General features: G+C 39.3%; 1 protein-coding gene and 1 long non-coding RNA gene across 2 annotated transcripts; one reads left to right on the top strand and one right to left on the bottom strand.

Moving 5' to 3' along the window:
- Window positions 1-34,836: 34,836 nt before the first annotated feature.
- Window positions 34,837-85,260, top strand: LOC149146164 (uncharacterized). The gene is made up of 7 exons (XM_089446862.1): window positions 34,837-34,985; window positions 37,043-37,314; window positions 37,511-37,712; window positions 83,327-83,470; window positions 83,671-83,786; window positions 83,939-84,057; window positions 84,878-85,260. Exons 1-7 carry the CDS (start codon window positions 34,919-34,921, stop codon window positions 84,942-84,944), a joined length of 987 nt encoding a protein of 328 aa, XP_089302988.1. The 5' UTR covers window positions 34,837-34,918; the 3' UTR covers window positions 84,945-85,260.
- Window positions 84,878-86,163, bottom strand: LOC149146163 (uncharacterized). Its single transcript, XR_016264121.1, has 2 exons — window positions 85,023-86,163; window positions 84,878-84,984 (listed from the first exon to the last, which is right to left on the bottom strand). It is a non-coding gene; the product is annotated as an uncharacterized LOC149146163 (long non-coding RNA).
- Between the last annotated feature and the right edge of the window lie 53,304 nt (window positions 86,164-139,467).

The raw sequence follows: 139,467 nt of genomic DNA, 5'->3' as shown, positions 1-139,467 counted from the left end.
GTTCGGCAAATAGGGTTTTATTAATTTTTGTGAATTTTTGAAAAGATAGGGTTTCTGTCGAATGAATTGGCAAAACGATGTTAATAATTGTCTTTTTGCTTTTAAGCGTTCTCTTCCTTATAATTCGATAAGAAAAAATTGTGATGTTAGTATTTTTATGTATATGAGTTTTACTTTGTTTAGGGTTTCTGTTGAATGGAATTATGCAGAAATATTTAAAATTGGTGTTGCAGCGTGCTCTTTTTGTTGGACGAACAACCTACATGTTACCTCTGCAAAGTAAGCCGTTTATCTTTCTTTGTAAGCAGGTAGAGCATGACGATCGAAATTTCATAAGTGGCTAATGCGGACTTCCCAAGCCACGGTGAAAGCGTCTGTGCATTGTAGGCACAGAGTTATAATCGAGCCTTGAGCTTTGCCAGCTCAAAAATTCGAAGTTCCTTTGGGTCACCTTGGAACAAGATCCCTGAGAAGAGCCACTCTTAATCTTCAACCTAAGTCATTTCATGCTTGTTTGCGTTCAAATTTGGCGACAATGAAGTTCAGGGAAGTATTGCCTGTGTAAAAAAGAGATGATAAAATTCCACATTAAGTTGGTTCTTTTGCTGAAATTCTGCAAAATGTTTGGTTGTTAGCACCGTGCAGGACATTGCACGAATTGATAAATTCCCGAGGTCCAGTCCTGAAATAGCACCGGTGCTTAGGATTTCCCAATATTCATACCTATTACAATAAATAAGCAAATCCAGGGACTATGCCTAAAGACATTTTTCTGATGAGCATAGTCACAACTTTTATACCATATCTTATGGTTGACCTTACCTTAAAAAGGGTAAAACTTGATAAGGCAAGGATATTCAATTTTTTCCCTCGCAAAAGAATGTTCTTAACTATATTTCGATGAATAAAATTACATTTTTCAAATGCCTTGACAGCATTGCAAAATAAAGCATTCAGCTTCAAATAACTCCTCAAACCAAGAGGGTGGATATCCCAATATCACTTACAATCTAACCTCGTTACAACCTCATTGAAAAAACCCTCATTTTAGCAACAAAAAATCATGAAAAAAACTAAACAGTTCATGCATATCTCACATTTCTTTATACAGAATAATTCCTATTTACATAGTATTTCCAACTATTAGAGGAGTTCAGTTAAAACCAAATAACAGCCTACATATTGTAAGTAAAGTTCTGTTCAGATCCAGCTAGACAAAGACTTCTTTATAGAAAATCATGAAATGTAGGATGATAGTACTTGGACACCAGCCTTCTCTTGCCTCTTGTATGTATCACTGCCCATGATGCATACCCAAATCGACTTTGGATAGTCCATTGAGAATTGTGTTTGTTACATGGATGAAAGTAAGATGGTAAAAATTGTACAAATGTCGTGTACCTCTTCCAATAATGGTTGCAATAAAACGTTTAAGCAATTATGTTCCTTCCTCATCCATTTGATCACAAGCATAGAATCACCAAAAACCTAAGTCACCTGACACGGGGACGCAGAACAGGCAAGACATAAGGATTCAAGTGTCCAACACAGGCACGTTGACCCCCCAAAACATGACATGTTATATATATATGTATTATAAATTAGACAGCAAATTCTCATTCATGATACAAATTCATTGATTCAAACATAGATCTTCATCTAGATGTAATTTTTACAAAGTAACATTATGCATACAGATACAATTGTGATAGATTCATCAATGATCTAATAGGAGAAAGTCAAGAAACTGCAGTTTTCTTATTAAGTCATCAAAATTAAAATGTGTTACATAGGTAGTAGCAATGCCAATGGCAAATAGAAATAGCAAATACAAAACAACTACAAGCCTCAAGGCAATTGGTAGTCCGTGAGTAATCAATTATCATCACTATCATCATCATGGTCACCACTGTTCTCCTCTGCTACATCCTCCTCCTTTGTATCCAATGTCATCTCTGCATCTGCTGGTGTGGAGGATGACCCCTCAATAGTATCACCATCATCAAAAGTGATAGGTTGTAGCATTGGTTCATTAAGATCCAAGTTGGCAAATGCCAACTCAACACTGCTATCCAAACCCATATCATTAGGAAAGACATCCCACATCTTTGTCTTTCCCTTCAACCACTCATCCCTCTGCCTATAAATAAGACGAATTGCCTCCAAAATGCTCCCAAACCCTTTGCTATTCGTTCCCACACACCCACAACAAGAGAGACAGAGAAAAGTGAGGGAGAAATGACCCAAAATTGACCTTTATGGGACATCAAATCAAGGGACACGATGAACTTGTTCCCCGGACGCGATCGGAGGATACGTGTCCCACCAAATCATGTTTGATTCGATCGTTTCGGGACACGTAGAGGGTTTAGGATGAATCCATTTTCTTAGCGAAAAACTTGTAGCCTGAGGATCATGGTTGCTCAAAGCACGAGTGCCTTTGAGAAGTGAAGTGTTAATAGTGTCATTTTCGAAAAATCTTAGGAACTGTCCATTATATATATATATATATATATATATATATATATATATATATATAATAATCTAGAATGCCAAATTAGTTGCAAAATATATGAAAACATGCATATTTGTACATAAATCAAGATAGAAATGGAATCCATAGTACATTGATTAATTATTTGAGCATCAACCATCTTGAAACTAGACTGTATCAGTTGCAAACAAACATACAAATTTTTAAGTCATATAATGGAAAATAGACCATGAACTTATGGAATGAAATAACTATCTAGCCACAATCAACAATATTATGATCAAATAGTTATGTTTACAAAATAGATCATCTACACAATGAAATGTGAAGACCAAAAGGTCCAAAATAATAAATTGAACTAGTTGCTAAATGCCTCTCTATAGAAGAAGTGTTCACCAATTATGAAAGCACCTGTGTTGCCAAATGTTGTAGCTGTGGGGTAGCACTGCTTTGCATGTTCCACCACTCCTTGACAAACAATGTTCCACCTTTGCATGTAGTGAGATCCTCATCATTAGTATCATTCTTCATTCTTTTCCTCTTGTCTAGCCTTTGTCTCTACCTCTTTTCTCTAGGGACATCGATCAACATCACCTAGTTTTAATCAAATTGCCTAATCCAAGCCTTATATGGTAGAAAAAGCTTCACATGCCTGATCAATGATTTTGGTTTGAGTTAAGGCTACATTTTTGTTAAGGCCATGACAAAGGAGTTTAATCAACACTACCAACACTAGGGCATATATTGGGCTTGGTGCTCTTGATTAAATGGCAATCACATACCCTCATACGTGATAAATCAAATGAAATGCCACAATCCCATTGAACTTGAAATCTTGAAAACTGTTAACCCTGTTGGATTTAGAATGGGATATGAAATTCTATTTTCTTCATATGAAGTTTGATGAGGTTGGAACCACTCTCAAACATCCTGAAACAAATAATGGTAATGTTAAAAATTTAAGTAAAAGTGAGACTTTTACTTTAAAAATTTAACATTACCACTATGGAGCATCCAGGAAATGCTTAGGAAGTGTTAATTTGGCAGCTCAGGGACAAATTCCCTCAAATTCCCTCCTTTGGACAACCTTCCTCATCAAGAAAGACCCCTCCTAGCCCTTGGAAGAATTTAATTTGGTTAAGGAAATATATAATTTTTGAGGTGAAACCCACATGTGCTCAAAAGTTCAAGTCGGCTTGGGCAAGCTAATTCGATCGCCCAAGAATCATATAAGTAAACCACATGTCACATCACTTTGGAGCATCATCAGGGGACATATATCTTCTCTTTCTTCTCTTGATTGGTTCGTATAGGTCTGCAATTGGAGGTCCGAGCTCACACATGGGAAGGGAAGGGAAGGAGGACACGTTTAATTTATGTGTTGACTTTCTCATTGGGACAACTTGACCAGTCGTTGACCAACTTTGAATTGGAAAATTTTGATTTTTTGGAGGCTGAATTCATTGGGAAAATGACCAAACTTTTATGCGCTGTTTGACCTCTGTTGACTGTAGAATTTGATTGAAGTTGACCACAAAAAATTTAAAGTTTGTTCGTAGAGTTTATCTCTCCTTTGATAGGTTTTGAGGATTGTTTTGACTCAAGTTTGACTAGCAAGGAAGGCTACATTTATTGTCAGGTGACTGAACTTTTTGGAGCAACTTTGACCATTGACTTTTGGACTGGTTACAACATCTTTGACTGTTGTTGACTTTGATAGAATTTGCAGATTTGACTTGTTGACCAGATTTGACTTTTGGGCTCATCTTATGTATATAAGTTGGTTGGTCTCTTGATAGTCAAAGGTTTGACTTTGACTCTTTTGTTGATGAGTTGGAACTTTGTATCTCTCTGCTGAACTTTGACTCTTTTGTTGATCAAGTGGAACTTTGTCTCTTTGCTGAACATTTGATGACAATCTAATAGAAGAATTTTCAAAGGGTTTTCCCCCTCGTGGGGTTTTTCCTTGGTCTTTGACCAAAATTTGTGTCTCTTGTTATTGCTCTTGGCTATCTTCTATTGTGCATTGGATTTACTGTTCTATATACAATTGTTTATTGTTACTGGAAGATTGAATTTATTGGATAAAATGATGGCTAGTTGAAGAAGAATTGGAATAAGTGATTGTGCTAAGCATAAAACACTAGAAATCTCACAGGAAGTGTTTATGAAGCGTTGAGGGAGGGTCTAAGGAGTGCCTAGCAAGCGTCCAAGAAGTGTGATGGGAGCGTGTATGATAATGCGGTTTGGCATGTGGGAGTGTATACAGGGTCTGGGGATGCACATATGCTCAGAATCCCTCTTGCTAATAGAAGATTAAGTTTGAGAGCCATTAACTCTGCATAGTTGAGGCTTAAACCCTAGAATATGGTTATCATTAAGAACAAGCACCTCCTTGCCACATGTCGTTGTGGGTCACCATGTGCAACTTCGTCAAAATAAACACACACACCCTCTCTTTTCATTATCTCTATAACAAATTGCGTGGGAGGCTTCTTTTGTTTCAACTATGGGAAACTCTTTAAGGTATTGAGACCTTGAGATGCACATTGAATAAGAAGAATTTTCATATTATCAAATAAGCTTTGCATTTCTCAACAACCAGTTGAACCAGGCTAAAATCACTAGGATTACTTAATGAGCAGTCACTGTTGGGTTATTGCATAAAACTCTCAAGCTCTTCTTCCTGACCACACATTTCTTAAACCAGTCGAATTGGATTACTTAATGAGCAGTCACTGTTGGGTTATTGCATAAAACTCTCAAGCTCTTCTTCCTGACCACACATTTCTTAAACTAGTCGAATTTTCTATCTCCCTCCACAATTGGGTAGGGCAACCACAATCAATAATGAGTATTAACCTCTTCATTAATCCTGCATAAAGGGCATCTACAAGGTCCACACCTGTTGTTTTTTTGGAGATTATCCCATGTTAAAGTTTTTTTTTTGTAAGTCGAAATTCTATTCATTCTTCAAAAAGATGTACATCAAGAGTAGCAGCAAAAACATGTGGTCTCACTCCGACCAGGGTTGTTGACCATACAACATATGTCAAAAGTACAAAAAGGCTAGTTATTTGACGTGATGGAGGCTGGGTTGTCCGGGGCTATCCCAGGAGGAGGCAGCAGTTGAAAAGAGCATTGAACGTGCTTCTCGAAATGAGCCATCTAGGGCTCCAACTTCTCCACCTTCTCCGATAGCAAGTTCTGTCCTCGCTAGACCACCATAATACGCTCTCGGATGTGGCACTGAAAGTAGTGCAATTTATCCAAGGTAGCTCCCAGTTTCACATGTTCCTCCCGTCAAATCCTTTCAGCAATTTCCAATCGCTCCAGCAGGGATTGAATCAAGTCTCTACAATTTTCCAAGCAACAATGTTGAATGACCCTCGAACCAGGAACCGAAGACTCTGCACACCCTTACCGTCTCGAGCTGCCGAGCCTGCCCCTCGCCGATGTTCACAATGATTGACCCCCGTGGCCCTTCATCGAGACGCCACACCCTCGACTACCTTGCACACTAGCCACCATCCTCCAAGATCTTCCCGTCGATTTGCCACTCCGACGAGCCAAAGACACCTCCACCCCTTGCTCCGTGATCTGCAATTGAGAAGCTTGGTCCTCGTGTCCCGCCGAGCAGGGCTTTGGAGGGAGGGAGGGCAGCCCTCTTTTCGGGGCTGGATGTATTGACGCTGGACTAGTAGCTTCACCTGCAATGTAGAAGACCCTCCAGGCATGCCCGACCCACACCCACTAGGCCCGTCGTATCTAGTGTAGAAACTAGCAACGTCCTAGACAGGGATGCACACTCGCACCAACTGAAACCACACAACACCACACAAATTCAGAAGATTCGCCACCCCACCAGTCGTGCCACCCTAGGCTCGAACACAGAGAGGTACTGAAATTCGAACACAGGAGGGCCGAAAGAAGCACAAAATTGCCCATCACACTCTGAGGACCCCCCCCACCACCACACTAGCAACAAAATATCACTTCTACCTCCAAGATTCTTGCTCCCTTCTCCTCAAAAGACAGGAAACCTCATGCGGAGAATCCAAACAGCCCAATTATGGGCCTAGAAGCCAAAAGATGACAACCATCTACCGAACCGCCACCCCTCCCAGGGGTAATGCTGCCTATGCAGTCCACTCCAACCACCAAAAGACTCGTAGCCGCAAAACACCAATACACAGATCGACCAGAAGCTCTCGAAGGCCAATACCACCAGGAACCATAGTTGGCAACCACGCAAAAAACATCCTTGTAGTAGGAAAGTTACCAATTTACAGAGGCAACAACATAGGGCCAAACCGCGTTTCTGGGGGCGCCAACGAAAGCGGCGTCGCTTCCTTCTCCGGCAAGCAAAGAACCAAGCAAGAGCATGAAGCCGAAATGAAACATGAATGAAGTCCTTGTCGACCACCCTTGATCTTAGAACGACATCTCCCGCACTAGTGGAGGTGCTACTAAATTCCACACGCATACCATTACTCCTCCCCGTACGCTAGGTGAAGTGAGAGGGCAGGGCAGCGACCCTCGACCCGAGTGCCAGCTGTTGGTCATCATGGGCCACAAGGTGCCCCGTGCACTATGTCCATCACCCCCATTGGGGAATCCCATGTTAAAGTTTTATTGTTCAATAAAAATCACATTTTTTTTACCTTCAATGGACATTTAATTTTCCATGTTTTTCTCTACAACCACTTTGTATTCCTTTGACTTTCTTTTGAACGTATAGCTATATATCTAGATTTTGGAGTATATGTACTGTTAACCCTTGTGTTGACATGAGTGATTAAGACATATTTACAGGTTTAGCTTGCAGGGTGCTAAGGAACTACATATGGTACATACCTTATTTTTCTTTGCTTAAGGATGATCGAAGCATGGTGGTCTTCCTTGACGGATCCCACCATTGATGTTTTGTGTGATTTTGGTTTCTTTCTTGGTGATCACATGCTCCTTGGTGTTGATTGTTGATGATGCATTCTTCATTTGATGATTGCTTGCCCCGGTTGATGGTGTTGAAACTTGATACACATGCCTTGATTCAATTTGTTGAATGATGGATGCTAGTTCTGCGTCACGGCGATGCTTTTTGACATAAAGGCTTGGTTATGGCCATATTACAGTAGCATCCTTCGATTTTTTATGTCTATTTCACCTCGTTGACCATAATTAGCATAAAAGACATTGAATTTCATGGAGTGCCCACTTCCTTGATACACTTTGAGCGACATTGGGGGCGTTGATTTAAGTTTGATGATGATATACCTTTGGAGGAGTGTTTAGCTCTTCTCAAGCCTACTGTACTTATTTGGTGATATTAAACACAATAGTCACTTATTCGCTTAGAGTGTTCATCTCCTTAGCCTACTTTGGAGCATCGTGGGGTGTTTGATGAGGATTTTTATGGGCATATGCTACTAAACATTTTTGATGGAGTGCCCAAGCCTCTAGAGTGTCTATCTTACTCGTGCATGTTAAATTATCCTAAAAGTAACTATCTAAACAAACATATTAGATCTAGTTACTTGTTGGAATTATTAACTCTTACAAGCAACAAAAACGAGAAAAGCAATCACACATAATGCACAGTTATTGTTGCTCTTCTAGATTAGTTCATCATTTAAAACTTGCAAGAGCTCCCTTACAGGGAAAATGGCTCTAAGAAATTAACAAATGAATAGTAAACCTGGAAAATTCCAATTTGCACAGAAATTGAGGTAGATTTGCACCACACATGTGGCTTGCTCTGCTGGGCTGTACGACTACTCTACCTTGATGTTGGTTGGTTGTCTTCTCCTTACTGAACTACTGTTGTAACTCTTGGCCAATGGCTGAAAATCAGATTTCTAATTTTCTCCTTCTCACATGGCTTGTGAAATGAATCCTCTTTGTGGAAAAAGTCGAAGTTGGGATTAAATTGGCAAGGGTCCAAAAGTTGAAAAATTCGTTGAAGTCTAGAGTTTTTTGAAAAAGTTGTCAAAATTAAAAAAACACAAAAATATTCATTTTATTTTTTTTAGCATCTAGTGTATCCACAACATTAAATGAATGCATTTCCACATAAACATGTAAAGAAAGCTAATATATAATATGTATATGAAGTGTAGTGCTACATCACATATCAAATAGTGAATCAACTCCTGAATCTTGAGTCTTGTCTGAGTCTCAACACGCAAGAGTCAAAATATCAACAAAAAATATAATAAATGTATATCATGAGTTATCTACATGTCATAAAGTAATGAGTCACTGAGATCCTCTGCCCCTTTTATGGGAATAGGGAATGGCTTTGCCTTTTCCTCTAGAGGAAGAAGGCCCAGCCCTTGGAAATACAAATGGAGTCAGTCGTCCTCTAGAAGTCGATGAAAGAGGTGGCCTCTGTCCTATGTTGTTGCTGCCCATCCTAGATGGTGTCACCTTCTCCTCATCATTCTCATCCAGCTCTGCCTCCTGACCCTGATGCTCCTCCTCCTCCTCCTCCTCTACCTCTGGCTCTCCCTCCCCTGCCACTGCTACCTGTCACCTTCTCCTCATCATTCTCATCCAGCTCTGCCTCCTGACCCTGATGCTCCTCCTCCTCCTCCTCCTCTACCTCTGGCTCTCCCTCCCCTGCCACTGCTACCTGTCACCTTCTCCTCATCATCCTCATCCAGCTCTGCCTCCTGACCCTGATGCTCCTCCTCCTCCTCCTCCTCTACCTCTGGCTCTCCCTCCCCTGCAACTGCTACCTCGTCTGGATCCACATCTAACCAATCCGAGATCAAGTCCATAGTTGGCCTCTCAGTCTTGACCCTCCATTCAGTAGTGGTATCAATATTGTCCAAAGAGACGGCTTCCACATCAGGAGGTTTCTGAAGTTGTCTCACTCACAATCGAAGATTGTAGTAGACGTAGACCATGTCATTGAGGTGTTGGGACTCCAATTTGTATTAGGATCATAGATTGTAAATTAGTACTTAGAAAATTTAAATATTAAAAATAATAAAATGAATTCAAAAAAATTAATTTGAATTTTTTTTACCTGTTGCGCTTTTTGCTGTGTATTTTGTCAAATGCACAATTGCATCTACAAGTTAAAAGAAAAATGAGAAACATAACAAAAAAACCATTGAAATTCTAAACTTGAAAGTTCGAAACAAATTGAAGCTTACCGGGCATTTTGGTCGTCTTATTCTTAATAGCCATGGTAAAACTAAATGTGCCACCTCCCATCCTATATACCTCCATTTCTTTAGAAATATCTTCATGTTCTTGCTTAGATGCCACCATCCTCTCAACACAAGTGAAGAATCCATCCATCACCTCGGCATCAAATCTGAAACCACAGGCGTAAGCAAATGCGGGGTTGAGGTAAATACTTGCAACATGAATGGGGTGATGGAGGGTATTGTTCCATCGCTCATCAATCACTCTCCATATGACCTGTTGTTTCTCTAACCCCTCGTCTCCCGTATCTTCATAATAAGCACATATGGCTTCTTTGGCCCTATCCATGGCCTCATACAAGTAGCCCATTGTGGGCTTGTCTCCATCAATCAACCGAAGAACCCTTACCGAAGATTCTGAAATGGCACACACCTCCTCTACTCCTGCCCAAAAGCTCGGATCATATGAAACTAGTTTGCATATGCCCTCTCCCTCTGGTTTGCAGCTAATAGATAAAGCACGCCAATTCGGTGAAAGAAGCATGCTCTTCACATCTGGCATAGAATTCAACAGAGACTGAAGAGATATGAAAGTAGTGGCAAATCGTGTAATGGTAGGATACACCAACTCTTTGTTGTTGGTGAATCTTCTCATCGAGCTAAGCACAGATGCATGATTATATATAAATTTTGTTATGCTCCTAGATGATTCAACAATATCTCTCACAATAGGAATCTTACCTATATTCTCCAACATTAAGTCAATGCAATGAGCAGTAGAGGTGTCCAAAACAAGTTAGGATACCTCTCCATAAGCAACTTGCCAGCTGCAACATAATTTGCAGCGTTGTCCGTTATGATTTGGACAACATTGCTTGGGCCTACTTCCTGAATGAAGATGTCCAACAACTCACATAATAAATGTGCATCTTTAATGTGTGCTGATGCATCAACAGATTTCATAAACATTGTCCCCTTGGGACAACTAACCAAGAAGTTAAAAAGGGTCCTATCCTTCTGGTCAGTCCAACCATCTGACATAACTGTGCATCTAGTGTGTTCCCATGATGCCCTAAACTCCTTCAATCTAGAAGTGCAATTAGTCTTTTCATCTTGAAGAAGAGGCCCTCTCAATTCTGCAAAGGTGGGGGCTTTGTACCCCGGGCCAACGACAACAACAACATCAAACATAGGTTGGTAGAATGGGTTTGTCTTGGCAATGTTGAAAGGAACAAAACTACATAGAAGACACTTACTAACCGACCTGTCATCTTCTGCCTTTTCTTTTTTTTAAGTGCTGATTTGATGCCAGGTTGTGCACCAGGTGTGGTTCTAGGAACAAAAAAAGATGAGAAAGCTGAGGGGTTGGGACATATGGGTGTGGAAGGTGATGCTGAAGAAGCACTCTCACTTCCCCCCACTCTTGAGGCCCCTACAAGTTGGATTTTTAGTGCTGCCTTGGTGTCTTTGCCCTCCTCTTTATCCATCAACGATTGAATGGCCTGTTGGATGATTTTTGGAGATGGATTTGGGCAAAGGTCTACATTTTGCCCCGAAATTTGCCCCAAATGGAATTTTAATATGTTGATACCTCCTGACATATGCTTGCCACACAACTTGCAAGTCAAATACATTCTATTGATCCCCCCAGATTCAGGTATAGTATCAAGTTCACCATATTCCCATATAGCTTCCAAAAGCCTTGGCATTTTGTTTTAAACTTCGAACTGAATTTGAACCTGGGCACAAAAAAAATCAGAAAAAAATTAAAGATTTCCCATCACATAAGAAGCAAACACAAATGCAATTATTGATTTTAGATTTTAAATGCCTCTTCTCACTCACTTGAACACACTTAGATTCACTAAACAAGGGTTTGAATTTTTGTCATTTGATTCTTGAAAGTTGAAGTTTTGCTTCAATCTAGATTCTAAACAATGTTTTGATTCAAAATTCTAGGCAAAAATAAGATAAAAACAAACTAATAGAATTATAGAAAGATTTAAGAAGCCATTTGTGTAACAAAGACTAAGAGAGAAATTAAAATACATACCTGGCAACAACAATTCAACACTTTGAATCTCTCACATTGAGCAGTGGACAAATCTCCAAATCCCCACCACAAAACTAGCAAATCTCCTCCTCTTGGGCAATGGCAAACAACTACTCTCTCCACAGGGACGAATGGGAGCAAAAACAACAAGCAAATGTGTTTTTCTCCCTTTTCGGCCTCTTATCTGTGGCTTGGGAAAGATGGACGACTTTTTCGGTCGACTCCCAATAAAATCAGGATTAATTCGATTTAATCACGATTTTTTCGTCAATGAAAAAGTCGGCAAAAAGTTGGTCGATTTTATCGTTTTGATGAAAAAATCAGATTTTTGGGATTTAGTCAAGACTTTTTTGCCGACTTTTGATGCCAGGTTTTTTTTTAATTTTAATTTTTAGACTGAAAAATTAGCTAGTTGAAAAAATTGCGGTGTTTTGGCACTTCACCGAAAAATTGGCGATTTTAACAACATTGATGCTAGTAGTCAAAGCCATGTATGCCAAAAACTTCCGTGGAGGTCTGCTCTCCTTGAAAGTGGTCCTGGGAGGCTCAACATGCTCCCCAACATCCCACAAAGTTTGCTTTGCCCCTTGGGCCTCTTGATTGATGTCAAAGGAGCTCACTATTCCTCCTGCATAGAAGGCTGGCTATCTGTACTATTGGAAGTCTTTGCTTTCAACAACTCCTTTGGTTCCTCCTCTTGTGAGGTCCCTCTACATTTGATGGTAGATATTGAGATTAGATGCTAGGTTCTCCTTGAGCTTGGGGTCTCGGCTCACCACTCTCTTCCGCTGATATGTCAGGAAGACTTTATAAGCCTTTGAATCCTTGCTGTATCATACCAGGATGCCCCTCTCGCCTAATGGTTGCAACTTTGTCCCCTTTTCCATAGGTATGGGAATGTAGATTGGACAACCAAATATCTTGAGATGTCCTATCTCAAGCTTCTTGCCTGTGAATGCTTGCTTCAATGTCTTATCCTCCAGAATCCAATGTGGGCTTTTGTTATGAAAATACACAATTGTGTTGCATGCCTCATTTGATAGAAACATCAACAAACTTTGATCATGGATCATGGCCTTCATCACATTGATGATAGATAACTTCTTCCTCTTTGCAACCCCATTTTGCTACGATCTGTAGGCCACTCTCTACTCCCTCTTAATTCCTATCTCCTTGCATAAATCAATGAAGTCATTAGAGATGTATTCATCCTCATTGTCTGTCCTTACTACCCTGATCTTCCTTCTTGTCATGTTCTCTACTTGAGCTTTGAAAGCTATGAAATGACTGAAGACTTCACCCTTGGTCTTCATGAAGTAGATTTAGATCTTCCTAGAGATATCATCAATGAAAGTCACATAGTAAGATGCGCCATTTACTGAAGGCACTGACACAGGCGCTGATAAATCAGAATGGATTAGATCCAAAATGCCTTTGGAGCGAGCCTTGCTGCTAGCGAAAGATGCCTTGACATTCTTGCCAAGAGCACACCCTTTGCACACCCCCTATTGGTCTACACTGAACTCTGGAAGCCTATTGATCATCTGTCTCAATAATGGTAGAGCTTTGTGATGGAGATGTCCCATCCCCTTATGTCGAAGCTCGTACATGCTCTCAGTGGTGTGCACTAGTGCCTAAGCAGGTTGACCGTGAAGTTTATATAGGTTCCCCTATCGGACTTCAATCCTCACTAGAGTGTCTGGACTAGCTCCCTCTGGCCAACTAAACACTTGCCCTCTCTGGAAGTTAACCTTATAACCTTTGTCCTCCATGACTGAGATGGATCAAAGGCTCTTCTTTAGGCCAGGTACATAGAGTACCCCCTGTGCATCAAAGGACTGTCCTGACTCAAGTTGAAACTAAATTGCTCCCTGGCCCCTCACTGCGTACTTGGCAGCATTGCCAAGCTCAATATGGATCCCTGAGTTGTCCTCTGCAAAACTACTGAATAGTTCTCTACCTTCTGTCGTGTGATGGGACATGCCATTGTTCAAGTACCAAGCGCTTCTAGTAATAGCGCTAGTATAAAAGCAAGACATGGGTGAATTGTCACTCTTAACTTGGAATCAAGCTTGCTCCATGGTGCCTCTTTAGTCACTGCAACTGTCTACTACTTCCCCTTGACCTTCTTCCTATGTGGACATTGAGAAGCAAAATGGCCATTCTCATGGCAGATATAACATTTGATCTTGCTCATATCTTTCTTTTGCTTGGACTGCTATCCCCCTCCCTCACTGACACCCTTCTTGATGGAAAATTTCCCTTTGGTCTTCTTTGTTTCACTGACCAAGGCCAAGTTTTCATTTACTGCTCCTCCTCCTTGCTTGCTAGTCTTGGACTCTTTATGAGTCTCCTCTTGGATGTAGTCATCCCAAACTTTCCCTCTTGGGAAGATGTTCATATGCCCATGATGAATGGTTCCCAAGCCTTGGTGACCCCATTTAGAGCAACATTCACTAGCTCTACATCCAATATAGCTTCTCTAATAGGTATGAGGTGGTCATGGATTTAAGTGACCTACTTTAGTCGCTTTATTGATTAAAAGTCACTTTAATAAAAATATGCTCACTTAATTAATTAATCAATTATGTGAACTTCTAGAAAAAGCATAAGATCCATTTAATGACGATTTTCGTAAGTAGACAACCTCATGGAAATACCTGTTTGAGCTACAAACACTAACAATACAATGATACAATGATACGTGATGAAATAGATTAGTTTCCTTGTAGAGCGCTCACCAACTTGACGAATTTTCAACATCCTATGCTTCAAGATGGCATTGGGATATGCTTGATGGATCTCATTGGTTGGACAAGAACATCTTGGTTTTATTGCGTATATGATGTTGAATAGACACTAAAGTTGGTGAGTGCTATGTTTCATGATAGAGTTCTAAATTTCTAATATTGGATGCAACATAAAGGGGGTTTTCGACATGACCATGGCTCAACACTTCTTTGTTAAGGGCATTTTGGTTTTCTGTTGCCTAACATGCTCCTATTATTATATTTAATGGAACAAACACTATTAGCCATTAATATTCTATCTTGGACAACCAACCAACCAACAACCCTATGCATTCCTCAGTATATGGTGATATGCCACATTCATTCACCATTTGCATTGATCATACACGTCTCACCATTCAAGATTCCTCTTGAAGCAAGGAGGGTCACCACTCGACATTCCTCTTGAGGGAAGGTGGGTAACCACTTGGTAGGTACTTTAACCATTTTGCAATCATGTGCTTTTCCTTAATGTTTGGGGATTTTAACATGGATGAAGGGGTGATCTGGATGATTGATCGTTCTTGATTGCAAATTTGTACTCTTGCTTTACTAGGGGTTAGTCTTTGGCCCTATTCTAGTGGGACCTCCTCTGAGCCCTTAGGGTTATAGGAGTGGCACTAATTGGGAAACTTGGATTGAAGTAGCGCGTTCATTCCTATTCCATACTTAACACTCTCTGTCATTCCCTTGGTTTCAAATCCATCCTTCGGGTTTGCTATCATTGGTTCATTGGGATTGGCACTCTCACATCCACATCCTTGAGTCAAGGCCGAAAAACTATGCCATGGAGGTTGATGCAATCAAAAGAAAGGTAAAAGCATAAGATGGCCGCAATGAAAGAAAAAGAAAAGTTAAAATGCAAAAGATGGGCAGGACAATAATTAGTGCGTGGGCAAAAGACTAGCATGACCTCTACCCCCCTCATTAGCCATCTCTCGGTTCTTGAGCACGGGATGCTCCATCTCATAATAAAGGAAGCTTTGCATGTCCCAACCTAGGTTGATGCAACTAAAAGAAATGTAAAAGCATTAGATGGTCATAATGAAAGAAAAAGAAAAGTTAAAATGTAGAAGATGACCGGGACAAGAATTAGTGCGTGGGAAATAACCTATCATGAGCTCTAACCCCTCATTAGCCATAAACCAACTCTTGAGCACCAGGTGCTCCATCACATAATAAAGGAACCATTGCATGTCCCAACCGAGCGAGAAGTTGACTCATCCATCACATAATAAAGGAACCATTGCATATCCCAACCGAACAAGAAGTTGACTCATCCATCACATAATAAAGGAACCATTGCGTGTCCCAACTGAGCGAGAAGTTGACTCATCCATCACATAAGAAAGGAACCTTTGCATGTCCCAACTGAGCGAGAAGTTGACTCATCATTAAGCAGTGAATTGATGCTACATTATTAAAATCAAGCTTGGACACCTAAGCTATGCTCGTTATCCAAGCATTATTAAAAAGAAGTAAAAGGCACACTAGAGGGGTGGAAAAAACAGGCTGAGGAAAGGGGTAACTCATGCCTCCACGATTGCTCCCTCCATACATCTATACACTCAGGATGATGGACCTCCATTAATTGATCCTATGACCATGGCACTTAGCCATGAAGCATTTCCCCCTCCATTCCCACTACTATCACAAATGCCTATGAATTGAAAGGTTGACCTTGGATAGGTCACCTTCCCTTACGGGTTGGAAGCACCTAATAGGGTTGACCATCTAGCCACCCTTAAAAAGGTAGGGAACACTTTTATGGGATTTGGTCTAGTTAGACATTTGAAGGCAATCCCAGTTTGAAGTCCTACTATACCCTTAATATTTAAGTATGTTCCACTATGATGCATCTATGGTCATTGTCTGTAATGAATGGTAACTTTTACTTGAGTATGAGATGGTTTTGCTAGGTGGTCCTTAACATATCAGAAAAGGGCTTGAGGGCACACATTCCATGTTTTCACTCCACATGATGCCTAAGCCACATTACACTTTTGGAGATCAGTGATGACTTTGTAGATGCAGCGTTGCACCTCCACAATAGAGCTTTGGGCATTTTGATGATTCCATCAGTTGATTGACACCTCATAGCACCCCTAGATGCTAAAACGCTGAAATCGCTTTGCTTAGTGTTGGAGAATATTGATGATGTACCCAATGGACCCAACATGCCCTAGGCTGGCCTTGACACTGTTTGATGGGCATAGCTTGATCTGGAGTCCGGATGATGATGGTGATTCCTAGGATGGAAAGGGAGGATCTGTACTACCTCGTTGAGCCCCAACGCTTGAGAGAGTTTATGCCATGGCATCTTTATAGCCCCTTTTGAGATGATGCGCCCAGAGCAGGATTTTGACACATGGAGACATTTTGAGGCATGACTTGAGGTCAATGTAAATTGAATGTATTGTTGATAGATGTTCTCATGGATTACCTTATTTAGGTCTCTTTCTTAAATGGTGGGAGGTGGCCCAGTGTGTCTACGGAATAGCTAATTGAGGGAAGGTCGTTAGGACAATTGGCCGTTGATAATAAACTTTAGGAAATAACTATGCTATATATAGATAGTAAAATGCTAAATAACACACATTTAAGATATATAAAACTACAAATCTAAGTTGCACGAAACGGGGAAACGGGTACGAGTTTCCGAAACAGGCATGGGTAAGAAACGTGACCCCCCCAAATATTGGAAATGGGGAAACGTGATATATATATATATATATATATATATATATATATATATATATATATATATATATATATATATATATTAGAATTTAGGACATTTAAGAAATGTTATGTGCAATCATAAAACATACATGATACATTATAATTTATTACATTTAAAGTTTAAACAGTATGATTAAATTTACATCACATTTACTCATGAATGATCACATAATGAAAATAATAATATCGGAGTATCCAAAATCAACCTTTATTATATATCCAAATCTCAAAATCAGCCTTTATTATATATATGAGGCTGCAAGTACAATAAAGACTATGAGGCTGCAAGAACTATAAAGAGAAACGACTTGCTCAATTGTGTGATGAGGAAATGAGGCAAGAGTCTTTTTATAACTTGAGAGAGGCATCTAGAAGCATCCACAAGATATTTTATTTGCCCAATAAAAAAATTAGAACTGAAAAAACAAAAATAAAAGAAAAATTGCAATATGAAGTGGAAACTCTGTCGTATGGCCTGGAAACTCGTTTCCGGCTGTACTTGTCACATTTCCCCAACCGGAAACTTGTTTCCAGGCCGTATGGTACGTGTTTCCATATCGTTTCCTGGCTGAAACAGTCCTGGGGGCAATGTTTCCTGCAACATTCAAATATTTCATCCGTAATTCCAAGTTCCTAATAAGAAACATGTGTTTACAGCAAAGTTTGAATGCCAACAACCCCAAATCGACATGATGCAAATGTTAGGAAAAAAATCAATTGTTTCCATGCCTGGTTTGAAGTCTGTCCTGGTTAATCGAACCACTGACTGATTCTTCCAATGCTTGAAGGCATTTTCTAGGCTCTAAAATGCTAAATATCTTTGATAAGCACAGTTACAACTTTTGTATGGCATGTTATGGAGGACTTTGAAAATGGTGAAAAATGGTTGACCAAATAACTATGATATATGCAGAAGGTAAAATGGTAAACTACACAAATTTAAAATATCCTAAATATTTTATCAATAAATATTTAATTACTTATAGGAAGCAGATGCTTCATACAAAACTTGAATGCTCAACAACACCAAAATCATATGATGTAAATGTTGAGCAGAAAAAGTCCACTGTTTTCAAGCCTGGTTTGAGATCCAGCTTGGTCAATGGAACTGCTGACTGATTCTGCCATTTTTTGGTTGTTTTAAATTTTAATACAGTCAACAAAAAAGGGGAAACAAGGCACTGGCAAGTAAAGCAACTGTTCTTTTGTTAATGTGATGACGTGTCTGTTTCTGTGGCTATCTCAATACATCCATTGCAATGTGATACAATATGTTTAATTTTTTTGTATTATATAATTCAGTTCACTTATACTCGTGGACTCAAGGTTAATAAGGCAGAAACAAGTACTGGCCTATAATTGAGATTGCTAGCTGCAGATTTTTGTACCGAATGACCTCAACTGACGTTCATCTCAGAAAGAGTTTTAGCAACCTTGCAGGGATACCTGCATGTAAGATTTTTCTTAGTATGAAAATTCACCATTGCCTAGAATAGTCTGGTAGGAATTCTGGGACAGATTAATGCACAGGATAATGAGTTAAGTATGATACTTTTCTTAAAGGAATTATTTTTATTTGTTTCAGGTCAGCATATCTGAAACCACCATCAAAGTTCATTTTTAGCATCTTTGCTTAAATAAATGTAAGAATACAACAAAGTAGTTTGCTCTTAAAAAACTTTTATCATGATTCTTTTAGGTAAGATAAGATAGTTTAGCCCTCGTGGGGCAGCTCAATTGGCAAGTGCCATGAAAATGAAGTGTTATGTACCAAGAGATTTGGGGTTCAATTCCACCCCCCCGACTTAATCGTGTATGCAGAAGGGGTATACTTTGGCACCTAGCAGTTATAATAGTGTCAGTCAGAAACCGGCCCAGTTGCCGATCTGAAAGAAGCATGTACAATGTGCATGGATCAAAAAATTGAGTGACCAAAAAGCTAGTGTATTAGGGTCCTGCTAGAACTAGTTCCCTTAACATTCGAGGCTGAGTGGAGAAAGCTTAGAATATGTTAACCAAGAGGAGGATTTGGACTTGTGTATCACATTGTTGCTTGGAAGATGTTTACCACTGTTGGGCCTTAGGTGATCTCACTTGATTGTTGGGATGGGATCTATATTAACAATGCCTCTAAGGTTGTTGGCAAGTGATGATAGTCCCACAAGTCCTCATTGATATGGATTTGAAGGCAAGGCCACTATTGTTTTTTTCTTGGTGCCCCTAGTACAGGGGAGTGCCGTAAAAAAGTATGTAATTGACTAGGTGGAGACTAGCCTAGGAGGTGGTCAATGTGTATAGAAATGAAGCTTGAGGGCCTCTTACATGTATATGGCCAAGCATCTTTGGTCGCGAGGCTCGAGGAAACTAGAGAGGATCTGTAGCTCCCTAAATAAAAAATGGTATTGCCCTCTAATCTTGTAGTAGAATATGGAGTGGACCTTTGTCTCAACTTCCTGAAGATGCCATAATTGACAAATCTTGTTTGATTGATTGAGTTGGTGCTCCACCTCCACCAATGCCTATGTAAGTTCATTTTGAATTGGCCTAGAGAATTATGAAAAGCATGCGTCTAATGACAATGTGTGTAAGGAGGTTGAACAATGAGTTTGTGTGTCAACTCCATGAAGTGATCATGGTATAAAACCATCTTCAAATGAACTTTGTTCGATGGATTTATCCAATTAATTCGTATGAACTGCATGTAATTGTCGTCTTGGATGATCTTGTTCAACTCTTGCCTAATATGTAAGACGCGAATTGGTGCATCAAGGGAGTATCCAAAAGGAAAAAGCTAGTGCATTGAAATACCCATAGACTCTAGAAGATTTGAGACTCCAATTGACAAACACTAAGTATGACCTGGGGGACTCACTAAAGAAAATGGACTTTGATGAACAATAGGACAAGCATTGATATTGGTATAACCCCTTACTTGAGTTTGTGAAATTTCAAACTTGATGAAGAAGTGAAAACAAGGCCAAATACATTCTCAAGCTTGAGGGGCTAGGCCCCAATCTCTACAAGGATGATGGGTAGAGGGATTGTCTATTTGCATTTGATAATGCATTTAATGAGAAGTGTTTTCAGTATCTTAGTTGTGGATCAATTGGACACTAGTAAACAAGGCCCTCAAACCTCGAAACCATAGAGGATTGGGGCATGATGCAAGTGTCCCTGAAATACATTTTGGATGGAATGCCTTGAAAGTAGTGACAAAACATTGTTTCCCGAAAAGGGCTAGGGACATGTAACTCTTGTTGACTCGGGATTAAGGCGCTTACCTTAGACTAAAACGAGGCACTGAGAGTTGCACCCCCTAGTAATTATAAGTGTTGGTAATTTTTGTCTCCTTTCCTTTGAAAAAGAAATGATAATCCAAGAGAACCTTTGATGACCCTTTGAAGATTATAACTTTCGTTTTCCCTAGGTTGACCATCATTTATTGAAGGTCGCAAAATAGGGCTAAAATGTCTAGTTGCCTTTGTAGGACCTCTAGGGATGAGGCCAAGAGGATCACATCATTGGTGAAAAGTAGAATAGATGTCAAAACTTGGTGAAGAAGGTGCTCATCTTTGCCTTAGATATGCTCATGAAGGAAGGACTCTAGCTCATTAATTAATATCCTAAACAATGTGGGGGACAAAGGGCATTCCTACTTGACCCCAATAGTACTCTTGATAAAGTGGGACTCTTTGTGAGCCTTGCGAAGACAACTAAAGACCAACTTATATAGACACATGATGGCAATTAGTAAAGTCTTGTAGATGTCGATGGCTTTGAGCATTTGGAAAAGGGCTTGTTGTGGAATAGAGTCAAAAGCTTTTAGAAAGTATATGAAATAGCAAGACTTTGGAGGAGAAATGCCTTGCCTCCTTAATGGTGGCTCAAAGCATGAGAATATGGTTAATTGTTTGATATGCTGGGTTGAACCTAGCCTGCCCTCTAGCTTGGAGGTGTCTTTGCTTAAGCTTCTTAGAGAACTTCAAATGAAGAACATTAGCTCAAAGCTTTGAGAATGTGTGATCAACCATGTTAGTTCTATAATTGTTGGATCAATGTTGGAACTTGATTTGTGGATGATGTGAATCGTGTGTTGGAAGCATGTCCATGGGAAACTTATGTGGACAATGGTTGAATAAGTTAGCTTCTAGAGCATGAATATTGCGTTTGAAGAACTCAACCTAGAATCCCTCCTTGTTTGTTGCTTTGTTCCTATTCATTACTCCATTTGCCTCGTGGATGTCTTGATATGAGAGTAACAAATGTCGGGAGAAGAGGTGACTTGGATCAAGAGTTGCCTAGGGGCATCATATAGCGTGGTGTGGTAAAACATGGTATTGGGGTTTAGGCTAGATGGGAGAGGGGATTAGCGGAGAAAGATGGTGCGCAAGAATTTTTAGGAGAATGGATGAGAGAAGTGATCAATACATGTCTCATTTGTGAGATAAATAGGCATTTCTCATGGCAAAGGAGGCAATGATAAGAATTTAAGGGCAGTGTAGGAATGGTGAGCATAGAAAAAAGCATGCAAAAGTTGGTTGTGGAGTGTTTTGTAATCCTTGTCATACCACAGATTCATAGGGCAAGAGTCGATTTTTGGTAAAGGGAAGATGGATTGGGTGGAGTGGGGGCATCACTTAAGGGTTGCTTCTCAAATGGTGAAAGAGAGGTAAGCATATTTTCCCAAGGTAGACTCTAGAGAGGAAAAATAAGGACCTACGCTGGGGCATTTGCTAAGGTGGGATAAGAAGGTGTTAGGATCTCCCTTGTTAAAGAGGATAGTGGTTTGAGGTGGGCGTAGAAGAGGTGGGGTGGGGGGAGGTGGGGGTTTGCGGGTGCTTGTGTGCATGGAGAAGGGAACAAGTGTTGAAAATGTAACTATTTTCTATCTTCATAATTGTTGTACTCATTTCAATGTGTATCCTATGCAACAAACAAAAGAAGAAAATACAAAGTTATTATTATTAAAGCATGAGTTTCATGCTTCTTATTGATGGTCTTCTAGGTAAAAGCATGTCCTTTGTGCTTCTAGGGTTTGTTAGGTCTTGGGATTTATTGTCATGAGTCAAAGGAGTCAACATCATGTTTATAAGACCCTTCTGGGCAAAATGTATTGGAAAAATAATATATTTTGAGTCTAGAAAGTCTTGGAAATTTCGAAAGTACAAGTTAGCCCTGGCAGCTTCAAGTTGGCCTAAAGGAGGGAATTCGACCCCTTGGAAAATCTATATAAAGGAACAATTCGACCTCATTTAGCACTCACTCAACAAGAAGTTCGATCTTAAGAAGAAAGTTCGATTTCTTGCTGGGAAGCAAGAAGACAAGAAGAGCGAAGGTCTAGAAGAAGAAAAAGACTTGGTTTTGGGCTATCTCTCTCTCACTCGTGCGAAAGTATAGGGTTTTTGCAGCTACAAAGGAGGCTGAAATTGCAGATCCGAGTTGTAGTAGGATGAAGTGCATTCTCTTGTTGCTGGAAGGAAGAATACTCTGCCTTGACCTAATTGATGTTGGGAGACTCTGCCTTCCTCAAGGAAGGTCTCAAGAGGAAGTTGGATTAGGGTTTCTGCAGCAATTTCAAGGGCCAAAGTTGCAAATCTGAGAAGCAATATTGAAGTTGGGAGGTCGAAGTTGCAGTTTGAAGCTGGTTAGTGCTAGATCAAGTATGGACTTGTTGGAAGGGCTGACTTGGTACTTGAAGAAGGACTTGGTCTAGGGATTAGGTCTTTGTGTCTTGTTTGAAGCAAATTCTATAAGAAGAGGAGTTTTTCGGGTTTTCCCTTGGCTGAGAGCCTAATTTTTGTGTCCTCTATTGTTACTATTTCGTTTTTGTGTCCTCTATTGTTACTATTTCGTTCTATCGGGTGTCAAGCCACGGATCAAGTGTCGGTAATACCGAGGTGAGAGTGAACCGTTGGATCACTACATATCGTGACCGTCAGATTGTAAGTTACAAAATGTACAACGGTAAAGAAACACACTTTACCTAACTCTATACTAGACCAAGTTGAACTTAACTATTTCCTATGTGTCGGAATATCCTAACATCCCCCCTTAAGAACAACTTGGGATAGGATTGAAGGATTTACAAATATGACACAATAGGAGAAGGAAGGAGGCACTAGAGCCTATCCCCCCTTAGTGACAACTTCCTGAACTCCAAGCATATATCGAAGTTTAGTGAACTTCGCCTCTGTGAGAGCCTTTGTGAAGATGTCTGCAACCTGATCATCTGTTGAACAATATTGCACTTCAAGAACATGGTCATGAATGAGCTTTCTGATGAAGTGCATGTGTAGTTCAATGTGTTTGCTGCGCTGATGCTGGACTGGATCTTTGCATAGCTGAATGGCACTTTGATTATCACACCAAAGTGTGGTTGGATGCTGCTGCTCAAAGCCAAACTCTGATAGGATCTGACGAAGCCACAAGGCTTCCTTACTAGCTTCCACGGCACCACGATACTCTGCTTCTGCTGACGAAAGAGAAATGGCAGCCTGTTTCTTACAAGCCCATGTAATAGGTCCTGAACCAAGAGTGAAGACATAACCGGCAGTAGACTTCCGATCATCAGGGTCACCAGCCCAATCAGAATCAGTGAAACCAACTAACAGAGGAGCTGCTTTGGCACTGTAATGAATCCCAAACTGTACTGTACCTCGAACATAACGAAGTATTCTTTTAGCTGCTTTCCAATGACTTTCACGGGGGTTTTGCATAAAACGAGCAACAAGGCCAACAGCAAAGGAAAGATCAGGACGAGTATGGGTTAAATACAAGAGTTTTCCTACAAGTTGACGGTATAAGGTAGCATCAACTTCAGGAGAAGTACAAGAGACTGAAAGTTTGACTCCAGACTGAAAGGGAGAAGGGGCTGGCTTACAGTCTTCCATGTGAAAATGACGAAGAATATCACAAGCATACTTGGACTGGGAAAGGAAAATACCCTCCTTGGATTGCAAGACTTGAAGACCGAGAAAATAGTGTAAGTGTCCTAAGTCTGTCATTTCAAATTTCTTTTTAAGGCTGGACTTCACATGGTTTATAAGGTTGGGATCACTACCAGTAAGAATAAGATCATCAACATAAAGAACAAGGATGATAAGAGAGTTGCCCACTTTCTTGGTGTAGACAGTATTGTCAGAATGACACCTAGAAAAGCCAGATTCTAAAAGAAAGCTATCCATTTTGGCATACCAAGCCCGAGGAGCTTGCTTGAGGCCATAAAGGGATTTCTTAAGTCGACAAACAAGGCTGGAGTCTGTTTGTATGAAGCCAATGGGTTGTTCCATATAGATTTCTTCCTGCAAGTCCCCATGCAAGAAGGCAGATTTAACATCCATCTGATGGACTTCCCATTTTAAAGAGGCAGCAAGGGAAAGAACAAGGCGGATAGAGTTCATTTTGGCAACAGGGGAGAAGGTTTCAGTGTAGTCAATGCCTTCAACCTGTGAAAAGCCCTTAGCAACGAGACGAGCTTTATGTTTATCAACTTTCCCATCTGGTCCATACTTGGTTCTGTAAACCCATTTACATCTAACAAGTTTGCGTCCCTTTGGTAGAGGAACAAGATCCCATGTATCATTTGTCATCAATGAATGATATTCTTCATTCATAGCTGCTTCCCAATGTGGATGGCCTGAAGCTTCTGCAAAAGTGTCAGGATCATGATTTACTGGAGCTTGAGCCAGTAAAGAAGAGGCTCTTTCAAACTGAGAACGTGTACGTCGCTGATCTGTAGGATCACCGGCAAGATCACCTGCTGCATCCCGAGTAGCACGGACCCATCTTGGAAGTTGAGGATCCTGAGAAGGTGGGGGAGGATTATCATCCTCGCTTTCATCATCTGAAGAAGAAATGTTTTCAAAAGTAGAAGAGATAGGAAGAGGTGGCACATCCGCCGGACTAGGCTCGCAGGCCGATTTATTTTCATCAAATTTTACATCTCTTCTAATGATAACATTTTTGGACTTAAATGGAATAAGTCTATAACCTTTTACATCTTCAGAATATCCAACAAAAGTACATTTCTCACTCTTAGGTTCTAAAGCTTTATGCTTTTCATCTGGAATATGGGCCCATGCTTCACTTCCAAACACACGAAAGTGACTTACATCTGGTTTAATGGAACTCCAAGCTTCTTCTGGAGTGATATTCTCTAGAACCTTAGTAGGAGTGCGATTGATTATATAATTTGCACAATTAATTGCTTCGGCCCAAAAACTAAGACTGAGTCCTTTAGATTGCAGCATACAATTAGCCATTTCCTTTAAGGTGCGATTTTTCCTTTCAGCTACACCATTTTGTTGTGGAGTGTATGGAACAGTATGTTGCATTTGAATTCCATTTTCGGTGCAAAAGTTGATGAATGTGTTTTTAACATATTCTCCACCATTATCAGTTCTTAGCTTAAGAATTTGATGTCCAGATTGTTTTTCAACAAAGGCTTTGAAGGCCAAAAATGTGTTAAATACTTCGCTCTTGAGTTTTAAGAAGTATACCCAAGTGCGTCTGGAGAAATCATCAATGAAAGTTAAGAAGTACTTGCAGCCAGAGAATGAAGCAACAGGAAGAGGACCACATAAATCACTGTGCACAAGCTGTAAAGGGGCTGAGGCGTGCCAAGAGGCACGTTTGTCAAAACTGTCCCGATGATGTTTTCCGAGTACACATCCGGAACAAACACCATCTCTGCAAGATACCATAGGAAGACCTGTCACCATATTTTCTTTACATAGATGCTGAAGGGAGCGATAGTTTAAGTGACCAAATCGCTCATGCCAAAGTTTGCTCACTTCATCATTATGAGCAACAAATACTGAGGGAAGATTTGATGACCCAAAGTTGTGAAACTTATACAACCTTGTGGAATCATCAGCAAGACCAGTAGCTAGAATCTGTTTAGGATCTTTTAGATCCTTGATTACAACATCATGAGGTGAAAATTCAACAATTTTACCTTCACCTGAATGAGTTATCTGATAGACAGATAGAAGGTTGCAGGATAAGGTTGGAACACATAATACATCATTAAACTGACCATTGTCTAGATGAACAGTTCCAGTCCCTACAACATTAAGAGATCTATCATCACCAACATATATATTTTTGGTGTTACAATCATTTAAAGAAGAAAACATGGCTTGGTTTTTGGCCATGTGATAAGAGGCTCCAGAATCAATGAGCCACTCATGAGAATGAGAAGAAGAAGAAGATACATTTAATGCATAACCAGACTGAGATGATTGACAACGACATGCAGAAAGTGCCATTCCGGAAGTTGAAGTTGAAGTAGGCTCCACATGGATGTTATGTTTCTTCATTGCGGCTTCCAAGGCTTCCATCTTCTTAAAGCATTTAGATTCTAAGTGGCCATCTCGATTACAAAAGTTACAATGTCTATCAGTCTTCTTCCATTTGTTTTTATTGGTCTTATCATTTTGCTGAAATGATCTTTCATTTTGAGGCTGAGTTGGTTTAGGACCATTCTTTTGAGGATATGACTTCTTAGGATTCTTTGAATTTGGTTGCTGCTGGGCGGCTAACGCTTTCGTGGAAGAGTTTCCAAGATTAAGAAGACCAAGGTGTAAGAGTTTTTCTTGTTCTCTTATTAAGGAATCACAAAAGGAGTCAAAGGAAGGGGCCTTGTAGTCTTTTCCTTGACAAATGAAAGCTTCTCTTGTAGAATGGAAAGTGGAAACAAATACAGAGTAGGCTGGTCCCAACTTAGTAAGGATGGAATAAATAAGGTTACCATCTTCTTTCTTAACTTTAACACCTTCCAAGAGATATCTAAGGGTCTTGAATTTGGACAAGAAATCTTCAATGCAAGAAAAATTATTAGGATCCAAAGTAAGCAACTCATTTTCAAGTTGATGGGCTCTAATTTCATTTTTAATCCCAAAAACTTTAGCGAGTTTTTCTAATGCTTCATGAGGAGTCTCAAGTTCTGCAATGTGGAATCTAAGATCAGGAGAAATAGACATCCCTATCAAACCACGTGCTTGATCTTGTCTATTTTCCCATTTTGCAGCCTTGTCTTCATCTTTTGGTTTCTTCTCTTGGTCTGTGGCTATTCTGAAGAGACCTTTACTTCTAAGTAAATCTTCCATGTAGGCTACCCATTGGAAGTAGTTAGTGCTGTCAAGAATGACTTGGCATGGACTTTCCATTTAAAAAAAAAAAATGAAGCTGAAGATGCTGAAAGTAAGTGTTCCAATGGATAGATCTCGAAAAAATAGGCGGTTTTAAAAAAAACGGCTCTGAAAAAGGCTTCCGGATGAAGAAGTTATGGCTTTTTGAAAAAAAAAATTGTTGACGTTGCCGGCAAAGTGCGCGAATGAAAAAATCCGCCCCCACAAAATGGAGACTTGAACCCAAGACCTCTACTCTCTTAAAATAGCTTTGAACCAATTGATCTATACAAAAAATTTGAGAGAGAGAGAGAGAGAGGGGGGGGGGCCTTGGTTTGCGTGCTTGCCTTGAGAAAGCTCTTTTTCCCTACAAAACACAAAACACAAAACCCAACACGAATATGCAAAGAAAAACGAACCTTGCGGCTCGAAGTTAGCTTTAGCCAAAAAACTAGAAATTTTTAAAAAAATCTCAAAGTTAGCTTTAGCTGAAAAACTAAATATTTTTCTCAATGTTTCTGATTTTCCGAGATCACACTAAGGTGCAGGGAAAAGAGCATACGCATGAGAAAAATCCTTCCTTTCTGTTTCTGATTTGCCCAGATCGCACAGAGTCGCAGGGCAAAGAGCATACGCAGAAATGAAAGGTATAGATCCGGTTAAAAAAAAGCTAAATAAACCGAAACCGAAATAAGCAGAGAGAAAATAACAGTAAACTGCAAAAAACACTGTATACCTCCTGATTTGAAAAATGACGCAGCTAGGGCTACCGGAAACCTTTTCGCGTGAAACGAAAGGGGTTCCTCACTGGAACAGATGCTCCGAACGCAACAGAGCAGTCCTCTCGGCCCGAAAGCAGTTAGAAACAACAGATCTAGGAAACGACAGCCGCATGCAGTTCTACCGGCTTCAGATTTGGATCACCAACGGACGCGGCCCTCAAATAGCTCTGATACCATGTAGGAATTTACAGGGTAAGTTCCTCAGAAAGAATACCGAAAGGACACCGCTCACAACCAGATCACAGATCAATACACCAGTATTTTTGACGTGGTTAAAACCCTCAAAGAGGGAAACAGTCCACGGCCTGTCCCAACGTGGGTACTACAGGCAATTTATTAATCAAAGAATGAAAATTTACATAAGCTTCTCTCATGCACGGATTACTCGAACAATGACCCTCCATGCGCTTTAAATAGAACTCATGGACCAATCGGGTGTCAAGCCACGGATCAAGTGTCGGTAATACCGAGGTGAGAGTGAACCGTCGGATCACTACATATCGTGACCGTCGGATTGTAAGTTACAAAATGTACAACGGTAAAGAAACACACTTTACCTAACTCTATACTAGACCAAGTTGAACTTAACTATTTCCTATGTGTCGGAATATCCTAACATTTTCCCTAAGCCGATTTAATCGCGCTTTTTATGGGAAAAAAGCGCCTAAATTTTTTTTTGCCGCTTTTTTCGAAAAAAGCGCGCTTTTTTAGTAAAAAAGCTCGGGGGTCCCTGGTAGCGCGATTTATAATGAAAGTTGAAAAAAAATGAATATTTTTGTACTAAACGCTTTTTTCCCGCTTTTTTCCGCTTTTTTCCCGCTTTTTTTCCGTTTTTTTCCCGCTTTTTCCGATTTTTTCCGCTTCATTCCCGGCGCCGATTTAATCCCGCTCGCGCTTTTAACAACATTGATCAACATATAAAACAACTGTTTAGGTCTCCCATACTAGGGATAATGGCCCTCATACATCACTAGTACAAGATATAAGATACAAGAGACAATGATAATCTCGCTGATCTAGTGCACAATCATAGCCTCTATGTCGTATCTCGTCCTCTCGATCTGTAACAATCACAACTTTGCCTCTATCAATGAATTAAGTCCATCTATCTACTGAACACGGCTCCACCTGCTCTCACACCGATCGTAAGTCCATCTACACATCAACACACCGAGGTCAACCTTAAATTAGGCCTAATCTAGAGGCCAACCCTAGATTAGGCCTATCGTGGAAAAACGGCATCCCACCTGAACCTTTGAAACCACTGGAACACCTGGTCACTTGATTACAAACAAAAAAACCAATGGTAACCCTTTTGTGCCCTGGAGTGGTTGAACATGGCTTGCATGGGTCCTTGTGATAAGGAGGACATCTAATGAATTGAGGGTGTCTTAAATCATTCATGACGATGACCAAAATGCTTCATTGTTGTTGCAACATCCCACTGAGATACTTTAGCCTTGCCACCTTTCTAAATGGGCTCGTCATTTTGAGAATCTAGGTTAATTTTCCCACTTAGTGGGTAGGGAGTCTCATGATAACCTAAAAATTTCTAATAATTAGGCATTTCGTTTCGTATTGTGTTGCTACAACTTGCTCGCTACATTGTTTGATCTTTGTAAGTTGTAACTTGTGAGCTCGTGAGATTTTTGTTTAGGAAGATCTTGATGGGAAGAGAGAACAACTTCCATTTGGCCCCCAAGGGCCCCAAGGGCCCTAAGTTGATGACCCATAGACTTGAATTGGAGGAAAAGGCTAGAGTCAGAACTGAGCCAGGCTCTTTCGAGGATAACATTGGGGAGATCAAGGTTGTCTTGGAGACACATGCTCCCAACTTGCATGGGCTAGGATAACATTGGGGAGATCAAGGGTGTCTTGGATAACCTAAAAATTATAAATTTCTAATGATTAGGCATTTCGTTTCCTATTGCGTTGCTACAACTTGCTCGCTACATTGTTTGATCTTTGTAAGTTGTAACTTGTGACCTAGTGAGATTTTTGTCTAGGAAAATCTTGATGGGAAGAGAGAACAACTTCCACTTGGTCCCCAAGGGCCCTAAGCTGATCACCCATAGACTTGAATTGGAGGAAAAGGCTGGATTCAGAACTGAGCCAAGCTCGCTCGAGGATAACATTGGGGAGATCAAGGGTGTCTTGGAGACACATGCTCCCAACTTGCATGGGCTAGGATAACATTGGGGAGATCAAGGGTGTCTTGGAGACACATGCTCCCAACTTGCATGGGTTGGGATAACATTGGGGAGATCAAGGGTATCTAAGAGACACATGCTCCCAAATTTCATGGGCTTGTGGGGATGGAGGTGGTAGAGGGAGCCCTATCACTTTTAAGGTTCAACTGCTAGGCCCACCTAGTTTTCTCCTCAATAAGCTTGGCCTACACCACTTCCACAAATGTAGTAAGAGGAGTGGGGGAGCCCTGCCCCTACCCCAAACAACTTGTGGCATGTTAATTTCTAACCCTAGCACTTGGTTAATTACTTCCTAGCAGATTACGCAGACCTATTGAATAATACTATGGCTAGAGTTTTAATGTAAGCAAAATAATTAGTGGAAGTAATTTAAGTACACTAATAACACCATCACATGCACACATATTTTTCCCCTTCAAATCAGTTCTTTGTTAATAGCTTAGAATTTACAAGGGCTCCCTTCATGGTATAATGGCCCATTGAGGAAAATAGGTACAACAAGAATTTGGATCTAATCCAGATGATCAAGCCGTAGATTTTTACTTTGATCTTTTGGTTGATCTGGATCTTCTTTGCTGCCCCTTGCACTTGAATGTAAGTCCTCCTCCACCCAATCATTGAAATGTCCTTCTCTCAGTGTCCTGTGCTCACTTAATGTGTCTTCTCCCTTAGCTTAGCCTTTCTTTTATAAGCTTGAGTTGTTGATCGAATCCACAACCCTAATCTCCAAAGTGATTGACGGTTGAGATTAGGTCTCATCTCACTTGAGATTCATCTCATTCACTAACGCAAAAACTTTTGCATTTTATCAGTTAACTCACTTTTGTCATATAATAAAATAAATTACTTTAATAACTAGATTAATTGCTAAGGTTAAGGGTGTATTAGGTGACTTTTTCATGTCTAGATGCATAGGGCTATGTAGAAGCAGTTGGCTGAGATACAAACACAACACTCCCTCTTAATTAGAGAGGTACTTCCTTAAGAGCCACTTGGAACTAGCTATCCCTTTGGTCTTGGCACAATGTCCTTTGGAGGTCGGCTATCCTTGAATGTGCTTTAGGAGGCTCCAGACGCTCCTGAGCATCCCTCAATTTTTGAATAGATTTGCCAGTCAAACTGTACTAGTTGCTCTCTATGACCTCAATGGCCACTGTTGTGTCTAGGTTAGAGTCCTATGGATGAAAGAGCATCTACCCATGCTTGAACTTGACTACATATCCTTTGTCCATAATTAGTATTGAGAGCAAGTTTTTTTCAGTCCTGGTATGAATAGCACGTCCTTGGTTTCCAACATGCCTCTTGACTCTAGTTGTAACTTAATGGTTTCAACCTTTTTAACTGCATACCTGGCATCATTAGCAAGCTCCACATGTAAATCTGAGTATCTTGTTGTCAGACTACTAAATAGCTCCCGTACCTCCATCATATGGTGTGATGCACCACTATCCTTGTATCACTCCTTGTGATGGTGCTGTTATATAGGTAGAAGACAAATGAGAAGTCCTCGAACTTTGCTGCAAACTCATCAAGCTGAATCTGCTGATGCTGCAACTTCCCCTTCTTCTCCAGACACTCTGATGCATAGTGCTCAGTCATGTGGCAACTGAAGCACTTTATCTTGCTCAAGTCCTTCCTCCCTGGCTGAGAGGTTGCCTCCTCACTGTTACCTTTGGAATCCTTTCCTTTGCGATAGGCCATATTGAACAAGGCCAGGTTCTCATCTTCATCTTCCTTCTTGTTGGCTTTAGTCTCCTCCCAAAGCTTCTTCTAATTGGGCCACATTTACGAACTCTACGTCCTCCACTTTCTTCCTAATGGCTGCAAGCTGATCCTGTGTTTTAGTGATCCTCATGAAGTAACTGGTAATGTTATTAGACTTTGACATTTGGATGGATCCGAGGTTGTTTCTCAAGATCATCTTCCTGTTCATGTTGTTGCTTTGGAACAAGTCCACTAGAGCTTTGAACATCTCCCATGCTGTCTTCTTCATGGTATCCATGATGACAATCTGAGCTCTGATGTCCTTTTGTGGGCTACCATCTCTAATCTGATAATTTGCCTTGTGCTAAGTCCTAGCAGTGAGCACCCACAAGAATAATAAACTGTTGTTGGTTAATAAATCCACCAGGATCTCTTGTGGATCTGTGTCCCCAACCTTGAAACACACAATTTTTCTGATTGTTATGGTTTCCTTCTATCGCCCTTTGAAGTATGACCTCCACCTATCACTTCAAAGTTCAATCTGCAAACCTAGCTATCGTACCTGCTGGAACAAATGTGACTACGACCTCTTCTGCAAAAATCTTCTCGTTTTACGGTCTGCCTTGCCTCTCTTGCAGTCTGCCTCACTGCTGCTCTGTGCTCTCTTATGTTAACACTGCATTTAGCTGTGCTGTTGTATGGCCTGTATAGCCTTTGTATGGCTCTTGTACCCACGTATACAACTTCTTCTGCTGGAGGTTGAACGGTGAGCCTCAATGTCTGCTGTCTTGCTGCAGGTGGCTTATTTGACCAGCGTGCCCCTGCCCACCCCCCACCCCCCCACCTCCCTTGGGATACACCTCTGCTGGGAGGTTGTGTCTACCCTGTGGCTGCTGGTGGAGTTTTCTTGTTCCCCCTTGCATACCTCTTTTTAAGTCTGGTGGATTGGTTCTTTGACCTTGTTGGCCATTAGTGGCCCAGTCCCTATGTGCTTCTGTTGACAGTCCCAATGGCTGGCAGTTGGCTTGACTGACTGCCACTTCTCCTTGCCCTGTGACCCGTCTGTCCTCTGCATCATGTGCTCGGGGACCAGCTGGCTGTGTCTGTCAACTTCTGTAGCTGTTCTTCCTTGCTGGTGCTGTTGCTCAACCCTGCCCATCATGGAACTTGAGCTTTAGCATGACTGCTGGGTGGTTGACAGTCCTGTCAGCTGCTTACAGCCCAGCCTTCTTTTTAATTTTTTTTTTCATATATCCAGCTGTGCCATCTGATTCTCTCCGCGAAATTTCGTTTAAATTTTTCTGCTGAGCCTGCCCACACAGTGTACAAACTTGATCCATATGACCCTTGTGCCTGCAAAAAAAAAAAATTCTGCCTTGTATGGTCGCTGGCCCAAACTTGGCCCCCTGCAACAGTTGTATGAACATGGCCTGTGCAATTCTGGAAATTAGTTTTCAGAGGTCACACTCTGATACCATGATAGTTCTAACTTCTAAACCTAGCACCTGGATCTGTCTGTCAACTTCTGTAGCTGTTCTTCCTTGCTGGTGCTGTTGCTCAACCCTGCTCATCATGGAACTTGAGCTTTAGCATGACTGCTGGGTGGTTGACAGTCCTGTCAGCTGCTTACAGCCCAGCCTTCTTTTTTTTTTCATATATCCAGCTGTGCCATCTGATTCTCTCCGCGAAATTTTGTATTAAATTTTTCTGCTGAGCCTGCCCACACAGTGTACAAACTTGATCCATATGACCCTTGTGCCTGCAAAAAAAAAAAATTCTGTCTTGTATGGTCGCTGGCCCAAACTTGGCCCCCTGCAACGGTTGTATGAACATGGCCTGTGCAATTCTGGAAATTAGTTTTCAGAGGTCACACTCTGATACCATGATAGTTCTAACTTCTAAACCTAGCACCTGGATCTGTCTTTCGATTTGCTCGGCTGATCTCGATCTCTCTTGCTGTCCTTTGCACCTTCCTCAAGCCCAGCACACTTGAATGTAAGTCCTCCACCCAATGCCTTGTGCTCAGTCAATGTGTCTTCTCCCTTAACCTAGCCTTTCTTTTATAAGCTTGAGTTGTTGATTGAATCCACAACCCTAATCTCCAAAGTGATTGACAGTTGAGATTATATCTCACTTGAGATTGATGGTTCAGATTCATCTAATTCACTAATATAAAACCCTTTGCATTTCATGAGATTAACACACTTTTGTCTTATAAAAGAAATTTACTTTAATCACTAAAATAGTTGCTGAGGTTAAAGGTGTATTAGGTGACGTCTGCACACCTAGAATCTTAGGCCTGTGTAGTAGGAGTACCTGCCCAAGCTACAAACATCAACATGCCATTGCTCCAATTGACAGCCATTACCACAAAGAGATCAAATCTGATGAATACATTTATAGAGTCTTATAGTACTGACTTGTATGGATTTCTTCATTTAACATGTTTTGTTTTAAGTTATGACTTGCATGGTAATCAGAGTCCAAGATTTTGAAGTTGAGTAGGATGAGGTTGCATAGTTGGCTCACAATTGCCTTCAACCACTATGAATGGACCTCTGTAAACTTGTAAAGTATAAAGAAGACCCTCCTTTTCAGACCTGGAGAATGATCACGTTTGCTGGATATCAAACGTCTCCAGTTCTCTTTCTAGTGATCAGCCTTAGACTCTCAACATTCATTTCTGTTCTTCCAATGGATTTTTTCCCTTTAATGCTGTTTATGCTCTCCATCTTGTTGACTTTAATTGATTGTTCATATTTATACATACTGTCTGTCTCAATGTCTCTTAATTTTCAATTTGGGTAAATTTTGTGCCTAAAAACATCTAAGTTCTAATGCATGATTTGTTGTATATATGCAGGAAGGAGAAATTGTAAGCACTGGCCAAGCTATTTTTGGTCAAGACCTTCAGGTTGGAAACAGTGAGTGAAATTTTCACCTTTAGGCTTTTAGTAATTTGTAATCGTTATTGCTAGACTCGTAAAGTGTGATGTGACATGTCTAACTTTTGCCTAATTAGCACCATTCTTCTTCACAAATACAGTAAATATCACAATCACAACCCATGAACACATATTTATAGAGGGAACCTGCGTGCCAGGGGAAACCTCTCTCCAACGTGATCTTCATTTCTATATTATCTCAAATCTGTTAGAAGGACAGAGTCCAGACTTATGGTTCTGTCCGTTATCATTCACATTGATCATGGCTGCAACAGTCTAACAACCTCATCAATTCAGCTATGCGAATAATGGTGTACCACCATAACAATGACCAACATCAATCCTAACAAGACAATGGCAACTCTTGGCCATTGTAACTACAACTACTCCATGAATGTCATCCAGTTACTTTGCATTAATTTCCCATCAGTACTTGACATAGTCCACCTTTATCATAGGATAAATGCCCATGACCTTCCATGAAGAGGCACTGCCTAGTATATAAGCAGGCCCCTCACTCTCATTGTATCATCATTTTCATTCATACTTCTTAATATATATATATATATATATATATTCTTGTATCTCAATGGAGATTTACATATTCCAAGTCTTCTGGAGTATTTAACTTGAAGAATGAACTTTGTTCTCTTCATTTGGTATCAGAGCAGTTCGATCCTTTGGCTGCTTCACTGCTGAACAGGGCTTGTTCTCCGATCCAAGTCTTTGGCCATTGAAATTCGTCAACTTCGTTGCCATTGAAGCGTTTCACTATAAGCTTTTGGAGGGTCTGCAGTTCGCCAGTTGGCCTTTGGCCATAATTTTTTTTTCCTTAATTTATATTAAATTAAATTAAATAAATATTTAAAAAAGTTATATAAAAAAAATTCAAAAAAAGAAAAAGAAAAAGAATATATATATATATATATATATATATATATATCATTAATAAAAAAATAGAAAAAAACTGGCAGTCGATCGACCAATCTGCCTGCTGCACAACATCGCTGCTGCCCCGCTGGAACAGTTGCCTGTATATGCTTCTCGCTGTCTCTACCGCTACATGGACGGTCACCTGCGCCTATGACCTGTTACATGTCGCCGCCAATTATTTTTCCTGCCGCCTTCTCCAACACCGCCTCTGTACCTGTCGCCCTTCAATGTTGTACAAAATCCTTATACTGCCACATCTACCGCCATCGAAGAACACCTTCACCACCGCAGCCAGAACTATAGTCTCTACAGCAGCTGCCATCAACAGAAGAATTTTTGCAACTGAAGTGTTGTCCGCCATCCATTGCAGCCACAGCCACTCACACAATTCTGCCGCTGCACCGCGCTGCTTGCCAATGTGTCTGAGTCGTGAAGACAACCGTATTTTTCTGTCACTAACTTATGCTGCAAAGGATCACGGCTCAGTCGACCAAGCCGCTACCTGTGCCATCGACGGTCAAACTCCTCCGCCGTTTCATGTGGTACTTGTTTGCTGCCATTGTCCATGTTCTCTACTGCTATCACTTTCTCTTTCCTCGTTCAGCTGCTCGGCTCTCCCTGATCATCCTGTCACGCTCCCTATCCACCGCCTGAATTGTCATTCTAGAAATAATGCCTACAACTAACTGCTGTCATAAATGCAGTCCACTAACAGCCAACTACCATAAATACACAACCACTGCACGTGGGCACGTGGGCACATGGGCACCCATGGACTCATGTTATCAATATCCAGGGGACAAAAGGCCATACAACAGTTATGTACTATTTACCCGAGTAATTCGTGGCTCTTTATACAGGTGGTTAGAAGGTTACGGTGCATCAATGGTTTGATTCTTATAAAGAGGATATGGAAACTAGAATTTATTTATTTTTTTATCTTTTGTTGTGTTTTGGCCTTGTAATTACAGTTCTAGTGAGTTGTAGGTAGTTCTTCTGATTTTATATAAACGAGCTTTGTTCCTTTTCATTTTATAGTTCATATAGCATCTTTGTAGTCTTGATTCAAAGATTGAGTTTGATTTGGCTTTTGCATTTGACAGGTGTTCCACAGGAGAGGACACCGCCTGGAACAGTTCAAATCTTGACTCCTGGCAAGGTTTCAACTCCTCAACCAGTTTCACTGGCAGAAACTGCCCCAAAACCTGAAAGTGATACACAATCAGTTGATTCTGTTATGACAAAAGAACCTGAAGCTACTCCTTCACCTGAATTGAATGGAGTATCCAAAATGGAGATTGAGAAACAAGAGGAGGATCCTCTGGCAGATTTTCTGCCTCCACCCCCGACAACTAAATGCTCAGAGGAGCTGCAGGCAAGTGTTGTATGTTTTCTGTTTGCAGTTTGAGCGAGTTATCAGCTGAACTTAATTTTAGTGCGACATAACTTCCTCAATAGGCAGGATATGCATTAAAAAAACCACTTTTCTGAAGTGTGCTCTCATTTGCCATTTCAAGTTCTTCCTAGACTGCAATTCAAATTAGCGTTCACTGGATTTCTCTTGAATGCAGAATAAGATCACCAAATATATTGCTTTGAAAAGTGCTGGAAGAAGCTTCAACAAAGAACTACGCAATTCAAAGGGATATCGTAATCCAGATTTCTTGCAGCGTGCTGTGAAGTACCAGGGGATAGATCAAATTGGTAGCTGCTTCAAAAAGGAAATATTTGATCCACATGGATATGATCCGAGTGACTATTACGATTCTTTAGGTAAAGTTCTTTTACTGTGTATTTGAAGCTTTGTGTTTCGAAATGTTCTGGTATTATTTGTTAATAAGCTCAGTCAGATAAGTTACAACATTGTCTAATGTGCTGCATTTTATCTACAAATTGTAAGTGAAGATTAACATTTTGTTTAGACGCTTTAACAAAACATTTATGGTGTAATCAGGTATTTTTCTGTCAACAGAACCACCTGCCTCAAATACTGGTGACATCTTCCAGACCATACAAAAATCTTTTGCTGTGGGGGGAAATGAAATTAAAAGACCATGAACTGTAAAGTTAGATGCATTTGCCATGATCAACATCTGGAACTTAGGTAGCATGTTGTGATCTTACTACTTTGAATGATTAGCAGTTTGAACTCTTCTGGGAGGTTGTAAGATTGAAATAATTTGGGTAGATGCATGGATGGACCAAACTTGTTAGACATCAAGTTTTATAAATCTTTATTGGATGCATAAACAATGAAATTTGTTTGAAGTTGAGTTTTCGTGATTTTGAAAAAGTATAGTCGTTAAGTGTTGTAAGAGACTCCAGGCCCCAGGGTATTATTGCTTGTTAACATCTCTCAAAATTTTCAAGATCGTCATTATGTAACCAATTACATAGAAAAGATATAAATAAATAGAAAAGCCCATGGGTTGCACTGCATATGAATTCTTTCAGCTTAAGTGCAATAGTTGAGGGTAATTATTAAGCCAAAATTGTTTGGAACTTAAAATTGGTATCGTCTCTTTGATATTCATGCCATCCAAGTGGCAGACCACAACAGAATGGGACACCTTTTGTGTATGGCTTAAAGTTTTATTGACCTGACCAATGAATCAAGTTCCTATTGGTAAAAGAAAAACATTTTGTAAGAAAATTGTGCACTAACTCAAGTGTAGGATTTGGAAGGACGTGGCATTCCTTTGAATTCATCGAGGTTGGTAACCTCTCATTTAGTGTATTATTACATGGTCTCTTTTCCATGGCCATGACCACTGAACATGTTAGTTATTTGTTGACATAATGAAAGTATAAACATGGTGTTATAACAAGCATCCAATTTTGTTAATGGATTTCCTAATCGTCTATATCACTCAACCTCACTTTTTTTCCCAAGAAAAAATCATAATTATCATTAACAAGATAAGAAAATTACATGTTGTATCATCAGCATGTGAGTATGCATAATCACAAGTAATGGATTTAAGCCATTCTATCCAGTTTAGTGTTCATATAGTTCCAATATTTACAATAAAAGACATAATTATTAACAAATAAAAAACATAGTTGTCCATATAGTTCATAATATATAAAAACCAAAATGCATCTAGCTGCCAAATGATCATGGCAGATCATTCGGATATATACCCATCCTGTTCAATGAATGGCTGGTGGAAAAACTGATAGAACTCCTGGTCTCAGAATTCTTGAATCAACCACTGCCCCCTGTGCTGCTGCGCGGCCTCCTTGGAAAGATAGTCAGCGACCAAATTCCTTTCCTTGTATATATGTGAGCATACAATAAAATCAAAATGTGATTTTAAAGTGATGACTTCATCCAGTAAACCCCTGAGTGTGTGCACGTGACAATGATATGCAGAGTTGATCCAATTTATAACAAGCTTTGAGTCCCCAAAGATTTGAATCCTGTGGCAGTTTTGTTCCAGAGAAAAAATGAGAAGGTATCTGAGACAATTTAGTTCAACATAATTGTTGGTGCCTCTCCCTAATCCCAATTTGAGCTTGAAATGATGTGATTCATTAATGTGTAGTACCGCCCCACCCCCACATCTAGTGTTCTGTGCCGACCTATCAAAAAATGTTCAGGGGATATTATTATAAATAAATTCAGGAATTATGACATAGGCAGGTTGTTTCCTTGATTCCTCAGGGATCAAATGATATATAGCAGCAATATGGTTACAAGTGGCCGACCATAGTGTGGGTGCATCCTGAAAAACTTAAAAATAGTACGATTCCTGGTCAGCGAAATACCCCAGCAAACAAGCAGAGGGAGTTTCCTTATTTTTTGTGTTGCTGCAACATTCCACCAATTTTGCCAGGCATCAGATAGATGAGACCCATCCCATCTGTGCACAATGTGGAGGGAGCTAGTGATTTGAAGCCACACCTAACTAGTCACAGGGCAATGTAGGAATAGGTGATCAATATCTTTGGCACTGTCTTTGCAAAAGCAACATCTAGAAGGACCATGAAAGGCACGACGCTTTAGCTTGTCCTCCGTGGGCACTTTATTTGTTAATATACACCACATGAAAAGGCGGACTTTGTGAGGTGTTTTAAGCTTCCATAGCGGGTGCCACCACCAAACCACCTCCACTGGGTCTTGTGCTGATATAAGAGCTGAGCATCCATCCCTGGTGCTGTATCGACCATGTGTTGCAGTAGCCCATATGATTTCATCCTCCTGTATAGTAATCCTAATGTGAGCTTCTTCCAGTGCACCAATGAAATGATGCCACACCCTGCTCCACCTTTCTGGAATCTTGAGTTACTGTGCATTAAACCATTTCTATGAGATCCAGGATGAGTTTCTATCATCTGCAATATGAGAGAGCTGAGTGATGTCATCCAATGCAAGAGTTTGTCTGAGCTCCAGTGGTAGAATGTGTGCATTACCACCTCCAAACCAATCATCTATGCCAAGTCGCACCAGCTCACCATTTCCTCTGTGGGCACTTTATTTGTTAATATACACCCACATGAAAAGGCGGGCTTCGTGAGGTGTTTTAAGCTTCCATAGCGGGTGCCACCACCAAACCACCTCCACTGGGTCTTGTGCTGATATAAGCGTTGAGTATCCATCCCTGGGGCTCTATCGACCATGTGTTGCAGTAGCCCATATGATTTCATCCTCTTGTATAGTAATCCTAATGTTAGCTTCTTCCAGTGCACCAATGAAACGATGCCAAACCCTGCTCCACCTTTCTGGAATCCTGAGTTCCTGTGCATTAAACCATTTCTATGAGATCCAGGATGAGTTTCTACCATCTGCAATATGAGAGAGTTGAGTGATGCCATCCAATGCAAGAGTCTGTTTGAGCTCCAGTGGTAGAATGTGTGCATTACCACATCCAGACCAAGCATCTATGCCAAGTCGCACCAGCTCACCATTTCCAATATGCCAAGCCAGTCCTTTTCGAATGAGTAATAGCTCTCCATATGATAGATGCGCCATTGTTGCCCTGGGTCGGCTTGCGTATCCAGTCCATAATTGATAGAGGGTGAATGTATTTATAATAAACCACCTCTTTCCATAGACTATCAGATGTGATAATTTGCCACCCCATCTTCGCAACAAGTGCCTTTGCAAATAAGTGCAGATCCTTTATACCCCATCCTCCCCATTTTTTTGGTTTTCCAATTCTTTCCCATCTAACCCAGGCAAAGGTCCTCCCAACATTTTTCCCCCGCCATAAGAATCGACAACAAATTTGTTGTATTCTATTGATTATGCCTTTTGGGATCTAGGTAAGGGCCATCCAATATACTGGGATGGCCTCCAGGACAGATTTTATAAGTGTTAGTCTTCCCGCTCTGGAAAGCCATCGCTACTGCCATATGTTGATGCGCCCTTCAATTTTTGCTATAAGCCATGTCCAGTCTACAATACAATAACCATTTGGCTTGAGCCTGAATCCAAGGTATTTGAGTCTAGTCTCCATTTCTTGCCTGACAAAATGAAAATGATGTAGGGCATGTCTTTGCTCATTTTGTAAACATGACACCAGCATGATGGTGGACTTGTTGTAGTTGGGCTCCATACCTGTAGCTTTACAAAACATGGATAGAATATTCTTGAAGCAAGTGGTATCATGGATAGAACCATCTAAAAAAATAAGTACATCATCTACAAACAATAGATGAGAAAGATAGGAAACATCTGACATATTTACACCACCTAAAGACCCTTCTGCATTGGCTTTTGTTATAAGTCTACTTAGTCCCTCCATGATCAGAAGGAATAACAGAGGTGATAAAGGACACCCCTGTCGTAGACCACGTTCAACATGGAAAAAATTAGATGCAACCCCATTAATGAGTATGCTATATGATGCAGATGTAAAACAACACATGATCCATTTTATGAATGAGTGAGGGAATCCAATATGGGTTAGAATAAGCTGGATATATGTCCAATTAGCTCTGTCAAAAGCTTTTGATAGGTCAATCTTTAGAATGATACTCTTAGTATTCTTGAGCTTTATTGAGTGGATCCCTTCTTGTGCTGTCCCAATGGCTTCATGAATCTGGCGATGGTTTAAAAAGGCAAATTGTTCCTTTGAAATCATCTTGGATAAAATAGGCTTGATGCGAATTGCAATAATTTTTGATATTATTTTGTATATGAAATTGTATAAGGATACAGGACGATAATCATCAAAAGATAGAGGGTTATCAGCTTTGGGTATGAGAGCAATAAATGTCGAATTGAATCCCTCATGCATCTGTCCTGAAATTCTATAGTCGTCAATAGCCATAAGGAGATCAACCCCAATATGATCAAAGAAGGTAAGGTAGAATTTCACAGGCCATCCATATGGTCCCCGGCTTTTGTCTCTTTTGAACCACTTCAAAACAACCTCAATTTCCCCCAAAGTCACTGGCTCAATTAATGTCTCTATATCCTCTGCCTCAACAAATCTAGGTATTGTTCCAGCAATACGGAGTACCTCAGCGATGATAGCAGCCCTGGGTGCTTTGAACATTTGTGAGAAATGTCTGATACCCATATTTGTGAGCTGTTTTAAAGTGTTTGCTTCCCTTCCAGTATGGTTCCTTAGAGTCCAAATTTTATTACTTATTTTCCTCCTCTTGGCACATTGTTGAAAGAACTTTGTGTTTTCGTTCCCAACCTTCAGCCAAGTCGCTCTGCAATTCAATCTCTACGTCTCGTCTTGCTGTCTTAGGAGGCATATCTTTTCATTTTCCAATCTTATTAAATGTTCCTTGCTGTCATAGGATGAATAACTAGCAATACCCTTGCCCTCCAACTCCGAAATGTCAGATTCAATTTTCTGTATAGCAGCGTCATCCCTATTCTTTTTTTTCATTGGCCCATCTTATGGTTTTGAGTTTGATACGGGTTAAACTGTTGGCAATCACCACGGACGGAGTAGAGTTGTTTTCATGACCATAGTGAGTCCAGGATTCCATGACTAATTTGTGAAATTCAGCTTCTGCAAGCCAAGTCAAGTTAAATTTGAATGGGGAGTTTGGCTTGTGGTTGGAATTCATAATATCCAAATATATTGGGGAGTGGTCAGATATACTCCCTGATCCCACCCATTGTCTGATTCTGTCCAGCTTCGCCAACATAGGTGCTTTGATGATGAATCGGTCCAGTCTTCTGGCCAAAGCATCTTCGTCTGTTCTCCTATTCCTCCAAGTCAACAGAATCTTGGCCGAGTCAATGTTCATAAGGTTATTGTAGTCCAACAGGGGTTCAAAATATGCCGTCAAGGGGTCAGTCTGTGCCCTGTTTCCCCAAGATTCAACATGGCCCAAGGAGAAATTTAGGTCTTCTCCTATGATAAATGTTGTCATTATGCCTAAATGATGAATTCATCCTCTTGTCCCAAAAACCTTTCCTATTATGGCAGGGACCATAAATATTTATCAGTCTGAGAGGCACATCAATATTAGTGGTTGTGAAATTAGCCCCCAAATATCCTTCTCCACCCCAAATATTTTCAATCTTGATAGGCTTTTTGTTGAAACCCAAATAACATCCCCTAGATCTCCCTCTCACATCCAAAGTATGGAAAATCTAGCCCGGAAGCATGTTCAACAAAATCTTACCTTCTCCACCCCAAATATTATCAATCTTGATAGTCGTTTTGTTGAAACCCAAAGCACATCCCCCGGATCTCCCTCTCACATCCAACCTGGAAGCATGTTCAACAAAATCTTGTTGATGGAGCCCCCATCTCCCAAAGTCTCTTGTAGCAATAATACATCAATCCTAACCGAGTCTAATAGTCTTCTAAGCGACAGTTTCTTGTCCAGGCTGGCTAAACCCCTCCGATTGAAAGATAGGCACTTCATGGCATAACTCGATCAAGGTTTCCCGCTCTAAGAACCCAACCTTCCCTACAAATCTGAAACCTGAAGCCTTTGAATCAAAATCCATGGGTTTTCTCAATCTTCAAATATCTATTTGGACCACAATATCGAGAGATCTCGAGGATCATTTGCTTTAGGTAGATCTTCTATGGTTGCTTGCTGTCAACTTTTCCTATGGTGTTGGATCGTATATGAATCTATGTACTCATTGTGTTCCACTGCTTACTAATCTTGCAAGACTAATTGCATGTAGTTCTAGATTTAACAATCCCACTTTATAATATCAACCAATTAACATGAGCGAGACAAGACAAGAAAGATGGCAGAAAAGGCCTCAAGCTAATGTATTGCTATGTATTTGATCCTAGTATATGAATTTATAATACATCAATTGACCTTCTAGATCTTCTAGATCTCACTGACGATTCATTAGTGGATCATGAGAACAACTCATCAAGATAAGGATTACAGCTCATGGCCTTGAACGTTGTGATTGTCTAGGGACTCATAGTCTAACACGAAATGCATTTCACATGTGGGAAATGAGTTTTGTATAAATTTTAACATGTTTCGATGTATGTACAATGCGTTTACAAATGAAATTTGTTTGATTTTGCCTTTATTTAATTATTGGGACCCAATTTTTGGTTTTAATACCTAATCAAAGGTTAACTATGAATTAATGAGACTTCTAGAAACCTTTAAAATTGGTAATTTTTCTTTAAAAGAAGGTTTCGCTCTTAGTTTGCACCAAAATGTTGGCATTTAATGCTTCTAACATGATCAAACTTCATATAGAGAAAGTAGAATTTCATATTCCTTTCAAAATTCAATAGACATAAGAGTTTTCACGATTTCAGGATTGGTAGGATTGTAGCATTTTCATTAGATTCTATTATGTAGGAAGTTATGGAATTGATAGTTAATCAAGAGCATTGCTATCATTTTGTTTAGTAGATTGTTGAAGATCCTCTCGGGAACCACAACCCTGTCTTTCTTAGCTTTCCCTTGAGAATTGGGAGTGAATGAGGAGATGGGGGTGAAACTATCCCACTAAACCCAATCTAAAATAACATGCGATAAATTTGATCCCATAAGGAGGATCTACTCATTCCAATGTTATCAGAGCTGGAGCGGTCACAACCCTGTCTTTCTTAGCTTTCCCTTGAGAATTGGGAGTGAATGAGGAGATGGGGGTGAAACTACCCCACTAAACCCAATCTAAAATAACATGCGATAAATTTGATGCCATAAGGAGGATCTACTCATTCCAATGTTATCAGAGCTGGAGCGGTCATCGAATCAGTAGACCCCCTGGATCGGAAGCTGGTCATAACCGAACCAAAAACTGTAAAAAAACTAGACCAAAAAATAGTTCAACCAAAAACACATAAAATTTTCAAATTTTATAGAAAAACAAATATATATATTCATGTGCATCCACATGAATCCAAACCATTTAAACAAAAATAAGCAAAAGTTCTCATTTATACAGCATGTAATGGTGCACATAACCATAATAGCACTGAGTGCAATCCATCATAAAACGAAAATACATCAACAAACAAGTGCCACATGACCTCTAGCATCCAAAAAAATCATGCTACGACAAATACCTACATATCGTCAAAATCATTGCTTATATTGGGATCTTTGTCAACAATATCACCCTCTAAGCATTAAAATATGATAGAAAAAGCATAGCATGTCAAGTCAATATTTTGTTTGAGTTTTCTAAATTAAGATAGAAAAAGCATAGCATGTCAAGTCAATATTTTTTTTGAGTGATGGGTACTTTTTTTAGTAGGCTCATGATAGAGGAGTTCGACAACCAATGCCACTAACATCAAGGTGCATAGAGGGCTTGGTGCTCTTGATTAAATACTACTTCCATACCCTCGTACATGACAAAATCCAATGGAGCGTTGCGATCTCCCCAATCCTGAAATCTTGGGAAACTGTTAAGTCTGCTAGATTTTGAGTGAGATCTAAAATTGAACTTTCTCCATATGAAATCCAATGAGGTTAGAACAAACTCTCAAACATCTCGAGTCATTTCATGGTAATGTCACTTTTATTTTAAGAATTTAACATTACCATGAATTGCATAACATTAGTAGGGCTATATGGTCAAATACTGTGCTTCCCTTGTCATAAATCATTGCTTTTTTGAAAAAAGATTGTGTTCTGAGGGTCCTTGATAGCAATGTACAAAATTGGTTGGTTCGGTTCTGAACTAGCCAAAAGCGGTTTAGGTCACTGGTCTGAACCTGTTTCATACAAGAACTGGTCGGACCGGCTGGTTCAAAGTGGTTCAGTTTGGTCTTGATAATACTGACTCATTGGAGATGCCCCAACTATTATAGCAATGATTGCTACCAATATCTCACAAATCTAGTTGAAGATTACCCCCTAGAGAGCTTGTCCAACACTTAGATTGTGTCTTCTTGGTGGTAGTTAAGGGTGAGGCGAAAATTTCTTATTTCACGTGACTAGTTGTCTCTCAATGGATCGTTGTAGCAACATTGTGATAACCAAACTATACCTACAAGTTAGTCTATTAAGCATAAATTATAGGCTAAAGCTAAGAAAAGACATAGAAGAATCAATCCAATACATAAGTATTTTGCAAAATGGTTTCTTATTGAATATAATAAAATGATCTCATAGTCAAGAACAATTACTAGAGGAGAGGTTAGCATTTTATAATTTTTTTATCGAATGGCTAGATAATGGCTAGTCTGCCTCCCTTAAAGAATAATATTTACTAGTGATGTACATGTTGGAGACTAAGTAATTTTTAAATAAAATATTACATTAGATTGACTCACAAAACCCTAGGAAGCCCAGTGTTCCACTTGCAAAGGATCTAAAAGGTACCAAGATGAAGAATAGTAGCTTTTAGTGCTCCAACATTTTCCGTGATCTTTCCAACAACTATCTCAAACTTGACGACCTTTTTCTAGTTCTCTAATGCCTTGATGAATTTTCCAATTCTTCCACCAAGGTTTGTTGTAACTTGGCCTTATTTCATTTGGGTCTTTTTTTGTTTGACCAAATTATGCCTTGCATTGCCACATCATCATGCCATGCACTAGATCTCTAACGCCCTTGGGAATTTGGAGAAACCAAGATATGGGTTTTGTTTCTCTTGTTTTGTAGGCCAATTTTGACATATTACATGTCAAATTCTGAGAAAATTTGTGTTTGTTATGCCTCATGGAAACCTGCCTTGCCATGTCATCATGCACAATTTAATGATAATGCCTTCAAGGATTTGAAAAATCTGAAACATGGGTTTTGCTCTTCTTGTTGAGTAGACCACTTTTGAGGTAATGCATGTGAAAATTTGCCCAATGATTGCCTTATTCTGCTTCCTAGAAATTTTGCCACCTATTTATCAGCTTTGACTAGCCATATCTTGAGAATGCCTTCACCATATGTAAAAATTCCATGTGTCTTATCTACGATACCCTGTCCAATCGTTAAAGAGTGTCAGTGCAAGAGACTACTTCCTATCTTGGATTTCCAATCCTCAAGGAGTATCACTCTTTGCAGTCTGAGACCTTGTTGAATTTTTAACTTTTGGTACCACTTTGCAGTGGGAAAAGTGAACAACCTTAGGAATCATGAAATGTCGTTGACTGTGACATTGGCATGTTTGAGAAACATTTGAAGGATATGACACTAAAGCCAAGGACACCTACAGACTGCATAGATTCATAACCATGTACACCTTGATGCGTGCTGGATTGTCCCATACACTGGTGATTACCCCTACAAAACCAAGCTCCCATAAAACCATGAGCCCTTGAGTAAGTCGACTCAAGGTTCTTCAATCCTATTTAGGAGAAAAGGAACTAGAGATGAATTCAAATGGATAAGACATGGTCAAACCAAAACAACATGACTCAACATGATAGAAGGTCTAAGATACCTTATATTAGGCCTCACATGGTTGTTACATGGCTTTTGACTTGTCACCTTGGGGCTTACAACGTTGTGAGAAAATAATATGATATAGGTACCTTTGTTGAAAAAGAAGTAACAAGCACCAAGCCCTTTAGGTACCTCAATGTTGGTGCTATTGCTTGTTGGACTCTTATGTCGTGGTCTTAGCAAAAATGTACTCTTCACTCAAACCAAAATCATTGATTAGGCATGCTAAGCTTTTCAAACCATATAATAAAACTTGGATTAGGTAGTTTCGTCAAAAGTGGGTGGTGTTGACTGATTGAGGTAGAGGCAAAGGGTGATACTCATGATGAGGGCTGCAATATAAGCGAAGCTAGAACATTGCTTGTCATTGAAATGTTCTTGCTCAATTATTCATAATGATTTCTTTCCAAGTTTCAATATATTGTTGAATGGTGTTGTCATTGATGTCAAAATCAATCTTTGAACGCTTTTAATATATGTCAATGGATTACATTAATTGGAAGTACTTATGGACAAGATGCCCCAAAAGAGAAGAATGGAATCCCGAAGCCAAGAAGTCCCATTCTTTCCCTGCTCTTGTCAAAGCATATGTATGTAGATTTGCGCGCTAGAACAACACCGTCGTGTAGTCCTCCTCGTGCCGTTTCAACGATAGGTTGCACATCATGTTGTTGCTCTCGGTTGAGGAGATATGCTTAATTGAAGTTAGTGAGCCCCAAATGCATGGCCAACTCACCCAAGTTAGCCTTGGTTGAAATATTATTTTCAAATTAATATTATGAGCATAGGTGGGCCTTGATCTTGTAAATTTTAGTGATTGGGTTTGGTCAAAGATCATATTGATAAAATAAAAATTGAAAACCCTTTTTGAAGACATATGTCGGGCACGGTTTACAGGCATGAAACTCGACCCACTCGTTCATGTATATATATATATGTACACATTCGTGGGTTTAAAAGGTGTAAGGTACTCAAAAAATTAATTGCAATAATTCATCCTCTGTTTAGATTTAGGTGATCCGATGACATACAAATGTGTGAGTAATTGTTATGAGGAGATTTGAGTTTGAGAAGCAATCAAGGGATGCTTTGAACTGTGTATCACTCTAGCAAAGTGATGTGATTAAAAGCGAAGTTTGATTGAAAGTGTCGGGTAAGAAAAATGTTATCAGTCTGAGTGCGCAAATGGTTGAGAAACTGAAGTTAACGACGTGAATATGGTATGGAGTTTGTGCGCATTCAAAAGAAAAGAATCCTTTTCCTATCAATATGATAGCTGGGTGATTTTTGGAGGGTTGAGCTTTGTTGTGAGTTGGATTGAAAGTTTGAAAGCATTGTGTGTTTCTTGTGAAAAAAACTTGTGCATGCGTTCTGAATTCTACAGTTGTATGTTGGATGTCAACCTTTTGTTCTTGCACAATAACATCGGTATATTCAAAGAATCGTTACAATGTGTACCAAGTCCTAGCGAGTATAAAGTTTGGTTCTAGCATAATCTCATGTAGGCTTCTGAAAGATTGATTACTATGTATACATTGAACAATGCTTCTTCACATTGAGCATAAAGGCACAAAGCCCCCGTCGCACATGATGATGTATAGTTTTCCTTTAATGCAATTGACCTGATGATTTCATTGCTCGAAATTTGAGGATCAAAGAGAAGGCCATCAATGTACGCACTGCGAATAGAAGGACCTTCTACATTAGAGATACTGAAGGGATAGTAACACTGAGAATTTGGTCAAGCAATTCTTTACGAATTGCCAAGGGTGCGACGAAAGGAGGGCACCTTCTTTGCTGAAGGATCTGCTCTCACCTGGAAGTTCAATGCATTAAATTAGAAGAAAGAAGGGGCACTCATCATTGCTCCTACCCTCGATTGTAGCCAGAACAAAAGAGGAAGTGTCAGCCAATAGAACTAGAGTAGCTAGAACCTTAGCGACACTCAATTACCAAAAAACTATCGAAAGCAAAATACATAAATTTGGACAATGACTCTGTAACATATGTCCATGGTCTTGATTGGTGTGGTCAAGTTTTGGTTCAACTTATGTGGAATGCTACTATGAGCCATGCAAGCAAACTGTTAGCTTTGGTTTTGTTTTTGTATATAATGTGGCTCAGGGATCCGAATTGTCACTAGATCCGAAGGATGCATTTTTACATGCATTGTATTTTGTGTTGTATGCAATGAAGAAGTAAACAATATCACGCAGCGAAATCTCTGAGACATTCGTGGATAGTTAGGACCCTTGGTGCTCAGTTGGCACACATGTTGACTGGTCAAATCATGTTTTGGTGGCGTGGTGCTTAGCTGAAACTCATGCAGAATGCTCGTCTCATGTTTTGGTGGCGTGGTGCTTAGCTGAAACTCATGCAGAATGCTCGTCTCATGTTTTGGTGGCATGGATTGCTGCAGTGCTTGCAATGTTTAAGTGGCACACATGCCAACTGAATAGCCTTTGTGGGGCTACACTGGGTTGCCATACTTAATGGAACCATTGGTAGTAAATACAGTTTTAAATGGACGTATGAGTAGATCAGGAATTAAAAGTTAACTGACCTTTGATTGGGTCCTATGCCCTTTTGGAGCCAGTCAAATTATATGATATCAAATTGAAATGATATGCAATGTATGGTAAACAAAATTGTGGAGCCTAGTTGGTTGCGGACTTTAATACCTTAGCCAAGGTGAAAGGTTCGAATTTGATAAGTTTTATTCTTATTTTGACTTTCATTTTGTCGAACCATTTGTTGAATTTGACAACTTATTGACGTGCGCCTGAAAAGGAGCAAAGTGTATGTTGACACCTAATCCGAAACGGATGGGTGAACTGGACAGTCATCTAGAAGATGAACTGATCCGTCATATGTATGTATATAAATAATATGTTAGCTAATGAATAATATATCACTTCTTTCTTCCGCTCATTCTGGAGTTACCCTGACCTGACATGGTATCAGAGCTCAGGTCCCAGTCCCTAAAATAGCTGTAACTCCTGCCTCTGCGCCCTCTGTCCTGACATTGCGCTCTCTGCCCTGCTGAATGTGCGTTTTTGGTGCCTCCGCCCAGGAATACCTGATACTGTCCCTCTCTGCGCATGAATATTTGAATGTATCGCTGCCCCTCTCCGCGCAGGAATACCTGACATACCGCCAGCAAGGAATACCTGACGCTGCCCCTCTCTGCGCATGAATATTTGAATGTATCGGTTATACATTGACTCTCGTCGCTTTTCATCTCTCGCCCAAACTGCAAGTTCACCCATCCAACGCTCCTTAGGGACGTTTTTGCCAGGCCGAAAGCTTACCCTTAATGCACTGTTGATTGATGGTTCTCTCATCCATATTCTTCTGAGAATTTGAGCTTAACATGCTCTGAGGACCTGAGAGAGAAACTTGGGCGTTTGCCAGTTCTCCCAAACCCGACAAACCGCAGTCCGTTGCTCATCCGGAGGCCTATCTCGTCTCCCTCTTCGAGGACTCAAATCTCTGCACCATTTGCGTCGCTGCTCATCACTGATTCAATTGGCGTTACAACTGCAATCTTTACGCTCCAGGAACAGCCAGCGCATGGAGGCATGTGGCCCATCTGGAGAAGATATGAAGCCTGAAGCGTTGATTCGTTGAAGATATGAAGCCTGAAGCGTTGATGCGTTCCTCTGAAGCCTGAAGCGTTGATGCGTTTCTGGTATCGTGACCTGGTGCATTTGAACTGCTGCTTGTGTTTGAATGGTATGGTATTTTGTGATATGTTGTTTTATGAAGTTATTGGGCGACTCAGAAAATTCCTTTACAAGCTGCCGAAGCCATCGGGATCACAATTCCAAATTTTAATTGAAATTGTGTTTGGAAATGAGAGCCTTTCGCACCTCTGTTTGATTATGGTAGCTGGTTTGCGCAGTTTGTTTATGCATATAAACATATGACTTTAAACCTGATTCATCTCAAAAAGTTTGAGAATGACAAGAAAGATGAGTTTAATGACGGTATAATGTTGTGCTGTTGATATGTATTTATGATGGCAGTTTTAAGTATTGTGTTGTAAGCAGTTTTCAAAGGGGTTATATAAGCAGTTTTCAAAAGCATTCAAAGTCATATCAGTCAGAACATTTTGTATATCAAAGCATTTGTGGAGGTGATATAGTGATATTGCACAGTTTTTTTATTGTTGGTAATGCTGTATTGAAGCATAAAGTGATGAAATTCTGATGCCTTCTGTCACACATTAGAGGGATTTGTAGAATTTTTTTTTATCAAGCAGAAGTATTTTTTTACAGAATGCATTCAATCATCTCTATGGTCGGAATAGTTCTCACTGGCAAGGAGAACTATTCTGAATGGTCTCGGATGGTAAAACACACCCTCATCTACAATGAGTTGTGGAAAGGAGTGTGTGTCGGAGAAGAAGACAAAGACCCTGTGCAGCCTACATCAGATAAAGAACTTGTCATTTGGGAAAACAAGAACAGCAAAGCCTATGCATTGATCGCAACATCTGTAAATGAAGAAGTAAGTCGTCATATTTCATCCTATTCCACTGCCTTTGAAGCTTTACAAAAGCTGAAAGAACTCTATGATTCACATTCTGCACTTGAAGTTGTTCAGCTCATGATTAAACTCTTCACTCTTGAACTGAAAAATAATGATCCCCTTGCTCTTGCATCTGAAATAAAGTCTATAATGCATGATATTAAATCCACTATGGTTGAGCTGGATATCTCTCTTATTGCCTTTCTCAAAGCACTCTATCCTACCTACTCCAATTATCTTGAGTCCTTACAAGCAAATGGAAATCTTAAAGACATAACCTTTGAGTCTCTTGTGAAAAAGTTTGCTGAAAGAGAGAAAGCCTTTGGAAAGAAAACAGTCCTTGAATCTTCTGAAGGGACTGTTTGCCTTGCTCATAAAGAAAAGCATCCTGCTCAAGATTCTACAAGAGGAAGAGGTGGACGAAGAGGAAGAGGAAGATACTTCAGAGGCAGGGGGGGCAGACATTCTCAAGCAGAAAAGGCAGATCTCCATTGCATTCGCTGCAAACGAAATGGATCACATGATGCTTCTACATGCAAGCTACCATGGGACAACATTGAGCAGAGAAGAAATCAGCAGAAAGGTAAAACTGATGACACAGACAAAGGTAAAGCACCTGAATCCGCTCACTATATTGAGGCACAATGTAACATTGGAGTAAATGAAGATTTGTTTAATGCTTCACTTGCTTCTTCGAAAAATGACTGGTTGCTTGATTCAGGAGCAACCTGTCATATGACTCATAGGAAAGATTTTTTTGAAGAGTTCACTGACAATGTTGATGGAGCAGTATACTTTGCAGATCAGTCAAAAATCAAGCCATCAGGGCTTGGCACAATCAGGCTTAAACTGCCTGGTCTTCCAGACTTTCTTTTGGATCATGTTCTATATCTCCCACAGCTCAAGAGAAACTTGCTGTCCCTGGTCCACATCCGCCAGCAAGGTCACTCCATTCATATGTTTGATGGAAAGCTTGAGGTAAGAAAGGCATCTGACCATTCACTTGTCATGAGGGGTATAGAAGAAGAAAGACTTCTTAAACTGCAAGGAACCTCTGCTCATGCACAACATTTTTCATATATTTCTCATCATGAAGAAGGTACACTTCCATCAAGTTTATTATGGCATGCTAGATTTGGACATTTAAACTATGATAGTCTCCGCTTGTTGAAGAAAAATGGTGTTGCTGGTTTGCCTACAATTCCTAGAAAACATAAGCAATGTGATGCTTGCATTCTAGGAAAGCATAGCAAACAGTCTTTTCATGATTCACATTCAAGAGCACATAGGAAGCTTGAACTCATTCATTCAGATTTATGTGGTCCAATGCCTGTTTCTTCTGCAAATGGAAATAAATATATCATGACATTTATTGATGATTACACCAGAATGTGTTGGGTTTATTTATTGAAGAACAAATCTGATGCTTTTCAAACATTCAAGAATTTTCATAAATGGATTGAAAATGATGCACAATCTCATATTGGGTCTATTCGCACTGATAATGGAAAAGAATATACATCAAATGAATTTGAACACTATCTTCGCCAACATGGGATTAAACATCAAACAACTGTGCCTTATAATCCTCAACAGAATGGTGTAGCTGAAAGAATGAACAGAACAATTTTGAATATGGTACGATCCATGCTTTTCTTAAAAAATGTAGAGACAATGTTTTGGGCTGATGCTGTTCTATGTGCTGCATATATAAAGAATAGATGTCCATCTAGTGCTATAAGAAACAAGACTACTTATGAATTGTGGTATGGACATGTTCCTTCGGTAAAACATCTCAGGATATTTGGTTCCACCTGTTATGCTTTAATACCAAAGGTACATAGAAACTAACTTGGTGCTAGAAGTCGTAAGTGTATCTTCCTGGGGTATTCAAACACATCTAAAGCATACTGCCTCTATGATGAAGTAAATAAAAAGTTTGTTTTATCTAGAGATGTCATTTTTCTTGAATCATCCAAATCTGACAGTGTTGTTGAGCGGCAACTTGTAAAGTTTTGTAGATGTTCTATGCTAAGAGCAATTTCACTTTTCTCACAGCAATCATACAAGTAGATAAGCAAAATGCAGATAGAACATATAAGCAGATCTTACAGAAGACAAATCAGAAACAAGAAAAATGAATGTGTTCGTTTCGGCGGTCAACAGGATGCTTCAACCAGCAAAGTCTCCTTTGGTCAGCCAGCCCAGCATGTGTCACAACAACCCTCCTGGTAGCTCGTACTTTTTAGGATGAGAGAGGAAGATGTGAGTTGAGTTGTGTTCCAATTCTCTCCAACTTTTCTTGTATATATATCCATCAATGAGGGTGTGTGACACATCTGTTGGGCATGTGAGCCTACATTACAAAACTGGCTGACCTTGCACATATAATTTATTAAGAATAATAAATTCAAAATATAAGTTCTGCTCATCGGATTAAGACTATTTTTATATGGATTTTACACCTCTCAGAAAGAGGAATCCAACAAAAATATTAGCCTCTTAATTTGAGCATCAGAACATGGAGTTTGGACCTAGTTGTCCAATTTTAACACTCCCTCTCAACTAGGGAGAACTCCATCTATTAGTGCAATTAACATCGTGAGTCATCCCGCCGAAACTTGCTTTGCTGGCTTCTTTATTTCAGAACAGAAGTGGGTCAGTCACAAAGACATCATTCCCCGACTGACATAATCAGTCCAGAGGTCCCAGACCTCACAAATCTTGATCCCAGATCAAGTGGTTGGACCATGCCATCCTAGATAGAGAGTACGGCAATCTCTGATGCGTCCATCAGTCTTTGCTAATAGTCTCTAGCTTTTCCACACCTCATTGGCCAAATGAGAGGTACTTCCCATGAGCCCTGAACTCAATGGGTAGGATGCATACGGGGCACAGATTAAATGAGTGGCGAACCAGCTCAATAATAACAAGGGTGGGGCAGAAGCATTATGAGTGCTTATAGCTCCGAGAAGCTATCCCCAAAGCCCCCCAGAGCTCCCAGAGCTCATCGTCCAACAAGACCCACATCATAGGGTCTTTCCACGACACCAAGACTCTCACGGAAGGTTAGGAACTTGACCTTCCCCAGGGGCTTAGTGAGAATATCCGCGACCTGCTCATCAGTTCCTATATGATCGAGCCTTACGACGCCTCGCTGTACCATATCCCGGATAAAGTGGTACCTGATATCAATATGCTTGGATCGGTCGTGGAACACAGGATTCTCAGTCATACGAATCCCACTCTGATTATCACAGAGTATTACAGTGGTATCTAGCACATGTTGGAACAGCTCACTAAAGAGCTTCCTCAACCAAACTGCTTCACAACAGGCCATACTAGCAGCAATGTATTCGGCCTCCGCGGTGCTCAAAGCCACCGACTTCTGCTTCCTGCTCATCCATGAGATCGAAGCAGAACCAAGATTGAAACAACATCCAGATGTGCTCTTACGATCCACCACACTGCCGGCCCAATCGGCATCAGTATATCCCCGGAGTATCACACTCCCGGCAGTGTATCTCAGCCCATGGTTTATCGTGCCCCGAAGATATCTCAAAAGATTCTTGGCACCAACCCAGTGAAAATGATGAGGCTCAACCATCTGTTGACTCAAAGTATTCACTGCAAAACATATGTCCGGACGGGTGTTCACTAAGAACATCAAAGCTCCTATGAGTTGACGATACTCAGTAGGATTGGCCAAGATAGGCCCTGCAGCGCTGCCACTCAACTTCTTAAAGTTGAGTTCCATTGGTGTCGACATGGACTTACATTCCACCATCCCAAATCTTTCCAGAAGCTTCACAATATACTTTCCTTGAGAAAGGAGAATCTCTCCAGGTCTCTGCCAGACCTCCAGGCCTAGGAAATAGTGCATCAGTCCTAGGTCTTTCATCTCGAACTCAGCAGCAAGCTCCCTCTTACATTGATGAATGAGAGGGTCATCACCTGTCAGGAAGAGGTCGTCCACATACGGCACTAGAATGAGAGGCTTTCCTTCCTCAACCTTAAAGTAAAGGTTTGGATCAGCATTGCTTCGAGTGAAGCCCAGCTTCATCAAGTAACTATCCATCCTCTCATACCAAGCTCTAGGTGCTTGCTTTAACCCATAGAGGGCTTTCTTCAACCTGCAGACATAAGTGTCTCGATCTTGAACTTCAAATCCCAGAGGTTGTTCTACATACACCTCTTCCTTTATTGCACCATGCAGAAAAACGGTCTTGACATCCATCTGATGAAGACTCCATCCTTGCGTAGCAGCAAGGGCTATGATGGATCGGATGGTGGTATATCGAGCCACAGGTGCAAATATATCGTCATAGTCAATTCCTTCCTTTTGAGAGAAGCCACGGGCAACAAATCTTGCCTTAAACTTTTCAGCACTCCCATCAGATCCATGTTTAATCTTGTAGAGCCATTTAGCGGTGACAACAGATTTGTCCTTCGGTCTCGGGACCACATCCCAGACATCATTCTTCATAATAGCCTCATAGCATCCTTCCAGACTTGATGCTTGATGGCTTCCTCAAAAGATCCAGGTTCAGATTGTATAATAGTACTCATGGCAGCTAGATACCCTTGGTATCTACACGGCTTCTTGCTTTCTCGGAATGTTCCCCTTGGGGCAGCATGACCCTCAGCATCTTCGAGGGTGTCCCTGAGCCATGATGGCCTCTTTCCTAGAGAAGGGGAAGGATCAATAGGGTCCATTGGCCCTTCAACATCAGGCATAGTCTCATCCTGGGGTTCTTCCAGATTTCCAGGTCTTTCTTCATGGTTTTCTTCAGATCTAGGAAGATCTACTACTTTCTTCAGGGAAGCATCTTCGTCAAAAGTGACATCATGGCTTATCTCTACTTCCCTTTGACCAGGTACATAGACTCTATATGCCTTAGAAGTCTCACTGTAGCCCACAAACATTCCTTTCTTCCCAGTAGCATCCAGCTTACTTCTCTTTTCTTTCGGCACATGAAAATAGACAGGACATCCAAAAATTCTAAAATGTGAGACATCAGGTTTCTTACCAGAGAAAAACTCTTTGGGAGTTTTGGAGTCCAAAGCGGAATGAGGGCATTGGTTTTGAATGTACACAGCAGTATTTGCAGCTTCTCCCCACAGAAACTTTGGAAGACCCTGGTCACATAGCATGGCACGGGCAGCTTCCACAATAGTCCTATTTTGCGTTCAGCAACACCATTCTGCTCAGGAGTATATGCAGTGGTAGTCTCCCTCTTAATGCCAGCTTCTCTGCAAAAGTCTTTGGACTCATTTGATGTTCATCCAGGTGGCATTAATAGGAAGCTCATCAAACTGAGTCAAACATAGACAAACCTTGACTCAATATAATTTTCAGAACACTGTGATCTTCTTGCTGTACTAACTGACACTGCTTCAGCAGTTATCATTCTCATCAATAATGAAGGCCTTCAAGTCTGCAGTAGGCCACGCAGTCCAAGACTGATAGAACAACCTATGCTGCTCGCTATGGCCTGCGGCCTAGCCCAGCAGCAAGATAGGCCTATGATCCTCAAACAGTCAGTAACTAATAACATATGCTGATCTGATGACAGTGACTTGTCAACCTTGAAACAGTCCTAAGGAACAACCCTTATCAATGTGCTGTCACCATGCTTCTTTTATTTATAGCAACCGAAACACTGTCCTTCCAGACCTCCTTATACTGTGAATGCGTATAGGGTCAACAGACTGCGGATTCAGGCCTTCTGAAGCTGCGGATTATGAGTCTCTTTCTTGAGCACTGCTGAGATCACCATCTTGCTGCTCCTCTAACATCATTGCATCACTAAGAACTTCATTGTTGTCGCAATATCTTTTAGTGTATCATTGTTACGCTATGGTTGCCCTTAGGATCTCTGCACCATAAAGACCACGACAACACTTCGCTGTACTGCTTCTTTCATTATACTTAAATTGTAATAATCATGTTATTACTTCTTGTGATCCTTGTCATTGTGACTGCTTCTGAGATCATATTCATGTCGAGATCACTAGATCCGAATACAATGGAGACTATTGATATGGTATATCTCCTTTTTCAGGGATGCCAAGAATCAATGACATCACCGAAACATACTTCATTAATCTGGTTATGCTGAGACAGTAATATATATGAAATAGAGATAATATTCAAAATGACCTTCGTTGATCCGAGAGAGTAGATCCATCACTGCTCCCTTGGAGTATACCGAGACTGCAGCTCTTGATTTGATTGTCACTGCTCAGATTGCAGTAGACACAGTCATTATTGAAATTCTCTTCAACGAGATTATATGCCGAGACTGATACAGGAATATCTCTGAAAGAGCGGAGATATCTTTATGCTGAGATTGTCATATCAATCTATTCATGTAATGCAGAGACTTTCATTATAAGGATTAGGTCTCTGTTGAGAATCTATATAGCTCAGACCTCATTGCAGTGTCCTTATCCGAGATCTTCATCTCCTTATCCATCCGAGTTTTGTGCCTTTAATTCATAGGTATGCCGAGAGAATATTTAGCCCAGTCCATGGATTAATTCTGCGTCCTCATCATACCTTCGAGTTCTGGTCATGAATGCACCTCATACCCTAACCGAGGTGCAGTCAGATCCAGCTTCTCCATGCGAGATCTAGCATGTGTGATTTCTGCGTTCTAGACTGCGGCTCCACTACTGCTTCATTCCCTTAATAGTATGATTATTATAGTGGACAGAGTTCTGACATTTATCATGTAACTGTTCTTCAAAATATCAGAAGTATCGGAGTTCATATGACTGTCTCCGTGACTGCACATAGGTTTTCACTGCGGCTTCATTAACTGTGCGTATATATGTATGGACTGCGTCTTCATTCCAAAGATTGCGGCTTCATTAACTGTGCGTATATATATATAGACTGCAGCTTCATTAACTGTGCGTATATATATATAGACTGCGGCTTCATTATTCCAGCGTATATATGTATGGACTGCGGCTTCATTATTCCAGCGTATATATTGTATGGACTGCGGCTTCATTATTCCAGCGTATATATGTATAACCATTCCCAGCGTATAAAGTGGTTCCATATTGCGTATACAACATAAACAATATTGGATATATGAACAGCGTATCATAACTGTTCTTTATGTCCTGTGTTTACTTATATGCGGCTTCATTATTTCTTCAACTGCGTATTAGTACTCCTCTTGACAGCTACAGGTCTCCTTTTGCACTGCGTCCAGACCTCCTTGTAAGACATGACTGCGGCTTGACTGCAGCTACGTTAGCCTTACTGCGGTTGTCCCTTATATGAACACACGTTAACCTTTAACCTTACTGCGGTTTTTCCTTATATGACTGCGGCTTCCTGCGGTTAGGGCATCACCCTTGGGCTAGCGTATCTGTTGGTTCTCTCCTTCCAAAAACCCAGACGTGGAGAGGAGATCACCTCAAGAATACCTGTTCTTCGATGATTATTGCTATAGATAGAGTTTGTCTTCACCTCGGCTCTGATACCATGTAAAGTTTTGTAGATGTTCTATGCTAAGAGCAATTTCACTTTTCTCACAGAAATCATACAAGTAGATAAGCAAAATGCAGATAGAACATATAAGCAGATCTTACAGAAGACAAATCAGAAACAAGAAAAATGAATGTGTTCGTTTCGGCGGTCAACAGGATGCTTCAACCAGCAAAGTCTCCTTTGGTCAGCCAGCCCAGCATGTGTCACAACAACCCTCCTGGTAGCTCGTACTTTTTAGGATGAGAGAGGAAGATGTGAGTTGAGTTGTGTTCCAATTCTCTCCAACTTTTCCTGTATATATATCCATCAATGAGGGTGTGTGACACATCTGTTGGGCATGTGAGCCTACATTACAAAACTGGCTGACCTTGCACATATAATTTATTAAGAATAATAAATTCAAAATATAAGTTCTGCTCATCGGATTAAGACTATTTTTATATGGATTTTACACCTCTCAGAAAGAGGAATCCAACAAAAATATTAGCCTCTTAATTTGAGCATCAGAACATGGAGTTTGGACCTAGTTGTCCAATTTTAACACAACTTGATCGCTTGGATAGATTCACAAAACCGAAATCATTCCAAGAGTTTGATAATCAGATTCCACATCTTGAAGGGGGGATTCCTATACTAGATCAACATGTGGAATCTCCTTCTGAAGAACAATCTCCCCTGCATGACACTCCAACAACGGATGATGCTTTAAGTGATGTAATTGATAGAATTGGGAGACTCAATCTTGATTCAGACCCAACTCAATCAACAGAGCAGCCTGGACCATCTCAGAAAGGTCCCCCAAAATGGCTGACAAAGACACTTGAAAGTGTTCATCCTGATGAAATTGGAAAAACAGGAACCAAAAATACAAACCGACAAGATGGAGGTGATGTAGATAACTCTAATTCACCTGTTGATATGGATGTTACTTATGATTGTGAATTGAACTTGTCTACAGATTTTGAACCAACTTCCTTCAAAGAAGCTGCTTCTCATGATGAATGGAAAGAAGCGATGCAGAAGGAGTATGATGCCCTCATAAAGAATGGCACTTGGAAGCTGGTTGATCCTCCATTTGGAACCAAACCAATTGGCTGCAAGTGGGTCTACAAGAACAAGTACAAAGATGATGGCTCACTTGACAAGCACAAAGCTAGGCTTGTGGCAAAAGGTTTTGCACAGAAGGAAGGGGTCGATTATGAGGAAACTTTTGCCCCCACAGCAAAATGGGCAACCGTCCGGACACTCTTTGCACTAGCTGCTCAGAACGGTTGGAAAGTCCATCAAATGGATGTAAAAACTGCATTCTTGAATGGAGATCTAAAAGAGAATGTTTTTATGTCCCAGCCTGAAGGATTTGCTGTGAAAGGACATGAACACAAAGTATGCAAACTTGTGAAGTCCTTGTATGGCCTCAAACAAGCACCACGAGCCTGGTACGAAAAACTAACTGAGCATCTTCTAAAACTCAACTTCAATCATTTTGATCTTGATGATGCAACTTTATTTGTCAAGAAAGTTGGCAAAACAGTTGTATATCTTGTGGTATATGTAGATGATCTTTTAATGACAGGGAACAATGAAAGCTATATTGCATCCATAAAGAAAGAATTAGGAAATTTTTTTGAAATGACTGATTTGGGCTATGTTCATTACTATCTTGGCATTGAAGTAACCCAACATCCAAAGTCCATATTTCTTTCTCAAAAGAAATACATTGGAGATTTGTTAAACAGATTTGGCATGACAGAGTGCAATCCCCTTTGTACTCCAATGGAACAAAACTTGAAGCTCACATCTATTGAAGGAAAGGAATTTGATGATGCAACAAAGTATAGACAGCTTGTAGGAAGTCTCATCTACCTCACTACTACCAGACCAGACATTTCATTTGCTGTTGGAATCCTCTCCAGGTTTATGCAAAAGCCTTGTGAGGGACATTGGTCTGTTGCAAAAAGAGTTCTAAGGTACTTGAAGGGAACTCAAGACCTTGGAATCAAGTATACACAGGTGGACGACTTCAACTTGATTGGATACTCTGATTCAGACTTCGATGGAGACAAAGAAACTGGGGTATCTACTTCAGGATATGCTATGAGTCTTGGATCAGGAGCTGTCTCCTGGAGATCACGCAAACAATCAGTACCAGCAGATTCCACAACAGAAGCAGAATATGTGGCAGCAGCTGAAGCAACGAAAGAAATTGTGTGGCTCAGGAAAATTCTTGAAGACTTGCAGGTAAAACAAATACAATCAACTCCACTCATGATTGATAACACCTCTGCAATAAAGTTGGCCAAGAACCCAAAGTTCCATGATCGTACTAAGCACATCAATACTAAATATCATCTATCCGACATCATGTTGAGGCCAAAACAATCCATCTCCATCATTGTTCCACAAACGAGCAAATTGCAGACATCTTCACCAAAGCGCTTGGAAGAGAAAAGCTTGAAAGATTCAGAACGATGCTTGGACTCACCAACATCCCTTCAGATTAAGGGGGGGAATGTTGACACCTAATCCGAAACGGATGGGTGAACTGGACAATCATCTAGAAGATGAACTGATCCGTCATATGTATGTATATAAATAATATGTTAGCTAATGAATAATATATCACTTCTTTCTTCCGCTCATTCTGGAGTTACCCTGATCTGACAGTGTAGAGCATTTAATTTCATGTATGAATTTTGAGTTTTTGAAGTCATTGGTTGCCCAAATTGAGATCTGAAAGAAGCTGAGCAATCAGGACTTAGAGATGAATGCATTTAGAGGATGGTTGTAGGACATTGTAATGGTTGCAGGGTGTATGGCAGAGATAGTTGTAGTGATAGACATACTGACAAATATTATTTAGGTATCTTCTATCTTCAGTGTGGTAGGGTGGTGCAAGGCAGAGATTGAATTCTCCTTCAGGGTTTAGCATGAGAACACTTCAGGGTGGCAGGGTAGTTTTTGGGCAGCAGATTAATGTTGCCGGGTGTTGGAGCATCCTTTCGGTTAGAGGTGATAAAACCAGGGTGTTGGCGCATCATTTTAGTTGGAGTTGATAAACTAGGTAGTTGGGGCCTCTTTGTTAGAATTTCTCGAACCCAACACTCGATATTCAATTCCCAACAATTTTCAACTAAACAAATACATGACTAATTTCCTAATCGAAAATATTTAACGATTCCCAACAATTAAAGATAATTATGCTTCACTATGCCCTTTGAATCACTTCAAACTATTTTTTCAAACAAAACCTATGCAAATTTAAAGAACTACACATTTATTTATTTATTTACGCTTTGTAGGAGCTCGATATTGAATCTGTTGTATCTCTGTAATTTCAGATCTCCAAGGTCTGAAATTTCGTCCTGTGGTAGCCCTCTAAGTCTTCTTTTCAACCCCACAAGTCAGACCAAGATTGGAGTCTGCAGGAAAGAGTTATGCTTGATCTCCCATGATGACCTCAATATAAACTAGTTCAGTAGAGGGAACTTGAACAGAGTGCCATGTGTCACTGTTTTGACCTTCGGCCCTAAAATTGCTGCATGACAAACTACAGTCTGTTCACTTTCAACCATTTTTCATAGAATTCAAATCTGATGCTTGAAATGAAAGTTATGACGATTTTCCCTTGGTCACCTGTTTGAGACGAAATTTTGGAGCTTGCAAAAACCATAACTTCCTCGGATCATATCTTTGAAAATATAGTGAACCAAGATCCGAAATTTTTACACGAAGTTCACCAAGATTACAGCTCCATGTGATAAAAATTTCAGCCTCTGAAGCCTTGTTGAAAAATTAGTTGTAGCGAAAATGCCAAGATGACCTGTTTGAAGTAGCGAAACCCTAGAATCCCAAGCTCTAATATGAATGTTATGTAACCATCTCACAAAATAGAAGAGATAGATCTACGACTTCAAAATTAGCTTCTTCGAGGGGGCAACCTCCTTTGCATTACACAAATGAACAATTCTTTGATGATTCAAATGACAAAACCTCCTTTCTATATGTAAGCGTCTAAGGGGTCACAATATAATCATAACCGACATAACAATAATAATGTAAGGGCACAACAATAAGAATAGTGGGCTTCTATGGGGCATAATAATAACAATATGGGGACTACATGGGCACAACAATAACAATAAGGGGGCTACATTGACAATAACAATGAGGGAATAGACTAGTATTATAGGGACTTAACAGATAGTGCACATGGTCCTCAAGCTAATAGAGGTCAAATGCAGCATACTTTAGATGACCATTGGAAGAAAGAATTGAGAGAAATTGCTTGTGATTACATATGTAGTTGGTGGTATGATGCTGATATCCCCTTCAATGCTTCTCGTTCACCATATTATGAACCTATGTTTTATGCCATATTTGCTGCTGGAAAGGGCTTCAAAGGCCCTACTATGCATAAGATAAGGGGATTTCTTTTGCAAAAAGAGGTTTTGTCCATTTATGAATATTTGAAAGATTTCAAAAGCTCATGGGCAAAATTAGGATGTACCATCATAAAATCAGTTGATGCATCTGATAGGGTGAAAGATGCACACTTGTTGTTTCAGCTTTTGGATGAGGTTGTTGAAGAGGTGGGATTGGCTAATGTTGTTCAAATCATCACAGATAATGGCTCTAACTATGTTCTTGTTGGTAAAATGTTAGAGGAAAAACACAAAACCATCTTTTGGACCCCATGTGTTGCACATTGCATAGACCTCATGCTCGAAGATATTGGTAAGATAGACTGGATCAAGATCACTGTAGAGCATGCCAAAAGCATAACAAAATATATCTAAAATCACTCATGGATTTTGAACTTGATGAGGAAGCACACAGGGGGCAAGGATATTGTTAGGCCTGCCATCACTAGATTTGCAATTCATTTTTGACATTGCAATCTATGCTTTCCCAACATAGCAACTTGCAAAGGGTGTTTTCCAGTCATGAATGGAATGAATTTCATTGGTCTTGCAAACATGATGGCAAAGATGTGAGAAAGAAAGTTAATGAAGAAATATTTTGGAAAAAGGCAACAAAAATTGTGAAAGTTGTTGAGCCGCTGGTTAAGGTGTTGCGGTTGGTGGATGGGGAAAGATTGGCTGTGGGCTTCATGTATGAGGCTATGGATCAAGAAAAGGAGCAAATAACGGTAGCATACAAGGATAGAGTGGCTAAGTATGGGCCCATTTGGGAAATCATTGATCAAAGATGGAACAATCAACTCCATCGCCCTATACATGCATCTATGTTTTTTTTTGAACCCAAGATATCATTATAAAGCTCTGGAGGTAGAAACTTTGACTGGGGAGGTTAGAGATGGATTGATTGACTGCATTAACTGCATGGTCCCTAAGGAGAGTGACCAGTTGGAGATATACCGACAGATCACTTGTTTCAGCAGAGCCACAGGTACCTTTGGCAAGAACCTAGCAAGGATTGCAAGGGAAGCAGATGAGGCAGGTAAACAAACAATTTCAATTTTAAATTCTTATTTTGTTAAATTGTTTATATATTGAAAGTTGGATATAATTTGTTGAGCTAACTCATTACACAACTATGTTTTTTGCACATTTGGTAGCCATTGTCCTCAATTGCAAAAGATTGCAATCCGTATTTTGAGTCAAACTTGTAGTGCCACTGGGTGTGAGCGCAATTGCTCTGTCTTTGAGAGGATTCACATGAAGAAGATAAACCGTTTGGAACAAAACGGTTAGATGATCTAGTCTATGTCCAATACAACCTTCGGCTAAGACGTAAGCAATTGTTGAACAAAAGACTTGATACAAGTTCCATTGTGTTGGAAGATATTGATCCAACATCAGATTGAGTAGTGGAGAGTCATCCAACAGAGTTTGATTTTGATGAGGATATTGGTCTTGATTTGGATTTACAGATGGAGGCATTAGTTGAACATAATGTTCAGCTAAATGCAGATCCACTAGTACCATGCCTAGCCCCAAGTCCCTCCAGTTGCAGGCACTTCCTCTACTCAGCGACGACACAAGTGCATAGCTCATCTATCTCAGCGTGCAGCTGCTGCACCTACTAGTGCTACTACTTTTACAGTGGCAGTTGGAGATGGTGATGAGGAGGAGCCATGGGTTTCCCCATCTGCCTTTGATTTAGAGTCTGAGCCAGATGACGTTGGCTTCTCTAGCAGTAGCCAATAATGACTAGTGACTAGTGATGTTTTACTTTTGCTGTAGAGGGCATTTAGAACCTCCTTGGTTATGTGTTTTTGTTTTGATATCTATATATTACATGTATTGGACATTGCACTGTGTTCCATTTTGATATAATGGATATATTCATGAGCCTACTTTGATCATATGTTGTCTTCTCCCTATATTCTAATGCTTTGTGTTTGGAAACATGAATGAAAATCTTTAAAATTATGTTTTTCAATAAAAAAATAAATATTTAATGTGTTTTTTACAAAGACAGTGTCCCTGAAATCAACTAGGCCGAGTTGATACTGAGTTAGAGTCGCAGTCAAAGTCGACCCTCGACTAGTTAGGAGTCTGAGTTGGAGTTTTAAAACATGGAAATAAACTTTAAAGTTTAGGTACCTTAAGGAGCTCCAACTTCGCAAATAACCTGTAGATGTCTTGGGACATGTGGTGGTTTGTGATGAAGGCTTGAATTTTTTTTGCCTCATCAAAAATAACTCGATTCCACCCAATTTTCTTCCCTATCTTGCTCAACATGAGGTTCAATGAATGTACAACACAAGGGGTCCAAAATATGTGTTGATATTTGCCTTCAATAATTATGCCTGCTGCTCTACAGTGTACACACTGTTGCATTGTCAGTTATTACCTGGACAACATTTTCTAGCCCACCAATTCAATTGCTTCAATCAAGATGTCAACAATGAATTGTGAATCTTTCATCTGCCCCTCACAGTTATTAGAATAATGCTATTTTAGTGTTTAATGCTCATTTTTGTAGATAAGATCGTCTGTGATCTTATTAGCAGTTTCTTATTAGAAACTTGCTGTTTCTATTTCTTAGTAGAAACCCGCTGTTTCTGTAAATACATTTGTATTATTTATTGAGCTTCATTGCTCATTGTAAATCAATTCAATCCATTCATTGATTATGGTATCAGAGCTCGGGTATTTTTTTTCGAAATAATTCTTCATTGGTTGCGAAATATCGTGCTTCATTTCGAAATTGCTCTCTAGGAGTTTGAATATTTTTTTTACTGGGCGTCACGATTCCTGAGCCGCAATTTTTTTTAATTGGGCGTGATCACAAACGATTTCGATGAGCAGCAATTGATCCCGTGATATGCCATTTCTCTGCTGTCGTTAATTCAAGGGACGAGGGTAGGGAAAGATTATTGTTGAAGAAATTGGGGGTTTGATAGATTTGGATTGATTATATTTGGAATTCGGAGATCTCCGTCTGTGTGTCTGAGTTTGTCGGGTCTCTGTTGTTGCCTGTCTGGTTGATTGATTTAGGAAAAATGTCAAGCATTTCTGTAGAACAACCAACGTATTCTATGGGGCCATTGCCTTGGTCGTTTTTCAGTGATCATTCTTTTGGGGAGCCATGGTGACGATTCGGTTTGTTTCATGTCCCCTGGTCGCACTGGCGGGTTGAATTTTAATGAGATTCAGTATTTTTCTTCGTCGCCGACTTCTTCAGATTACATGAATTCTTCGACTTCAAGATTCGCAGCAAGTCGCGGGTTCGAAGACGAAAGAAGTGCTCTGAGCTTTCTGGATTTTCCAGACATGAGCTGTGGCAATGAGAGCAATGGAGATGTCGTGGCTTTTGTGCAGAAAGATGCGCGGGGCGAGATGCCAGGCATTCGTCTTAATAATGCATTTGTGGGCTCTAGTTCGCCTCCGCTGGAGGATGTGTTTTGTGCCCTGCAGAAGTATTTGCCTTCTAATAATGAAGATGAAGAGTCTTTGCCTGCTGTGGATGCTTATTCCTGCGACGAATTCAGAATGTATGAATTTAAGGCCCGACGCTGTATGAGAGGACGGAGCCATGACTGGACTGAGTGCCCCTTTGCTCACCCTGGTGAGAAGGCAAGAAGACGTGATCCTCGACGCTTTAATTATTCTGGAATTGCTTGCCTAGACTTCTGAAAAGGAACCTGTCGCCGCAGGGATGCTTGCGAGTTTGCTCATGGCGTTTTTGAGTGCTGGCTTCATCTTGCTTGATATCGGACCCAGCCTTGTAAAGATGGACGGAGCTGTAAGCGCAGAGTCTGTTTCTTTGCTCATACTTCGTAGCAACTCTGCCTATTGCCAGGGCTTTAATCTCCCAGCGACAATCCAAGAAGCAGTGTGACGCTTCATGTTGCTTCTGTCGTAAATTCGAGTTCCCCCGGTAGATATTTGATATCTTCCCGGACTTGGACGTTGGTGGGGCATTCCCAGTCACCTTCGCCTTTGTCTCCACCACTGTCTCATCAGAAAGCGAATGTTGCAGAACATTCCGAGCAGAAGGAATTTGCCTTTTACACCTTTATGACTAAAAGGTCCTCAGATCATGCCTCGTCTTCTGCCTGGTACATTGACTCTGGTGCATCACGTCATTTCTCTCATAGGCGTGACTAGTTTACTGACTTCTCATCTTTTAGTGATTCCGTGGTATTCGGTGGAGGTGAAGAATACACAGTGGTTGACAGAGGTACAGTTCAGATCCAGTGTGATGGGCGCACACTCATCTTCTTGAATGTGTACTATGTTCCTGGTATGGAAATTAATCTGCTGTCCGTTAGCCAGATTATGAGGAACTCTCCTCAGCTTGATGTCGTGTTCAGTGCGCATAAGTGTTCCATTATTGACAGGGAAACTCGTCTTATGGTTGTTGTTGGCCTAGAAGATCATGGCCTATACAGGCTTCTTGACACTGGTGATTCTCCAGAGGTGGCTCTAGCAGCTCGTGTTTCTCCCATTAGTGCTCTGTGGCATCAGAGATATGGGCATCTAAACATTCAGTATCTCCCTTAGCTATTTCGGGAGGGACTTGTGTCAGGGTTACCTGATATTCAGACTCAGCATTTGGGCGTGTGCGGTGCCTGTCAAGCTGGCAAGCAACATCGGTCTTCATTCAAGGATGGAGAATCTTGGCGTGCATCTAAGGTACTCCAGTTAATTCATGCTGATATTTGTGGTCCTATGAATACATCTTCAGTTACTGGTTGCAAATATTTTTTGCTTATTGTAGATGATTTCAGTAGAAAGATGTGGGTGTACTTTCTAAAACGTAAATCTGATGTATTTAGTATCTTTCAGAAGTTTAAGTCCTTAGTTGAAAAAGAGTTTGGCTGTAATATCATAACTCTTAGGACAGATAATGGGGGGGGAATTTTGTTCTTCTGCTTTCTCCAACTTCTGTGATACCCATGGCATCAAACGCCAGTTAACTACACCCTACACTCCTCAGCAGAACAGTGTTGTCGAACGTCGCAACTGTACGATTGTTGAAATGGCTCGTTCCATGTTACAACACGAGTGTTTCGAACAAATTTTGGGCTGAAGCAGTGTTTATTGCTGTCTATCTTCTTAATCGATAACCTACTCAGGGTGTTAAGGGGAAGACTCTAGAAGAGGTTTGGTCTGGCCGTAAGCCTAAGATCAGTCACCTCAAAGTGTTTAGCTCGGTTGCATATGTTTGGATTCCAACTGCTAAGTGCTCTAAGTTGGATTTCGAAAGCCAGAAACTCATGATGACAGGGTACAATGATCACCACAAGGCCTATAGGCTGATAGATATAGACACTGATCATCTTATCTTTAGTCGGGACGTAGTATTTGATGAAGACAGAGGGTTCTTTCAGTCTCCTCCTTCTGAGTAGTGTTCTGAGGATCAACCTCACTATGCTCTTTTTCTGTTAGGTCCATTTGATGGGAGGGATGATGGAGCATCAGTTTTTGATGATGCACTACCTGAGTTCCCTCCGGAAAATAATCCTCCTCTCACTGCTCCTGTTGTTCTTGAGCCTCCTCCACCTACTCCAGATATTGGTTCTTCTACTCTCCGGCCTAAATGGTGGGCTAAAACTATTGGTGATCTCTGGGGTAATGAACTCCTTGAAGGTAGAACTTCCAGAAATAAGAGCAAACAACATCCTACAGTAAATTTTGCTCTTATGGCTAACCTACACAGTGTTTCTGAGCCTCAAACGTATTTAGAGGCTAAGGATATACCTGAGTGGGAACAGGCTATGGAAGTTGAATTCTAGAGTCTTCAGAAGAATCACACTTGGACCCTTTCTGATCTTCTTACAGGGAAGAAGCCCATTAGTTGCAAATGGGTGTATAAAGTGAAATACAAAGCTGACGAAACCCTAGACAAGTATAAGGCTCGCCTTGTTGCTCGAGGGTTCTCACAGAAGGAAGGCATAGACTATGAGGAGACCTTTGCTCCTATGGCCAAGATGAGTACCATACGGCTCGTCCTTGCCTTAGCAGCTTAGTTTAGTTGGAAATTCCATCAGATGGATGTAAAGAGTGCTTTTCTGAATGGTGACTTACAGGAAGAAATCTACATAACACAGCCTCCAGGATTCAAGGTTGCCGGTCAAGAACAGAAACTCTGTAGATTAGTCAAAGCACTCTATGGTCTGAAACAAGCCCCTCGGGCTTGGTACATGAAAATTGATAAGTACCTAAGAGATCATGGCTTTCAGCGGAGTCCATCTGATGCAAACCTGTATATCAAACACCCTGGTGATGATATTCTATTTGTGGTTGTCTATGTGGATGACCTTATCATTACTGGCAGTTCAACACATTTGATCCATGGGATCAAACAGGATTTGTGCAACAATTTTGATATGACAGATTTGGGACTTCTTCATTTATGTTTGGGGGTTGATGTCTGGCAGACTGAGAACAACATCTTTCTCTCTCAGTCCAAGTATGCCAGAAATCTTGCAGACAGGTTCAGAATGCAGGATTGCAAGCCTGCCACAACTCCTATCGAACCAGCGCTCAAACTTTTAGCTCAATCATCCTCACCACTTGTGGATGAATCTTTACTCAGGCAATTAGTGGGCAACCTCATCTACCTTACTGCCACTAGACTTGATATCAGTTTTGCAGTGATCTATATTTCACGCTTCATGATAGCTCCTAAGGCTGATCATTGGATCGCAGCGAAGCGTGTGCTGCGTTATGTGAGTGGCACTCTTGATTATGGACTTCTGTACACTCGGAGTTCAGATCCTACACTCAGTGGTTACACAGATTTCGACTGGGCAGGTTCGGTTGATGACCGTAAATCTACAGCTGGGTATGTGTTTAGTCTAGGATCCGGTGTTATCACATGGACTAGTAAGAAGCAGCAGGGAGTGGCTCTCTCCTCGACAAAAGCAGAGTATCGGGGCGCAGTTAAGGCATCTTGTGAGGCAGTTTGGCTTCGACGTATGCTTGCGCATATGCATGTTTCCCATGCAGGTCCTACACCCTTGTTCTGTGATAATCAGGGAGTGCTCAAACTCGCCAAGAATCTAGTCTTCCATTAACGAACAAAGCATGTGGAAACCCATTGTCACTACATTTGACAACTTGTTGAAGACGGATGCATTCAATTGCTGTATGTTCCCACCACAGAGCAGTCAACAGACATCTTCACCAAGCCCCTTGGTCCTGATAAGTTTGTAAAATTCAGAGGGTCTATAGGTGTTGTAAATAGATTGAGCATTAAGGAAGGGTATTAGAATAATGCTATTTTAGTGTTTAATGCTCATTTATGTAGATAAGATCGTCTGTGATCTTATTAGCAGTTTCTTATTAGAAACTTGCTGTTTCTATTTCTTAGTAGAAACCTGTTGTTTCTGTAAATACATTTGTATTATTTATTGAGCTTCATTGCTCATTGTAAATCAATTCAATCCATTCATTGATTAACAATCCACTGCCTTCAAAAACATCGCGCCCTTTGAGCTCTGAGCAATCACATTGATCAAAGACTTATTCCTTTGATCTTTCCATCCATCAGAAATGATGGACACCGTTGAAATGGGACATGAATTGAATTACGAATGGGGCTTAATTTAGCTTCCAAATCTAACTTCCCAACACTCAACATTGTAGTGCGGACCTTCTTATATCCAGGGCTCTTGTACTCTTTTGGGGCTTGATTAACTGCTTTTATCATCTTTGCCTAGTAAGGAGATCGCGCAAGGTTAAAAGGAAGGTAATTTGGATAAATGCATTGTCCTATAGCTCTTGTACTCTTTTGGGGCTTGATTCACTGCTTTTATCATCTTTGCCTAGTAAGGAGGTCACACAAAGTTAAAGGGAAGGCCATTTGCATAAATGCATTGCCCTATAGCTGCATCTGCCATCTCTTGAGCATCATTATTAAAATTCCTTTCAAGCAGTCCCAAATTAGACCGCTTTGAACTAGGGTTGACAATTCCATGAGAGAAAAGTGGAGGCTCTGATGAAGATGCTCCCAACCTTGTTGATGGAGAGGCAGGATTTGCCTAATTTGCTTTAGCATCTGACTTGTCTTCTTCTTTCTGATATTTTACAAGTTTTTCCTTGCTTAAACCATTTCCATCTGTCCCATTCTCTTTAGCTGGGTCAGTGCATATTAGGACTCCATTGCCTTTTAACCCAAGTAAATGCGCTTTAACCCAAGTGTGTGATCCATTATACTCCTTTTTACACTCACTGCAAACCCATGCCAATGATCCCCCTCCTTGGATCTTCCCAAAAACAACTACATATTTCCAAAGTGGTGACTTTTGATCAACATTAGGGGCAGATTCAATTTCATGTTCCACTTTCTCTGCCTCACGAATGGCTGAACTTGAAGTTGCCATGATGATGATGTAAATGAAACTGCAAAATAAAATTGACAATTACAAATTGCTCTAGTTAAAACTTAAAATTTGAAACATAATAAACAATGTTGAGTTAAAATGAGCGAGATGGATATATTTCGATGTAAAAGTGTGAATAATAGTGTCTTGTTACAAGGTAATCATTTTGAAACTTGCAGCTACACTGAACAATATGTACAATGAAAGAGATTTAGTAGCACATTGAAATCAATCTTTCTTATATTGATTAGAGACTACTTGTTAACTGATGAACATAACAAACTGCACCAAAGTAACTAACCTATGGTGCAACTGCAAATTGGAACTATATATGCATCTTCCCTATGGCTATAATTCCTTTATCTAGGCACATCTAAAGAACCGAGTAACAAAACTATTTAACAAACATCTCGAGGAAGATCAAAATAAGCATGGAAAAGCTCCTCAACTAGATCAACCTTTCTAATTCAATTCTAGGTGGCTATCAATTATCAATCCAATGATTGAAACATCTAAAAATCATACATATTTTAAGCAGGAAAAGAAGAAAATGTCTAAAGAAAAACCCTATCCTCTCCCATTGGTGTACAAAAAGTGGCATGTTGGTAACTCTGTAATGCTTCCATCCAGTGACATTGGAATCGATAGGCAATGAATGAAAAAGATGGGCAGCATAATTGTTGACAGGTTGCAATGAACAAGCTTATCAACCAGTATAATAGTGGTAAAAATTCTAGTCTCTGCATTAAAAATTTAAAAAATTGAAGCCTCCAAGTTCAGCCAATTTATATTCAAAAGATTCCACTGATGAGATAACTTATACAGAGCAAGAGGCAATGAGTTTTATTCCTGGTCAACCTCATCTGATCAAGACATTGCATGGCATGATCTGTGTATATATCATGTCTAAAAATAGTGCTGATAGATGCTTTCGAAAGGAGCAAACCATTATCTAACATATTATCCCCTTCCATTATCTACTTGACCATCATATGCTGAGCAAGGATTTCCAGAGTACTAATATCAACCATGGACTGTTATTGTGAAAACCATATTGACAATTTTCTAACTTGTTATGTAGTTGGATTCTGGAACACAAAAGAGCAGAAACCTTATACCTAACAGAAAGACAAATATTCAATTTATCAGTGTTGGCTAGTGGCTCAGAACAGAGAAAATGTAAGTTCACTGTAGCAAGGTAGCTCATTCATCTTGCAAGCTCCTTAATGAGATGCCTCCAAGCAAAGTTGACTTATATTCATTAATGGTTATTCAAAAAGGTTCTAACAATTGCATAGCATTATGACAAGGCATGCTTGATGCCGCACCTATATGAGAGTATCAGGCTCCAACCTTAGGTAACGATGGCTCCTCTCATGGCAGCTCGAACAGGTCAGTGGTCACTGCTCCAACAGCAGGGTAAGGGAATGGATCCAACAGCACTGAGCAGGCTCTATGCCTTGTGGCTCCAATGGCTGAGTGGTCACGGCAGCGGCTGCTCTAAGCTCCAACAGCAGCTCGACTTCAAATGTCTGGTTGGTTGGTCGATTAAGTGAAGGCATCACTTTTAGTGCATAACCTGATGTTGAATTTTCTAAGTCTACCCATTAGAAAATTAATCTGTATTCTGCTGGTTTATCTCTTCTACTTGTTAAAATTCGAACAAGTTATTTAAAACATTTAAATACTGAAATAAACACAATACAGTCACAACTCTTCAGATCATCAGCTGAAAGAAAACAAACACACAAGTGACACTGTTATATTTGGACAAATGTCCTCGGAATAACCCAATGCGGGAAAACCGGTGCAACTATTCTGAGGTTTTATTATTATGCAGTATTTCCTTGAGTACAACTGGGTGCCTAACTGGCTCATCCGACAGAGAAAAATACACTGCAGCAATACGTCTATATTTGGAAATAGGTATTCATAAAACCTGTCCCATGAAACTCTCTCTGGCAACTCTGAAGCTCAGCACTGCCCTTCTGTATCAGCCTCAGCCTCCTGCTCACCTGCGTCAGCCCTCTGAGGCACTGCGCAGCCTCTGGGGCCCTCTGCATCACTCCAATAGCCTCTGCGTGGATGACGCAGTCACTCTGGCCTCTATGCTGTCTTTGCTGGGCTCTGCGTGGCCTAAACTGACTGCTGCTCTTGCTCTCCCTGCTTCTGCACTGGGCTCTTAGTTCTGTCTTTGCCTCTCTGTCCAGTATTCATCACCCTTCGCTGCTGATCACTGATTCCCTTTTGCTTAGCAACCCCGCTCTAGCAAAATGAATCACTGATCACTTTGGTGTGTTCTCCAACTGACCGTCAAGCCTCCTCTTATACTTTTCCCGTTGGTCCTTGTTAATTTATGGTATGGTCTATGCTTAGTGCTGTTTACTTCAATTTCTTCTTATTAGCCACTGTTTAGCAATCACATAAACATAAAGTAAAATGTAGATAGAACATTAATAGATTGACAAAAAACAAGCCAAGACAAGAGACACCAGATGTGGCGGCTAGCCAGGGACAAACCCCAATGGGGGGAACCCTTTGATCAATTCTTATTTAATATTCAATAGTTCAGCAGAGAGAAATAGTACAAATACATAAATTTGTAATTTTATGACAGCAGCAAACCCTAACTAGCAAAGTCAAATATGGTCAAACAAGATGAAATTGACCTCCAATACGCTTTTTCAATTTTCTGGTCATCTAGGCCTCCAACAACAAGAAGAAGAAGCCTATAAACAATCTGAAAAACCCAGTCAAACTGTGGTCAACTAAAGTCAACTTGTTGCCACAAACTAGGGCAGTCAACGCTGGTCAAACCAGAGGTTAGAATGCCTTGGTTTTTGTGCCAGAATTTGCGGCCTGCCTAGGAGAGGCAGCCACACCAAAACCGCAGCCCTGAAATGCCCACGCTGGTCAACGCTGGTCAAAGAGATGACCTGCAGCTTTTGCGTCCTCCAAACTGCGTCTTTCTGCATCCTCCTTCCTTGCCCTTCTGTGTCCTCCTTCCTCCCACATGTGAGCTGCTCCTCCTTGTGTATAAACCCAATGCTAAGGAGAGAGAGAGAAGAATGAGTGAGTTGAGATGGTGAAATAATGCCTCCACCTATCTTGTATTTATATGAGACGTTGAACATGTGTGCCACACATTTAGCTGTTGGCCGACCTTGACAATTTGTCAAGTAATTACAAATAAATTCATATCTCCATAAATACTTGTCGGAATCAGATGATCGTTAGATCAATCCTACACTTCTCGACAAGAGGAATCTAAGAAAAATATCAGCTGCCATAATTAAGATGACCCACATGGAGTTTGGCCCTAGTTGCCAATTTTAACACTCCCTCTCAATTAGGGAGAACTCCATTTGCTATTCCGTTTGACCGTCGGTACTATCACTTCCATCAAATGCATTGCCCTGCACTGCTTGGCTCTGCTCTGCTAAACTATGAAGAAAAAATAAATGATCGAGGATGTATCATACAATCTTCCACTGACCCGAAGTCAGTCCCAGAGAGTGTGTCATACCATTCTCGCTGATCCCAGATCAATGGAGGTCATCCTAGCATAGGGAGTACAATAGATACAACGATGCGTCCATCGATAGTACTACTGTGGTCCCTAACCCCATTTCCCTACTCATTGATCAGATGAGAGGTACTTCCCATGAGTCCCAGACTGCATGGATAGGATGCCTCGACAGGAGAACTAATCATCCTGTCCATAAGTCGCCATGGGGTATCACAGGAGAAGGTTGAACCTTTCACCATGTACATAGCGCACCACTAGGGGAGGGTGAGTTGCCCTATGGTTGCATGTCGCTCCAAGAAGTACCCCAAGCCCCCTGGAGCTCCCAGAGCTCAATGTATGCATCATGCATGACCCTCATAAGAGGGTCTCTCAACGACAACAAGTCGTTCTTGGAAAGTCAAGAATTTGACCTTTCCTAGTGGCTTCGTCAAAGATTCGGCAACCTGCTCATCTGTATCGATATGTTGGAGCCTTATTGCTCCCTGCTGACCCGAAGTCAGTCCCAGAGGGTGTGTCATACCACTCTCACCGATCCCAGATCAATGGAGGTCATCCTAGCCTAGGGAGTATGGTAGATACAACGATGCGTCCATCGATAGTACTACTATGGTCCCTAACCCCATTTCCCTACCCATTGATCAGATGAGAGGTACTTCCCATGAGTCTCAGACTGCATGGGTAGGATGCCTCGATAGGAGAACTAATCATCTTGTCCATAATTCGCCACGGGGTATCACGGGGGAAGGCTGAACCTTTCACCTTGTACATAGTGCACCACTAGGGGAGGGTGAGTTGCCCTGTGGTCGCATGTCGCTCCAAGAAGTACCCCAAGCCTCTCGGAGCTCCCAGAGCTCAATGTATGCGTCATACACGACCCTCATAAGAGGGTCTCTCAACGACACCAAGTCGTTTTCGGAAAGTCAAGAATTTGACTTTTTCCAGGGGCTTCGTCAAAGTGTCGGCAACCTACTCATCTATATCGATATGTTGGAGCCTTATTGCTCCCCGCTGCACCATATCCCGGATATAGTGGTACCTAATATCGATATGCTTGGAGCGATCATGAAATACGAGATTCTCTGATAAACGAATCTCGCTCTGGTTGTCACACAGGATCATGGTAGTATCCAATGTAAATCCAAACAGCTCATTGAAGAGCTTCCGCAACCAGACAACCTCACAAGAGGCCATACTTGCAGCAATGTACTCTGCCTCAGCGGTGCTCAAAGCCACCGATTTCTGCTTCCTGCTCATCCAGGATATCGAGGCAGATCCCAAAGAGAAACAACACCCGGAAGTGCTCTTTCGGTCCACCACACTGCCTGCCCAATCAACATCGGTATATCCATGTAGTCTCACATCTCCAGCAGTGTATCTCAACCCATGAGTGATTGTGCCACGAAGGTATCTCAACAGATTCTTAGCACCAACTCAATATGTGTGGTGAGGCTCAACCATATGTTGACTCAACGTGTTGACTGCCAAACATATATCTGGCCAGGAGTTCACCAAGAACATCAATGCTCTGATGAGTTGATGATACTCGGTAGCATTTTGCAAAACAGGTTTGGCAGTACTACCGCTTAACTTCTTGAAGTCGAGCTCCATTGGTGTAGTCACGGGCTTGCAGTCTGCCATACTGAATCTTTCCAATATCTTCACCACATATTATCTTTGAGATAGGAAAATCTCCCCTGGCTTTTGCCAGACTTCTACTCTTAGGAAATAGTGCATCAGTGCCAGGTCCTTCATCTCAAACTCAGAAGCCAACTCCCTGTTACATTTGTGAATGAGAGGGTCTGCACCTGTCAGAATGAGGTCGTCAATGTACAACACCAGTATGAGAGGTTTTTCATCTTCAACATTAAAGTAAAGGTTAGGGTCAGCTTCACTCCTAGTGAATCCCAGCTTCATCAAGTATTTATCGATCCTCTCATACCAAGCTCGGGGTGCTTGCTTCAGCCTATAGAGGCTTTCTTCAACTTACATACGTGAGATTCCCGATCATGAATCTCAAATCCTTCGGGATGTTCCACATAGACTTCCTCTTTGATCGAACCATGCAAGAACGCGGTCTTGACATCCATCTGATGTAGGTTCCATCACTGGGAAGCAGCAAGGGCTATGATCGAGCAGATGGTGGTGTATCGGGCAATAGGTGCAAATATCTCGTCATAGTCTATACCTTCCTTCTGAGAGAAGCCACGAGTGACAAAACGAGCCTTATACTTTTCAGCACTTCCATCAGCTCCATGCTTTATCTTGTAAAGCCATTTCGAAGTGATAACTATTTTGCCCTGGGGTTTGGGGACTCATATTCCTCAGTCATGGCATCCTTCCATACTTGATGCTTGATAGTTTTGCGAACGATGAATGCTCATTTTGATTGATCGTGCTCATGATGGTCAAGTATCCCTGATACCTAGCCGACTTCTTACTTTCTCGGAAAGTCCCTCTGGGTGCAGTGTGTCCTTCGGCATCATCAAGTGCCCCCCTAAGCCATGAAGGCCTCTTCCTAGAAGAGGAAGGCTCTTGTGGAGGGAGATCAATAGGATCCATAGGGTCTTCTATATCGGGCATTGTCTCATCTTCCTTTTCGTATGGTTTCCTGGTGTCAACTTCTCCAGATTTCCTTAGTATAGGAAGATTGTCAACTTTGCTAAGAGCCATATCTTCGTCAAAGGTGACATCATGGCTAATCTCGACTCCCCTTTGACTAGCCACATAGATTCTATAGCCCTTAGTATTTTCGCTATAGCCCATGAAGATTCATTTCTCTCTAGATGCACCCAATTTATTCTCTCTCTTTCAGCACATGACAATATACAAGACTTCCAAAAATTCTAAAATGAGATATGTCAGGTTTCTTAGCAGTGAACATTTCTTCGGGAGTCTTGGAACCCAATGTTTGATGAGGGTATCGGTTTTGAACATATACAACGGTATTCATAGCTTCAACCCATAGAAACTTCGAAAGCCTTTGATCATGGAGCATAGCATGGACATCTTCCACAATCGTATGATTCTTCCTTTCCACCACCCCATTTTGCTTAGGAGTATATGGTGTTGTAGTGTCCCTCTTAATGCCAGCCTCTTTGCAAAAGTCATGGAACTCATTGGATTCATACTTAGTCCCATTATCAGTCTTTAAGATCTTGATCTTCTTTTCGGCTTGATTCTCGATCAAGGCTTTGAAGTGACGAAACTAGGAGAACACTTCATCTTTCTTTTTCAAGAAGTATATCCAAGTCTTGCGAGAATAATCATCTGTAAAAGTGAGGTAATATAAATATCCTCCCAAAGAATTCACAGGCGTCATACCAGATATGTCAGAGTGAACCAACAACAATATATTAGAGGTCTTGCTATGGCTTGAGGGGAATGGTCCCCTTTTGAGCTTTCCTTCGGCACATCTGGACATACACCTTCTTGCTCTGATTTGAACTCAGGCATCCCCGTCACCATTTGTCTCACATCGAGTAGAGCTTTATAATGAAGGTGGGCAAACATCCGGTGCCATAGTTCGGACTGAAGAGATGTGTCACAAGTCATGACACCCAACGGTCTTCCTCCAACATGATATAAAGAGTCAACCCGAAACCCAAGAGTGAAAGCGTCTTTGAAATTATTTTTCCATACACGTACCTTGCCATCGATGAAGGCCACCTTGTAGCCTTTGTCTTCCATTGCCGGAAGGGACACCGGGTTCTTTTTGAGATCAGGTACATATAGGACTTCTTGCAAATGAATTGTATTACCCTGATTCCATTGAAGAGAGACATTCCCTATGCCTTTCACGGGATATTTGGAGTTGTGCCCAAGAATAATTTCCAAGTTGGTCTCCTTTTTTGTCAGATTAGAGAGAGATTCTTTGTAACCAGTGAAGTGCCTTGAGGCACCACTATCAATAAGCCAATTTCCCAGCGAGTCCAGGGGAGAAGTAGTAGAGAGGGCCGCTGGTAGATAATATTCATCTTGCTTATTGTTAACAACGTTAGATTTATACCTGGAGTTTCTTGCCTTCTTGGAGGGTTGACCACTTCCTTGATTTCCGACATTCCTCTTTCCTTTGCCATTGAACCTGCCCTTCCTTTGATTGTTGTTGGAATTATTTCTCCTTTTAGGAGAGGAGAATGCAGTGGGATTGCCTCTAAGTGCAGGAATTTCCTGGTCTTCCATCCTTGTTTCTTCTTGAATGCATCTTGCCACCAATTCCTCAAATCCTGGGATTACATTATTGTTGAGAAGAGTGGGTCTGAATATATACCATTCAGATGGGAGCCCTTTGAGAGTAGTGATGGTCTGTTCCCTGTCAGGAATGAATTCCCCAATTGATAGGAGATCATTCTTGATCTCGATGATCCTTAAAAAGTAGGCTTGCATACTCTCACCTTTGCCCTTCTTAATTTCCTTGAGCTTATTCTTAAGGAACAAAACTTGATTTGCATCATTAACTTTAAATAAGCTTACCAGTCTATTGTAGATTTCCTTGGAGGTGGTCAGCTTGGAAACATAGGCCACCAGGCGCTTGTCGATAGAGTCTCAGATGATCTTCTTTGCTTTGACTTCTCCCCTGGTCCACTTGTTCCTTGCAGCAACAGATGCATTTGATGGAGGCTCAATGATTTTGCCTCTCACATGGTCCAACACTTCCTGCTCTTCCAATGTCAGATCGAGAGACATCTTCCATCTGTGATAGTCGGACTTCTCATGGAGCTTGTCTTCGGCGGGGAAGTGTGATGAGGACCCCATGAAGTCTTGAGGATTGCTTCAACAACCTTCGGTGATTGCTCGTGCTCTTGCTCTTGCTTGGGATTTGTCTTCACCTCAACTTTGATACCATGTTAATTTATGGTATGTTCTATGCTTAGTGCAGTTTACTTCAATTTATTCTTATTAAGCCACTGTTTAGCAATCAAATAAACATAAAGTAAAATGCAGATAGAACATTAATAGATCGACAAAAAACAAGCCAAGACAAGAGACACCATATGTGGTGGCTAGCCAGGGACAAACCCCAATGTGGGGAAACCCTTTGATCAATTCTTCTTTAATCTTCAATAGTTCAGCAGAGAGAAATAGTACAAATACATAAATCTGTAATTTTATGACAGCAGCAGCAAACCCTAACCAGCAAAGTCAAATCTGGTCAAACAAGATGAAATTGACCTCCAATATGCTTGGTCAATTTCCTGGTCATCTAGGCCTCCAACAGCAAGAAGAGGCAGCCCATAAACAGTCTGAAAAACCCAGTCAAACTGCAGTCAACTGAAGTCAACCTGCTGCCACAAACTAGGGCAGTCAACGCTGGTCAAACCAGAGGTTAGAATGCCTAAGTTTTTGTGCCAGAATTTGTGGCCTGCCTAGGAGAGACAGCCACACCAAAACCGCAGCCCTGAAATGTCCACGCTGGTCAACGCTGGTCAAAGAGATGACCTGCAGCTTCTGCGTCTTCCAAACTGCGTCTTTTTGCGTCCTCCTTCCTTGCCCTTTTGCGTCCTCTTTCCTCTCACGTGTGAGCTCCTCCTCCTTGTGTATAAAGCCAATGCTAAGGGGAGAGAGAGAAGAATGAGTGAGTTGTATTTATATGAGACGTTGAACATGTGTGCCACACATTTAGCTGCTGGCCGACCTTGACAATTTGTCAAGTAATTACAAATAAATTTGTATTTCCATAAATACTTGTCGGAATCAGATGATTGTTAGATCAATCCTACACCTTGACGAGAGGAATCCAAGAAAAATGTCAGCTGCCATAAATAAGATGACCCACATGGAGTTTGGCCCTAGTTGCCAATTTTAACAGTCCTTCAATAGCCGAGATTAAATCTCTAATCAAGGGCTAAGATTAGATTTGGCTGGATCCATGACTTTTGGAACCTTCTAACCCAGTTTTATATTAATACCCATTAATATTTTATTTTTCCTAAGTTTAGACTTAGGAACTCCATTAAAAATATTAATTATTTTAATATCTCCCAAACCGGGTACAATCTGTCCTAAGTTCAAACCATTTCTGGATCTTGGAGATCTCATGTGCTTTAGCCTCTCCACCAATTTTCATGGCTAGAGCACATCCGATGCTACCCAAAATCAACAGTTGAAACCTATTTTTTTTAATACTCATTCCTGGAGCTTTTAAGGTGGAACGGATCACAATTTTTGTGGATCGGATAAAAAATTTGAAAACCTCCTGAATATGATTCTGTTCACAAAATCGGCGTTTCGAAATTTTGGAAACGGCAAAAAAACGTTTTGTGGCATTTTGGAGGAGGATCCTTCTTGTTTTCATTTCAGAAACTGGGAATGGCGTTTCCGGCCCTTGGACCAGGCGTTTCTGGTAACTTAGAATCAAAGAGGGGATTATTACTATCTTTCATTAATCAAAGCCGCTCAGTCAAGTACACGGTTTGGAGAATTTTGGATCATTATCACCTAGCCAAAGGCTGACAGCGAATACAGTCATGCCTTGTAATCCTTACCCCAAATAACTCCAGGATGAACATTGGCCAGTCCCCAGCTTAATTTGGGAATTTTCCTTAGACATTTTGGCCTGTAAAGAGACATCTAGGCATCCCTCAATGAGCAGCACAACCTCTGGATGTTCCCGGCCTGTCATGGAATGCCTTGACATTCCATGGGAGGCTGCAATGCGAACAGAGATTTTGGTCTGTTGGGCTCCAAAAAAGCACTAAAACAGGCCTGTTTAAGCTCCTAGTCTGGTCCCATAATGGCCCAGCTTGGCATGACAACTAAAACTGAATAAAAAATACTAAAACAAAAGAAACACTGAACCCTAATTTTTCTACTAAAAATGGCCCTACTTGCTGTTTCATTCATTTCAGTTCATGTGGAGGGCAATGGGAGAGTTGTGTTGGGTTAGATTTTTTGGGAGAAATTTCACTTTTTAAAACGTATCTGCTTGTCAGTGCGTTTTGGCCATGCCTGAGAAATTTGGGGGCAACTTCCAGCCATCTTAAACCTGTCCTGCATCCACCACACTTGTCTGCTATCCTGGAAACTCATTCAATAGAGATAAAGAGGGAGTTAGAAGTGACCTTCCATTGCATTAAAAAAATGTAATACTGGTCACAATAAGTTCTGATGTTTCTTCTGTCCTAGATGAAAAGAGAAGAGAACATTCATTCTTTCTTTTAAGCATAATAGTTTTTGTTTCTGACTTTTAATTTTTCTCCTTTTTTTTTGGTAAGCCTTGGAGCTCAAGAGAGAATTTGAAAGAAGAGAACAAGAGAAGCAAAAGAATCAAAGGGTAGATTTTGTTCATGGAGCTGTACAAACTACATCGGTACAGTCAGTGTCAAAGCCAATTGTGCAGGTCATGGGTGGTCAAAAGGGTATGCTACAGATTTTTTCCTGGATAGTTATGTTTAATACATGTTAGGAAGAAATTGCAAACAGTAGCTTTCACCAATTGCTTATGAAGGAATTTATAAGTGAAGATTTCGTGATCATTAGACATTTGTACTAAACCTTAAACTGGATGCTTTTTGTTTCAAATGCAAAATTTCTCAATTGTTGAAATTTGCTGTTTCAGTGCCTGTTGTTGGGGTAGCAGCTGTTAGTTCAAATGTTTCATTGCATTCAACTGTGTCTGTTGGTGACAATTCAAAGTTGGATAATAGAGCAAACAAGAAAAGCAAGTGGGACAAAGTAAATATTCCTATCTGCTCTATTAAAATTCGTTTGATCAGTTTCTTGTCATGGGTAAAGTATAATGCAATGTTATGTAGGTTGCATGAAAAAAGTGTATGGTTTATATCTAAAAGACATTGTGGCCTCATTTAGTCAGAGTTTTCTTGTAGGTGGATGGTGATAGGAGGAATGCCTTACCAGCTGGAGCTCAAGATGCAATGGCTGCAGCAAGTGCACATGCTGCTTTATTAAGTGCTGCTAACGCTGGAGCTGGGTATAGTGCTTATGTGTACGTGTTCTATTTCTCCTTTTCCATTTCATGCCATTATTTCAAATTGGCTATGAGATTATGTAGATCTTCTGATCGTCTTACATAGATCTTTTATACTATGCATGCATAATTGGTAACACATTTGGTAGCTTGATTAGTATTTGTTGCTCAGATTTTTCATCCTCCTTTGGGTTTTCTGTGAGTGGTTAAGGTTTGATTAAGAGTAAATGGTGTTCCAACAAAGTAGAGGTCTTGCATTGCCTGAAGCAATGCAAAGATTCTACTAGTCTCATTCACCAATATTTGCAGTGGAATGTAATGCAAGAGGCAGTGTAAGAAAAACATCGGAGAGATAGTTGCAAGATAGCCATAGCTGATAAAGCAGTTAGTCAAGCCCTGTCCAAGGTGGGTACTCTCCGTATACAATGCAAAGCAAATACTTCTTGATGGTAATGGAGGGGTTACCCTCTCTTATCTATAGTAAAAGAGTTACTAACCCGTTAGTAATTACGTGTGGAATTATTTCAAATGGTGGTAGGTGAGTTCATAACATGCAAGAGAACCGTTTTTTTATTAGATTGAGCATCCTAATGCCAAGAACATGATTCCAAGGATTGGGTTTAGTCTTTTGTTGGGAGCACATTCCTTCTTTCAACATTTTAGTTTTGTGTGGTCAGGCGGCACTCAGGGCATTCCTGTTTTTCTAACTCTTCCATGGGTTATAGAAGGCTTAAACAGCATTACGAGGAATGCATTGTGGCTTAGTTGTTTGTTCGCATTTTCTTTTTGATGTTTTTCAAACTCGTGTTTAACTTCTAGAGACATGGTTGAACTGCAGGCAACAAAAGAGAAAGGAAGCTGAGGAGAAAAAGGCAATTGAGAAGAAGTCAGAAAAGAAGACATGAGAGATTATGAGCTGCTATCAAATAAATTGTTGTACTATAGCTCTCAAGTTCATAGGGATTCCTCTGAGGCAAGAACACATTTCGAGTAGGGTGTATTGTTTTACTTTGCAGAAGCTAACTTCATCTTATCATCAATTAACCTGATATGATGCTGCCAGTGACTGCATGCTGCTAGTAACTCAAGCTGGAAACACTTGAGAGCATCAATTAATTAAAATTTGTACATGATTTTATGTAATTCTGATTATGTAAGCAATGGATTTTCAAACATCCTCATTGCCAGTTCAATAAACATCAGTTCAAAACTTTTCAAGTATTTGGAAAATTGTATACATGCTACATTTAGTTTTTATTCACCTTGTTTTCTTCTTCGGCTTTTGTGAAGCATTTCTAGATGTTATAGCATGAATCATGTCAATTACTTGATTTGTATTCATAGTGGGCTGCATGTTTTGACATTTCGACGCCTTATTATCCATCTTGGAAATGATCTCTGATGGTTAAAAATGAGTTTGACAGTAGTCCTTCAGTGGATAGGTAACGTTAGCAAGACAAATATCTCCAAGTCTTGTGAGGTGAGGGCACAATTAGACCGTTTAAGTGCACAGACTCGAACTGCAAATGCTAAGCATGCTACAGTACCTGTGTACATTCTCTTTCTGTCTTGTATTATAATATGGTTAGAGTTTTAAAACCTTACATCTCGAAACTGCTAGACCATCTAGCTACCTTATGGCTGCAGCTTTTACTTTTTGTGCATCCTTGAGCGCTGAAACAGATTTGTTTGTTTGAAAAGCATTTATCGTGTAGAAATTTGTTCCTTCTTTGGTTTTTCTGTAGGAGGTCAGGTGGGCAACGGTTGTTTAAAAGATTAAAAGGTCTTTCGGCAAGTTTCAAGGACTTGATTTAATCATCTATCTGACCTCTCTTTGTTGCCGGGTTCTTTGTATTTACTGATTCTGCCACAGGCTGAGTGGTTGTGTGGATCGTGGAATTTCAATATACAAAACACGTGTTATAGAAATTTAAAATTATTTTGATCTGGAGACGAATTTTTGAACTGCAGGCAAGAGAAGAAAAGAAGCTGAGAGCAGTGGACCTCAGCATCAGTTGGATGATACTGGGGCAGACGACTTTAAATAGATGGATATTATACTTTTGTACAGGCTAATTCTGCCTTTCAATAAGCAACAGACTTCAATGCTGCTAACGTATGTGTGTGGGGGTGCAATCATCAGTATCTCTTATGGGATGGACTTCGTAGTGTGAAATGGGTAAGATCTGGAGAGGAGAATGCACGATATCATGGTCAGGGTGAAAAACAACCATTGTATTTTGATAATTTGAATTGATCAAGGGCCATGTATATTGGATATGTATGGTGTTGATTTTCACTATGAAAATTTTCAAATTTGTTTCCATGTTAGTGTGTAACCCTGTGATAAAATAAATAATTGATTCAATTTATTATATTGTAATTTAGTATTTTTATTAATAAAATTACAAACAATATTATTGATTTTTTTGATAATAATATTTAATTTTTGAATTAATATAAATGTGATCATTATAAAGTTTTTGAGACATGATAATAATATTTAATTTTTGAATTAATATAAATGTGATCATTATAAAGTTTTTGAGACATGTTTTCGGTGATTGTTTTCGACAAATTTTAATTATAAATTTAAATAAAAATGATTTAGATACAATTTTTTTATTTTTATTTATTTTTATATTTATATTATGTATATTATATTAATATAAATCTAAATAACAATGATTCATATTTTTATTCATGGTATTTTAAATTCTATATAATTAATAAATGAAAATTTAAAAAATTCAATTAATAAATATATAATGAGAAATATAAATATTTCTATTTATGAAATATATAAAAAAGATAAATAATAACTATACATTAAGATTTATTTACTTGATATTTCAATTTAATTAACAAGCATTAACAAATTTAACACTTACAATATATGATGAATTCTTTTTTCCAAGTTAGTTTCTCCCCCTATTTTTCTATATATAATGGGTCTAATGGTTTCTTCTTAAGAGATAAGATGTGTTTCTTCCTAAGAGGTAATATGTTCAAATTCATAGGGATAGGGCATACTTCATATTTCAATTTAATTAACAAGCATTAACAAATTTAACACTTACAATATATGATGAACTCTTTCTTCCAAGTTAGTTTCTACCCCTCTTTTTTATATATAATGGGCCTAATGGTTTCTTCTTAAGAGGTAATATGTGTTTCCTCCTAAGAGGTAATACATTCAAATTCATAGGGGTAGGGCATGTATACCTCTATAGACTTTAGCAGTTAAATCGTTGTGCATAGGTGGGTCCCTTGTCCCACAAACAATGAGGCTCATATACCAATTTGTTAAATCGTTGTGCATAGGTGGGTCCCTTGTCCCACAAACAATGAGGCTCATATACCAATTTGGTGTCTGGCTTGGTCGTGACCTTGAAATTGGATTATTATTATTATAAAATCAATGCTCTGCATGTCACATTAAAAAATTAAATTTAAAAAATTATAAAGCATGTAAATAAATGGCAAGTGTGCTTGTGTGCACACACATTGCACACACACATCAGAATTTTAAAATAAAAAATAAGAATATTTTTACATATAGAGATGTGAAAGTTATATAAATATAAATAGTATCATTAAAATTCAACATAGACTTACCCCCATTCAAACCTCCTTATACTCATAATGGATATTCGATTCATCACACAATTCAACGAAGAATAGGTTAGTGGGGCTTGAAAGGGAAGAATGAAATAGGAATCATCTAATGGAGTCTGTCACTGCGATACAATAATTCACTCAAAAGTAGGATTGCATCTTGAGAGATTTGATCTCTTGATGCTAGGTAGGTCCAGAGGTAAGATGAATTTATGTTGGTTTCATAGGATTGCATCTTGAGAGATTTGATCTCTTGATGCTAGGTGGGTCTAGAGATAAGATGGATCTATGTTGGTTTCATTTAATTTTATTAATGTCCAACAAATGATCACAAGGGTAGGTTAGTGGGATTGCTTAGTATGATGATATCATTGCATTGTGGGAGCACGAAAAGTGCTCCTACAAAAAACAAGATATAAAGTATGAGAAAAATCCTCAACTGTAAGCATATGTAATTGCATTGGAAGAGATAGGTATAGAGGGGATGGATCCGAGGACTGGAAAACACTATTAATGTAATTCATGGTCCTTTATATTCATTTCTCTTAACATTCAAAACTGAATGAATAAAACTCAAGAGAAAATGATGTCCAAAGTGAGCACTGGTAGAAGATATGGACCGTTCGTGTTGTTGATTAGAAGTGATCAATTGTTGTTGAGCATTGGATGTTTTTGTCTTTTTTCTAATAAGGAATTTGGTCTGGCCATGCTGGTGAGATCTCTCTGGAAGGGTACAATATCTCTAGTCCGAATTGATTTAAAGTTGGAATAAACGCTGTTATTAGTTTCTCTCTTAGTGCCCCTCGCTAATGGGAGCATTGTAAAGTAATCCTTTGGGAGGAATTTGGTTGAGGACGATGTTGAAGAGTATATTCTTCGAGATGAAGGGCCTCCTGTATTTAAAAGGCATAACATCTTTTTCTTTTTACAACATGGTGAATCGGTAACTGCCTGGCCTAATCTAAGGGAGACTCAGGATCAAACCTCAATGCTGCCATTATAACACCAAGAGCATAACCAACCACCTGCAAGTCGGGTATACTAAGTCTCTATGATTTTAGCAAGAGCAGACTCACGGGAAAGGGGAATCCGCCCCTCTAGCCGCCACCACAGCAGGTCAATGTACTCAATGAGATTTGAACTTCGGTCTACCTGGGCATAGCCCATGTGACTTACCGTCAAACCACACATCACTGTACAAAAGGCATAACATCTTTGGTTGGCACAGTTCAAGAAATTGGAGGGCGTATAAGGCTCACTCAATAGGCAATGGACTCACCATGGGATTTCATAGTAGATGTGGCAGTGAATGATAAGTGCACCTTTGGGTTGATCTATTGAAGATGACACAATTGGAAAATCTTATTTTACTAGATAATTTGAGGATCCATTTCAACTCAAGGCATATGCGATCTCATTCACAATTGGCCTAGGTGAATACACAAAGGTTGCCCCCAATGATGAGAAATATATGGGAGTTGGATAATGATTTCTCCCCTCACCTCCATTAAGTGCTCGACATAGAAGGCCATCTTTGGATGTAAATTGCTTTTGAGTGCTTCCCCTAATGGCATGCACACATTGCTTGTAAATGTTGTCTTGCATGTTCATGTTCAACTCTTGTCTAATAGGTAAGAGGTGGCTAGGAACATATATAGTTGTCTCCAAACGGATGAAGAGGGCTTGCTGCAATAGCAACCAACACTAAAAGATTTGAGATTTGAGACCCATATAAACCAACACTAGGTATGATCAAGAGGGCTAGATAGAGTAATGCACTTTGAAGAATGATAGGCTAGATACATATACTAGTCTCAATCCTTCGTTGAGTTGGTGTAGCTCTGAATATGATGCAGGAGATAAACAAGGCTAAATGTAGTCTCAAGTTGGAAGTGTAGGTAACCAAACTCTACAATAATGATGTGTTGGGGCACCATCTTCTTGCATTTGATGATGCGTTGAAATAGAAGGGTTTACACTCTTGATTAAAGCACAATTAGCATCTAGCAACCAGGGCCCTTAAACATTTGAGCCATAGAGTATTGTGGATCAAACTAGGGCATCCATGGGGGACAACTTGGATGGAATGTCTTAAAATTTATGTTAAAACACTGTGTCTCAAGGATGGCTAAGGAATCATACCCCTTGTTTACATGAGGCTGAAGAATGTGCCACAACTTGAAGCCAAGCCTTGAGAAATGTATCTCCAAAAGTGTTGGTAATCTCAATCCCTCTGAAAAATAAATTATGATATTGAAATACCTTCTTTGACCCACTAAAGATCCTAGCCTTGGTTTTACCAAAGTTGACCATCAACTATTAAAGATCACATAAGAGTGCTAAATCATCTAGCCACATTTGAAGACATTATAAGACATTATGGAGACAATGCCAAGGGGAACTAGTGGAGAAGGCACCCATTGTCATCTTGTATATGACTATGTAGAAAGAACTCTAGCGTATTTATATAGATACAAAGTAAGGTGGGGGATAGGGAGAACTCTTGTTCAGCTTCGATGGTACTCATAAAACTGGACATCATGTGAGTAGTGTGGAGATGATTGAGGATTGACTTGTATAGGCACATGATGGTGGTTAAGGGTGTCTAAGGAAATGTCGATGTCTCTATGCCTCTGGAATAAGGCCTTGCAAGGATCAAAGTAAAATGCTTTTTAAAAGTCTATGATTTTTAAAGAGATGTCATGCCTAGTCGATGATGGATTCAAGTATAAGAACTTGGTATGTCTAATGTGTAAGCATGAATATTTCTTGTTCGCTAGCTCTAAGGTGTCTCCCCTCAAGCTCCCTGGGGAGCTTCATATGAAGGACTGCATCTTGCACTCAAAAAGTAGGATTGCATCTTGAGATATTTGATCTCTTGATGCTAGGTAGGTCCAGAGGTAAGATGAATCTATGTTGGTTTCATAGGATTGCATCTTGAGAGATTTGATCTATTGATGCTAGGTGGGTCCAGAGATAAGATGGATCTATGTTGGTTTCATTTAATTTTATTAATGTCCAACAAATGATCACAAGGGTAGTTTAGTGGGATTTCTTAGTATGATGATATCATTGCATTGTGGGAGCACGAAAAATGATCCTACAAAAAACAAGATATAAAGTATGAGAAAAATCCTCAACTGTAAGCATAGGTAATTGCATTAGAAGAGATAGGTATAGAGGGGATGGATTCGAGGAATGGAAAACACTATCAATGTAATTCATGGTCCTTTATATTCATTTCTCTTAACATTCAAAACTAAATGAATAAAACTCAAGAGAAAATGATGTCCAAAGTGAGCACTGGTATAAGATATGGACCGTTCGTGTTGTTGATTGGAAGCGACCAATTGTTGTTGAGCATTGGATGTTTTTGTCTTTTTTCTAATAAGGAATTTGGTCTGGTCATGCTGGTGAGATCTCTCTGGAAGGGTACAATATCTCTAGTTTGAATTGATTTAAAGTTGGAATAAATGCTGTTATTAGTTTCTCTCTTAGTGCCCCTCGCTAATGGGAGCATTGTAAAGTAAGTAATCCTTCGGGAGGAATTTGGTTGAGGACTATGTTGAAGAGTATGGTCTTTGAGATGAAGGGCCTCATGTATGTAAAAGGCATAACATCTTTGGTTGGCACAATTCAAGAAATTGGAGGGAGTATAAGGCTCACTCAATAGGCAATGGACTCACCATGGGATTTCATAGTAGATGTGGCAGTGAATGATAAGTGCTCCTTTGGGTTGATCTATTGAAGATGACACAATTGGAAAATATTATTTTACTAGATAATTTGAGGATCCATTTCAACTCAAGGCATATGCGATCTCACGCACAATTGGCCTAGGTGAATACACAAAGGTTGCTCCCAATAATGAGAAATATATGGGAGTTGGATAATGATTTCTCCCCTCACCTCCATTAAGTGCTCGACATAGAAGGCCATCTTTGGATGTAAATTGCTTTTGAGTGCTTCCCCTAATTGCATGCACACATTACTTGTAAATGTTGTCTTGCATGATCATGTTCAACTCTTATCTAATAGGTAAGATGTGGCTAGGCACATATATGGTTGTCTCTAAACGAAGTAAGAGCATTTGATGCAATATCAACCAACACTAAAAGATTTGAGATTTGAGACCCATATAAACCAACATTAGGTATGACCAAGAGGGCTAGATAGAGTAATGCACTTTGAAGAATGATAGGCTAGATACAGATACTAGTCTCAACCCTTCGTTGAGTTGGTGTAGCTCTGAATATGATGCAAAAGATAAACAAGGCTAAATGTAGTCTCAAGTTGGAAGTGTAGGTAACCAAACTCTACAATAATGATGTGTTGGGGCACCATCTTCTTGCATTCGATGATGCGTTGAAATAGAAGGGTTTACACTCTCGATTAAAGCACAATTAGCATCTAGCAACCAGGGCCCCTAAAAATTTGAGCCATAGAGTATTGTGGATCAAACTAGGGCATCCATGGGGGACAACTTGGATGGAATGTCTTAAAATTTATGTTAAAAAACTTCTTTGCAAGGATGGCTAAGGAATCATACCCTTTGTTTACATGACGCTGAAGAATGTGCCACAAATTGAAGCCAAGCCTTGAGAAATGTATCTCCAAAAGTGTTGCTAATCTCAATCCCTCTGAAAAATAAATGGTGATATTGAAATACCTTCTTTGACCCACTAAAGATCCTGGCCTTGGTTTTACCAAGGTTGACCATCAACTATTAAAGATCACATAAGAGTGCTAAATCATCTAGCCATATTTGAAAATATTATGGAGACAATGCTAAGGGGACCATATCATTAATGAATAATAATATAGATATCAAGACATAGTGGAGAAGGGACCCATTGTCATCTTGTATATGACTATATAGAAAGAACTCTAGCTTATTTATATAGATACAAAATAAGGTGGGGGATAGGGAGAACTCTTGTTCAACTTCGATGGTACTCATAAAATTGGACATCATGTGAGTAGTGTGGAGATGATTGAGGATTGACTTGTATAGGCACATGATGGTGGTTAAGAGTGTCTAAGGAAATGTTGATGTCTCTATGCCTCTGGAATAAGGCCTTGCAAGGACCAAAGTAAAATTCTCTTTAAAAGTCTGGTTTTAAAGAGATGTCATGCCTAGTCGATGATGGCTTCAAGTATAAGAACTTGGTATGTCTAATGTGTAAGCATGAATATTTCTTGTTCGCTAGCTCTAAGGTGTCTCCCCTCAAGCTCCATGGGGAGCTTCATATGAAGGACTGCAACATAGAGCTACGAGAACATGTGGTCCACCATGATCATTTTATATTTCAGATACATGGGGCTTGGTTTATGGATCATGTTAATGTGGGGGAGGGAGAGAGGGTGAGGTAACTTGAATATGTTGAAAGAAGTTATCATTAATGTCAAAATCTATCCAAATGAAAGAGAAAGTTACATATTCCAATAAAACATTTCGTAATATTGTTTTTCGATTTTTTGATGCTCTATTTGGAAACCCTATCCTTGAATGCATTTTTACTCCATTTACCTAATTCAAATGGAAGCATAACATATATGGTTGAAAAATTTATTCAAAGACCTTTCCAAATGACACTCCCTCTTAACTCCTCACGGTTGAGGAGAAATGATTTTTAGATTTTGATTCACCATTTGGAGACCCTACCTGTGAATGCACTTTTACTCTATTTACCTAGCTCAAAAGGAAGCATAACTTATATGGTTGGAAAGCTTATTCGAAGACCTTTCCAATGGTATATGAAATTCCCTTTAACTCCACATGATTGAGGATAAATGATTTTTCGAATATTCACTATACATTCTGTTAATTGCACAAGCTAGCGCAACTAGTGGACAAGTCGGCCTAGTTTAGACCCCAAATGCACTATAAATAGGTGCGAGAAGGAGTATTTCAAGTCACTCGCTCAAGAAAATTTGGATATGTTCAAACAAGCGAAAAAAATAAGGAATTCTAAAGTTCATACCTCATGAACCAAAAGTGAAGAGAAACTTTGTGGGGAAGGATTTTTGGCACATTTTTGAAGGTTTCAATCCTATTTTGGGGCCTCCTGAGGACGAGTTCTGCTGATAAGTAGGCTGAGTTCAAGGATCATTTTTTGAGGGATGTTTTGTTTCTAAGGAGGTCGTGTTTGGGATATCGAGTGCTTGTGTGAATGATAGAGGAGCAACTAGCAGGCGGGAAGACTTTCTTTGACCAAAACATGCTAAATTACATAAAAATGGTAGGAAAAATTAGGATAAAGCGTGGAATACATTTTATTCACAATGATATACATATTTATAAAATGTCTTATGACCTTTGGTTTCATATTCCAAGTGGTTTCTTGGACTCCAATGACTGTTCACATTTCACACCATAACCCTTTGCAGATTAGGTGGCCAACATTCCCCCTTTAATCTGAAGGGGTATATATAAGTCCAAGAAGAGAGATATAATACAGAGATGCAAAAATGCATGGTAGAAATTGATGTTTTTGCTCTTTGAAATGATGGTATAAGGTGGGAGAACTCGAGGTCTCAACCGGTGGTGGTTTAAGGCTGACCACAAACATTGGAACGCTCGGTGCAATTCCTATAACAATTCTAGATCTAACTAGAAGTTGAAGTCTTGCTAGATGAAGTGTTTTGAAAAGGGATACCATTGAGGTCTCAACCTTTGGTGGTTTAAGGAAGGCCACCAACCAAAGGCATGCTTATGAAGCATTGCTCTATCTCTTGCTACAACTCCGAATCTGGGTATGGCTGACTCTGGGTCTAGCCTCAGTCGACAGGTTCAGGCTGTGACTCAGACTCGCCTGATGTATCTTTGAAGCATGTAGATGACTATCAATTCCCCCCTGTCATATACAAGGTGAGAAATCTCAACTACGAGATGTGCCAATACTCTAGAACAAATTTTGTGGTATGACCGAAATATCTTCTTGGCTATTGAAGCCCATTGCTAAGAAGTGATCCATTCAAGGTGAATCTTCATCTTGCATGGATCTTTTTTCTGAAGCATTTGTTTGAATGATGAATATTTTTATGAAAATGCTCACATGGGTGAAGATAAAAACAATGATCTTTCACATGGCCAACTTGATTACAATGTTTTCATTTGACAATTCATTGTGAATGTGGATGAGGAGCAAGATCTAGAACAATTGAAGTTGAACCGCCTTGAAGAAACCCAATACTTTGAAACTAAATGGGCTTGGAGTAGTCTAGAATATAAAATGACACATCCTTGTCATATCTAAGACCGATTTTCTTTATGTTGTTAACTTCTTCCCAAGGTTTGATGATGGGCTTGGAAAGTGCAGAGGTTCAGTCTACACTTTATGCAAAAATAAATGGGCATTGGATGTGAATAAACTTCAACCTCATTCATTTGATTTGGAGTTTGCTTTCCTCTGTCTCCAACATAGAACTATTCTGAACAAAACCAGTTCATAATAATGTCTTTTATGTTGTAACTGAGCTCGCTAGAATTGAGATTCAAGTTGCAAAAACTCTATATTGTCTTGTGCATTTTGCAAACAGGTTCAAATATTAGAGAGCGTGTCCTTGCCAATTTTGAATGTATCATGAACAATGGAGTGTATTAAAGTATTTAGCGACTCTAATAAGTCAATAATTTTGGTCATTTTGTTAACAACTCAACTTCAACAAATGAAAGGTTTGGACAATGTCAATTTATGATATATTCTCTCAACTGTGCATTAAACACTTTCTTCAAAGAAAATAATCATTCTCCCCATAAAACAATATACAATCTACTCTATGTCAACAAGAAACCCTTTTATTGCAGTTTCATTATTAGTGCCCTTCCAACATACTGCAATATCAACACTTCATCAACACATATGTTAATATCAACACAAACATTCAAATGCAGGGTTAAAAATCTCAATCCAACCAACAACGTTCAAAAATTTAAACAACAATCTCAAACAAAATATGACAGTGGGATAATGAAACCATTAGATGAAGAACTCAGCCTCTGAGTGCCTGGAATAGGTGTAGCTCTCTGATAGTGATGTATTAGCTTCATGTATGATGGGATGTCAACTTGTGATATCAGCACAAGCATGGAAATGCAAGTTTAACGATCTCAAATCCAACAAACAACATTCAAAATATTAAACAACAATCTCAAATAAAACGTGACAGTGGGTTGCTGAAGCTGTTGGATGAAGAAATCAGCCTTTGAGTTTTTGGACTGGGTGTGCCTCTCTGCTAGTGATGGATTAGCTTCATGTATGATAGGAAGTCAACCTTCCAAACCACAAACAAACTACAGGAATTCTGGTTGTCTCTGCAAGTATAACAACGTTGTCCACTGTCTTACGCAATCACAATGTGCCTGGCATTTAACTCACGTGGCAAGTAATATTACAATCAACTCTATAATGGGAACAAGGTTCCAGATTGTGCACTATGCGTAATATGTTTACATAGGTGTCATTGAAACAGATGGAAGGTGTAGTTAAAAGAGGTTACTAAACAAGAAAAGAAAATGAAACTGAATACAACCACACAAGTAAAACTCAAGATTTACGTGGTAAAAACCCTGACAGGGTGTCACGTAAACATCCATGGGGCAAGGGATTGGAATCTCTATTCAATCAATAAATGATTCTCCTTACAATAGTTCGGACATTCATCAGTTTTATATGACCCTCCTCAGTTACATAACTACTGATTCGGTATGAAACTAACTTGTCAATAACTAATACAATTTTACCCAATTTTACATTAATTAGTTGTCAATTACCAACAAACTCCACCTTGACAACAATTTTCCTAATCCCTTGCCCATTCCCATTCATCATCTCTTCTACAAGCCAAGAGAAGCTAAACACCATCACAACTTCTCTACTGTAACTGGCTTTGTGAATATGTTTTCACAATTCTCCCGTGTATGGACCTTTTGAAGAGCTACTTTTTCGCCATTGATCACGTCTCAGAAAATGATACCTTACATCAATGTGCTTGGTTTTGCTGTGATAAGCAAGATTGGTATCCAAGTGAATAGCACTCTGACTGTCACAAAGTACATTCACTTTCTCCTACATCCTTCCAATCTCATAAAGTAGATCCTTTAACCAGATTGCTTCTTTACTAACATCTGAAGCAACTATATATTCTGCTTCGGTAATGGACAACACAACTGTTTCTTGAAGCTTTGACATCCCACTAATTGCTCCACCTGCAAGAGTAAAGACATAACCTGTAGTAGATCTTATTTTGTCCAAATCACCTGCATAATCAACGTCTATATATCCGCAGACTGCTCCTTCACTACCATTAAAGGTGATGCAATGGTCACTTGTGCCTCTTAGATATCGAAGCACCCATTTCAATGCTCGCCAATGTTCTTCACCTGGATTTGCCATGAACCTGCTGACAACTCCAACTGCATGTGAAATGTTAGGTCTTGTAGATACCATCGCATACATTAAGTTGCTTACAACGTTTGCTTATGATACATGAGACATATACTAGTTTTCTTCATCAGTTCTAGGACTCAAAACCGAAGAAAGATTAAAATGGGAAGCTAATGGAACATTAACAGGTTTCACATTGTTCATATAGAACTTTTCAAGTACTTTCTCCACATACTTCTGCTGTGATAACCAAAGCTTACCATTTTTCCTATCTTTGTGTATCTCCATGCCTAAGATATGTTTTGCTGCTCCAAGATCCTTCATATCAAATGTCCTAGAGAGCTGAGCCTTTAACCTGTTGATCTCTTCCATGCTTTTGCTTGCAATAAGCATATCATCAACATACAAAGCTAAGATAATGAATATGCCATTGAAACTTTTGAAGTATACAAAATGATCATACTCACTTCTAATAAAGTTCTGGCTCACCATGAAGGAGTCAAACTTCTTGTACCATTGTCTGGGTGACTGCCTCAGACCATACAATGATTTCCTGAGCTTGCAAACTAATCTTCTACTGCGACCTTGTACAAAACCTTCTGGTTGTTCCATATATAACTCTTCATTCAAATCACCATGTAGAAAAGCTGTTTTAACACTAATTTTTCGAACTCAAGGTTAAGTAATGTAGTTAGTGCCAACACAGTACGAATATAAACAAGTTTTACAATTGGCGAAAAAATCTCATGAAAGTCGATACCTTCAACTTGAGAATACCCTTTTGCTACCAGTCTCGCCTTATACCTTTCAATACTTCCATCAAATTTCTGTTTCAGTTTGAAGACCCATTTGCATCCAACAACACTTCTCCCTTCAGGAATTTCTATAGGATCCCAGGTATTGTTCTTGGCTAAGGAATCCATTTCTTCTTCCATAGCCGTTTTCCATTTTTCGCTATCTGTATCATCTACTGCTTCTTGATAACAAGAAGGTTCCCCATCTTCAGTAATCAAAGCAAAAGATGAAGCAGAATCTTCATACCTTTTGGGAGTTTTTCTTTCCCTTGTAGACCTTCTTAGAGTGACTAGTTGCTGAACTGGTTCAAAAACTTCAACAGTATCTTCAACACCTTTTTCTCCAGAAGTCTCACCTTCCTTTTGACTTTCACAAAAAGGTCTAGCCTCCAACTGAATTTGTTGATTTGGCGATACCTGTTCCTATTCAATTCTTTCAACATTTGATTTTAACAGAGAAGATTCATCAAATTTTACATCTCTGCTAATGACTATCTTATGTGATGTAGGATCCCACAACTTGTATCCTTTCACCGCATAGTCATACCCAACAAAGACATAACATTTCGATTTTGGATCTAATTTTGAACGCTGATTTTTAGGAATAAGAGCATAAGCATCACAACCAAATATCCTTAAATGTGAATAAACACAAGACTGACCTGACCAAACTTCTTTAGGAATTTTACATTTGATTGCTACTGAAGGTGATCTGTTAACTAAGTAACAAGCAATGGATATTGCTTCTTCCCACAACTCCTTTTGCAAGTTAGCATTACTGATCATGCTTCTGGCTCTTTCCATAAGAGTCTGATTCATACGTTTAGCAACATCGTTTTGCCGAGGAGTATAAAAAATAGTTGTGTGTCTAACAATTCCTTCATCCTTACAATATTGTTCAAATTCTATTGAAGTAAACTCACCACCATTGTTAGTTATTAAAAATTTAATTGATTTGCCTGTTCTTTTCTCTACCATCGCTTTAAATTGTTTAAAGACATTGAATACATCAACTTTCTTTTTTAGCATAAAGACCCAAACTTTTTGGGAGAAATCATCAATAAATGTTAAAAAATATAGAGCACCTCCATATGATACAACAGGGGATGGTCCCCACAGATTAGAATGAATATAGTCTAAAATATCTTTACTATTATGATTTCCAGTTTTAAATCTCTGTTTACACTGTTTTCCATACACACAATGTTTACAGAAATCCAACTTCAAAGATTTCAGATCAGGAAGAGATTTACATTTCATCAGTATCTGAAGACCTTTCTCACTCATGTGACCCAATCGCTGATGCCATAGGTGAGTACCTTCTTCTTCTTTTTCTGACACAATCGCTGCTTCACTGACCTGAGTACTTCCTTTGAGTCTGTAAAGATTTCCGACCTTTTCTGCTTTCATAACAACTAGGGCGCCTTTAGAGACTTTCAACACTCCATTTTGACATGTAAACTTATAACCATCCGAATCCAACACTCCCAAAGAAATCAAAATTTTTCTTCAATTTAGGTACATGTCTAACACTAGTTAATGTTCTAACTGTGTTATCATACATTTTAATCCTGATATTTCCCATCCCAATAGTCTGACATGATACATTATTACCCATAAACACAAAACTACCATTTACATCTTCATATGAAGTAAACCAATTTCTGTGTGGACACATGTGATGAGAAGCACCAGAGTCTAACAACCAACTTTCAAAATCTTGAGAGACATTACATATAGGTAAAGTTTCATCTATCATACATAATTCTTCAGCAGATAAAACTTCGTCTATCATACCTGAATCAACCTGATTTGCTTCCTTCTTCGGGTTATTAGATTCTTTTCGTTTCCAATAGTCTTTCTTAAGGTGTCCAATTTACCTGATTTGCTTCCTTATTCGGGTTATCAGATTCTTTTCGTTTCCAATAGTCTTTCTTAAGGTGTCCAATTTTATTGCAGTGCCAACATTTTGCCTTACACTTATTTCCCTTTGATTTAGATATGGAAGACCCCCTTGTTTTTTCTCCTCTTTCCTTTGACCGTCACCTAGCTATCATGGCTTCTGGTGCAACTGTTTCAGTACTGGATTTCCTTCGTACTTCTTCAGACAATAGAGCTCCCACAACTGATTCAAATTTGAAAGAATCAACGGTGCTCAAAATGATTGAAGTTACGATGTGGTCCCATGACTCGGGCAGAGAACACAACAAGGTTATAACTTTGTCTTCTTCCTGAATTTTAACTTCCATATCTGATAATTGGCATATAAGTGTATTAAAAACATTTAAATTCTCTACAACTTTTGAACCCTCCTTCATTCGAAGACTGTACAATTGTCTTTTCAAATAAATTCTATTGGTTAACGACTTTGTCATATATATTTTTTCCAGTTTTTCCCATAAACATGAAGCTGTACTCTCTTCAACAATGTTGAAGAGAACTTCATCTGCCAGGCATAACCTGATGGTACTGAGAGCTTGGGCATCCAAGTCCTCCTAGTCCGAATCTTTCATGCTTGCAGGTTTCTTATTTGCCCCGTCCAAAGCTTTGTGCAACCCTTGTTGCACTAACAAATCCCTAACTTTTAGTTTCCATAGAGAAAAGTTGCTCTTGCTGGTGAATTTCTCCACCTCGAACTTTTCATTCGACATCTTGGCCATTTCTTTCTAATTTTCTTCTAAACTGTACTTCTAGGGTTGAATTTCTCCACAATCTGCTAGCAAATAGGGTTTCTTTCTTTTCAACAAAAAACCTATTTTTGTTGTCCCTAAAACCTGATTTATTTCCCAGAATTTCTTTTACACATATTGATTACTTCAAATATACATGAAACAATTTAATTTCCTGGAAAATTACTTCCTTTTTTTTTTTAAAATTACCCAGACTTATTTTCGCTGATCAAAAACTGCATTTTTTTTGTTCTCCCGACGCTTTTCTGGACAGAATGCACTTGCGTTTTTCAAGGTAGGGCTCCAAATGTCCACATAGAGGTCCTCGATGGCTCTGGGCTAGCAACATCCTCCTTGCTCCTTGACGGTTCTGGACAAGCTAGCAACGACCTTCCTTGATGGTCCTCCAGTTCTGGTCCATGCAGGTAACACCAGCAGTGGCACTCATCGATAGTTCTAGGCAGAGTGATAACACACAGAGACTGGTCAAGGCAACAACTGGTCGAGGCAGCAATGTAACACCAGGTTCACATGCAGAGAGCAGGGCCTCCTCGCCACAGGGCCAACAACGGGTATAACCCCACGCAGCGTCTTCGAGGATGTCTCTGATGGGTATGCAACAACACTCCTGGTTCACATGCAGAGTTCACGTAGCGTTCACTGGCGTCAATGGTCCACGCAGGCTCTGGACAGATGGACAGGGCCAACAACAGCTCCTCCGACAAGCTCTTTGACAAGCCAGGAATGACGTAGACAACTCTTCCTCTAGTCCAGGACGGGTAGAGTGTTCGTAACACGCAGTAGGTGCCCTCCTTGACGCAAACCGTTCGACGCCCTCCTCGATGGCTCTTGACGGGCAGGTTTTCACCTTTCATCAGCATTCACCTCCAAATATAATCAACCTTTCACCAACGTTCACCTCCAAATATAATCACGCAGGGTTTCACGCAACTTTTATTTCCTTTTTACCAGCGTTCGCCTCCAACTCAACTCAACTTACTCTGATACCATTTGTAGTTAAAAGAGGTTAGTAAAAAAGAAAAAAAATGAAACTGAATACAACCACACAAGTAAAACTTAGGATTTACGTGGTAAAAACCCTGACAGGGTGTTAAGGAAACATCCACGGGGCAAGGGATTGGAATCTCTATTCAATCAATAAATGATTCTCCTTACAATAGTTTGGGCATTCATCAGTTTTATATGAGCCTCCTCAGTTACATAGCTACTGATTCAGTATGAAACTAACTTGTCAATAACTAATACAACTTTACCCAAATTTACATTAATTAGTTGTCAATTACCAACAGAAGGGAATATGGATACATCACCTTGTCATAGAGAAACAAAGAATTCTATTACATACATAGAGAGAAATTCCAAGCTGTGAACAGGCGTATATATTTGATATTCCCAACAAAAATATATTCAATGAAGAATTCCACCAGATTAAGACAAAAAAGCGTTGGTAGAGCGAGTCAAATATGTCCAAAATCCATAAGGTTTGAGCTACAAATTTCGCGTTTTTAGATACCCAAACCAAGAATTGTCCAACTGGTCTATATGATCAAATTATCCAATCTAGATAACTTCCACTAGAATTGAATGAAATTCGATGAAATTGTCTAACGACTGCCGAATTTCGAAACAATCTGCTAAATTCCCACGAGTCGCCACAAAATTCAAAGGAGGTTTATATAATATGATCTTAAAAATTGTTAAATAAACCCTAGCTTGATTTAAGTGTACGAACCTCAGTACCCAAGATTTTAGCCAAGAAATTCCTGTATCCACCAAATATCCTTAATATAGATGACAAGATTTGAATACCACAACTCCACACAGGCAGTGACCATTATCGTCCCCAGAAATGAAGGCCAATTAGAAGCAGAATGAACACAATGTCTCAAATTGTTGACCAAGAGAATAGCACAGGAAGACATACAATGGGTGCAAAGAGTGGCAACGACAATGTGAGAATTTTAGCATTACTGGTAAGAAAGAGAAATCATGTAAAATGAGCACTAAGCATTATTAGTTAGAGGTGCATAATGCAACATTCAGGAAAGATGGAATTCAAAAGAGAAACGATCGAGGGAAGAAGCTCTAATGAGAAGAGAGGGTAGGGCAACAATTCTGATGAGCAGAACTGACACGCAGAGAAAGGCCACAAAACCAGTGGCTTGGCTCACACTTGAGCAGGGCAGGAATTCACCGGCTCTAGTACCATGTTAAACTACAAATTCACCTGCTCTGGTACAATGTTAAACTACAAAAAAATGGGCAGGCAAAATTAATATAAATCGTGGAATACATTTTATTCACAATGATATACATATTTATACAATGTCTTATGACCCTTCCTTTTCATATTCCATATGGTCTCTTGGACTTCATTGATTTTTGACATTTCACACCATAACCCTTAGCAGATTAGGTGTCCAACAATATTGACTCTTGTACAAGCTTTGGTGTGAATCATGGAGGTGGTCCTGATAAACCAGGGAATTAGTGTTTCCTGTCAATTGGTGCTCACGAATTTGAATGTACTCTTTATATATATTAAGAAAATAATCCTGTGGTTTCCTCCCACTTTGGGTTTCCATGTAAAAAAATCATTGTGTTTTGTATATTTATGTGCTTTGCTTTATATATGTGGATGCATTTACAAGTTTTTGAAGTTAAAAATTGTTAATACTGATTCAACCCCCCTCTCAATATTGTTGAATATTCCAACAATTGGTATTAGAGTGTGTTTTTCAAAAACAATTTGACCACTGGAAGGTAGATCTCAATAAGACTCATGGACAAGCAAGCAGAATACACCAAACATGGTCTGCCATTGTTTGATGGAAAAAATTATGCCTTTTGGAGCATAAGGATGAGATTGTTCTTACAAGCACAAGGAGTTGATGTTTGGCAAGTTGTTCTAAATGAATACAAGGTACCAACCTCTACTCCAACAGATCTGGTTGGAAGAAGACTCTATGAAAGTAATTCAAAGGCTATGTATGCCATTCTAGGAGGGCTGACAAGATCAAAATTTGTCAAGGTTATGCATTGTGAATCAACAAAGGAAATTTGGGACAAGCTCAAGAATGTGTATGAAGGAGATGAAAAGGTCAAAGGGGCCAAGCTTCAAACTTATAGAGGATATTTTGAACGTCTGAAGATGAATACATTGAAAATTACTTTCTTTGGGCTTATGAGATCATGAATACTGTTATCTCAGTTTTGTTTCATGGTTTTAAGTTCAACAATTTGATTTTATTATTTGAAAATTTTTAGGGGTGTTGACAGTGGGTTTGTCAGTGCCAATTACACAAAGTTGAATAAAGGCGCTAATAGATGGATTATCAACACCTATTGTAAATTTGTTTAATAAAAGCGTTGACAATTGGAGTATCAATGCAATTTTTTTAAAATTGTAAAATAAAACACTGACAGCCAGAGTATCAACGCAAAATGTAAAATTTAATTTTTTTATGTCAAAAGCTAAGTGCTGATAGACTACATGTTAATGAATGAGAGGGCACTTGATCAAGTGAGCGCTGACTAAGTAGATGACGATATTCCATTTCATGATTTCACATGGGATTTTTCCGTCGCCGAAGGGTAACCGTCATGGTAAACGAGTGGTAAATAATCATTTTTATGTGTGTTTGATTAATTATCACATTTTAATCTCAAGTGTTATGGACGATGGACGTAATTTTATTGTGAAAGGGTAATTCATTGTATTGTCTTATCCGCCGAAGTGAATCATTTTCTATCTCGCATTTTGTGATCGAATCTCCCTCCTGTCTCTGTTGCATGTGTTATGAACGATGGAAGTTATGGGGAAGAGTGGAAAGTTGCACAGAGGGGAACCCAAAGGACCTGACTTTCTCGAGGCATATCCAGATGTTCGAGAGCATTTTTGGGAGGTTGGATGGGATTAATTTTTCTTCTAGTGTACAAGTTATCATGATGGGGTTGCCAGGGATTTTGCTAAAGGATTTGACGGTCAATATGTTACTGTTGGAGGTGTTTCTTTCCCTATTATAGAGGAGATGGTTTTCAAATCTATACACCTCCTTGTGGATGAAGAACGGTGGTTTAAAAGCCACATTTTGGCCAGAATTGACGTGCCTTCTTTATTAAAGGACAAATATAAGGACAGGCACTAACATTCAGATATATAGAGAGCTTGGTTCAAGGATGAATGGCACCTGTTCCTGAGGATTACAAAGTCGTATTTCACTTGTGAGGGACACTTCAATAGAGTCAATATGTATCATTTCTGCTTCCTCGCTCACATTGTAGGACAAGTCAGGATGAATGCCCCTTTCTTTTTGTTGATGAGTCTTAAACATATGTCTGCAAGAGTCAGGGAAAAACTAGATGCTTCATCCCATTTTATTTATCACAAAGGCTTGATTAAATTGTTAATTGAAAATCATTTAAGAAAAATCAATAGAATGTGGGAGCACTTTCTCTTTTTGTGGGGCGGGGGGGGGGGGGTTGTAGAGAACGTATTACCAAAATCTAAAGCCACTGACAGAAATAAAAGGAACAAGAAAACTGTTGAACAACCCCAAACCTTAGAGCATGGGACTTCATCTGTCCAAACGAGAAGCCAAAAGAGAAATATGACCACTGAACATTCCCTTCCTCTAGTTATTGAATTGGAAAGGGTTTATACGAGAATAAGTGGGACACTTAGAGGAAATAAGAACTTGTCCCCTCCTCTTATGCCCTCTCTTGCAGAGGTTGAAGCCACTAAACCAACCAAGAAAATAGAGGTTGAAGTTACTAAACTTGAGACAAGAAAAGAAAAAACTGATAGGGAGCCTAATTTAGCCGAGATTTACGAAGGAAGAAGACCACATACTAAACCTCTGAACAAACTAAGGCTCAAATTTAAGCTTAAACAAAATCTTAAGCTGGAAGAGTAGGTCATTGACGTAGATGATACACTTCAAAAAGATTTAATCATAAACAAAGAAAAACCTGCAAGTTCTAAGAGGCCTAGGGTCAAGGTAAAAATCCTACTAAAGAGGCTAAGAAAACCAGGAAAGGGAGACAAAGTAAGGTTGATATCTTGTTAAAGGCAGCCAAAAAACTCAACCAATCATCTTCAGAGCAAAAATTTGTTTTTCCAGTAGTTTTCAAGGGCATTTTGATTGGGCACTCACAGTTAGCCTGTCAGTGTTTTCCTGCTTCACTTTCAATGAGAACTGACAGTTAGATTGTCATTGGGATTTTTCCCAGGTTTTTATGAAGTGATGATAGCTAGTCCGTAAATAATATCAACTTTTCGCCTGATTTGAAGAGGTGCTAGTGAATCCGTCAGCGCTGGGAGAAAATTATTTTTGGAGGCATCAGAGAACAATTTGGAGCATATGCAACCCTGAGTGAACGATTTGAGTACCAAATTCCTTTTTTTGCGCATCAAGGCCATATTTCAAGGGAAATATTACCAAACTAAGCATGATGATGAGGTAGGGATTTCAGAAAATCTGAGCAAGATATTAGTCATCAGTTTGATCCTTATTTTCAGCCATGTCTCTAGCAACAACATGATCTTTAGATACAAAATATTATTTCTTTTGTTTTATGATGGAACGATGTAATGTATTTGGTTTTAATTAGATATTTGCTCATTTATTTTAAGACTTTGTAATTAAGTTTTTGTTAAAAACTTGGTTATATTATTTATTAAGTATTTCCAAAAAATTATTTATTAATGTATTAATAAATAAATACTTTGATTATTTACTCTTTAATTATTTAATCTTTACTATTAAATGTTTAAATTTATTATTAAGAGTTTAATTTAGTTAATAGATTCAATAGTAGATCCAAATAATAATTAATCAAAATTATTATAATCAATATTTATTTACATTCAATATTAATATTAATATTTGATATATATTAATAATAATATGCGAATATATAAATATTATAATAAATATTTATTTACATTAAATATTAGTATTAATATTCAATATATATTAATAATAATATGTGAATATATAAATATTTAAATTATTATTACTAAAAAATAATATTAGTGTATTAATATTAAATATTAAATACCAAAAATATATTAATATTAATAATAATATTAAACTTAATAATAATATTAATGTTAATGTATTAATAATAATTAATGATGACTAATTAATAATTAATAGTTAATAATTAATACTTAATATCAGATCCTAATAATTACTATTAAAAGATTGATTTTTATTAATAGTTTATTTAATTAATGGATTTATTAAAAGGTCATAATAAATAATAAATAATAACATTTCATAATAATAATTAATGATAATAGTAAAAGCTATTATCATAATTATTATTGTAAATGTTATAATTCATACCTAATAGTATTGAAAATTAATATTATGGAGAGTAACAGTGAAACTACTAACTACTAATTGCTAGAATAGGAGAGAGAAATCTACCCACTGAGCGCTATACCTGAGATGTATTGGCGATCCTAATTTCTCTGATTAAGGGAAGCCAGCTTCCACTAATCTCAATACCATTGTCCCTGTTGAGATTATGTGGATGTTTGATAATCTCAAGAGCTTCTCTGATCTTTCGCCTATGATGTTTTTCTTCACGTGCGATAATTGAAGCGTTTTCCAAGCAGACATGGTGCTTGGTTTTTGAGGAATGCTCTGCAAGGGCCGAAGTTTGAGACCTTTCATTCCTAATATCAGCTCCATGTTCCTTGAGTCTTGTCTGCAAGGATCGACCTGTTTCACCAATGTAACTTTTTCCACATGAGCAATCTATTTTATAGACTCCCTTAAGCTGATGTCTATTAATATTATCCTTGACAGACCTCATACCTTGCCTAATAGTTCCAGGGGCTAAGAATTGAAACATTGACGAAAAATGGTTTTTACTGTGGGTTCTCCGGTTACTAAATTAGAAGATATAAACCACAGATGTCTTACATCCAGAACTTGGTTATAGTTTTGTAAGTACTCTATAAAGATTGCAATTTTGTAGGAAGGAAGGGTTGAGATTTTTTCGAAGAAGAAGTATTGTGTGTTTAGCTCTGATATTAATATAGTCAATTATCAACAGGTTTACATATGCAAATTTTCTAATATTCATGTGTGGGTGGTTTGTTGCTAGTGTTTCTACTGTATATTTTTCTTCTAAACCATAACTTTGATCAATAAGTCTTCAATGTTTGGAAAAAAGTGATTGAATTCGAATTATTTTTGAAAGCTAAGATTTATATTTTTCAAATCACTTCTATGTTGTTCAACTTAAATATCATTATCAAAATTATTCTAGCTCTATTTTTTGATGTTTATTTTCTATTTTCTCCTATCATACCTAACTGATGAATTGTCTAAAAAACCATAAGTTATCTTTCCTTTGTTAAGTTGTTTATGTATCATGTGGTTAGTAGCCTTTACACCAGACTCCATGCCCAATGGTCTTTGTTCTCTTCTTTCCAAACCAATCTCATCTCATCAAGTAAATTTGTCCAATGAGCTTATAAACCTACTGCTAAAGTGACAGTGAGTGGTAGAGTTTTAAGGAGAGATCCCTCTCTAGATTGAAGGGCTAAATTTCAATCTAAAGCAGTTAGAGGTCAAATTAGTTTTTTCCCTCTACAACCGAGGTTTTTTCTAAGTGATAAAATTTTGGCGCCGTTGCTGGGGAACGAAAGATACATTCTCCCCAAACGATTTTATTGTTTAAATCAAATATTTGAGAGTAAACATGGATTTGAATATCAGTTTTTAGCTGCAATGTTTTACTATGGCGACTCCAATGATGAGATTTAAGGCGATTCTACTGGTGGAGTTTTGGATTATCAGGGAGTCTACACACAAAGGAACCCAGATACTAATCCACCAGAGATCTTATAAAGTCCAGAGAAGATGTCCAGAAAAAGAAGATCTTTAGAGGAATCAAGTACCATTCATTTAGGAAGCTCATGTTCTTTACCTAAAAAAGTCGAGTCCATAGATGATATACAGTTTGATATTAAGTTTGAACAAACTTTATTTAGGTCTAAGTCAGAAACTAATCTCTCAGATACTGTATTTGATGAGACAAAATTTAAGACCTATACTCCAAGTTTTGCCTATCAAGGATTGAAGTTATTACCGCAAGACCAAGACATTTGGCTTCAGTTTGAAAATTTGGAAAATTTAGTTGATGAGATTGAGATAACTGCATCTAAGTCTGCTACTTTCTCATTTTCTATTCCACCTTTTTTTTTACCTTAGTTGTCCCCGTTGGATCTTATATCCCTACATTTTCTATTCCACTCTGCCTCATCTGTCGCTTTTGGATATCATATCCGTGCATTTTCTATTCTACCTTTTTTTGCCACATCTGTCTCTATTGGATCTGATATCCCCGCTTCATAATTTGTGTCAACAATAGTTTCGTTTACTTTGTCAAATGACTTCCAAATTGTTAGTGTTGGTATTTCTTCAACCTCATCGCGCGAAATCATAACTGCTAGATATGCTCCTCTCGCCCTGCTAGGTCAACTGCATGACCCTCCACAAAATTATGGTCAGCGCTTGATACAATTTTATGGATAGGGAGGTTTCACTCCTCAACATCCTTTGGGTAAGTTTAATGACTTTATATATCTTGAAGAGGTGGATGATGAATCATGTCAAGATGAGGTTATTTGCACAAATCTTCTCAATAGAAGTCAAAAAATGGTTTAGGGGACTGCCAGCAGGAGGGATTGTAAGCTTTCAACAATTTGAACAACTTTTCCTGATAAGATGGGAGGCGAAGAAAAGCCCTTTACAAATCTTGGCCAAGTATGAAAATTTGAAGAGAAACTTAGGGGAAACAATGAAGGAATTTTCTGCTAGGTTCAACAAAGTTTATAATTCTATTCCAACCGAGATTAAGCTACCTCTAGGACTAACACTTATTCATTATCCAGATGCATTCGATGTAGAATTTTCTTATCACTTAAGAGAAAGAAAACCTGCTATAATGAAAGCGATGCAAATGATGCCATAGGAGTGGAAACTAATTTGCTGGAAAAAAAGGCAAAAATGAGGACTGAGAGGAAAGTACTAATTAAAGATGAACCATCTCCTTCATCAGATGTAAATTTTGATGTTATGTTAAAGACAATGGAGAAATTAGTGGATAAGTTAACTCCTCCTTGGGCCGAGCCTCAACCTTAAGTCAAAAACCCTAATTTTTAGAGACCTCAAGGCCCTCAAAATCACCAAAGAGACTAGAAAGGTCCTGAAGATTAGTAGGTCGTAAGACCTCCTTTCCCTGAGAATTTTGTTGATGAAGAGCCAACCGAGGAAGAAGATCAATAAATGAGTTGTTTTGATGATGAAGAAACTTAGGTTTTTTGACTAAACAAGAGCTTGATAAATCTACTAGGTCTTCGGAAGAGAAGGATAACACTCAAATGATGTTTGATTCAAAAATCTATCAGGAGGGTTACAATAATGCAATGGTTTATTTTAAGAGATAATACAATCTTAGGGGCCGAAATGTTCCAATTAAAGCTCCACCACCGAAACCTGCAACAGGAAAACAACAAACCGAGCAAAAAGGGGACATACTTAAGAAGGTTGATGACCCAAAAAATGATGCTCAGAAAAAGGTTGATGATGCCAAGAAGGATGTGAAAGAGATGGAGAAGGACCAGATATCACAATTTAGAAAATGAAATTGATAAAATAAAAATTCTATTCCTTTTTTTGAACTGTTGAAGAATGAGAAATATAGGAAACAAATTATTACAATGGTAAAGGGTTTAGAGACTGATGAAATACATATTAATGCACATGATTCCCTAAATATAAATGATGATTCTCCTAAGTTCGTATTCGGTCCTCATGTAACTAGTGTGAATGATGATGTCCCTCCTTTTTATGTTAGTTTAAATATCCATGACATGATCTTGCATAATTCCATGTTATACTCTGGAACATCACAAAACTTGATGCCTAAGTCAGTCATGGACAATCTAGTACTTGAGGTTTCCAGGCCCTACAAAGTTTTGTTTTCCTTTCATTCAAGAAAGGTCAGGTGCTTAGGATTAATCAAAGATCTTGTGGTGAATCTGACACAAGTTCCCGCAAAAAGTATTGTTATAGACGTCGTAGTAGTGGTTATCCCGCCTAGGTTTGGGATGATGCTTTCAAGATCTTGGTCAGCCAAGTTGGAAGTCACCCTGTAGATGGATATTCCTTATGCAACCATCCCAGTGTTTGGAGAATTAAGGAGACTTTGCAGGGAAGTCCAAATGAAGTATGTGGTGAGTAGAAAGTCTGATGTAGTTGATCCGAATTGGATCCACAAACACTTTTACAGTTTCCTGAACTCTGTAAAACTCATAAAAAAGTTTCAAAGTGCTATGGATATCGATCTTATCAGAAGTAACCTCTTAACAATGGAAGTTTGTGGTCAACACGGAACAATGAGGACCCTCGGTGAAAGTGCGCAGACTGTTGGCCCATGGTGACCGCGCACTAGCACAAATTGACAAACGGGAGGTCAAATCCAAAAACAGAGGCAGTTTCTGATACGCGATTAGCGCCGTATCGCAAGGCGTCCCCCTGAGTGAAGGAAAACCCCGAGCGCTCGGTCACGAGGAAAAAGCACAAAACTGTATGGAATTCACCGAGTCCGTCAGAAGGCGGGCCCTGTGCTAAAACCAACAGGATATCGGAAGGACCTCAAGTGGTAAGTGGGTTCAACCGAGTCCCGCCCTATTCCATACAACGGGTGACACGAGTCCAGAGGATGAGAGAGAAAACCGCTCTCATCGCGCGGGTAAAGGTCATGCTACTTACTTGCGCGATATGGACGAAGACCATAGGATCTGGAGGCCCCAGATCAACGGTGGAGAAGAAATCCGATGGGTGACCAGATTTGACAGGGAAATAGGCTGAGGCAGATAAGATTTGAGATCTGGCATGACCGATGAGTTGGCAGGGGAATCTGTTTCGCAGGCAATCTTGGAGCAACGGAAATAACAACCGTTCAAAGAGGACTGACACTCAGTTCGTGACGAAATAGTTGGCCACCTCTCTGTGAAGCGTTACAGTGATGATGACACTGAGCGGGGGAATTCTAGCAGACAGAGGTAGGAGATCCAGAGAGCCGAGAAGCAAAAATGAACAGTTAGGGAGCAGATTGGCTTTAAGCCACGAACAAACAGAGAAAGCAGGGGGGAAGTAGAAAAAGAGAGCAGAGAGAGAGAAGCAAAAATTGCAGAGAACAGAGAAGCCGAGCTGACTTGCAGAGCAAAGGCAACATCGAGCAGACAGAGACAAAGAGAGTCTGAGAGTCTGTGAACTCCAGAGAAGGCTTGAGAGGTTCAAGCAACTCCTCTGTGTATACCTGTCAGGTATTGAGTACCAAATTGGACTCATACCATTGAGACCAGTTGAGGTTGAGTTTCAGTAAGGGGAGTCTGTGTACTCTAGAGACTTGGGGGATCCAAGTACAACCCTACTGATCATTATCTGTTAAGTGAGACTCAATTTGAGCTCACTGTTGTAAAACTATGCTTTTTAAGACATAATAGAAAGGCCACGACTGAAGACTGGACTAGGAGACGTAGCCCAGGAGGATTGGGTGAACTCCTTATTAAATTTGTTGTGTTTATGTGTTTTCTTACTATGTTCTTATACTGTTTCAGTGTCTGTGTATTTCACAATCTTATCGATTCGTTGCATAAAATAACATAGGCACACCCCAACACTTGAGTCTGTAATACCTTCATTAATTAACTGAGATCATTCATGAGTGATTTCAGATCAAGTGGTATCAGAGCTTCTAGGTTGTTAAGGTTAGACAAGCTTGTGCTGGATTTCATTGTTGAATGCTAACTAGATCAAAACTTAAATCAGGAGAAGGAGAGTTGGTCGAAACTAACCCAGAAATTGGAAGAGTCTATCCTCAGAAGAAAATGTCAGAAGAAAGTCCCTTGGGACCAGATCCCCAATTTATAGATAGTTTCCTGGCCATGAGGTCCATGGAAGAGGAAATGTACAGGGACTTTAGGAAACATAAAGATGAAGATTCATCAAGCTCCAAACAAGAAAAAGGAGAAGAAGAATCTCCCCTCCATGACCACTCAAAAGGAAAAGGGAAAGAAGAAAACTTTCTCACACCTCCTAATAGCCCTGAACATAAAAAGAAGACATCTTTGATTAAATTAGATGTTAAGTTTGATTTACCAATATATGATGGAGAGTTGAATGTATAGAAGCTGGATAATTAGATTAGACAAATCGATCTTTATTGCAGAGTGCAGAGTATCGACTCAGACAAGAGTAAGATTCAGCTGGCCAGCATACGCCTCGGTGGCACTGCCCTGGTATGGTGGGAAGGCAGGACCTAAGCTGACATGAAGAAACATGGTAAGATTCTTTCTGTTTGGAGTGAATTTGTTTCCACAATAAAAAATCAGTTCTATCCACTAGCTTACATCCAGCAAGCCATGATGAGCTGGCAAACTCTTTGCCAATTGAAAGGGAAAAGTGTACAAGGTTACACCCAAGAATTTAGGAAAAGAGCTTTGATTCTAGGAATTTCATTAGACTCACCTGAGACTCTGTTGAAGTACATAGGTCGTCTACACAGCTACATGAGGCACACTATCCTCATGTTCAATCCCACTAGTATAGATGAGGTATCTGTTCAAGCTACACATCTAGAAGCTAGAGGAAAGAATGGGAACCCAGAAGTTGGAGGATCATCCAAGCCCATTGCAAGCAAGAATAAGGAGAAAATAAAATAGAAATGGAAAGAGAGGAAGACCAACACTGCACAGAAAAGCAAGCCTTCATGCACTCATTGTAAGAAGGATGGGCATGATAATGAGCACTATTGGATTCTGCATCCAGAGCTAAGGCCTAAGAAGTTCAAGGGAAAGAAGAAGAAGAATACTGCAGTTATTCATAAAGATTTGGGGTCGGACTTAGGCGATGAAACAACCATTGTAGCCACAGGTATAAAAGGTAAAAATTCTGAAGCATCTACTAGTAATTCTACACAATCTATTAATGATGAAGAAAATGAGAGAAAAAGACATGAGCTTTTCCATATTCGAGTTATTTCCAAGCATCAAAAGATTGATACTTTGTTTGATAGTGACTCACAAGTAAATTTAATTTCTGAAGCAATTGTAAAGAAGTTGGGATTACTGACTACACCTCACAAGAAACCATACCCATTAGGTTGGTTAAGTGATAAAGCACAACTACAAGTGACTAGACAATGTAAACTTAAGTTTTCTTTTGGGTCAGCATTTGTAGATGAGGTTGAGTTAGATATAGTTCCTCTGGATATATGTGGAATTGTTTTAGGAAGTCCTTACTTGTATGATAGAAAAGCTATTTTCTATAGAGTTGAGAACAAGTATCTACTCGTTAAAGATGGAATCAAATACTTTGTAAGAGCTCATAAGCTCAAGAATAATTATACTCAGATGAGACGAATTGTAAATTCATGCAAACAATTTTTACTGATGGTTGTAAAAGAAAATAAACTTGATAAAACCAATGTATTTGAGGGTTGTGATGCTAAACAACAAGCTGATTTAGAAAAAGTTGTTTCAGAATATGATATCTTGTTTCAAGAACCTAAAGGTCTGCCACCCAAAAAGGAAATAGTGCATGACATTAATTTGCAGCAAGATGCTTCATTGCCTAACAACGGAATGTACAGTTTGTCCGCTTTAGAGAATGAAGAAATCAAGAAGCAGGTGTAGGAGTTGCTCGAGAAGGGGTTCATTAGACCTAGCACATCACCATGTGGGTCTCCAATCATTTTGGTGAGAAATAAAGATGGCTCGTGGAGAATGTGCATTGACTACTGAGCACTGAATAAGATAACGATAAAAAATTGTTATCCCCTTCCTCGCATAGATGATCTATTAGATCAATTGAAAGAAGCTGTTTATTTTTCCAAGTTATAATTGCATAGTGGATATCATCATGTCAGAGTTGCAGAACAAGATGCATGGAAGACTGCTTTCAAAACAAAGCGGGGATTGTATGAGTGGCTGGTTATGCCTTTTGGCTTAACTAATGCTCCTGCTACTTTCATGAGAATAATGAATGATGTACTCAGGCCTTTTCTTGATGATTTTGTTATTGTATATCTGGATGATATTCTTATATTTAGAAAAATGTGGGAAGAACATTTAAATCATGTTAAGCAGACGCTAGATGTTTTGAAAAGAGAAAAACTTAATGTTAAACTCTCAAAATGTGAATTTGGCAAAACATCTTTGAATTATTTTTGACATATAGTAGGGGGTGGTGAATTGAAGATAGATCCCTCTAAGGTGGCAGTCATTGTAAACTGGCCTAAACCCAAATCTGCTACAGTAGTTATAAGCTTCTTAGGAGCAGCGCAATATTGGAGAAAGTTCATTTCTAACTTTTCCTTAATTGCAGCTCCCTTACATGCTTTAACAAGATTGAACAAGGTGTTTCAGTGGGGAGGCAAACAGTAGAAAGCCTTCGACACCTTGAAAGAAAAGATTAGTACAACACTAGTACTAACACTGTCTGATCTTCAAAGACCATTTGAGATCCAAAAGGATGCCAGTGACTACGCCATGGGAGCAATGTTTATACAACATGGTAAACCCATGTGTTATCATTCTGAGACATTTAATTCTGCAGTAGATAACTATCCGACATATGATAAAGAATTGTATGCATTAGTACAAAGTGTGAAAAAGTGGAAACATTACTTAATGGGCAAAGAGAGATTTATACATACTGATCATCAACCACTTCAATATCTACACTCCCAAACTAAGTTGCAGCAATTAAGACACTATAGATGGATGGGTTTTCTACAACAGTTTCATTTAGTCATCAGATATAAAAAGGGCATACACAATAAAGTTGTAGATATGTTATCCAAACCAATTATAAATGAATCTACTATACTTAAGCATAACTCAGTATTGCATGAGAGCTACATTGAACAATATGCTCAAGATATAGATTTTAAAGATGTCTATGCAACTTTAAGTCAAGGCAAACGAATAGAAGAATTGGATTATCACATTAAGGACCAACTATTGTATCATTGTGGGAAGTTATGCATTCCACAAATTGAAATAGTAAAGATAATTCGAGAAGCACACACTTCTCTGATATCAGGTCACTTTGGGGTAAGTAAAACGGTTGAACAACTGCAAAGATTTTTTTATTGGGCAAAAATGAATGAGAAAGTTTCTAGATATGCAAGAGGGTGTACCATATGTGCTAAAAGCAAGCTCAACAATAGAAAACTAGGCTTGTACACTCCATTGCCAGTCCCTTCTCATCCTTGGGAAAGTGTTTCCATGGACTTCGTTGGAGAATTGCCTAAATCTAGGAAAGGTCATGACTATTTATATGTTGTTGTGGATAGGTTCAACAAAATGTGTATTTTGATACCTTGTAATAAACAGATTACAGCTGAACAAACTGCAAATTTGTTCTTTTAGCATTTATGGGTTCATTTTGGATTACCTACTTCCATTGTATCTGATTGAGACACCCGATTTGTTGGGAAGTTTTGGTTGAATCTGTGGGGACCGATGGACACCAAACTGAAGAAAAGCACAACCTTTCATCCACAAACAGATGGCCAGACAGAAGTGGTCAATAGGATAGTGATCCAGCTGCTCATAGGCTATTGCAGCAAGCATCCCAAACTTTGGGATGAACATTTGTGTTATGTGCAGCATGCTTATAACCGAGCAAAACATTCTTCTACATAGAGATCTCCTTTTGAGACCTGTTTTGGTTTCACACCAAGGTCTCCCTTGGATTTTGTCTTTGGTAAAGACATAGCAGTTGATGGACACAGTGACGTGGACAAGGCAATCAAGTTCATTTAACAAATCCAGGAGATTCACCAGGCAGTATAGGAACAGCTGGAAAAGAGCCAAGCCAAGTACAAGGCAAGGCATGACAAGCATCGGATGGAGCATAGTTTCCAAGTTGGTTATCAAGTCTGGCTGTATATCAGCAAAGACAAAATGCAAGGTGAAGGTAAAAAGCTAAAGCCAATAAGGTATGGACCTTTCAAGATACTTGAGAATATTGGTGAGAATGCTTTTCGCCTTGATTTACCAGCTTACATGCACATCTAATCAGTCGTTAATGCAGACAACTTGAGACTATTTGAACCTTCATTAATTGAAGATCCCAAAGAGCAAAGTCAATTTCCTTCTATTGATGATCTGTTACCTGAATATTTCAATGAATTGTAGGAAGACATAGTTCTGGACAGGAAGGTGAGGACAACACGCAGGGGAGATGTTGAGTACCTTAGGATTGGACTCAAGGGTTCAAAGCCAAGCAGTGCAAAATGGATGAAGATTGGACGAGTGAGACAACTATACCCTCACTTAGTCAATGCTTGAAAACCAACTTTTGGTGGTCCAAAAGATTTTTTCAGTGGGAAGGCCGTGATTCAAATTGGGTCCTCAAACACTTTTACAGTTTCCTGAACTCTGTAAAACTCATAAAAAAAGTTTCAAAGTGCTATGGATATCGAGCTTATCAGAAGTAACCTTTGAACAATGGAAATTTGTGGTCAACACGGAACAACGAGGACCCTCGGTCAAAGCGCGCAGACCGTTGGCCCATGGTGACCGCGCACTGGCACAAATTGACAAATGAGAGGTCAAATCCAAAAATAGAGGTAGTTTCCTCAGTGAAGGAAAGCCCTAAGTGCTCTGTCACGAGGAAAAAGCACAAAACCATACGGAAATCGCCGAGTCCGTCAGAAGGCGGGCCCCGTGCTAAAACCAGCAGGATATCAGAAGGACCTCAAGCAGTAAGTAGGTTCAACTGAGTTTCGCATGATTCCATACAACAGGTGACACGCATCCAACGGATGAGAGAGAAAATTGCTCTCATCGCGCGGGTAAAGGTCATGCTACTTACCCGCACGATATGGACGGAGACCGTAGGATTTGGAGGCCCCAGATCAATGACGGAGAAGCAATCTGATGGGTGACCAGATTCGACAGGGAAATAGGCTGAGGCAGATAAGATTTGAGATCTGGCATGACCGATGAGTTGGCAGGGGAATCTGTTTTGCGGGCAATCTTGGAGAAACGAAAATAACGACCGTTCAAAGAGGACTGACACTCAGTTCGTGAGGAAACAGGTGGCCACCTCTCTGTGAAGCGTTACAGTGATGATGACGCCGAGCGGGGGAATTCCAGTGGACAGAGGTAGGAGATCCAGAGAGTTGGGAAGCAGAAATGAACAGTCAGGGAGCAGATTGGCTTTAAGCCACAAACAGACAGAGAAAGTAGGGGGGAAGCAGAAAAAGAGAGTAGAGAGAGAGAAGAAAAAATTGCAGAGAATAGAGAAGCCGAGCTGACCTGTAGAGCAAAGGCAACATTGAGCAGACAGAGACAGAGAGAGTCCAAGAGTCTATGAACTCCAGAGAAGGCTTGAGAGGTTCAAGCAACTCCTCTGTGTATACCTGTCAGGTACTGAGTACCAAATTGGACTCATGCCATTGAGACCAGTTGAGGTCGAGTTTTAGTAAGGGAAGTCTGTGTACTCTAGAGACTTGGGGGATCCAAGTACAACCCTACTGATCATTATCTGTTAAGTGAGACTCAATTTGAGCTCATTGTTGTAAAACTATGCTTTTTAAGACACAATAGAAAGGCCACCACTGAAGACTGGACTAGGAGACATAGCCTAGGAGGATTGGGTGAAATCCTTCTTAAATTTGTTGTGTTTATGTGTTTTCTTACTATGTTCTCTTACTGTTTCAGTGTCTGTGTATTTCACAATCTTATCGATCCGTTGCATAAAATAACATAGGAACACCCCAACACTTGAGTCTATAATACCTTCATTAATTAACTGAGATCATTCACGAGTGATTTCAGATTAGTAGTATACCTAGGGGGGATAGTATGGGGTACAGAGGGAGGTACCCAAGGGAATAATGTAATAATGGGATGGGCCATAGTAATAAATAAAGTGGTTAACCCATATCATGTAAGGGACCACAAGTAGTTAGCAATAATGTAATAAGCCCATGGTATTAGATAGATGGTATTGAGGGAACCATGGTAATGACCCATGGTATTGTATGTATGAGGCCTATATAGAGGCTAGAGACTCCCCATTGAGAGATGTCAAGGATTATTGTCTGAATAGGCATATGGCTTGTGGAGTGTTCTCCTTCTTAAAGGAGTGAATGTATGTTGTTGTCCTACCTTAAGGGTTTGATCAATAAAGAAGCATTTCTATCTTATTATTTCTTGGATATATTTGTATTTTGATATATTTTCAGATAAGATCTATAAAAAGTGGTATCAGAGCACTTTCTTGGGCAAAGCGGAGAATTTATTTATTTTTTTTTTGCAGGAATTTTTTGGTGACGAGTTTGCAGATAAGATCTGTACGTTCTGGTGCAAAATTTGTAGAATCTAATTACAGATCTGGGTTCATTGTGAAAAAATACCCAATTTATTAAAAACAAATCGGCTGAATTGGAGTTCGGATGAGGGAGCTATAGCTGATTTAAAAATCAGCTGTGTTGCAGACATTTTTTGGGGCGACGAGTTTGTAGATAAGATCTGTACATTCTAGTGCAATATTTGTAGAATCTAATTACATATCTGAGTTCTTTGCAAAAAAATACCCAATTAAAAAAAAAAATCAGTTGAATCGGAATCCGGATGAGGGAGATATCGCTGATTTAAAATCAACTCTTTTTTTTCAGAAATTTTTGTGACAGCGGGAGAGTTGCAGCGCGAATATGAAATTCCAGTGCCTAGATCAGGATTTCTATTACATAGGAAGATGCAAAATGACTATTCCATTTCCAAAAATAGGTCATAATAAGGATTCTGAGTAATATTAATTGAACTGTGGCCATTTTAAATTTTTTCCAAGTAAGTGTTATTTTTTTTCAAAACTTTCTTCATGGCTTCTAGCAAGCAATTTTTTACAGGGAAAGATAATAGTTCTAATATTGAAGAACTCTTAAAATATCTTAAGAAAAACCATCCGAAATGTTGGAAAGGTTTTGTATGGCTTGGTTTGAAAGATGAAGCTGCCATATGGTGGAGCTCACTTGACAAAGAGAAGTTGTACAAACTTTCGGATGAAGAATTTGAAAAACTCCTTTTAGACAAATGGTCTCATACGAGAAAACAAGATAATGAGAAACATGTGGGGTTATTTTCTACTGGTATTTCCTTGTTACAGGTTCATGGATGTATTCAGAAGGAGAGGATCATTGTGTGTATAAATCCTAGTTGCAAGCAAAATTTTATAAATGTTAATTTGGAAATAGATTGCAAGTACCAGCGAAACAAATGGAGCACACGCAAGTTGATAATGAGGATGTTCAGGTTTATAAAGATTTGAAGATTTCTATGGACAAGTATGTATTGGATTCTGATTTTTATGCTTCAGATATGGCTAATGTGGATGTTGTTTTGGGATGCCCTTGGATCGAATCAGTGGGTACTATCAATATTAATGTGCAGAAGAAATTCCTGAAGCTCTGGTATAAAAAGAAGAAAATTACATTACAAGATATTTCCATCAATAAATAGGTAGAGTCCAAGGAGGCTGAAGCAGAAGATGTTCCAAGGACTGACACATTAGATAATGAGCCCTTGATGGTTGACAACCAAACACAAACATCAAACCAGGTACCAGAAAAACAGGTAGAGTCCAAGGAGGCTGAAGCAGAAGATGTTCCAAGGACTGACACATCAGATGATGAGCCCTTGATGGTCGACAACCAAACACAAACATCAAACCAGGTACCAGAAAAACAGATAGAGTCCAAGGAGGCTGAAGCAGAAAATTTTACACGTACTGATACATTGGATGAGGAATCCGCGGTTGAATTAATATTGGAAGATAAGAAACAATAACATGCACCACAACATTTACCAGATACCAATCAGGCTCCATTAGGTGGTGAATTAAAGAAAGATACACCATTGGTTAAAACTTCAGCATATCACCACCCACATCACCCCGCAAAGAAAAAACCAACAAGATGGCAATGAATCAACAACAAGGACAACAACCCTCGCATGACAAATAGAAAGGGGTGACGATCCACCCACAACAAAGCAACACAGAAGAGCCGTTAGGGTCAACTTCCATCTCAAGCGAGCGAGGCACCAGCTATATCGAGGGTTCAACTCTCTCTTGGATGGCTAGATGCACGTGCATGGTATCTGTGGACTACTCTTTTGAGTAGATCTTATTATTTATGTTCTTCTTATGTTTCAAGGACGAAACATGTTTAAGGGGGGTGGAATGTAGTATACCTAGGGGGGATAGTATGGGGTACAGAGGGAGGTACCCAAGGGAATAATGTAATAATGGGACAGGCCGTAGTAATAAATAAAGTAGTTAACCCGTATCATGTAAGGGACCACAAGTAGTTAGCAATAATGTAATAAGCCCATGGTATTAGATAGATGGTATTGAGGGAACCATGGTAATGACCCATGGTATTGTATGTATGAGGCCTATATAGAGGCTAGAGACTCCCCATTGAGAGATGTCAAGGATTATTGTATGAATAGGCATATGGTTTGTGGAGTTTTCTCCTTCCTAAAGGAGTGAATGTATGGTGTTGCCCTACTTTAAGGGTTTGATCAATGAAGAATCATTTCTATCTATTTCTATCTTATTATTTCTTGGGTATATTTATATTTTCATATATTTTCAGATCAGATCTATAATAGCTGAACTAGGGAATCATTATCTTTATGAAATTGACACTGATCTTGGTTTTTGGATTTTTTATAATGATTTCTATTTTGAGGAGGAGAAAAAGAAGCAAATTGAAGATGAAGTTCAAGAGGAAAAAGTATAGTTAGTTGAAGATGATGGGATATGGAACATGCGTTTTGACGGTTCCACTTGCAAAGATGGTTCAAGGGAAAGTATATGGATTATTCCACCAGATCTTACTAGTAAGATTAAATCCTTCAAACTGTACTTTGAATGTGCCAACAACATTGCAGAGTATGAGGCTCTGATCATTGGATTAAATCTGTTGAGAGAACTAAAAGCAAAAATGATTCATGTCTTTGGAGATTTAGATTTGGTTATGAAGCAAGTCTTGGGTATCAAACCAAACATTCGAGGATGAGGGCTTATCGAAATGAGGTATGGGATATGTTTGACAAATTATTTTTAGAACATATTTTTTTTTTTCTATTTCCAGAGAGGAAAATGCTATAGCAAATTCCCTAGCTATTGCTGCTAGTGCTTTTAAACTTCCCATTTATCCAAATAGAAAATATGAGATTAATGTAAAGAATAGGCCCTCTATCCCAGACAAGATCAAGCATTGGCAGGTTTTTGAGGATGATCAACACATTCAAAGTTTCTTAGAGTTGACCGATGAATTTTCAAATACACCTGTTGATCAAAATGAAGATGAGGAACTAGATTTGAATGCAGAATCAACTGTTTCTATGAATGCTATAGTTGGACAAGAAATTATTTAGCCAAGCAATAATTTTATTCCTAGAGGATTGGTCCCTCTAGAAAGGTTGTTTGATAGCAATGATGTAGCTATAAAACCTAGGATTTTCCCAAGTGATAATGAGTTGGAGGATTACAATTTGGGAAAAAAACAAGACCCTAAGGTTAAGAGAGTTTTTAGATGTGTTTGCCAGGAGGTATGAAGATTTAAAGGTTTATGAGAAAAACATCATTCAGCACACTATCCCACTCATGGAGAACGAGAAGCCTTTCAAGAAGAAGCTCAAAAGGATTAATCCCAGGTTGTTGCCATTGATTGAGAAGGAAGTTAAGAGATTACTTGCTGCTAAGATTATTATGCCATTAAGATTTTCTAATTGGATTGCCAATCTGGTTCTGGTTAGGAAAAAGAGGTGAGAAATCATACTTTTTGTAGATTTCATAAATTTGAATAAAGTTTCCTTGGAAGACAACTTTCTGCTACCTAAGATGGAATATATATTGCAGAAATTAGTTGGGGCTGAGAGGATTTCAATGCTTGACAATTTTTGTAGATGTAACCAAATATTGGTGAATTTGAGGGATCAAGACAAGAGAACATTCACTATGCCATGAGGCACCTTCATGTACTCAAAAATTCCTTTTGGGTTGGTCAATGCTGGAGAAACATTCCAAAGGGTGATGGAAATAACATTTTCAGAAGAAAATAAATAAATTTGTAGTGGTTTATCTGGATGATATAGCAATTTTCTCAGCATCAGATTTGGATCACCTGAAACATTTCAGACAATTTTTTCTAAAGTGTGAAAAATTCAACATCTCTCTTAATCAAAAGAATTTACACTTTGTTATACATGAGGGTAGATTATTGGGTCACATAGTTTATAAAGAGGGAATTAAATTTGATCCAAAGAGAGTTGTAGCAATAAAAAAGCTAGAGTTGACCATAAGTAAAAGGAAATACAATATTTCCTTGGTAAGGTAAATTTTCTGAGGAGATTTGTTCCGAATTTTGCAGAAATTGTAAAGGCAATTACCAATATGCCGAAGAAGGGCAACGAAATTAAGTGGACAATTCAAGCTAGAGAAGAATTTGATGGAATTAAGCATGGTTTAACATAGACACCTGTTCTAATAAGTTCAAATTTATCAAAGGAATTTTTGATTTTTTCCTTTGCATCTGAACATACCATTCCAGAGTATTAATGTAGAAAAAAAATGACAACCAAGAACATTATTATTATTATTATTTCAGCAGATCATTAAGGGATTCATAATTGAAGTATAATATCATATAAAACATACATTTTCACTTGTCAAGACATCGAAGGATTTTAGAGTATATATATTCTGCGTTCTCATGTTAAATATTTTGTTCCCAATAACATAGTTAAATATATTCTAAGTCAACCTGATAGTGGTGGAAGAAGAGGTAAGTGGATTGCTAAATTGCTGGAATATGACTTGGAGATCAAGCCAACAAAACTAATTAAAGGTCAGGGCTTAGCAAAGTTGATGATACAGACAAGTGCTAATTCCTTTGGTATAAATTTCTTATGAATATGTTTGAATGACATAGATGACAAAATGAGTTTTAATGTGTTTGATGAACTAAAACAATGCCCATGGTACAATGATATAATTTACATTCTGTAGAATTTATAAGCTCCACCAAGGATAGTGAAAACCCGAGCAAGATCACTAAAAATGAAAGCAATTAAATATTGTTGCCTTGATGGATATTTTTACTAGAGGGATCCATCAGGAATTCTCCTAAATTGTTTGATTGAAGTTGAAACAATGAAGGTTATAAAGGAATTCCATGAGGGTGTTTGTGGAGGACACCATTATTGGAAGGCTACAACAAATAAGATCCCCAGGGCCGGTTTTTATTGGCCAACTTTGTTTTCAGATGTTCATAAGGAAGTGATAACTTGTTTCAAATGTTAGATCTTTGAAGGAAAATCTAAGCTATTGTCTTTACTACTCAACCCTATCTCAGTGGAAATCCCCTTTCAACAATGAGGATTGGACTTCATTGGAGAAATTCACCCAACTTCTTCAGGTCAACATAAGTGGATTTTGATTGCCGCAGATTACTTGACAAAGTGGATTGAGGCAATTCCAACCAGGAAAGCTATAGATAATGTAGTAAGCTAGTTTTTAGAAGACATTTTCTCTAGATTTAGCTGCCCAAGAAAGATTATAACAGACAATGCTCAAGATTTCAAATCCTATAAGATGATCAAGTTTTGTGAGGAGTATAAAGTCAAATTGGACTATTTTAAAACTTACTATCCCCAGGGAAATGACTTGGCAACTTACGTTTTTTTTAATATATATTTTTTAACTTTTTAAATATATATATTTTCAATATTTTAAACATTATATATATAATTTTTATTTTTTATTTTTATTCAAGTTTTTAATTTTCTTATTTTAATATATATATATATATATATATATATATATTTATTTATTGATTTATATTATTTTGATTTTTTTCCATGTTTATAATTTTTTTGTTGTTTTTTTCTTCAAATATTTGTTTTAAATATTTCTTTTGTTGGGTTATGTTATATTCTTTCCACAACTAGCCCACGTAGTCAACTGGGGGGTTATTAGGGGGGGGGGGGGGGGGGGGGGGGGGGGGGGGGGGGGGGGGGAGTCCCCCCTTCGTTGTGCCGATTCCATAACAGGGGGGTCACAGGGGGTTTGAAGGGTGCAAGTAACCACCTCTATGGGGTACGAGTGGACCTACTTATGGTTTTGTGCATGATTTTCGCACATGGTTTTGGACGCGATGGTTTTCGGTCCATGGTATTGGATGTTTCAACATGTATAAATATGTATTGTAAAATTGAAAGGAACATAATGAAAAATCAAGCTGGTAGTCCTGGTTTTGGGATCCACAGGAAAATTTTTGTGTATATGTGTTTTATGTGTTATGCTCTCGCATTGTTTATTTTCTATGTTTTAGAATTCATATGCAGGTAATTTTTGTACAGGGTTAAAACCTACATTTGGTATTAGAGCTATTTTTGGCTTCAAGGGGATGCCTTTGTTGCTGAGGGGTTTCACTCAGGCTTGTGGTAGACCCTATTCAGTGGGAGATCTGCGAGATCGATTCTAGTGGTGAAAGAATATGGCGAGCAGTGGAAAGATAGAGATCTAGAAATTTAATGGTCAGAGTTTTGAGGTGTGAAAACTCAAGATGGAGGATCTGTTGGTGGATAAAGATCAGTGGATCATGATAGATTTGTGTACTAAACCAATGGGAGTGTCCGATGAAGAATGGAAGAATTTGGATCAGAAGGCAAAGAGCACAATACGATTATGTGTCTTAGATTTAGTATTGATGAATGTGTCAGGGGAAGCTATGGTGAAGGCTTTGTGGGAAAAGTTAGGGACTTTGTACCAATCTAAGTCTCTAGTGAATAAATTGTTCTTGCAGAAAAAGATGTATAACTTGAGGATGAAAGAAGGAGACTCGGTGACAGAGCATCTGAACGCATTTAATACTATGGTAAGTCAGTTATTATCTGTTGATATAAAAGTTTAGATGAAGATAAGTGCATCAATTTTTTGTGTTCTCTACTAGATTCGTGGGACAGTCTGGTTATTACAATAGGTAGCAATACAATTGCCTTGCAGTTTGATGAAATAGTCTCATCCTTGTTGATGGAGGAGACAAGACAGAAAAATATGGAGAGCCAGAATGGTGATGCCTTGTCTGTATGAGGACTGTCCTAGAACAGAAACAAAAATAAGCCATCGAAGGGCACTACAAAAGGGACTGTAAATCTAAAGCTCCTGATAAAGGAAAGGGATCTGATGATGCTCCTTTTGCAGAGGCAAAAACCACATCAAATGAAGGTGGGGATGTGTACTTGGCTTCTTCAAGTACACATGTAGGTCATGAGGCATGGTAGATTGACTCAGGTGCATTCTTTCACTTCACTCCCCATAGAGAGTGGTTCTGCGAGTATGAGAAATACGATGGTGGTGATGTATTCTTAGGGGATGATAGGAAGGTTAGAATCGTTGGTCGCGGAAAATTAAAGCTGAAGTTGCAAGTTGGAATTGTTAGAACACTTCCGGGTGTTCTGCATATTCCTGCATTGGCAAGAAATCTGATTTCTGTAAGCAAGCTGTATGATGCAGGTGTAAAAACAGTGTTCGAGAAGGATACCTGCAAGATGGTTCGGGGAGCACTAGTATTGATGTGGAGAGTTCAGATTGGAACTCTGTACAAGCTACAAGGTAGCACTGTTGTTGATGGGTGCAACAACTCTGTGGTTCCTGAAAGTGGAGCAGAAAATCTAGTGGTCTCTAAAGAGAAGACCATGCTGTGGCATAAAAGGCTTGAACATATTGGAGAGAAGGGCCTTCGAATATTTCATGGTAAAGTTATGGTAGAAGGTATGGGTAATAGCTATCTGCATTTTCATTTTTGTGAAAATTGTGTATATGGGTAGCAAAATCGAGTGAGTTTCCCCTCTGGTGGTAAGAGGGCGAAACAGATATTAGAACTTATGCACAGTGATGTGTTTGGACCTGTGAAGGTTCCATCACTGGGTAAGTCCGTGTACTATATATCATTTATATATGAATTCTCAAGGAATACATGGATATATTTCCTTAAGAAGAAATCTTAAGTCTTTGACAGGTTTAGAGAATTTAAGGCTATGGTGGAAAACTAGACAGAGAAGAAGATAAAGGTGTTGAGGTTAGATAACGATGGAGAGTTTTGCAGCAAGGAATTTGAAGAATTTTGTAAGAAGTGTGGTATAGCACAACAAAAGACTACTCCATACACACCTGAGAAAAATGGAGTTGCAGAAAGAATGAATAAGGCGTTGATGGAAAGGGCAAGAATCATGCTCAGTGGTGCCGGGTTAGGACAAGAATTCTGGGCAGAGGTGGTGGAGACAACATGTTACCTAGTCAACAGATCACCTTCATCAATGTTGGAGGATAAGACTCCACAAGAGGTATGGACTGGTAAGAAACCCTCCCTTTCACATCTGAGGGTATTTGGGTGTGATGCATATGTACATGTTCCAAAGGAGAAACACACCAAGTTGGATAATAAATCTAAAAAGTGCATCTTTATTGGGTATAAGGATGGTCTAAAGGGTTATAAGCTTTGGAACCCAGTAACAAGGAAGGTTGTTGATCCAAAATGGACGTAAGATAGACTTCTAAGTCTAAAGTGTTCCTCATAGAGGAAAATGAAAGTCTAAGGATGCTCTTGGAAATAATCCCATTGCGTAGATCTTTTCATTTTGAATCTACTGCAATTTGAATGGGCTAAAACGGACCTTGGATGCAAAAGTTATTGCAGAAAGAAAATTTCAAAAAGGAGGCATTTCCCCTAAAAATGGTAGAAAAGGCCTTATAAAGGAAATTGCATCGTAAATAGCCAAAGGGAAGGACTTAAATCGGAGGCAGAAGGGATCCCTGATTGCAACCTCAGACTTATCGCATTGGAGATAGGCCCGCATGCAATATCGAGACCCCGGGCTATGCGATGGAGCGATTGCGATCGACCGATCGGCGATCGGCGATCGACACACCCAAAAGGGAAGGACCCCCGGGCCAATGCGACATGCGATCGCTGATATTGGCATCGGTGGATTGGCACACCCAAAAGGGAAGGACCCCCGGGCCAACGCGACATGTGATTGCTGATATCGACATACCCAAAGGGCAGACCCCCGGGCCGTTGCGATTGCGATTAGCAATCAGGACCCAGACCCGATAGGGATTATGGACCCGATTGCATAAATTTTGAGATCCGTATTTTCGGATTTTCTATATATTCCTTTGTATTTGGGGTTTTGGCCATTGCGCTATGCGATGCGATATGCGACTTAAGCTGGACCCGAAAGGGTTTATGGATGCGAATATATATATTTTGAGTTCCGGTAAAAAGGGTTTTTCTATGTATTTTCGCATTTTCATTAAATAAATGAAATACAAAGGAAATATGCCCGGAGCGATAAAACGGACCCGAAAGGTTTATACATGCAGCTTTATATTATTTGAGTTCTGTAATGAGCGGGATTTCAGGCGGGCCTCAGGCGGTAAGTGGTATTGGATGGGCTCTGCTTGATCCCATACACTGGCTAACACGTGGCTTGGCGCCGGAGAGAGAAAACCGCCTTTTCGGGCGGGTAATCTTTGTGTGCATAAGCCGCCTGAAATGAATATCAACCATTGGATCAGAGATCACCCAGATCAACGGTGGGCTGGCGATAGTGACCAAAGGCGGATCCAAAAGGATTATAGGGTGGATTCGATGATTTTTGAAGTCTGATAGAAAGATTTTTTGCGTGTTTTTAGTGTATTTCTCTGTGTAAATGGGGAAACGTGTTCCCGGGTATTTTAACCGTGCCAGTGGTCCTTTCCGTTTAAAAAACAGGTGGCCACCATGCCTGAAGGCGTTTTGACAATGATTGTTTAACGCTCAGAGGGGATTTGAACGGACAAGAAGTATAGAAGTCGCAGAGCTGCAGAGGGATGAGTACATGCTGAGAAACGGCTAGGGAAGCCACAAATCCGGGAAAATACCTCAAAGGATCCAGAAGGCCCAATTGACAAGGTGGTTGGCAAGAGCTGAAGGTTGCCGAGGGAGTTGCTTGTTCGAAAGAGGTCACTGGAAGGTTGCTAAAGAATCACTTGGAGGTTAGGCAAATTACAGAGGCACACAAAGGCCAAGAAAGAGCTCAGAGAAGCTGGAGCCGAGAGCCAGAGCAAGAGCCGAGAGCCGAGAGCCAGAGCCAGAGCCAGAGCCAGAGCCAGAGCTAGAACGAGAGATAGAGCCACGAGCAAGAGCGAGAGCGAGAGTGAGAGCAAGAGCCGAGATCAAAGAACTAGAGCGAGAGCCAGAGCCAGAGCCATGAGCAAGAGCCAGAGCCAGAGCCGAGAGCCAGAGCGAGAAAGCTGAGAGCTTCAGAGCCAGGGATAAGATGGTGTTCTAAGCCCATTGTGTTATGTGTAAACTAGTGGAGTTGAGTGTGGAGCTTGTTGTTGAGCTCCAAACTTGCATCTTCCCTATATACCTTTCTAGCCTTTTTTTTTCCATTTACCTGGACCTCCTAGCTATCAAATCATTGCATATTAGTTTAAAAAGAGCACATAAAGTGGTTTCCTAACTATGTTTTGTGTCTGTTGTTTGAATTAGATTTTTGTTCATTCAGCTGTGGAATCTTGTCACTTTCCGCAACCTTTTTGTTAAAGTCTATGTTACAGGTGTCTTCAGGCAAATCCAACCACATGGACAAGTTGCAAATGATGTGGACATGGATCGAGTCCTATTGGCTCAGTCAAATTCACCGAAGAAGGCCGTGGTCAAAGGTAGTCAAGCGGTGGTCAACGTAAGAGTCCTACGGTGACAGAACTTTGTTTTTCACCACGTAAAGACTTGCGTGGTTGTTCCTAGACTTATGGGGACATATCAACACCTGTGGACTGCTCCATGAACAGAATCCAACAGCCACTCTCCATAGATTTAATCTTCACGGCTGCCATAATGCTAGATTCCTGGACGTGGTTGTTCACGTGTCTTTTATCAGCACAGATTTTAGGAAAATAGTTATGTCATCCTCTGTTATAAATAAAGAATTCTCATACGCATAGTAGCTAGCTTTGGTAATGTAATTTTGACTGTTAATGAGCCCACTGTACCATAACTTTATTTCTGTGTTATGACTGCATTTTAATACATGATAAGACTCTGTTTATAAGCTCAATTTGTGGTTGATTGCTGATTGCCCGAGGTTGTGCAGAGGGCCCCTGTACACACCGAGGTTTTGTTAATTGCTGTATAGTTTCATGCTTTATTTCTTTACGTTCCTTATGCCATAAATCATTCATGTGTATATATTGCATTGCTTATGGTATTCACGTTTTACTTCTGTCCATAGTTTATACACTTTATAATGTTGTTAACTGATCAATGTCTTTATTTCAGGTTACAATAGGCAGCCCGGGCATTTGCACCTAGTTTCATAATGACTAATGACATGGAACTATTCTTGTCCTTCTGTTGATTTATTTTTCTTAGTTCTTAGTTCCAGCACTGTTTTATTTATTTTAGTTTTGCTCATTTACTCTTCTGCAAGATAGATATTAAATTACTCATGTCATTTTCAGTTACCTCCGAAAGCCAGAGCGAGACGAATGGTGAGGGATTGAAGTATGAATGCGTAGTTTGATATTAGTTTATTTTTCTGCAAGTTAGTTATTGAATTGCTCATGTCATTTTCAGTTACCTTCGAAAGCCAGAGCGAGACGAATGGTGAGGGATTGAAGTATGAGTGCGTAGTTTGATATTAGTTTATTTTTCTACAAGTTAGTTATTGAATTGCTCATGTCATTATCAGTTATCTCCGAAAGCCAGAGCGAGACGAATGGTGAGGGATTGAAGTATGAGTGTGTAGTTTAATATTAGTTTTATTTTCTGCAAATTAGATATTAGGTTGCTCAAGTTGTTTATGATTACCTCCTAAAGCCAGAGCGAGACGAATGGTGAGGGGTCAGAATATGAGTTGATGCAATTTGATTTTAGTTTACTTTGCTTGCAATTTTTGGATTTCTTTGAGTTCAGTTTCTTTTATATTTATACAGCAGCAAGGATACTGGGTTTCATGATCAATAGTTCACTGTTTGTTTAATTGGAATAGTGGCATATTTTCATTCTCTTTTAGGAATTAATTTCATCATTGCGTGTTTTAAAACCTTTTTGCAAGTTTGAAGTTTTGGAAATCGTTTTAAAGGACATCATTTCCTTGAACATTTTTATCCATACTTGACTTTTAGGATTGCTATCTCACAATAGGGAATCAACGAAGATAAACCCAAAAACAAACTAAAAACCAAAAACGACAAAAAGTAAGAAATCGGTTATCTTGCATATATAGTGCGCCTCACTTCAGCAGTTTACGACTCCCGGATTGAAAATTAGTATAGCAATTTAGGACACTCTAAATTGACCAAACACTTGTAAAAGGACTTTGCCATAATCCCAGAGAGCCTAGTCGAGTTCACTAGAGCTCAAGGAGACGTAGCCCAAGAGTTTTGGGTGAACTCCATATTATATTGCTGTTATGTGTTATTGCATTTGCTTCTTATTTGTTGTTCTATTTACTGTTATATGTATTTTATATCAGCATAAGCAAGTGAACTTAAAGAACTTAACAGTTAAAGAAAAACCACAAGCATACACCTATTTCAAGCATTATTAATTTCGCAATTGATTAATCATAATATCTGGGGAACATTTAAGCTTTGGAAGTGGGAGAGGTTCTTGTAAGCTAGACAAGAAGCCTTTAGGACCCATTTTCAGATCAGTTGTGTACAACCAAGATGTGGTGTTCAGAGAGGTAAAATATGTTATTAAACATGAAGTCCAACCAAAGGAACCCGAGAAGATAGAGTTTGAGCTTAAGGAGGAAGAATCAGACTCTACAACATAGGAGGAATCAAAAGTTGAAGAGCCACAAACTCCGGGTGTGAGAAGATTAGTTCGAGAAAGAAGGCAGCGAGAAAGGTATAGTCCATCTGATTTCTGTTCAATTTTTGCTTTATCTATTACTGACGATGATCCCATAACTATGAAGGAATCAGTAGATTCAGAGGATGGAAAACTCTCGAAATAGGCCATGGTTGATGAAATAACATCTTTGCACAAAAATGAGGCTTGGGATTTGGTGGAGTTTCCAGTTGGAAGGAAGCCCACTCGTAGCAAATGGGTGTTCAAGAAGAAGACAAATGTAGAAGGAAAGGTGGAGGAATACGAAGCTCGGTTGGTAGAAAAAGGTTATTCCCAGGTGTCGGGAATTGATTTTGGTGATATTTTTTTCTCCTGTTGCCAAGGTAACTTCTATTAGATTACTTTTATCTGTTGCTGCTGTTACACAAAATATTGTCACCATGACTATTTGCAGTCAATATGGGTCTATCATCACTCATACTGTCCTCCTTAGCAAGTCTTAAACCTCAGCTCTTCATGTCAAGCTTTAAAAATGAGAGAAAGTCCTTGAAAATCAATAAATCTCTGGTTCCGCACTTTCTCTTGCTGTTACCTGTGGTCCCGCACCCCTTGTTCATGTTACCTGTGGACCTGCCCGCTCTGTCTCTAAAGGAGTGGGTGTGGACCCCTGTGAAAGTAAAAAAGGTGCAAGTTTATTTTTAAAAACTCACTTGTGGTTAATTCTGGATGCTTCTAGAAGGAATCTTGACGTGGATGGTATGCTCCTAGTTGGTTCATGCATCCCATAACTAAAGGAGCTAATCCCTTGATGGGAGGAGCTTATCGCTTTGAAGGAGGGCTTTATCCCTTTGAAGGTGGACCTAGTAACTTCCCTCCATTGCACTATAAATTAAGGCATTAAGCTGGTTGCTAGGAAGGTTAGAAGCTGAACATTGTTGAGGGTAAATGCTGCTGGAATTGAGACTTCCTAGTTAAGCTTGAGAGGACAGATTACATACCTTTTTGGCTTCATTGGGAAGAGAGTGAAACTTTTCAAAGTAGAGGAGATTCTTGCTGGACCTTGGAAGGAGCTTGTACAACATCAAGGCACTAAGGTTGTAAAGTTCTTCTTTGATTAAAGTTAATACAATCAGATTCATTTTTCTCAAAAAATTGTCTTATGTGATTTATTTCATGAATTCCTTGATCATCATGATAAGTATGCTTTATTATATTGGCTTTTCAAGTGCTATTTAATGTGTGTGCTTGTTTGTGTTTGCAGATTCTTTACAAGGAAGCTCATTTGGATCAACGGAGCGTGGCTTCCACAAACTTGCACTGGACCCAAGGTAGGCCTAAAACACTTGTTTGCCTTTACTTATAAATTGCATATTTAGAGAAAGATAGAATTTGTTTGGTTTGCTTGTCGCTAGATATCATTAGATACTAGGGAGGTCGGTCTTGTCCGCAAGAACGACTTATCCAGCCGACAAAATGGCGACTCCACTGGGGACTTGAATTTTGGTTTTTTGCCTTTACTTTTACTTTGACTTGAGAAACTGTTCCTTTGTTTCTGGTTTTTGCTTGATGTGTGTGGGATTGGGTAGGTTTTTAGATTTTGAATTGTTTTTTGTTTTTTCACGTTTTTGAGAGTGGACCGCACCTGTTGTTTGTAACACAGTGCGGACATACCTGCACTGTTTCTTTACTACACAGTGCGGTACCGCACCTGGTTATACTGGGAGCCTGCGGACCCTGTCAAATTTTTGAAAAACTTAAAATCTTTTCATTCAGTTAAGCTTAGGATTTGTTTACGTTTTTTAGCCTCTACCCAGATCTGCATGTGTTTTGTCAAAAAGCCTTGTTTATGAGTTTCTTTCAGCAAATTCTTCATCTCATCAATCTCCATTAAGTTAATTGGGTGTTTTGAGTCTCTTTTTTGAGAAATTCTTAATTTGATTTCCTTTGGTCATTACTTGGAGGTTTGTCTCAGTCTTTTCACAATTTTGCATCTTTTTGCTTTTGTTTTTGCAAAAAAATTCCCCCCTCATTCGCCAGTGGGGGGCTAAATTGTGTATGAGTGTTAATCGCCTTTGAGTGTTTTTATTTTTTGATCTTTGGAACTCTCACCCAATTTTCTTGACTTGCACTTGATTGGTTCTTAGATTACATTAGAATCATCTTGTGTTTGAGAATTCTCTTGCATAGATCACATTTGCATAATTAGAATTCTCATTTTCAGAGTATGAATGAAAAATGTGCATAGTTTACATTTGCATACTTTTCACGTGAATTGTGCATAGATTACAATTGCATAGTTTACATTCTAAAAAATCAATCGTAGATTTAGATTAACTTTCTTTGATTTGAATTTACATATTTTTATTCTTGTTTTTAACACACAAAAATAAAAATAAAAACTGTTTTGGAATTGATTTGCATTAGTTTTTCTTGATGAAATTAGTGCATTAGAGAATTTGTTATATTTTCTCTTAGTGATCAATTTTTTGCATTATTGGAAGTGAATGGAAACTCAATCCTTACTTTAGTTAGGATTCATCGAATTGAAAAGATTACATTATCATATCTGATTGCATTCAGTTTTGGGTCGGGTCATAACACCATTGGTTTCATATCCATTTACCCTTTTGAGTAATAAAAACCTAAATAACACAACGCTTAATTAAAATTCATCTAGTAATTTTTACATTTTTAGGGCTCTTTCCACCAATCTAGCTTAGGCTAGTGTCTTGGAATAGGTTTTAGTTAACTCTCCAAGACAGTAAAGCAAACAAGTAGTTGATCTTGCGGTAGGAAAGAAATTCCAATTGTTACATATATGCTTTGGGAAGCTCCTCTTAAAGGAGTCAAGCACGAGATCGTGTCCGAACCAGTGGGGTAATCAATCCTTCCTCATTGGGAACGATACAAGATATACACGTATTAAAAATGGTAAACCTCGGATTAACCATTGTCGAGGAGCCTGGGGTCACTTGTTGGTAAACCTTGGATTATGTCAAGGAGCCTTCAAGGGGATTGAGCTTGCTACTCTGCCCTTGCGTGTGTATCGGATCACAGACTGTTCCCCTAGGTATATTTGTTTCCGTTGGTAACCATAGTGACAATATTCTATAGGATTCTTTCCTAAGGTGATGGTGGAGGGAAGATCCCACTGTACCTGGAGCAGACGTCGCCTAGACTCACTTGGATTTTCTGGGGGGTTCTCTTCACTCGAGACGGTTTAGTGGAGAAACTTGTGCCAATCTATTCATTAAGCAGGTTGCCGGGGTAACTGTTCCAACCACCCTTTCTGTATTGAATTCTGCGATGTTGGGTTTCATCACCAACTAGTGTTTTTAGTACGGAAAGTTACTGTTTGTGTGTGGTTTGACTCCTAGATTTGATAGCGTGTGTTAATTTGTTTGTTTTTACTTTTAGAGACCATAGATGTGAATTGTGAATTTTAATTGTTAGGTGTGAATTGTGAATTGTTAATTTTAGTTTTAAATTGTTAATAAAATTCACTGAAGTTGAATATAATGGCAAATGTTCCGGAATTTACCAACCAAGGAACCCCTCTTAATGAGAATCCTAGTACTTTTCCTTACTTTGGAGATGTTGGTCCTCCTTATATGGCTACTTTGTCATTACCTGGATTTACAATAGGTTTACCGATATGGTTATTTTCAACTTCGTTGGCCCCAAATACTCCAATTGTTCCACCTCAACCGAATGCTTCACCTCAACAGAGTTCACCATCTCAACATCACCAACTTTTTGTTGACCCTTTACCTTCTTCGCCTAATATTTCTTCCTCCATTTCTTCCTCTTCACTTGGTAAAAGCCTTGACGCTAGTAACCAGGTGACTAAGAAGAAGAAGAAAGGGAAGAAGAAGAAGAAGAAGAAGAAGCAAGATAAGAAAGAAGTCAACCAACCAACCATGGTTGTAAGTGTTAGTTGTGTTGAGGAAACCTCCAACATGCATCGTAAACCCAAATACCCTTGCAAGCTTTGTAAGGGAGACCACTTCCTTATCAATTGTCCTGGTATTCCAAAGGTCTTGGAAGTATGGTCAGAAAATTCTCATCAACTTTCCATTGATCCATCAACCAGTGATAGTCAGGTTCCTGGGAAAAAGGGTAAAGTTAGGTTTCCTTGTAACTTATGCAAAGGGAGTCATCAAACTCACGTTTTCCCTCACATGGATGAAGCCTCAAAATTGTTGGAAAACCTTACTGTTCCACAGCAAGAATTTCCAACTAGTTACCATAAAATTTCTCCCAACCTACCGTCAACTGATGGAGTGATTGATCTAATTTCAAGTACAGTTGATCCCACTCTTCCATTGGAGAGTGAAACTCATATCATTCAGGTTGATGATCCATTAGTTGATCAAGTGGTCGATTCAATTTCAAATTCGGTCGATCCCACTCTCCCTTTAGAGAGTGAACTTCATACCACTCAGGTTCTTCTTGTTACATCAGATTCTTCTACACCGAGGGGCATTTCACCTGTTTCTATAGAACCCCCTCCAAGTACTGAGGTCTTTTCCTTTGATTGGAATAGATTGACAGAACCTCGTCTTCCTTCCTCCATCCCTTTCCAAATCATTGTCAAGGTTGGCGGTAGGGACATACACCGCACACAGGTAGATGAAGGTGCTTCTGTTAGTATTTTATCCTCAACTGCTTGGAAAGCTTTGGGTTCCCCTCAGCTTGCGCCTATTACGCAGAATCTGAAAGATTTTAACAGAACCATTAGTGAACCTTTAGGGATCCTTCCTAAGTTTTCTATTACCTTGGAAGGTAAAACTGTCTGTATTGATCTTATGGTAGTTCAAGGTCCCTTGGATTTCAATTTACTCCTTGGGCGAGACTATGTTTATGCAATGAAAGTTGTCGTATCGGCACTCTTTCGCGTGATGTCTTTCCCTCACAATGGAAATATTGTGACTATAGACCAGCTTTCGTTCCCTAGTCTTGTTTCAACTAACAATAATATGACACCCCTAAATGTTCCTAATTCTAAAGTGGTATCTACCCCGCCATGGGTTAATTATGTGGCAACTGGTCCCATGTTTTCAGTTACCGATGTAAGTGAGCCTCTCACTGTTTGCTCATCTTCCTTTGATTTAGATCCGGTAATTGACATGGAAAACTCTATGGGATTAATTGAACGCGATGTTCTTATCCATTTTGAGTCCCTTGACATGTGTTCCTTCCAGGGAACTATTCTTCCTTCTGATGAAGACCTCTTGGAAGCCATGATCAAGGTGTGTCCATTGACATGTCTTTCTTCCAGTTGGAAGCCATAATCAGGGTTTCGAGGAAAGTTCTTTTCCTATGTCAACCTCGTTAAAAAATGAATCAGTTGGTTAGAGGATAGTTCCCGTTACTGAGTCAACCTCGTTAAAAAATGAATCAGGTATGAGGACAGTTATTTTCCTGTGTCAACCTCGTTAAAAAATGAATCAGTTGGTTTGAGGAAAGTTCCTGTTACTGAGTCAACCTCGTTAAAAAATGAATCAGTGAGTATGAGGACAGTTCTTTTCCTGTGTCAACCTCGTTAAAAAATGAATCAGTTGGTCAGAGGATAGTTCCTGTTACTGAGTCAACCTCGTTAAAAAATGAATCAGGTATGAGGACAGTTCTTTTCCTGTGTCAACCTCGTTAAAAAATGAATCAGTTGGTCAGAGGATAGTTCCTGTTACTGAGTCAACCTCGTTAAAAAATGAATCAGGTATGAGGATAGTTCTTTTCCTGTGTCAACCTCATTAAAAAAAAATGAATCAGTAGGTTATATAGGTAGATTGTAGAGAGTATACTTGAGCATAGTTCCTTGTTAGGTAGATTGTAGACAGTAGTTATGAGCATAGTTCTTTGTCTTGTGTCAAGCTCGTTAAAAAATGAAACAAGGAGTCATGAGCATAGTTCCTTATCTTGTGTCAAGCTCGTTTAAAAAATGAAACAAGGGTTTTGAGGACAGTTCTTTTCCTGTGCCAACCTCATTAAAAAATGAAACAACTCCCTTTTCGAGTCAAGTCTTTCCAAGATCTCGAAAGTAAACCTTCATTCCATCCACTTCGTTGAATGCAATGAAGCTTGGGGGGCATGTACCTCGATTTGCGTCATTATGTTGGGGGCATGCGAACTTATAACAAGCATAGTTTTTTCGTTTCAAGCTTGCGTAAACATGAAACTAAATCCGAGCATAGTTCTTTTCCTGTGTCAAGCTCGTTAAAAAATGAAACAAATCCTCCTCAAATTGAGTCGATAGTTTGACTAGATCTCATAAATGTTAAGTTGTATATTTAGGTTAGTTATTTCAGTTTTTTGCATAATTTTCTTATAGTTTTAGGTCGGGTATTTCATATGATCTCGTAAATGAACCTTCATTCCATCCAGCTATTAATTACCAACAGTGTACTTAGTTGAATGAAATGAAGCTGGGGGGGGCATGCGCTCTAGCAGTTACGCTTAGGGGGCATCAAGCACAGTTTTCTCTCTGTTTCAAGCTTGTGTAAAAATGAAACTACTTTGAAGCATAGTTTTTCTCTGTTTCAAGCTTTTGTAAAAATGAAACCTATCTCGAGTCAATTTCAGTTATTTTCAAGACTCGTTAAACTCATGAAAATCCCGAGGTTATTTTTCTATCCTTCATTCTCGTAAAACAAATGAAAATGCCAAGTTCTTTCCGTCTTTTCCTGCTCGTAAATTAAATTGAAAGTCGGCCATATGAGTACATTTTTATCATTTTTTCGAACTCATTAAAACTTACGAAAAAGTGAAAACCATGAGTACATTTTTATCATTTTTTCGAACTCGTTAAAACTTACGAAAAAGTGAAACCTTGGAGTTCTCTTTTAAGCCCTTTTCAGACTCTCAAAATATGAAAAGATTGCTGAGTTTTTCTTTTTAAACTCGTTAAAATGGAATTAAAAAGACGGTCCACTTACAACTCTTTTCTGACCGTATAAACATGAAAAGATTGCCGGACTTTTGTCGTTTCAAGTTCGATATTGGTAATAAAACGACGTCTCTTTGATCGCTTTTTTACTTTTTTCAGATCAGGGCCACTAAATATGAAAAGTACTCCTTGATCGTAATGGTCAAGCAGTTCTCTCAAGTATTATTTTATAATTTTTCAGGCTTGGGAGACACAAATTTACAAAAAGGACAACCATGGAGTTTTCTTAAGTTTTTTCAGACTCCCTAAAATTGAAAAACACCGAGTTTCTCCTATACTGGACTCGTTAAAATTTAACAGTAAAGGACCTGTTCAATTACAAACAGGAACGGACCACTCCTTCTTAGGGTTTGAATTTAAACTAAGTTGGACTCATCCGAAGGATGAGCTTATAACCAAGCAAATGTTATCCTCCTCAAGCTTGTCAAAAATAAAGAGGTACTTGCCAGAAATGGTGGGGGAAAGAGAGAAAAATGAACCTGTTTGTCATACTTTGCGTCTTAGAAAAGCATTTAACCACTCTTGAACATGACACTTTTTGTTCACCTGGGTTGGGAAATCCTTTGCCTAACAGTTAATCAAACCATATTGAAAGTCTTCAGCCGGTTTCTGGGTATTAGCTTTGGGTCAATTTTCACCAAACCATCTGCTGTGTCGTTATGTGTTTAAGAGGTCAGTGAAAACAAACCATTCATCTGCAAAATATCTGTCATCCATCTTGACCATCCCTGAGTCAGTCCTTGCAACTATATTTCTTCAAACTTGATCTATGATTTCGCGTTGTGGGCTTGCCTATGACGGATCGCTTTCTATCGACTTCAGCTCATTATCTAGAAAGATGATCTAGAAATCGTCAGTACCTTGGGATCTACATGCCTCAATGGCAGGTTTCTCGCCTTCGATGATAGGTTGCATCATTGAACTTCGATCAAAGGATTCTGTGACATGTTCGACATCAACACATCTATTCACATTTCATGGATTGTATTGAGTACTTTGAGAGCCATTGACATTACTGGTGG

The sequence above is a fragment of the Pinus tabuliformis genome, chromosome X, assembly GCF_031772625.1.
Source record: "Pinus tabuliformis cultivar Carrire ecotype Pingquan chromosome X, CPIR1, whole genome shotgun sequence".
NCBI classification, from domain to species: Eukaryota; Viridiplantae; Streptophyta; class Pinopsida; order Pinales; family Pinaceae; genus Pinus; species Pinus tabuliformis.
Note: the sequence above shows the minus strand (reverse complement) of the source record. Positions and strands in the feature narration are given on the sequence as shown.

Bases quoted from the DNA above. Each gene is read 5' to 3' on its own strand.
- LOC149146164 (XM_089446862.1), top strand. From the start codon at position 34,919: ATGCAGGAAGGAGAAATTGTAAGCACTGGCCAAGCTATTTTTGGTCAA. The intron at 34,986-37,042 runs GTGAGTGAAATT...TGCATTTGACAG, and splicing joins AGACCTTCAGGTTGGAAACA to GTGTTCCACAGGAGAGGACA. The intron at 83,787-83,938 runs GTAAATATTCCT...GTTTTCTTGTAG, and splicing joins AGAAAAGCAAGTGGGACAAA to GTGGATGGTGATAGGAGGAA.